Source organism: Paramisgurnus dabryanus, chromosome 18 (assembly GCF_030506205.2).
Source record: "Paramisgurnus dabryanus chromosome 18, PD_genome_1.1, whole genome shotgun sequence".
NCBI lineage: Eukaryota > Metazoa > Chordata > Actinopteri > Cypriniformes > Cobitidae > Paramisgurnus > Paramisgurnus dabryanus.
This window is the reverse complement of record NC_133354.1, coordinates 18,693,959-18,815,854: the sequence shown is the minus strand read 5'-3', so window position 1 is coordinate 18,815,854 and position 121,896 is coordinate 18,693,959. Positions and strand designations below refer to the sequence as shown.

At 38.5% G+C, this 121,896-nt stretch overlaps 9 protein-coding genes and 1 long non-coding RNA gene across 19 annotated transcripts in view; 6 read left to right on the top strand and 4 right to left on the bottom strand.

Moving 5' to 3' along the window:
• The first annotated feature begins 8,681 nt into the window (after nt 1-8,681).
• On the top strand, nt 8,682-13,347 carry epdl2 (ependymin-like 2). The gene is made up of 6 exons (XM_065287140.2): nt 8,682-8,813; nt 9,438-9,472; nt 9,572-9,706; nt 9,793-9,979; nt 11,211-11,301; nt 13,111-13,347. Exons 1-6 carry the CDS (start codon nt 8,738-8,740, stop codon nt 13,235-13,237), a joined length of 651 nt encoding a protein of 216 aa, XP_065143212.1. The 5' UTR covers nt 8,682-8,737; the 3' UTR covers nt 13,238-13,347.
• Nucleotides 13,348-13,349: 2 nt separating this feature from the next.
• On the bottom strand, nt 13,350-17,665 carry otub1a (OTU deubiquitinase, ubiquitin aldehyde binding 1a). Its single transcript, XM_065287139.2, has 7 exons — nt 17,561-17,665; nt 17,079-17,140; nt 15,588-15,686; nt 15,262-15,380; nt 15,083-15,167; nt 14,788-14,982; nt 13,350-13,915 (listed from the first exon to the last, which is right to left on the bottom strand). The coding sequence occupies exons 1-7, from the start codon at nt 17,604-17,606 to the stop codon at nt 13,718-13,720; spliced, it is 804 nt and encodes a 267-aa protein (XP_065143211.1). The 5' UTR covers nt 17,607-17,665; the 3' UTR covers nt 13,350-13,717.
• Nucleotides 17,666-18,039: 374 nt separating this feature from the next.
• Nucleotides 18,040-19,787, bottom strand: cox8a (cytochrome c oxidase subunit 8A). The gene is made up of 2 exons (XM_065287141.2): nt 19,628-19,787; nt 18,040-18,416 (listed from the first exon to the last, which is right to left on the bottom strand). The coding sequence occupies exons 1-2, from the start codon at nt 19,745-19,747 to the stop codon at nt 18,312-18,314; spliced, it is 225 nt and encodes a 74-aa protein (XP_065143213.1). The 5' UTR covers nt 19,748-19,787; the 3' UTR covers nt 18,040-18,311.
• Nucleotides 19,788-23,442: 3,655 nt separating this feature from the next.
• On the bottom strand, nt 23,443-28,905 carry slc22a6l (solute carrier family 22 member 6, like). Its single transcript, XM_065287138.2, has 11 exons — nt 28,580-28,905; nt 27,853-28,279; nt 27,658-27,761; nt 27,369-27,523; nt 26,949-27,117; nt 25,296-25,419; nt 25,096-25,211; nt 24,800-25,014; nt 24,461-24,569; nt 24,052-24,255; nt 23,443-23,859 (listed from the first exon to the last, which is right to left on the bottom strand). Exons 2-11 carry the CDS (start codon nt 28,243-28,245, stop codon nt 23,766-23,768), a joined length of 1,683 nt encoding a protein of 560 aa, XP_065143210.1. The 5' UTR covers nt 28,246-28,279; nt 28,580-28,905; the 3' UTR covers nt 23,443-23,765.
• Nucleotides 28,906-30,575: 1,670 nt separating this feature from the next.
• LOC135776882 (uncharacterized) lies at nt 30,576-32,817 on the top strand. Its single transcript, XR_010544217.2, has 6 exons — nt 30,576-30,820; nt 31,496-31,641; nt 31,959-32,056; nt 32,197-32,317; nt 32,398-32,512; nt 32,650-32,817. It is a non-coding gene; the product is annotated as an uncharacterized lncRNA (long non-coding RNA).
• Nucleotides 32,818-35,391: 2,574 nt separating this feature from the next.
• On the bottom strand, nt 35,392-59,729 carry pygma (phosphorylase, glycogen, muscle A). The gene is made up of 20 exons (XM_065287135.1): nt 59,383-59,729; nt 56,577-56,678; nt 46,861-46,939; nt 46,539-46,642; nt 46,138-46,269; nt 45,657-45,768; nt 45,363-45,445; nt 44,860-45,003; nt 44,660-44,752; nt 41,459-41,605; nt 40,999-41,162; nt 40,790-40,904; nt 40,479-40,580; nt 40,251-40,398; nt 38,475-38,533; nt 37,837-37,978; nt 37,545-37,752; nt 36,155-36,289; nt 35,983-36,049; nt 35,392-35,908 (listed from the first exon to the last, which is right to left on the bottom strand). The coding sequence occupies exons 1-20, from the start codon at nt 59,623-59,625 to the stop codon at nt 35,759-35,761; spliced, it is 2,529 nt and encodes an 842-aa protein (XP_065143207.1). The 5' UTR covers nt 59,626-59,729; the 3' UTR covers nt 35,392-35,758.
• On the top strand, nt 47,997-53,750 carry LOC135776785 (uncharacterized). The gene is made up of 3 exons (XM_073812624.1): nt 47,997-48,203; nt 48,708-53,565; nt 53,721-53,750. Exons 2-3 carry the CDS (start codon nt 48,919-48,921, stop codon nt 53,748-53,750), a joined length of 4,677 nt encoding a protein of 1,558 aa, XP_073668725.1. The 5' UTR covers nt 47,997-48,203; nt 48,708-48,918.
• On the top strand, nt 53,674-55,699 carry LOC135776426 (uncharacterized). Its single transcript, XM_065287134.2, has 2 exons — nt 53,674-55,035; nt 55,540-55,699. The coding sequence occupies exon 1, from the start codon at nt 53,821-53,823 to the stop codon at nt 54,778-54,780; it is 960 nt and encodes a 319-aa protein (XP_065143206.2). The 5' UTR covers nt 53,674-53,820; the 3' UTR covers nt 54,781-55,035; nt 55,540-55,699.
• Nucleotides 59,730-61,886: 2,157 nt separating the features above from the next.
• rasgrp2 (RAS guanyl releasing protein 2 (calcium and DAG-regulated)) lies at nt 61,887-75,536 on the top strand. Of its 2 annotated transcripts, none has more exons than XM_065287137.2 (17): nt 61,887-62,053; nt 62,284-62,425; nt 65,045-65,147; nt 65,407-65,463; nt 66,127-66,258; nt 66,766-66,907; nt 68,495-68,668; nt 68,760-68,876; nt 69,162-69,443; nt 69,591-69,671; nt 69,937-70,044; nt 72,680-72,795; nt 72,912-73,053; nt 73,858-73,894; nt 73,984-74,145; nt 74,605-74,664; nt 74,799-75,536. In XM_065287137.2, the coding sequence occupies exons 2-16, from the start codon at nt 62,371-62,373 to the stop codon at nt 74,658-74,660; spliced, it is 1,764 nt and encodes a 587-aa protein (XP_065143209.1). In that variant the 5' UTR covers nt 61,887-62,053; nt 62,284-62,370; the 3' UTR covers nt 74,661-74,664; nt 74,799-75,536. The 2 variants fall into 2 exon arrangements, with proteins under 2 accessions (XP_065143209.1, XP_065143208.1); XM_065287136.2 differs by having other exon boundaries at nt 62,161-62,425.
• A 27,331-nt stretch (nt 75,537-102,867) lies between these two features.
• Nucleotides 102,868-121,896, top strand: part of nrxn2a (neurexin 2a) — a 467,328-nt gene continuing 448,299 nt past the window's right edge. For 7 of the 9 annotated variants that reach the window (XM_065287126.2, XM_065287125.2, XM_065287124.2 and 4 more), the window contains exon 1: nt 102,872-103,294. The gene's annotated coding sequence lies outside the window, so the exon portion shown is untranslated. Of the gene's footprint in view, nt 103,295-121,896 lie in introns of all 9 variants that reach the window. The other 2 variants (XM_065287129.2, XM_065287128.1) reach the window with 2 other exon arrangements.

Genomic DNA, 121,896 nt, shown 5'->3' with positions numbered 1-121,896 from the left:
GATCTTACAATATCTCCAGCTGCACACATCTGAGCTCAGTTCTTTGTGTCCAGTAAAACATTTCCAAGATATTCATCTGGGGCTCATCATCGCCAACACTTCGCTTTCACCTCGATGACCCTGATCAGGCTTCAGTTTTATGTGTTTCTGTGCTCTCCAGTCAATCACGCTCAAATGTGAAACATATGCCTCACTATACTGTTGCAGAGATGCCAAGTAAACTTGAACAAACCAGTTTGTGGTAACTTAATTGTTGGTGGACTCCAGCTTACCTGTTTTAGGTTTCACGCTTATAAACGTCTAATGAAATTATTTGCCTGATTCTACACGGCAAATAGTAAAGTGGCTATGTTATCTCTATAACCGTCACATAATAAAACACTGAGTGTGTAGTACTGTGTGTGTTAGACCTAATACACACACAAAGTCATTTTCAGTAACCCCTACTGACATTAACCTTTATTTTTAAAAGCGTAGGTAATCTGAATTCTCTTTTTGTAATTAACAATCAAAAAAGTGTAAATGAAGTCCTGATGTAAACCACTGACTGGATCTTTGTTTATACAGTATGTGATTCCTTTATGTGTGTTAAACAATATATAGGAATTTTGTATGAATCTCTGCAATAATTCAGTTTAAAAATCAGCAAAATATTTTTTGTCCAGCATTTACAGTATGATGAACTATCGTCCAAAGTGAACCACATTATATTTTAGGGAAATTCTGGGCAGGTGAATGTGAAAATAATAGATAGTGTCTTTTGAAATATAACAAGAAATATAACATATTTTATTAAAATCTGTCTTCCATCACAGAAAATGTAAAAAATCTGCTTATACTTCATTGAGGGCCTTTCTCACTACCTATACAGACAGGGAATCATTCAAACTGACTATTCTTGCTGTGAATTTAATGAGTTATTTCAGGAAAAGATATAAATCATAGATAAACTGACCATCTTAGACTTTTATTTAATACAGAGATTTTTTGTGAGCCTTCATATAAAGTCTAATCACTTATAGCAGTGAAGAAACAGCAACATGTTCTCCTATCTGGTGAGCTCTTATTTTAAGATGAACGTGTGGAAGGAATGTGGGAATATTGGGAATATTACTCTCCAGGTGAAAACCTAATATGCTCATGAACTATGAGGCGTCTCTCGTACACACAAACACACATACATACACACACCCACATTTTAGATCATGAGCTCAACTCAGACAATCCTGTTTACACTCCTATAGATAGTTTCATCAGAAGCATCCATGTTGTCATGGTTACGCGGCTGGCCCGATCTTAACTTCCGGGTTTTGTTTGTTTATCAGTCTGGCTACACTAAAAAAAATGATTCAAGCCTTTCTTAGAAATGATACATTAAAATTGTGTTCAATGAATTTAAAATACCTCATTAAGAGCAATAAGTATATAAATTTAATTAGTCTAACACAAAATGAATATGTACTATTATTTATTGATTTCTTTTTAATTGCGTTAACACAATTAGTTTGAGTCTGGGTTCTGGAAAAAAATAATTTCCCAGCATGCTTTGCATGCAAATGCTTTTGGAGATTCATTTTTTATTTAAGTGTTATTTTATGTATTTTAGGTAAAGAGAAAGACTTAATAGTGTTTAATGTCCGTTTATCTTATTGATTTAGAAGCGTTTGTGTTATATTTTTTCAAATTGTTTGGTTACCATTGTGCAGAAGAGTGGCGCTTGTGGTTAGGTTGTGGATGTGACATATTTCTCTCAATGAACACTGTGTTAATGCCTGTTTGGGGATCAGATTCTTCTCACATGCTCATCCAAAGTATCATATGATAATATTATTAGCATGCTAACATGTGCTTATGCTAGTTAGTATGATATAAAAATGTTTTTTATAAAAGAACAGAATTGTGTTATTCAGACTACACTACATTGAGTTATTCAAACTACGTTAGATCGAGTTATTCAGACTACACTAAATTGAGTTGAGGCAACTAATTGAATATTGCCATTTACTTTAAATTGAGTTGGACTAACTCAATATATTTTTATTGTGTAAAGCAGTTTTTATGAGTAAGGGGTACACATTCATATTGGATGGAAATCCTGCCCACAATTTTACTGAGTTAATCCAATGAATATTTTTTTTTGAGTGGCTAAACTCATAGATATGTATAATAAAGGCTAGATGTGTTACGGCGGAGTCTCTAACAGCATCACCTGGCGGCCATCTTACCACAGGCAGCTCGCTCACTTGTAGCATTGAGTTTTAATGGTGCAGGTACTTTTAAATGACCATAAGTTGCAAAATTTTCAATTTTCAAATGGTTTGGTTTCTTACAAACGTAATATTAACGTGATTATAATTCTGGATGCTTTAACATGTTTCACCAATTTTTTTTTTTTTAGTTAAAGTATGCAGTGTCATAGGTACATCTTTGATGTTTATAACAAACCAAACCGTTTGAAAAACGGTAGAAAAGTAGCAAGTTGTGGTCATTTAAAAGTACCTGCACCATTAAAACTCAATGCTATGAGTGAGCAAGATGGCCGCCAAATGCGGACGTTACACTCAATTGGCCAGCTGCGCGGGCGAGACATAGCCTTTATACATATCTATGGTTAAACTGACCTATGGAACAAATATCTTGTTGGAAATAAAAATGTTTTGGTTTCCTAAAGATGAGAGTCGTAGAGCATTGATCACTGATGTTTGAAATATTTGGAATTTTATGTGAAAACCTGATATTTAGGTTATATAGGTATTCAAAATGTTCCTTCACCTTGAAAATGTGTAATCATTTCCCAAATGATTTAGCGTGTCTTTTCCCATCCAATAGTTGCCAAGTCTCTGTTATCCAAATGGTGATCTCATTAATTTCAGATACGGCAACAAAACATTGTGAAATCTCAGACGCATTCATGTTTGCAACTTGCTTCACGGTACAACTGGTGATCTAGAGCTGAGGAATAGGCTCAGATTTCTTAAATGACTTTATAATAGGAATGAACTGAATCAACTTTTACTCTAGTAACAGAAAAAACGCCAGGTTTTACAGGAGCTATGAAATGAATGACATCTCAACTGTCATTACGCAAGCCTGGCTTCAAGCAAAAGTGTGAAATTTGCATATAGGGTTCCTGTGAATATTTTTCAGTGTGTGTTTCTTTTCATAACTAATATTTTTAACCCCACAAAAATAAACAGTTTAATGAAGAAGACACGCTGGGGATTATTTTGGCTAGCAAAAAGTTTTTGTGTGTGTGCATTAAATTACACCCAGCTATTTTTTGTGTTTCACAGTTTTATACATAAAAAATCCTAATAAATATAACCTTGATATCTTTAGTATTGACTAACACCATGTCAAAAATTGAAATCAATGTTAAAATCAAACGTTGATGCTCCTGATCTCAAAATAAGATTATGAGATTTTGGCCTGGATTTCAAAGATATAAAAACACACATATGAAGTCAGAAATATATAAAAGTCATGAATATATGAAACACTTTACCCAATCTGTAAGTCTGACTGATCTGGCATTTGCTAGTAACGCAAATGTGCCTACAATTCCCACTTCCAAACACAGATGTGTTTTCTCTGTAGCTTTTATGTGGGTGTGGATACAATCCATCATATAATAGAAATATGATGTGACGTGACTTGACGACGATTCAAAAGATGATTGGAAAATATATAAACGGCCAAATTGAAAACATGAGGAAAAACTGAGACAAAAATACCCCATTCTCTGACACGGTATACAAACAGAAAACTAAGGCTGGCAATGTTGGAACAGGCAGAGACATGATGCCTCATCATAATCAGCCTGAGGATCACAATATCTGTGAACTGGACCTACCCACTTTGGTCGACCATAAATATAATGTCGAACAAGACACACCTAAATGCTCATGAACAGATTAGGCATCTACCGTACCCAGACACAAACACACACACCCTCGACACATCTCAGATCACGGGCGTTGTAACGGTGACGCCCCAGCCCGAAGTCAACTTCCGGTATTTGTTTGTCTGGCCGGTGGTAAAACTCACCTCTGGAACAAGTACCTTTCCAAAAATAAAAATATTTAAGTTTTCGTAAGACGAGGGGAAAGGGTGAGCACAGATCACTGCTGTATGAAGGGAAGTTTGGCAGCCAGGCAATAATTCAAGTCTGTAGCTAACATTGTAAACATTCAATTTACACATTTTATGATTTAAACTAAGGTAATTTATTTGTTATTTATTTATTTTACTTTTCATGAAAAATAATCTACTCTAGATGGAAGTCTTTGATTACAATCTGCTGTATGCTTACCATCATTTATTAAAATAAATATTTTGTTTTCAGCAGAAAAAAAGAAATTCATACAGTTTTAAAACAACATAAGGATGAGAAAATGATGACAGAATTTTCATTTTTTTATCTCTGCATATTTAATCGCCTTCATTTCAGACAAAAAACTGTATGGAGTGTGAGCTCTGGATCCTAAACAACAGCTTCACGCAACGTGCTACAAGTTAACATTTTCTTTATCGTTTTACATTTGATTCATAGCAGGATACAGTATGATGAATGTTCTGCGATCTCAGGTGGGGAGTGCATGGGAACCTGGTGTGCAACATCTGCAATGCACACATCAATCATTCAATCAACGTCCATTTTTGCAAAAAATAAATAAATAAACTGCCAGCAGAGCTACGTACTGTAGCCTACAACCCAATTGTCATTAACCTTATGCTGGGTACACACCAAAAGATTTTTATAAGATTTTCAAAATGTGATAGACCACAAACATAAGGATAAAAAATCCTAGATTTAACCGTTTTGCACCTATAGTGTGTGGTTTGCCATAATGTGCCAAAGACAGCATACACGAACAGATTTTCAACCAGTCTCGATTGTGAACATAGGAAATTGTGCAAAATCTCACGAGACTTCAGAATAACGATATGCAGGGGAAAAAATTATGATAGTGTTTTGAATGATTTTCACAGATAATTCAAGAAAAAAAGAAAGGGTTTGAATGAAGTCATGTAGACATTGGGAACATGGTCGGTACAAGTTTACTTTGTATCAACTTCACTTTGTGCTGCACCATGACTGCTTCCATCTTCCATCATCTTGCTTTCTGATTGGATATTGTTTCGTTTCACGTGACAATCTCAAGAGCCTGGGCCGTTTGTCCTCGGTGTTCACCCCACACATCAGGATTTATGATCTTAAATATTAAACATGTTTAATATTTAAGATTTGCGATCTGGGAGGCTCAGACGTTCTTCTTCCAATCGGGTTTGGACACTCTTAACACACCTCACACCAAGGGAAAATCTGAAGATAATCTGTAGAACCATCAAGATAATCGGGACACTGCTAGTATTGTCGAAAGGGGGAAATCTGCCCAAAATCAGCCCGAAAATCTTTTGGTGTGTACTCAGCATTATCCCACATGCTAAACACTCATTAAAGGGGACATTTCACAATACTTTTTTACTATGTCAAATAAAACGTTGGTGTCCCCAGAGTAAGTATGTATAGTTTTAGCTCAGAATATCATATAGATAATTTATTAAAGCATGTTTAAATTGTCACTTTGTAGGTGTGAGCAAAAATGTTTTGGGTGTGTCCTTTAAAATGCAAATGTCCTGATCTCTGCACTAAATGGCAGTGCCATGGTTGAATAGTGCAGATTAAGGGGGGGGGGTATTATCCCCTTCTGACATCACAGGAGGAGCCAAATTTCAATGACCTATTTTTTCAAATGCTTGCAGAGAATGATTTACCAAAACTAAGTTACTGGGTTGATCTTTTTCCACATTTTCTATGTTGATAGAAGCTCTGGGGACCCAATTATAGCACTTAAACATGGAAAAGTCTGTTTTTTACAATATGTCCCCTTTAATGGTTGGAGCTGATGGTGTAGTGGACATTGCTCTGACGTACGGTGCAGATGCACTTCCCATACCCTTTCCCTTCCACCTCATACTTTTCTGGCGTCTCCTTAATTACTTTATATCAAATAAAGGCAAAATTAACTTTAAAATCTAGTTTATTAACAGCAGAATTTCAATCAATGGTACAAGTCTCCTGCTGGAGGTTAGCACAGAAAATAACTGTTTTACAAGTTCACATTACTGTCACGGGACAGAGGTGAGGGACTGCTATTTATGGGCACCTCTTCCCACTGATTGGATGGATCACATGACCATGCTCCTTCCGAACTTAGTTAAATAAACTTCATTAAAAACAACCAGAATTTTCAATTACAAACTTTATCTAAAAAACGAGAGAGAAAACTTAAATTATGAACACCTGATCACATAAACCACTGAGCATCTATTGAGCACACAGTAGAGCACTATGCACTCAAAAGTTGTTTACCATTTATTGGTGCACCTTAAATCTGTAATAAAGCAGTAAACAGAAAAATAACTAATGTATTGGACCTATTAAAAGTTTAAATTCAGTGCCACAGGCCTCAAAGCCAAACATTTAATGACGGACCATGCTTTGATCATGCCAAGAATTTAGATCAACTCTAATTATAGGCAACACCAGCAGTGTTTGAATGAAAGAAAGCAACGTCCCACAAGATCACATGAAATGTTATATGTTTACTTCTGAACCCTATACTAAATAACTTTATATGGCTTCTGAGATCAAAGAAGTCACATGAGCCTCGTGGATCTCCTGACAGATGAGCCGTATATGTCGTACCTTGACTGCAATAAACAAGGAATCAAAATGGTCATTTACGCTGCATAAACATATGTCAAAGGAAAAGAGTTGTGACATAAGACCTCTTTAAACCAAACGCTTAACTCGTGTATTTCTTTCTTGTGCCCTTGTGATAAGACTGCAGTCAATAAATATGTGTTCTACACGCTGAGGCTTGATTTAGCCTTTCATACCCCGGTAAACTTCAAATGGACAAAGTTATTCACATTGGAGATCACGATGGATATGTCTGGGGAAATGTACAGGCATGCTGATTTAGAAGTTGCATAAGGGTTGCTTCCTTTGTTTGTTAGTTCACTTATTAAAATACTTTCACGGGACATCACGAACCTTGATAAAATCTGCCACTGCTGCATTTTTAAATTGATGCTGAATTGAGATTTGATTGAAGAATTGTTGGAACGGTTTGACTTTGAGAAAACAAGCTGAATAATAGAATTTACTGTAAACAATTTCATGAGCTGTTAACAAGCTTGTCTTTACTTTGGAAATCTAATTCATCTTTATGACAGATACAGCACGGTGTGTAATGTCAAGTCATGTTAACATGCTGACAGACGGCAGTTTTTTTGTGTGTTGTAGGATTAAAAAGTAGGATGAAATGACCTTGTTTTGTCTTCTCATCCTCACTGAATTATTATATGACCAGCACTTGCCGTTGGACATTGACCACTGACTTTTAGAAGGAGAGGAAGTAAATGACAAAAACAAACTTGAAGTCACAATGCTGAGTTAGCATCATGTGACTAAAGGGAAGTTTCACTCAAGTTCAGGTTTTGCACTGCTTACTTAAAATGTGTATGCATTAGCATGCATTTTTATTGTAAGCAACTTTACAAAGTGTATATTTTATTAGTACACTGTAAAAAAAATCTGCATGCAGTTTTGGCTTATGAAAAGTTGACATAACTTATACAATCAAGTTGAAATTAAGTTAAAGTAACATAAAAATATATGTTAGTAATGATTTGACAAAAATGCTGCGTTTTTGTTTTACATGTGTACATATAAAAAGTGTACATGTGATTCCTGGGATCAAACCTGTGATCTTTGCTGATACAATGCTCTACCAACAGAGCTACAGGAATTATTTCATCAGAGATACCTGGCAGCATCCCTTTACTTCTACCAGAAAATCTCAGGAGACAGATTAACAGTTAATTTGAATTTATTTAACAGTGATAAACAGCAATAGCTTAAGGGTGGAATGATATAGTTCTTTGGCGTAGACCCCGTCCGTAGTTTGAATCCGGGGATCGTGGATTCATGCACTTCCTGCCTGAAGATGAAGGCAGGGGCGGAGCCTATCCCCCGGACTATGGACGGAGCCAACCTGATGGTGGTGGTAGGGAGGGAGGGTGGGTTGTGAATCCTGGCGTCGGTATCTGTGAACGCAGAGATAGGTGAGCAAAGGATTTAAATACTTCCAGTATCAGAGGTGATTGGCCAGATCTTGTGAAATGAATGACGTGGCATTAGAGTTTTCCTGGTAGAACTAGCGCTAAAGCTTACATTTCAGCTTGAAACCTTTCCATCAAACACCATACCATTAACTTTCTGTATTTTGCTCAATACATCCATGCATCCATTAAAGCCCATTTCTTTAATCCAATAGTCAGATGGGTGGGTGTAAAGTAAAATAGGAAGTGATAATCTGGAGTTGGTTATGTAAGGGATAATTTAACTGTAAAGTAAGAAACATTAAATATTAATTTGAAATATTTGATTAGCTCATTTTTAACAAATGCAGACCTTCTGCAAGAAAAACCCGTTTAATCATTTGTAAGCATAATTTCATATATGTTATTAAAACACATATTTATATAAAATGTTTGTGTAATATTAAACTGTACCTGTAAAAATGATTTGTTGAATAATGTCCAACTGGCCAATCAGAATCAAGCATTTTAGAGTGCCGTGTAATAAATAAGAGTGGACGGAGCGGACTTTGAAACACTGCTGCTATTGCTGTTGCTTCGGCTCCTGGTTTGCCAGCTTCCCAATATGAAGATCCTGCTTGTGATCCCGGTTTGCCTGAGTGTGATTCTCAGCAGCTGTGCACAGAAACCTCATCCCTGCAGTAAGATTTTCTGACCTGTTGTCCTTGCCTGTACATTACAATGAACTTTTGCTTTGAATGCACTGAACTTAAACTTATGATAACTTTTTCAAATATAGAAGAAATCTAAGATGTGATCAGATGCATTTAGTAGAATCGTAGGACATTTCTGTACACTTTACTGTAGGGTTGTGTATGCTTTAGGTATCATAAACAAAGGTTAATTATTTAACAATTATTAATAATTTTACTTTTGTGACCATGTCTGTGAAATTCAAGCCAAAGGCTCGTAATCTAATATTGAAATTTGATGCATCAAAGTTTGATTTCACTCATTGATTTCAATCTTTACTTAGTCAATTTTAAAGATATCAAGGTTAAAAGGTAAAATACAGAATGTTCTTTACATTATGTAGGGTGAGTTTATGACATTTAGTTTCAGCCATATGGTTTGGGTCAGATATGGACAAGGTTAATTTAACTCAACATTTGGGGTTGTCCATGTTTTTTACCCAACCATGAATTAGAAGCATTTTTAAAGAGCCTAATTTTAATAAATATGGCTTTATTGTATTATATGCAATGACACTCTTTGTTCTGGACTAAAACTTAGGAAAAGTCTAAATCTTTTCACTTTTTCTGCAGGAAGTCCTCCGCTGCTTGAGGGGAAACTCGGCCTGGTAATGTGACTGCATTGTAAAGATTATAACATTTAAAATATTGTGTGATATTCAGCTGTAAAATGTATCATATCCTGATTGTGAATTACTTAACCCCAGCTCGTCCCAGGGGAGAAGTTACGCCTTTATGAGAAATTCTACTACGATGCCATCGGACAGAACATTCGTGTTATAGCTTATGGGAAGGAAGACAACAAAACCATCTTCGCAGATAGGCTTTTACTCTTCAGAGAAGTAACGTACCATGGTTGTGCAAAAGATGAATGAAAGATATTACATTGTCACATTCATGAATAGTGATTGTGCTGTTGACTCCACAGGGTGTCAGTTATGAGATCCACCACCACAACAAGACCTGTGTTAAATCAGCATTAAAGGTGCCGTTCGTACCTATCGAGGTTCCTCTGGATGCTCACTTCCAGCATCAGATGGTTTTGGGTAGCAGCTCCAGACCAGGAGAAGGGCTGCTGGTTAATAACTGGGAAGGAACTGCATCTCAAACAAAAGGTAAAATTATTTCGGAATTCTGAATCAGGGTTCTTGGGAAACAGCAGGGATTACACTCAAAACAGTGATGACAGGTTTTTACAATGTCCCAATATTTTTGCTTATTTTATTTTTTTTAACTTCTTCTTTTGCAACATAACATTAGAAACTAAAAAAGGTTTTGTATGTAATTGCTATATTTATGTACCAAACTCCCCCACGCACACCCTCATGCCCCCCAAAGATAATTCCTGACATGAAAACTCAAACTTAGAATTTTAATTAACCAAAACATATTAAATTATATAATGTTCTGTTGGTTAGTATAGCCTTATTTTACTGATGTTTATATTACGCGGAATTTGTAATAAATTATTTGTATTTCATCAAATTTCATCAAACTGGGGCCATCTCGCACCCCTATTTTGAGAACCACTGGTTTAACCCAAATATAAAAACATTTATAAATATAAAAATTTTTTGGGGTCAATTTAACCCAGCATTTTGTACCTAAATGGTATAGGACCATTTTAGGGGACCATACCATCTTTTGTGAGAGGTTAGGGGTTTCATTGTTTTTAGATTTAAATTTTATCAATTAAATTAGATTTTTTTTTCAATAATAAAAAGAGATGTGTTGCTAGCTTAAATTAATGGTAAAAAGATACAACCGTTGTCACTATAAAAAAATTGGTAAAATTAACCTAGAAAATGTTTATATTTGACCCACCAATGGGTTAAAACAACACAACATCTTGGTTTGAAATAACCCAGCACAGATGAAATTACAACTCAAGGGACTTGGCTCATCACTTTTTTACCCAGTATTTTTAGCATGCAAGTAAATATGTATCTAGTTATTTTTTTATTTTTGTGGTCACCTCAATTCTATATAAAGGCAGACATTTGAGTTAAATTATTTTCAACCCTACACTGAAAAAAAAATATTCATTCAATATACAAATTTTTTTAAGGTAAGTGGTTGCAATTAATTTATTTAAGCTACATTTTAAAAAGTGTTTATTTTTTATTTTCACATTTTTTTCTGTTTTAAATTTAGCTTAAATAATTTGATTGCAACCACTTACCTTAAAAAAAATTTGTATATTGAATGAATCATTTTTTTCACTGTATATCCAATAACTACAGTACATCATAAATTAACAAAATTATAAATATTTAAAAATATTTAACAAAGTTCTTCTTTCTTGTCTAAACCATATTTAGCCTTTTATTCTCTGTCTTGACACAGAAAACTATTTCATGTCCTTCACCGAGTTTGGCTGCTTGCCTCTATACCTCGTCTATTTTACAGAGAAGATGGATGTAAGCAGCATGACAAGGTTAGTGTTTAAAAGTAGGTTGGTCTGTGACACACAGTGACTTTAAGCAACTGTTTTCCATTATTATTTAGGTCACATGGATGATACTTTTGTAATCAAGCCTGCCATCTTGTCCCTTACTTAACCACATTTGTTGTAGGCTGATGAAGAACAACAGGAGATTACACAACAGTTTGCCTCCCTAACCAATTACATGTGTTTACGTTTCCTTTTCTCTTCCTCTGATCAGTGTTGTTTTTCATGCGTAAATCACACACACGAATAAAGCACAACAAATTTGTACCTTATGAACGTGTCAAACACAATCACTTAATACTGTTCTAGTTAAAGAACCAGTTCACCCTGAAATTAAAATTAGCCCATATTTTACTCACCCTCATGCCATTCTAGGTGTATATGACTTTGTTATTTTTAGCCAAACACAGTCAGTTATATTAAATAATATCCTGGCTCTTTTTAACTTTATGTTGGTGTTGGATAGTGCCCCATTTTAAAGCTCCAAAATACACATCCATCTATCAGAAATAAAGACAAGGACAGCATTCCAAAGACAAATTTATATTTCAAAGTTTATAAACTACAGCAGTACTCCTATTCACGAGGCAAAAGGCAAAACTCTGCACTATAAAAAATGATATCAAATCAACATATATTTTTATGTTACTTTTAATTATAAAACAAGTTGAAATCGTTTAACCTAAATGTGTTAAGTTATGCCAACTTATCACAGTCAAAACTTAAAATAGTAGGTTGAATTCACTCGCATAACCAAGTTGTTGTTAACCTCATGCTTTTCATTTAAGGGTGAACTATTCCTTTAAGTTAGCAGAAGATAAATAACTGATTGTGGTAATGGTGACATTAGGATGACAAAAATGAATGACAAACTGATGTTCAAATGACATTTATCAAACTAAAGCTCACTGTACAGAACGCTGTAGGCCATAATGCAGCGCTTTTGACTTGACCTCCCATTTACATGTGATGAATGAACTAAGTAATTACAGCTCTTGTTATACAAACTCCCTTGTTTGAATCACTAGTTGATGTGTTTGCCAAATGTTAAGATGTTTACACAATTTTTTTTTTATCAAAAATGGGAAACAGACAGTATTCAAAAACACACCATTCAGAGAGCATTGATTGGCTGACAAAAAAGTCATTTTAGGGTCCAGGCCCTAAAAGGTAAAAAAGATAAATTAACAAAAATATATTGTTCCAGATTACATACTAGTTATCTAATTCCAACTATCTTAAAAGGAAAACACCACAGTTTTTCAATATTTTTCTATGTTTTTACCTCAACCTAGACGAATTAATAAATCTTTTTTCAATGCATGGACTTTAAATCTTTGTACAGCGCCTCGTGAATGTGTTAGCATTTAGCCTAGCCCCATTCATTCCTTAGGATCCAAACAGGGTTGAATTTAGAAGCCACCAAACACTTCCATGTTTTACATATGTAAAGACCGTTACATGAGTAGTTACACGAGTAAGTATGGTGGCCCAAAATAAAACTTTTGTTTGGAGCCATAGGAATGAATGGGGCTAGGCTAAATGCTAACACATTTAAGAAGCGCTGTACAAAGATGAAATGCACACATTGAAAAAGATAGGTATGCATTAATTAATCTAAGTTGAGGTAAGAACATAGTAAAATAAATGAAAACTGTGTTTTCCGTAAAAAAAAAAGTTGACTGCTGTTCACTACTAATGCGTCAGTTTTCCTTGGCCAAAAAGCCTGATCCCTCTAAAACACAGGGAGACCTTGCAGGATATTGTTCATACACTCGTTTTCTCTTTTTGTAGTTTCTTTGACCTTGTCAATGGAATTGAAGACCCAGAAGCTTTCATCCCTCCATCCTTCTGTGATTCTTTGAAGTTGCTGGAGGCCAAAGATGACAATGTGAAAAACTTATTTAAAGCTCTCCTATGAGAGGACCCATCCACGTTTGTGTATCTCACCTAAATTGTACCATGACCAGAATAAAAACCATTTTTGTTTTTCAAACCTACTTCAGAATAAACAATGACTTGTCTACACAAGCTATGGCTACTGCTCATTTTTTATTCTCATGAAAGTCAAATACACTCACAAAATAAAGCAATTTAATTCCCATCACAAATGACAGGTTGTCTTTAACTACAAGAAAAGAAACTAAACAAAATAACAATATATTGTAAATACAACCGGAACAAAAATGTTGCAGGTTATACAAAGAAAACTGTACAATGTCCAGTGCCTGGTATCACAGAAGATCCAAAATTCTGCATCCGAGTCTTTGGGGTTTTATAGAGAAATTTGCAACATTGAGCGTCTGTGCACTCGTGTTCACATTTTACAGGTTTATAGAGTCGAGTCAAACCCACAGCACTAAGACAAATGAGGCATTAACAGCCAACATGTGCAGAATTGCTATTTGTAAAGGATGTCATAGTGGCCCGGTCGGTACAGGAGGAAAATCCTGGGTTCACCATCTTCCGGGAAGATGTGATGATTGACCGTTCCTCCTTCTCCTCTGTCCATGTACTCTACCTGGATACAGACATTTAAGGCCTGAGCCAGAGCTATGATGTGAATGTGGTCACTCTCTTTGGACATTGGCTCCACCTCCTGGACAAATAGATGGACATACTTGCTGTAAATATTGCAATGTGTTCAAAGAACAGATTTCTCTATAAAATAGTAACTGTAGAAAATCTTTTGCAACATATGGTATTGTCATTATTGTATTGCAGTTATATTAAAGGGGACATTTCACAATATTTGAAAAGATGTTAAATAAATCTTCAGTGTCCCCAAAGTGTATATGCAAAGTTTTAGCTCAAAAAAATCTCATGCACTAAATGGCAGTGGCATGGTTGGATAGTGCAGATTAAGGGGCGGTATTATCCCCTTCTGACATCATAAGGGGAGCCAAATTTTAATGACCTATTATTTCACATGCTTGCAGAGAATGGTTTACCAATACTTAGTTACTGGGTTGATATTTTTTTACATTTTCTAGGTTGATAGAAGCACTGGGGACCTAATCATAGCACTTAAACATGGAAAAAGTCAGATTTTCATGATATGTCCCCTTTAAGACAGCGTTTCTCAATTTAAGTCCTCACACCCCTTCCCTTAGAATGCTTTAGATGTCTCTCTATATAAAACACCCAACTCATCAGCCTGTCAGTTAGTTAAAAACCTACAACATCACGCTTGTTTGACTTTTTGCCATGTATGCTGATCGATGTGTGACATCAAACCATCGCAAAAGTTATTTGGATCTTGTAGTACTGTGATGTCACACACTGATCGCTCTGCACGGCACCAAATGCAAGGCTTTAAGGGCGATGTCTGATGAGTTAATTCAGGTGTTTTTCGAAGAGAAACATCTAAAACAATATGGAAGATGGGTGTCAGGACTGGAATTGAGAAACACTATATTAAGTGACGCGAGTACACAAAATGATGCTCATTGAACAAAAATAACCTGTTACCTGTTGGCAAAACTCCCGAACCGTACGACCGCCCTCTATGAAGTGCTGGAAAAACTCTTCCTCTCTCTGCAGGTAGCCAGATGTCACCAGCCGCAGGTACACGACGAGATAATCTGACACACTTTGCTCATTAAAAGAGTTGACCAGCTCGCCTACAGATGTTTGTTTATCACATGCCTCAATCAGGTCCATGAACTATAGTGAAACAGATACGAGGAAATACGTTTACATGTGTATGAAGATGCAAAGACTTCGTAACCAAGCAACTTTTGCTCATATTTATCTATATACTTACTGTGTTGTGAAAATCTTCAATGGTGAATTCTGTGAAACCTTGGCTCACCAGATCCAGTTTACTTTTGGCTGCAACTGCCTTGAACCTGCCAAGATATGTAACCAAACAGAGTCTTAGAGAAATGTACCCAAAGTTATGGAAGTTATTTCTCAAAGTGTGTTCGGTTAGGTGCTGGTTACCTGTGTAATTCTTTGCTGTCATCAAGTAAAGACTCCAGATGTGAGAAACCAAAGGCTCTATAGAAACAGTTTCCATCTGGTCGCGTTTTTCGTACAGATGTGTATTTCTTTTGTAAATCCTATTGATGAAACAATTTAGGCTATTAAAAATAAGAAATTCATGGGGGACGCTAGAATATATATGTTCATAAAGGTATTCTCTATGTGGTATGTGACAACAGTACTGCTAAATAATAAAACACTTGCACATTGATGATAATAATGGATAACATTCGGGAGAGGAGATGAGGATAAACACGTGGCAAATATTGAAAATGTGTCCTTACTCTTATCTTCTGCTGGTAAATGGCGTCATCTTCAGCATATTCTCTCTTAAGGATAGCCAGGTCTTGTCTTTCGGACACCAGAGCAATACTGGTGGCTATCTATAATAATAGGCAGAATGACTTAAAACATGCATATTTTTAGTATTTTAGTTTTATGGATTAAATCTTAGGCTCAGTTTTAAAATATGTATATTGTGTTTACATGATGTACTTCTGCTTGCATATAAATGCAATGAATGAAACATGCTGGTGTTCTGTCAAAGTCTTTCTCTCGGTTTCCCATGGAGTTTTCATTATACATTATGTTTATTATATGGGTCAATGACAAAACGGTTTGGCAAGATGATAAATTGTTTTAAAGGCATGCATCCGGTTTATTTCCACAGTGCACAGTGTATTTATTTTAATTTTATGCAATAAAAAATTACAATTGCACCATTTTTATGAAACTTAAGACTGAATGCACCTGAAAATGTCAAATGGTGTAACCACCAATTGCGCCATCAAATGAGAAATATTAAATATTTTACTCACCTTGATGCCATGTAAGCATAATCATAAAAAAAAACATTTTAACATTAAATTTTATTAGTTATTTCTAAATGTAAATTTGTATGCGTTTTTGTAATATTTGTCATGATATATGCTGAAAACAGCTGTTTTCTAAATAATCTTTGACAAATTATGTCACCAATATATGTAAAAAAAAAAATCATATTACTCTAAACTAGATGATTATATTTTATTCCACATTTTTATAAATATATTCATATTTTAATTATAAAAAATACTAGTTACACCTATTGACACAGACCGGTTACATCACATTGACATTTTTGCAATTATTTCCCAAATATTCTTTCAAAATGAAATAAAACCAGAAATTTTAAACATCCTCAAAAAATTTTAATATATCCATAGAAACTCAAAATAATGCTGCGTTCCAGGCAACCTGTAACCCGTAACTCACGACTTCAAAACCACGACTCACGACTTTGAACTGGGAGTACATCGATCTAGTACGAGTTCACGGGTGGGAAGTCACGGGTTTGACTGCCGTTCCAGAGCACTTTCACCAGTAGAAGGTTGTGAAAACACGAGTTACAGGCTGCCTGGAACGCATAGGGTCGTGAGTCGTGGTTTTGAAGTCGTAACTCACGGGTTTAAAAACCTGCCTGGAACGCACCATAATTAATGTCACGTCCATTGACCCATATATTTAGACTGAAAATTCGAATGGCTTATCCTAAAAATGTCTTTATTTTCTGTTTTCTACTATTTATTTTTATATCTATAGCCTATGTCTTCGTTCTTGTGTCTCTACCGTTTTTTTAAATGATGTGTTTACATAAATAAAAATATAATTTATTACACATAATGTAAAACGTCATTAGTTTATGAATATGCCTGATTTTTCCACATCAAACCCTGTGCTTAACAATTTACAAAACGTTAAGAAGAATACAAATAAAACTGAGACAAAACAATCACCTCTTGCTGTATCTTATCCTGCTGTGCAATAATGGCTTCATCATATGCAAGACAAGTTAGCCCTGTTGAAGAACAAATAGATGTAACGTTAAGTGCAAACATTTACCAAAAGTGTCCAGCTGCCAATGTTTTTTCTTCGCATTAAGTACGAGAGGTACAGTCACAGCTTTCGATATTTGATTCACAGTTGTAGGCGATTTCTAAAATCTAATTCATCTCATTGCTTAAGAGTGTTCGTTTCGTTTCCATGAAGCAAATAACCACAGCCAGCGTATTATTTTATTCTGACATTGAAGTGGGTGTTTTAAAAAAAAACATCAACAATGAACTCTCAGCTATCGTCATTAGCAGATTTGTAACCAGCTAGCTGCTAGTGCGTTTAATTCACGTGCTGCACTTAAACAAAGCATCGCAGTCAAACACGCACATGCTGCGGTAAATAAACTTGAATAATGATAAAACGATGATAACGCAATTCCCACCATCAGCCTCTTTTGCAGAAACCTCTTGCTGTTGCTCCTCCGCCATGTTCGTGCTGAACAGTCATTTCCGGTCACCTGACTGGAAACGCTGGAGATCAAGACACTTCCGGTTGTGGACTGTACATGCTACGCGTGTGGCTTGAGCGTTTCTTTAATATGTAGGAATTTTTATATGTAGTATATTCACACTTCACAATAATTAGTAAGGTTATTTATTTCTGATCACAATGCTTGATGTGATATTACAACTTTACTACTACATATTGATACCAACGATATTAATCACTTCTTGAACATTAAAGACATGCATTACTATGCAAGAGTCTGTTGACTTTTCATGTATTGACTAACCCATCACTGTGTGATACTAAAACAGATATTGAAATTGCATACTGATTGAAATGCATAATATTAAATCTATCAGTTCAACATCGTCAATGAAAATGCATATGCAATAGACAAAAATGAGGAAACAGAGATTTAAGATTTAAATAACATTTTATTTAAAATGTAACAGGCTCCGTGTAAAGATGACTGAATCACCCATAGTAATATGTTATTACAGGTATTAGGGTCGGTGTAAGACCGGAATGGTTGGAGTATATGGTGGCATGGAGAGGTAGCTGGGTGGCTCAGGGGAGAGGAGTTGCTCCGCCGGTTCAGTTAAGTTGAAGGTCGATGAGACTGTGGTCCCGACATGCGATAAAAGCAATAAAATCAGACAATCTGCTTTCAGTCCATGACAGGTGGATTACTCAGCAGTGTCCCTCTTCTTATAGTTCTCCAGGTTGGCCAGAACCCACCCAGCTGGTCCCAGGACAGCAAGGGAAAATAATGTCAGACCAACCACTGTCTCCTGTACAACGACAAACACACAATGCAAATATTGTTAGGTAATTGGTTACATTATAATCTAATATTATTATATATAATTTTAAGTCATTGTTTTATTAATTATTATCATATGCATTTGTTCACCTAAAATAAAAGTAACAAGAGGTAATTGAAGCTAACAGCTGGCTTTCGTGCTTTTGCTACATTGGGCGAGTTGGTGACCTTTTTGTTCATGATTTAATCAAAGCTTAGGGCAAAGGTGTAAACCTTTCTTTATCTTTGAGGCTGTTTACACTTGGTATTAAGATGTGTTTTCATCGATTGGATCACAAATGGATGATGCTAAAGAATGGTGTAAACAGTGTTCAATGAAGAAGTGGTCTCAGTGAGGCTATAATGGTTACATGGTCAATGGGGGGTGATCTGGGATGCGTTTACAGCTGCCTTTTCTTGCCTGACTGTAACCTTCTTTGGGGGTTTCCAACACTGATGCTATAATAAACAAGTAAATACACCATAGCACCAAACAGTGCTTCTATATGACTTTTTGATGAAAAATATGCCAAATAACAGCATAAATGTGAATGATCTTTTGTATAAAACATACAATTATTTATCTTACTGATTCTTAATCAGACCAGGGACCACTAGGGGGCCTCAGCAAAATTCCAAGGAAGCCTTTTATTTTTAAGTAATATGTAAGTATTCAAAAAGTTTAAACATATAAAAATATATAAATTGGTGTTTTCATAACTAAAACATCTTTCTAGTTATGCAAATATCTAGATTCTAGACTATATAGGGGAGAAACTGTGAGTGGAGGGCCTGCAAATGTTATTGTAGTCAATGTGACCCTTTTAGTTAAAAGATGTTGAGATGCACTGACTAAAGTATATAACTAAAAGCAAATAATACCATGCAAGCACCATAACATTCCTTAAGGGCACTTTGGTAAACCCATCGATTGGCTTAAACACTGCCACGACCTTGCGAATCACCGCTGTCTGTTTTACTTTACCCAAACCACTGTAGGATAACAACAGCAACGCGGAAATGCACACGTGATTTACTTGCTATATCCATCTGCATTAAACTGAGCTAAACTAGAGCTGAAAAGTTGAGATGATCACATACAACGAATCTAAAGGTGACTGCCAAGGAGATCGTGGTATGGCGTGTCGGTCTCTCTCGAGGTTCATACAAAACAGTTGTTTTTCTGTATAAAATACTCACAGTGGTGCCAACGGTGCCCTTGGCTGGTCGTGAGGTGATGTTGGCTCGCTGGCTGATGGTCGGCGCCCGCAGAACCGGAGCGGCACGGATTCGAGAGATTGCCCGCAGAAAGCCCGACATTTTGCTGCTTTGAAAGCGAATGCGTAATGAACAGGAAGAGGATACCGGAAACCGCCAAATGGCCGCGAGTGCTCATGGGAAACCTCCTTGTGATTCTGGGAATTGTAGTTTTTTTTATAGGTTGCCGTTCAAAATATTAATGTAGTAAACAATCACTTGTTTCGTAACTAAGTTAGTTGAGCATTTTAGACTTTGAAATTGTCACAGTGACCCTGTGGTTTGTTGAGTCATAGTTAAATAGTCATTTAACAGTCTAATATTTTACCTCTTACATAATCAGCTTGCTTTCTATAACCGAAACCAAACAGAACATGCTAGTAATGCAAAACAACACGCAGTACCGTCAATTCAGCATATTATGCAATGATGTGCAACACATTGATTTTAATTACATTCAGCATTGTTTTACATTTAGCAGATCAGTAGGAGGCTAATGCTATAAAGGTCTAAATGCTAAAATTGATAGCAGGCTCGTACAGTAAATGGCCCATTTGCCATTTTTATTAATAGATAGAATTATGAAAGCTATTTCATTATTATTGCCCTTTCATCAATGTTCTGCAATACTGTATGGGTACAGTAAGCTCAAGTTTAAAAAGTACAATTTCATAATCTACTTAAAGTGCTCGATTTTCATGTACTAATTCTGTACTTAAAATATATGTTAAATTTTTTGTTCTTTAGTAGATTATATGAAATATGCTAAAATGTAATTTAAAATTGTTTTTAGGTACCACTTGTAATACATCTTTGTATAAGTACAAGTTAACTTCAAGTGTATACATTTTTATAATGCAAGATAGTATGTTAAATCCATTTCAGTTTATATTCATGCCTCTCAAAATAACACTGATTAGGACACCTATGTTTTTAATAGGGATGCACCGAATATTCGGCCACCGAAAATTTTCGGCCGAAAATAGCCCAAAAGAGCATTTTCGGCTTTCGGCCGAAAGACTTTTATCACCGAAACAATACGGCCGAAATGTTGTGATGACGCAAACAGAAACCGCGACCTGCACGTGCTTGTCTGAAGCAACATGTACATGGATGTATGCATGGATGTATTTAACCGCAAAAAGGCGCTAAAGTACGCACAGAGGCACATGCGGTTGTGTCCGGTCCAGACGTGATCATCACAGTGAGTACGCCCTTGAAAGATCAGAACTCTTGATGTGTAAACTTTAGAGAGAGTCGCGCAAATGTGTCTCATATAGACCTGTTCGAGTCGTGACTCACTCGGATCTTTAACCCGGATCTTTAAATTAACTCATGAGTCGCGAGTCTCTAGTGTCATTTACCCGGATCAGTTGAGTCCTACTACAATTCAATGTAAAACCATAAACAGCGCCACCACACACACAAACCTCTTTCAACATTATTGATGAGACTTCGCTCGCACTACAGATCCACTCGTAACCGGCTGATTTGCGCGAGAACTGACCCGAGATTCTCACTCGGAGCCGGAAACATTGCAAACTCGAGAGACCTGCGGAACCGCGCGAGCCGCGAATTGACCCGAGATTCTCACTCAGAGCCGGAAACATTGCAAACTCGAGAGACCTGTGGATCCGCGCGAGCCGCGAACTGACCCGAGATTCTCACTCAGAGCCGGAAACAATGCGGACTCGAGAGACATGCGAATCTGCTCTGACTCGAGAGTCTCTCAACTCGTAACCGGCGGACCCGTAACCGACTGATCCGTAACCAGCTGATTCGCCGGCTGATCCGTAACCGGCTGATCTGCGCGAACTGTCTCTCCGGCTCTGGGGGCTACATAAGCAGGACAGTTTTTTTCTATATTTTCTCTATATTATTATGCTATTGTTAGGCTTCTTTTTTAAATGGTCGACCATACACACCAAACCTAAAACCTATAAGCATGTTATTTCAGAATTGAAAGGCTTTTGTTATGGATTTGCTTTTGAGGAGACTTCAGTCGCTCTATAGATCCACTAACTAACAGGCTCCGGCTGATCCACGCGAATCAGCCGGTTAGTGGATCTGTAGAGCGAGTCTCATGCCCATGGTCTGCGAGTCTGCAATGTTTCCGGCTCTGAGAATCTCGAGTCGCGTGGATCAGCCGGTTACAAGTGGGTCTGTACTGAGTTTCCTTGGCAATTCAGCAATACTGACTCAAGTGACTCAAGTGACTCGCACAACCCGGATCACTTTAGTGAGTGACTCACAATAACCCGGATCCTTAAAAGGAATCGAGTTTGCCAGGCCTAGTCTCATACTGTATAGTCCATTAACATACATATGCCGAATAAAGCAATGAAAAACAACGTAACGTTTTTATGCTGCGCTGTTTGGGATTCGCCTTCGTTCTCTGTGTGCACGCGCGTTTAAGTGCCCTCGATAGTGCACACGAGTGAGACGCAAACAAGCGAACGTAAAATCTTTCTGTTATTGACAGGGCACATATAAACAATATTATCTCCAAAGTATTCTTTTTCTAATAAAAACATTCGTTTATGTCTTAAGTGTATGTATAGATTACAGTCATAAACCAGTCTCTGCTTATTTGAAGAGACACCTCAATTAACCTACTTAAGTCTAACAAAGAGACAAATAGCTCTAATAATAATAATAATAATAATAATATATTTAATTTATACAATAAAGACAGTGTTATGACTCATTTAATTCGATTTCTGTATCTAATGCTAATGTTAGCCCTTATTAGGCTAATGTGTAGCTTTGTTCTTTTTTTTATAAATGTTTGTAATTTCTTTATTTGTTATTAGATTTTCCCCACCCCCTTTTTTCTGATCTAAAAAATAATCCGATCCGTGCCTCAAAAACTGTAATGTGATCTGAACCGTGAGTTTTGTGATCTATCATACACCCCTAGTAAAGTTAGTACACAGTGATAGCCATAAATGGATTTGTACTAATAATTGGCATAATAATTTATTTCGGTGTTTCGGTTTCGGTTTTTCGGCCTTGGTTTCCTCATTTTCGGTTTTCGGTTTCGGCCAAGAATTTTCATTTCGGTGCATCCCTAGTTTTTAAGATTATCTTAAGTACTAAAAAGAAGTATTGGTATAATGTAGTGTGTGAAAATGGGGCACTTTAAAGGGATAGTGCACCCAAAAATAAAATTCTGTCATAATTTTCTCACTCTCATGTTGTTACAAACCTGTATACATTTCTTTGTTCTGAAGAACACAAAGAAAGATATTTTGAGGTTTGTAAACAAACCTTTAATGAGCCCCATTCACTTCCATAGTAGGAAAAAGAATACTATGGAAGTCAATGGGGCTCATTAACGATTTTTTTTTTTACAAATCATTAGGTAAAATTAAACTGTTAGCAAAAACTTAAGAATTGGGTGGGGCTGAGGGGTCACTGTCGCAAATACCCCACTCCCCTGACAGATGTAATCTCACTCCAAACTTTTGGTAAAACTTGAGAGCCTTGTGGATATTTCTTAAGGTGGGATTATTATGGTAGTTTTTTATGTAACCCTGCCTGTGATAACCCAGCTTCATTGTTTTTAGTGATACATAATGTAAAGAACATTCTAATATCTTTAATATTGACTGAGTAAGGTCATGTCAAAGATAGATCGAATTTAATTTGAATTTAAAAAGGGTCCAGTTTATGTAATAGCATACATTGGGACCCCTTTAAAACATTTGAGGTTAACCAAGTTGTCATATACGATTCAAGGTGTATAACAAAGTCCACACTGTTTCTTTCTTTTCATATTGTTTTTTATTGTTTATTTAAGAAAACATCAAAAATGCACATATAAAATGACCAAATATTTTCAAAAAGCACAAAGAGAACTTTCACTGCATTCAATATTCTATTTTGTCCTTTTAAAGTAAATAATTGTACAAAATTCCAATAAGAACGATAATAAACTGCATTATTTATCAATCAAGGGGACCTCTTTTATAGAATTGAACAGTTTCCATAACATAATACTGGTGTTCAGTGTGAAAACAATCATTTAAATTTGTCTGTTACAGACACCGCGGTCCGAAAGAGTGAACTGAGGGAGTTTTCATACTGACTCTTTCAGATTAAAAGTGCTGGGGTCCGTAAGGGTCAAATCCTCTTTCATAATTGAGCTGTTGGATTTTGTCCGCCTGAAACCTCTGAAATAAGTAAAAGTGTAAGGATACATTTAAAGTTACACATTCACACATAAGACGTCATATAGTTAACTGTTGACTTAACATTCTGTTCTTTCTTTGTTCACTAGGGTTGCATAATGTCTTATAATGCTGTGGATCAGATCCAACCAGCACATCTTTAACCTCAATGTGTTTAACCAACTACTGGCTCACCTGTCCTGCACATCCTCCATAGTATCAGGTAGAGGCATTCCGAGGGTTTCTGGGAGAAAGAAGGCAAAGATCCCACTGAGAATCGGAGCTCCTCCATAAATTAAACCAGGAAGCCATGGTAAAGACTCCCCTAAAAGAAGCACCAACGGAGCCACCATCGCCCCCAGCCGAGCCATCATCGACACCCAGCCCATTCCAGTCTGTCTGAGAGGATGCATCCAAAAATTGCATTAGCTCACATCTGTTGCACTTACAAATTATGTCATTCTGCAGCTATTACTATTGCTCGTTCAAAAAGGACAAAATGATAGACAACCACAATTAAACAGTGAATCATAGGGATTATTTTAATGTTGATTTAAGATGTTTCATACACTCATACGTGAGTGATGACAGGGTGGTTTATTACCGGATGATCGTGGGATATATTTCTCCAGAATAAAGGTAACAGCAGCTGAAGGACGCTGCCAGGCAACCTTTCCCTATCACTGCCAAACTGGTGCGTAATATCTGCAGGTCTGCACATGCACAAAAACAGCATTCATGGATACAAAGTTACACGATCAGCTATCTGAATGACAAACTTTAAATGCCAGGGTCTCGATTTCCGCGAAGGACAGACATTCAATTCTCATTCGAGTGAGATGAGAATAGCAGCTATTAGAAACATCTAATGCCCCACATGATGATGAGACTGCATTTTTATTATTAGCGCTCTCTCTATTTCCATCCAGGCTCAAATTCTCACCATAAGGCACCAGAAGATTAATGAGTATCATTATGCCAGCCAGTACAAGAGCGCCACATTGAGATGGTCTTCGTCCTAACACGCCCATGCATATTGTAATCACGATTTTGGCTGGTATATCCACTGCTCCAAAGATGACTTGGATAAGATAAATGCTGACCCCAAATTTCTGCAGATCCATGGAAAGCCCATAGTAGGCAAAGCTGGTAGAGAACCTGAGAATATTGGACATGGTTTTGTATTATATTCGTATTTGTTTTATATGTTCGTACTGAATGAGGTGCTCTGTGACTGACCAGACGGCACTGAGACATATAGTGATGTTTCTCATGGTAGATGTTCGCAGGAGGTCAAGAACGCTGTAGGATCCCATTGAACAGACCATCTCCTTCTTCATGGACTCTTGCAACATCTGCATGCACGTTTACATAAGCACAACAGGATAAGTATTCTGAATGATCTGGAGGATTTTGACATAACCGTTGTAAGGTCACACCTCAAGATTGATTTTGTCGGCCTCTGCTTGCCGTCCATTGATCTGACCCACTGCTTTGAGGTTCTTGACCGCCTGCTCGGATTTTTTGTTCAGGACCAGCCAGCGAGCAGACTCTAAGAACCACCTGAAAAGAATAAGAGCTCAAATAATCAAAATAAACACATTCAAAAATAAGTTGCATGCAGGTTTTGAGTAGCATAACCCACATGAACAATACTGCAGTATATAGTAGCTATTTACTATTGTAAACTCTATTGTAATATTGTATTTAATAATACCTAATAAAAAGGTCTAATGTTTTGATTTATACCGCTGTAATTTTAAAGTATTTGATACAGTTTATAAATTCATGATACTACAGAGTACTATAGTATACAGTACATTAACAAAAAAGTGTAGCATTTGCTGTAATATACTACAGTACACTACAATTTAAAGTATATTAAAGTGTACTACAGGGTTTTTTCATATGGTATCTATTCCTCTGTTCTATTCCTTTATACTAGGGGGATGCACCGATAGGATTTTTTGGGGCTGATACCGATACCGATTTAAACAGACAACTTCTGTCCGATACCGATGCCGATACCGATATTAAACACTTCTATACAATACTATACAGTTGGTCTATTAGCTAGTTTATTTCTGCATCAAATTATTTTTACTGAACATGGATTGGATCTAATTAACATTCAACTGACCAACATAATAAGAGAGGCACAAATTAAGCTAAAACAAATATAATAAGACAGCATGACAACCTTCAAAGGTGGTTTTAGCTATTCAGCTTTTATTTTATTAACAACATTAACTATTTTTTACATATAATGGATTTCTTTATGCAGTTAATTAATAAACAATCGGTATCGGCCTTTCTCGTGCTATTGCCGATATGCCGATGGTTTCAAATTCATCAAAAATCGGCCGATTAATATCGGCAGCCGATACATCGGTGCATCACTACTTTATACTCTTTATACTATAGTATTTTTGTAACCTAATGGTTAATACTATAGTATATTATATTATACTATAGCACAGAATACCATACTATACTATACTATACTATACTATACCATACATTTGAACCTTATGGAAGTGAATACTATAGTATAGCAAAGAATACTAGTATACTGTACTATAGTATACTATACATTTGAACCTTATGGTAGTGAAAACTATAGTATAGACAGAACAGTAGTATACAATACAAAATACTATACTATACATTCGAACTAGTACCGACTACTATATACCTTATTGAACCTTAGTACAGATACAAGTATACTATATTATAGTATAGTATAGCTTGCTATATGAAATACTACATTATAAATTTGAACCTTTTTAGTTAATACTATATATATAGTACAGAATGGTAGTATACTTTAATAAATACTATACTATACATTTGAGCCTTATGGTAGTTAATACTATAGTATAGTACAAAACACTATAAGAAATAGTATACTATAAATGTTAATACCATAGTATAGTACAGAATACTTGTATTTTATAGTATATTATAAGCAATACTACACTATAGTATTTCTAGTATAATATATTAAAATACAGTATACTATACTAAATACTAAAGTATTTGTGAGGTGGGATGAAGGCTTTAATGGAAACAGATATTAGTAGGGTACACACCATGAGTAGAGGAAGGAAATGAAAAAGGGTAGAGACACAGCCAGTGTGAGCCATCGCCAGTCTCTAATGAAGTACGCGACACCTGCCAGGATCAGCTGACCTATGGTGTAACAATAACCTGTTCCTGTACCCACTACTGTCCGTACACGCGTGGGGATCCACTCCACAACTGAAAACAGACAACACAATCACATTTCATGCTTTTGTCCCCTAGATGTCGCCATATACAACTGTTTTCAGTATGGTTACAAGTAAGACTAAAGTTGAAGTTAGGAAATGTGCAGGGTCCCATTTTTTAATACAGCTTACCCAAACAGAGTTCAGGTTGGAACTGTACATTTTATAAAAGCTGTTTAACCCACTTACATTGCAAGGGCAATTATAATAAGCCAAAATCAGCCATGTTATCCACATACTCACTAAGAGAGAAGGAGTTGAGCACCAGGCCAGACAGCGCCATGCCACAGAAGAAACGGCACACGCAAAACAAAGTAAAGGATGTGGAGAAGGCAGCACATGTTCCTCCAACGGCAAACATCAGGTAAGACATCATCAGTAAAATACGCCGACCAAACCTGCGTTACAGGAGATGAACTTGATACCACATTCCTGACTCTAAAGTATCATGCAGATAAAGTTTATTATTTTATTGTCACTCGGTCATATGGAACATATGAGTGATCTTTAAAAATGAAAAGTGATAGAGAACCTGTCTGACAGTCCTCCAAAAACGACTGCCCCCACGAGGACACCTCCCATGTATATAGTCTGACCCATCTGCTTCAGTGCACGGTCGTCACAAACCAAATCCCACTGAAAGATAAAGATAAAAAGCATGCACACTATTCATGAGTGTTTCATTAACATACCTGTAAACAGGCAGGTGTCATCGTATGTCGCTTACCTCAGTAATAATGGTTGAGCTCATGTCTGTCACACTGTAGTACCATCCATCCTTACATTCCTGGATCTCTGTCTCTTCTTCATAATCTTCCCATAGCTCTTCCGAACTATTACTGTCCAACAACTGCCACTGAGGGTGGGCATACCTCTTGCAACGCTCCGGTTTGCCATTCTGGTCCAGTGGTACGGAGATTTTTAGCACGTCCCCCGGACTCATTGAGGACATGGTAAGGTTGGCATGGGTGGCACAGTGGTGTGGAGGTACAGCAGCTACAAAATTCTGCAGCAGATTGTGACTGGCCATCATGAGGATGGGCATACTGAGCAGGGTGACATGGATGACCTGGAAGCGTCCGGTGCTGCCCACCTGCTCTAGAAGGTCTGCAAAGGCCATTGCTTTGATATGTAAAAGTTTGTAAGCAAAAGTTCTGTGAAACACGAGAGGGACTCAGTTGTAAAATTGATACGTTTTGTACAAAATGATAAAGTATGCAGGCCTAAAATGCTTAAATTGGTTATTGTTTTAAAAAAATATTCTTTAAGCAATGCAGAAAAATCATTTAATTTAGACACAAAATTATTACCAGACACAATTATTCAAATAAAAAAAGCATTTGTAATTCATTATATATAATATTATATATTATATTATATATTTAATATTTATAATATTAAATTTCAACAAAGGAAATGCAAAAAAAGACAGATAGATCGATAGATGAACACACCTGTTATGGTTGCGTAGATGACAGGATTCTAAATTTCCTATGGAGCGATTGAAACGAGAAAGCTTTTCACTTTACATTCTTAAAAGGAGAAATAAAAGAAACTTTTCCAGCAGGTTACGCAGTCTCGTATAATCAGCTCTGAAATTCCTCAGAAAAATCTGGATTATAACCTCCACGTTTAAACCGCTTGTGACACGACTGGACTTTCCATGAGGTCCAGGAAGAGATGCTGCAGTGGTTGAAGTTGTTGACCCACTTGAATCCCTTGGCTAACCCCTGTATTTGTACCTGCTGTGTTCTGAACTTAGTGTCCAGTCTGGTGGGGTAATAATGTGAAGGAACACAGCAGAACTCGGGGTAGATTAGTGCGTTTGAGTTCATGTCCCAGTACAAATGTGAGAAGGGGAGGGGATTATGGGTAAATTAATAATTTTAGAGTATCATTATTGCCTGACGGCCTATAGTGCCGTTGAGCAAAGAGGAGGCGTTTCATTGTCCTGTTGTAATTACGAAGCGCTAAAACAGATAAGATGGAGTATATGAGTAACCAAATAACTATAGACAGGTCTATAATACCTTGTTCTCAAAGTCCAGGTGTATTGCCTCATAAAAACACACACAGCTAAGTGTTACCTGTGCTCAAACTATGTACCAGTTCCCTGAATTGATGCTGATTGACTCTAAAATTGACGCCTTTGATTAAACATTAATGTTTTTAAAGGCAAAAATGAATAGAATTATAAACAACATATCATTTTGAGTTCATAATACTTATAAATCAGACACACAGACCATGTTCAGCACATTGTATTTCCTTTCACAATAATAAAAATGCATGTTAAATAGAACTTTATACTAGAAATATGCTTTTTAGTTTTTGCTCAAAGAGAAATTAAACAGTTTAAGTTGTTTTAACACAGTCCCTACATTAGATGCATTAGACAAATGAAGTTCCCAGCAAGCAATTTTGCATTTAAAAAATGTCTAATAGCCGTCCGTGAAACTTTTTAGACTTCTTACCGTAGCCCATAAATTAAATGAAATGAATAAATAAATTAATCAAAACACGGTGTAATGAATGTTGACTAATAGCTTACACAATAAAACATAATCTCACAAGTTATTTTGACTAACGACCATATTTAAGGTTATTTTTGCTAGAATGGGTTACTCATATAGCTGAACTGGTAAATAAATGAATTGCTAGTTACATAAGCAATTATTTGACCAGTTAGCATTACTAAGGGAAACTACACATTTAACAAAAATTAACTAATTGTTAAAGTGTGACTTTTTAAATGCATGTCAGGAAATACAAGATAAAAGATTTGTAAGTTCATATTCTTAGTTGTATAATAGTTACAGTACATCATTTCAATGTCTCTATGTTCACATGTCACATGGTTTCACTCTTAAAATGAAGCTGTGAGAATGGCTCATGACTTTATCTATCTTTATCTATTCAAACTATTTGCCTGCCATTTAGACATAGGCCATCAATTTCAGTTTCTTGTGTCCACCTGCCAGTTTGTGACATGACCCCAAGGGTCAAGGTTGCAATTTCAGACTTCGCATTACTCACACATATGTGTCAAAGTAACAATTGAATGGATGTGGTAAGACATTATAGGGCTGCCAACCCTTAAAGTTGACAATCAGCAGAATGCATGGGTGACCCCTGACCTTATACAGCGTGTGAATTTGAGTGTGTATCCATTTACTTGTGTGAACTTGTGTGAACTTAATTGAACTCTGATTGTAAAGATGTGAGTACTTCAGTGTCAATGGGTGGACAATAATGTTACTCATTTTCAACCAGATTTATCCTGTCCTCCAGATCTCTAATTGTAAAATATAACAAACATTTTTATATTGTTTGTTTTATTGGAGAAGAAAACTATAAAAAAGAGGAACCCTACATACCATCATAATTATACGGAGCCCTGCATGTCAAGCTTGTTAAAGGAATAGGAAAAACGAATACTACACAGCAAAATCACCAGTGTTAAATTTTCAGGGATGGTGTTAAACACACAGTGTTGATGTTGTTTTAACACTATCTGGTAATAAAATAACACTGCCATTGCTAGGCCAGTGTTATATTCACGACAGTGTCAGTGTAAAACAAGGGTGTTATCAGATTTCACTCTGAGCGGTGTAAATCAAGCCACGCCTCCACTAAACATTTCCTGTCAGGGATTTTACCGCCATTTTCTTTCAGAGGAGAACTGAAGAGAGCAGGTAAATCAGTCTCATAATATTCACATGGTTTGGCTAAATTAAACTGTTATTTCTCTGTCTGACTCTATGCAGCCATATGCCAAAAAACCTAAATAAGATATTTTTCCCATTTTATTTCCCATTTGTTCGTTATATGGTTCAGTTTAATCAGAGCTACCTTGTGTTACGTTGTTCCCTTGTTAGTTTAGTATAAAGTTAAACTGCTAGCTAAAAGTTTTAACCAATAAGGATAATATTAACAAGAGATATGAATGAAAGAATTGAACCATGATAAAACGCGACATGCACTACAAATTGATGGTATGAAATTAAGTTAAATGAAAGCTCGTTTATTCACCTTATGATGCTCGTTATACCGTGAGTTAACGAGGTCGTTTACATGCACGTGAGTGCACGGATATCGGTTAATTATTCAAATTACTGAAAAACACGGAGAAAACCGCAACCGCATCGTCATGTGTTTTTCTAAGATGTATGCAAACAGGGGAAATATCGCCACTAACAATTGATTTTACCTCAGAATATATCATCATTTGTATGCACAGATTGCTGGATTGGATGCATTGTGTGTTGTAAGTTTTTCGTGGCGCTAGATGTCAGACAGATGCAAATGGCAAATACATACGAAAGTGTAAAACGTGTATGGCGAACGTTTGTTTTTTTCTGTCATTATAGATGCTAATTTGGTGAAAGTACACACTGAGTGCTTCAAATCATTCAGAAGAGATGCTGTTTTTAGGGCAGTTTATTAAAGAAGACCTGACATGGATGACTTCCAATGAGAAACGACTGCTAATACTTATATAAATTCATCACAGAAGGTAAGTTTATATATTTATACATATAAATCATTTTATTTGACATAACTGAACAGTTAACCAATCTTTTTAGTATATGTAGTTTTATACATATTATGATTATTAATCTGGAAAGAAACTCACATGACCTGCTGCCAACTTTAATAAAAATATATTATCTTCTCATACATCGTTTTGCTAATGATATCATATTAAATAGCAATCAAATTGATTACTATTTTGAAAATGTATAAATGAAGATTCATATTGTCTTGAGTGCTGTTTTTAATATAAAAAGAATGTTGAGTTTTCAGAGTCTTTATTGTCATTTTTTGTGATAGGACCCTACCAGACTATATTTGAATACGGCATACCCATGAATTCTGGAACTGTTATTCCTTAACCCAGTTTGGAGGATAAGAGCTTACCAACTAGTTATGTGAGTACACACAGTACATTAGTACTGTACACTGTCTCTAACATGATTTATTATACTGAGATGATTTTGATTCAAATAATGGTTAAAACTGCACCCTTTTTGGTATTTTCTTGACTCTTTTTGTCTTTGAAAATCTGCAGAAATATGCTGAGGTGATGTATTGCAAAATAGCCAACATACAACAATTAAAGGATAATTGCAGACTACATCCTGATGAAGATATGGATGACCCTCTGTCTGGTCAACAGGAGTTTAAATATGGTGAGTGTACATGGGTTTGCTACTTTTACAGTTTTAAAGTTTAACTGTATACTCATTGTGTTTAAATTCTGTTTTGCTAGGACGGGACAGTTATGTGGCAGCTCTTCCCTGGCTCATTCACCTCTTGCCTTCATTTGTGAAAGGAAGAAAGACTGGAGAGGGTCAATGTGCAACTGAAGCTACTGATTGTGCTGTGTAAGTTTTTTGGTATTTTGTTCTAGTTATTTATTCAGCAGTTAGTTTGCTTGCATTGTTCACCCCATGTAAATACATACAAGTTCATAAATACACATCAAATACATTCATCAAATACACTCTTTTAAAACACTTAGGTGATGAGCATCAATCCATGCTTTGAGGGGGATGAATCAGCACAGCCCTGCCTGCTCTGCCTTGGGAACAGAAGTTGCATCCAGAATTTTTGCATCATTCTGGACGAAAAAGCCATTCCCTCCATGATGAAGACCACTGATGCAGCCTTCCACTACATCATGAGTAAAACAACTACAGAACTAAATACCAGGTTGGAACGTATTAAAGAAAAATGAAACGTCTTTTGAATTGAAATGTCTGTTTTGTTATGGATAAATCTTTAGTATTGTGAAGGATAAGCATTTCTGCCTGCCAGTAAGGTAATTGCAGTGTATTTTAATGTTCAAGTTTTGAGTAGGGTGGCTAATTTTTTTTAAACTCTCATTTGATATATTAAAGACCTTATAATAAGTGGTTTTCATGTCACTGCGCTGTGGTATAAGATAACTTTCATTATTCCATACTGAATTCTGCTTCTAATTGTAGCTGAGGTACAATTAAGCAGTGTTAAATGCAAAGTGTTGTGTGTATCAATGTAAATATTAAATGTGATGTACTTTAATAAAAAGAGGTTTTGCAATATTTCTTGTCATTTGTCTTTTATAGAAACAACCCATTAGCAACAAAAGTGGCTATTAATCAGTATTTTAACACTTAACATTGTTGAATTCACATTACACCGGTGTTGACCTTAAATTAGGAGTGTTAATTTTTAACACTGTATTTGTGTGCCAACACCAGTGTAGTGTGGAAACAACAATGAATAGTGTTGAACAAAGGGTCAAATGTAACAATACGGAGTGTTAAATTAACATTTAATGGGTGTTGTTAAATTAACACTACACTTTTGACTAAATTAACACAGTGTAGTGTGGACACATATACACACTTTGCCAGTGTTAAATTTGACACCGTGGGTGTTATTTTAACACCAGTGATTTTGCTGTGTATGGAAGTCAATGGGTACTGTCAACTGTGTGCTGATCATCATTTATCAAAATATATTTATTTGTATTAAACAAATAAAGAAATTCATACAGGTTTAGAGCAACATGAGGGTAGTCTCAGCCCACAGATCGTTTGCTGAACGTCGGATGCATATGGCAAACCTTTCTGGAAACACTTTAGCAGCTTCGAAAGTCTTTCTCTGATTGGTTTCTGAGAGACACAAGTCTCGCGTTCTTTAACGAAACATGATTGATTGCTTTACATGTCCGTAAGTGATGCATAGGTCTTCTCGTAACCCGCGGGCCCGGTTGGGTTGACGAAATTGCGGGAATTACGAAATTTTCACTTTATTTGGGGGCAGGTTGAGGCGGGTCATTAAAAAAATAATAAAAAACCCACGTATGTTGCGTGTAATTACTCATAGCCTATTTCAAAGACTAAGGAATTTATATTTTCATATATTTGATGATAAATATGGCTACGTAGCAATGTAACTTGCGTGATGTCACCAAACCTTTGGCCTCACCTCACAAAAGCACTAAGCAGCTCACACTGTCAGCCACAACAACAAAACAAACAGAGAAATAAAGAGAAATAAATGTGAACTTGAAAGACGAGGTGCAGGAGAAAGTTGTAAAAATAGATACAGTGGTGCGACGCGGTCCAATTAATTTCATAAAAGCGGGACCTGCATCACTAATGTCTGTCATATGGCCTCTTGGGCAGTCTTTGGCCATTCAAAGCAGCCATGGTTTCCTGACCTTTAATATGAAGCTACATGAGACAAACATGAAGGAGAGTAAACGATAATACAATCTTTATATTTGGGTGAACAATCCCTTTAAATTTATACTACTGTATGTATTTTGCCTTCTTATATAAGGGGCAAGGAAAGCATTTTTTTCATTTAAATCATTCAGTCAAAAACTATTTAGAAAATAGATGTAGTTTAAAAAATAAATAAAATCAACATGAATTCAAAGATTATATTTGTAAGATTCTTAAACCTAAATATTACAGTTTTATAATCTTGGACATTAATTCGTCATTGACTCAGAGCAAAGTGGTTTGCTTATAATTTATTACATCATTCTGTTTCATTTAACAAAAACAGAGTTGATACAAAAGGCCTTGTATTTGGGTTAGTTGGTTATCATTATTAATAACAGCTGATAAGAGTCTGCATGTTTTGTTCAGTCTTTCTGTTGCCGGTTGCATTAAATTAAGAGTGCGTTTTAAGAAATAGCCTGACCAGCTTATAAGTAGTTAGAGGGTTTTGTGGACTTATATCAGTGACTTAAAAATGTAGCTTTTTCACAAACCACGCATAAACATTTTTCTCTCACAAATACAAACATGTACATATATGTAGCTCATATAATATTGTAGCCCAGTTTGTGCCGAACGCAGGGTTTGGAGACTTTTGCCATTATTAAAGCAACTGAAAAAGACCAAATGTAAGATCATGTCAGAACCTCTGCCAGTGTCCCAAAATGGTCGGTTTTCCTATTAACATTTAAATGAGACCAATCTATCTTTTATGTAACTGACATACAAGTTATGACCAGAAAAATGAAGATACGCCCAAGCTGTTTTTACGCAACTGGCCTTTATGACCTTAAGACCTTGTATTTGTCTCCCATCTCCCATAACAAAACATTATACAGTTGAAAATAATCCAGTATGTTAAAAGTGCAACCACCAAATACCCTTTAATGTATGAGCAATGATTTAAAGCCATCCGTGAACCCATACGCAAGCACGTTTTTAATCCTTTAAGAACAAAACAGAACTAGCAGCCAAATGCAACAGTGTATAAGAATGGATTAAACTGAATTTTTTTTTTTTTTAACAGTTTACATTGGGGAGAAATCTATTGCATGTGAGACCCCAAAGATTACATGAACACAGTACTGAATTCATATATTAAGAGTTATCAGGATCCTCATTCATCACAGCTGCCACCAAAAGGATGACTAAGATGATTTTGGAGACGTTACAAGTTGAACATTGATTGAGTTTGTTGAATGTATTGATTGTTCAGTGACTGATGCAGAACATTATAGATTGAAGATTGACTGGCTGGTGTGCATTATGAACTTTGTGCATAGCTGCATTCTTGAAGATGTAGCAATCGATCATACAGTTGCTCTTGGTTGGAGATAGATCAGGATAGGAGGTTTATTTTGGATCATCAGGTGCGGCGAGCTTCTCCAAGGTGGGCTCTACACCCCAGATCTCACGGGCGTACTGGGAGATGGTGCGGTCGCTGGAGAATTTGCCAGAACCGGCGATGTTGTAGATCGCCTTCTTGGTCCATTCCTTAGGTTTCTGTACAAGTAGGAAGGACGATTGAGAATATTGCAGATTCATCAAAAACTTTTTTCAGTCGTGTTTACACTTACCTTATACAAAGCATTGACTTTCTCCTGGCATTTGATGTAGTCCTCATAGTCAGCAAACACCTTGAACCTGCACAAGGGGAAACCATAAAATCTATGAGACCTTTGTGGTAGCGTGCAAGAGTTTTTGATTTGAAATGGCATGTATTATACATATATATAAAAGTGGCTTGACCTATCATTGTGCATCAACATGTTGACAATGTCTTTGAAGAGGTCTGGCTGTTTGGGGCTGAAGAAGCCTCCTGCAATCTGGTCAATGGCCTGTTTTAGCTCTGGAAGACGATTGTAGTATTCGGATGCGTTGTATCTGTCAGATGGAAAAGGTCATGTCATATATTATGAATGTGTTTTTTGTTTCTGTTCTTAAGATAAGATGTTACTACACGCAAGTCTAGGTAACTTTTAAAGGTGCAATGAGTAACTCTTAAAAAGATCTCTTGTCAGAAATGTGATATAATATACATAAATATATGTTCAGTGGTGTATAAAGACCTTACATAATAAACTGTATTATTTTTATTGCCTTAGGATGAGCAGTTTTATCTACATTAACGCACTTTGAATTACCTCTGTGTATTAAATGTGCTATACAAATAAACTTGCCTTGACTTGCCTACAGTAGCCCTAAATGGACAAATTGCTCTATAGAGTGCATATTGTCTCAGATGATGACACATTTGTCCTGTGGCGCCTACTGTAGCTTCACTATGGGTTTTGAAAGGGAGGGGTGAGCTTTGAACTAAGCCTTTGGTTCCGATTCACAGTCTCACCACTAGATGGCACTTAAAATCTACACAGTGAACATTTAAAGGGGAAGTTCACCCAAAAATAATAATTCTCATGTTGTAACAAACCTGTATAAATGTCTTTGTTCTGATGAACACGAAGGAAGATATTTTGAGGAATGTTTGTAACCAAACCGTTTGTGAGCCCCATTCACTTCCATAGTAGGAAAAAATAATACTATGGAAGTGAATGGGGTTCGTCATCTGTTTGGTAACCAACGTTCCTCAATATATCTTCATTCGTGTACATCATTTTTGGGTGAACATCCCTTTAAAACTATAGCAGCCAAATATTAAAATTACCCCATGATTTATTCACACATAAGCCATCCGAGATACATATGTCCATCATCTTTCAGACAAACACATTTGGAGTAATTTTAGCATATATCTTTCCTCTTCCAAGCTTTATAATGGTAGAACACAGGGATCAGGGAGTAACTTCTGACTTTAACCCTCAAAAAAGTGCATTCATCCTTCACAGAGGTAATCCACATGGCTCTAAGGGGTTAATAAAGGTCTTCTGAGGGTAATTTTAAAGTCAGAAGTTGTTCCGTGATCACGGTTTTCTACCATTATAAAGCTTGGAAGAGCAAGGACATTTACTAAAATAACTCCAAATGTGTTCGTCTGAAAGATTAAGTACATGTGTATCTCGGATTGCTTGAGGGTGATAATTTTGATATTTGGCTGGAGTATACCTTTAAGTATGTTATATTGCTTTAATCTAGCAGCTCCAATATTATTTATTAAAAGCATTAGTAGTTATTTTCCAACCCTCTGGCATCCATGGCATCAACATCTTCCACTCTCATGCCGAAGATGAAGATGTTGTCTTCTCCTGCCTCCTCTGCCATCTCCACATTGGCTCCATCCATGGTACCGATGGTCAGAGCTCCATTCAGCATGAACTTCATGTTGCCTGTTCCAGAAGCTTCTGTGCCGGCTGTGGAGATCTGCTCGGACAGGTCAGCCGCTGGGACAGCTGAGAGAGAAGATTATAAAGATGTTCTTTAAACTCATTTGTTCCTTTCAAGTACTGAACAACTATAATGTTCTCGTCTGTCACCTTTCTCGGCAAGGGTGACCCTGTAGTTCTCCAGGAAAATGACTTTGAGGCGGTCACCCACCACTGGGTCGTGGTTGACCACCTCACCAATAGCCGTGATGAGACGAATGATCATTTTAGCTGTGTGGTAACCTGGAGCAGCCTACAGTAGGATGGAGCAAATCAATAATAGGCATCAAACAACAACTTAAACAGAATGACAAAAACAACAAGACTTTTTAAAGATGTAATATAAATCTTTGGTGTCCCCAGAGTACGTATGTGAAATTCTAGCTCAAAATACCATATAGATAATTTATTAAAGCATGTTAAAATTGCCACTATGTAGGTGCGAGCAAAAATGTGGCGTTTTTGGGTGTGTCCTTTAAAATGCAAATGAGCGGATCTCTGCACTAAATGACAGTGCTGTGGTTAGATAATGCAGATAAAGGGGCGGAATTATCCCCGTCTGACATCACAAGGGGAGCCAGATTTCAATGACCTATTTTTTCACGTTCTTGCAGAGAATGGTTTACAAAAACTAAGTTTCTGGGTTGTTCTTTTTCACATTTTCTAGGTTTATAGAAGCACTGGGGACCCAATTATAGCACTTAAACATGGAAAAAGTATATGTCCACTTTAAATGACTCCAAGTTTACCTTTCCTCCAATCATAATTGTTCTTGGGGTCCACTGCTTGTTGGGATCCTTCTTAATGCCTGTACAGGTATAAACAGAAACAACACAACAGTAGGCGAGTTGTTTACTTTGCATTTAGTCCGTACATTTCCACCATTCATGTGGATATTGGGAACACCTGCAAGCATATGACAGATGGGCTGAATCACATTGACTTTCCATTGTATTTCGTGTTTACCCCCCTTTTAGGACTTAATGAGAGCTGGTGGACATGTTACAGTACACTGTTAAGAACGTCCTTGTTGAACTTAAATGTTTAAATTTAATCAACTTGAATTACACAACTTTTTTGACTAGTAAGGAGTTGTTATAAATAATAAAAATTAGCTACAGTTATTTCAAAATTATTTTTATAATTTATAGCAACTCTTCACTTGTCAAGAAAGTTGAAATTAATTGTAGTTTCAAGTTGATTAAACTGAAAAATGTAAGCGCAACAAGGAATTATTACCTACTTTTTATACTATTAATCCAAATATTCATACAGATATTGTTTATATTATTATGTTTTGTTTTAGTTTTTATTCTGATAAACCATTCATTATCATATATCAGTGTTGATCACAGAAAACTGGCAAATAAATGCTAGAGTGCCTTCTGTGTGAGCGCAAACATGTCATGGGATTGATCCCATTGTGAAAAAAGCCAGGAACAATGCCGTAAGACGTGTGTCATAGTGAGGACGCATGTGTCGTCCCAATGACATAGTTTTTGTACAACGCTTTGACCAAGGGATATACGTTTACAATGATAATTGATCGATACACAATGAGCTAGTTTCACAAGCGTAGTTTCTAAAGAGGACAATTACAGATAATAAGCTAACTTAAAGCGATAGTTCACCAAAAATGAAATTCTGTCATCATTTATATACCTGTGTGTATTACTTTGTTCGGCTGAATACGAAGAAAGATATTTTGAAGAGTGTTTGTAACCAAGTTGATCTGGGGCACCATTAACTATCATTTTAGGACAACATAATACTATGGAAGTGAATGGTGCCCCAGATCTGTTTGGTTCTTAAAACATTTTTTTTATTTTCATTTGTGTTCAGCAGAATAAAGAAATTCATACAGGTTTGTAACAACTTAAAGGTGCTCTAAGCGAATCTGTGTGATGTCCCTTCTTGTTGACGTTTAAACAAAATGGAGCGTAGCTAACTCCTCCTCTCCCCCTCCCTTTCATGCTTTCTGAACGAGTCATGAACACGCCCAACCCCCACTTCCAAATAATTTTTGTTGTTTATTGGCTGGAACACTTTGTTATGTTTCGTGGTGGTAGGTTTGACCATTTGTTTTTGTTGCAGTTTGCGAAGCCTAGGCTGTCTGCAGAGACCGTGTTTTTTACAGTGTGTTGTTCAGAGGACAGGCAGCTGGCAGATAGTGAGATGTTTACTGTATGAAACAAATAATGTTTTATGGCCTAAAACGCATGAATTCGCTTAGAGCACCTTTAAGGGTAAATAGATGATGACAGAATTTTCATTTAAGCTGTTGAGGAAAATAGTTCACTAAGTGCACAATTAAAATTACATTACACAATGTCTTCATGGGATCTTTCCGGGATGTATGTGAACGCATGCACACATTCCAGAAGACGGTGTGAATAAACCAAAACAAAACGATCCCGGGACCAATCCGTAATGGTGATACACATTACCAGCGTATTTTTGGAATCTCTGTTGGAACGAGGTAATAGAGACACGAAAGAAGTTGCACAACTGTAGGAGCCACTTACGGTTGTAGTAGGTAATGATGTGCAGACAGTTAAGCAGCTGTCTCTTATACTCATGAATTCTCTTGACTTGAATGTCAAACATGGAGTTGGGGTTGATCTTAACTTTGTAGTGCTCTTCCAAATGCACAGCGAATTTCAGCTTGTTCTCCTAGAAGAGGCCAAGATATCAACTTTAAACTCAGAAATCACATTTTCATAAATGCACATACTGTATGTATTCTTCCTAACCTGTTTAACTTTGGCAACGTCTCGAATGAATGCCTCGTCGTTGACGAAATTACGAAGTTTTTGCAGCTGATCCAGATCTCGAATAAAGTCCTCTCCGATCCTCTGACATTTGAGCAAGACAGGGAATTGTTAAGTGGAGTTAAATGGACTATTAGAAATCACTTTAGTTAGAAGTATATGGTTATTATCACTCCATGTAACAGTAAATGATATAAAAGAGAAATTACTGCTACGCTCAAGTTGCCTGCTGTCACAGCTGGACATTCTGTCTTTGTTATAAAACAATTTATGTTATGATTGACTGTACCAACCTCAGCAATGACCTCAGCCAGACCGGGGTTACACATTACCAGCCAGCGGCGAGGGGTGATACCGTTGGTTTTGTTCTGGAACTTGTGTGGGTCCATTTCATAGAAGTCTTTGAATCTGTACGTGAATACCACAGCGTAAAGGATCAATTTATTATATGTGTGTGATTAATGCATTAATGCATCTGCATGTGTTTGCAAATAAAACATACACGGTAGCTTTGAGGATGTCAGAGTGAATACGTGCCACACCGTTCACTGCATGAGAGCCAACGATGCACAGATGAGCCATGTTGACTCGCTTCTGCCCGCCCTCTTCAATCAAAGACATGCGGCGCATGCGGTCCACATCGCCGGGGTAAAGAGAGGACACGCGCTAAAACAACAAACACAATGTGTGCTACACCATCAAAAAACAAATGGTTCCTGGGGCAGTTCCCCTTTGAAAAGGTCCTCATATGTACCATTGAGGTACAGATATGTATAATATTTGTTACTAATATGTACCTTTGAAGTAAAAACATGATCACTTTAGGTGCAAAATGTGAACTTTTTGAAAGGGTACTACCACCCCAGTGATATGGACCATTTTTTGACCATTAACAGTTAACACTAACACGTCTTGATTCATTGTAGTGTGAGTGTGTGTGTTGGTTTTGTGTTGATTCCAACCTCCATGTGGCGCCGGTTGATTTCAAAGATGATCTCGAGGTGCCGGGGCAGCAGGGTCTGGAAGAGATCAAGAGGCCAGCGTTCCAGAGCCTCAGGCAGCACAGTGTGGTTGGTGTAGGCACATGTCTTAACACAGATGTCCCATGCCTGCAGGGAGTGAAGAAGTCAACATAGTTTGACTTATCTGATAGATGTTGTTTGAATTATTAAGAACATTATATGGTGCACCTGGGATGGGGGGGTAATATTTAGTACAGAAAAGGGAAGAAGTGTATCTTTAAAGGAACAGTATGTAGGATTGTGGCCAAAACTGGTATTGCAATCACAAACCTTGTGGCTAAAACTGGTACTTCAATCACACAACTAGTGGCCAATACGCAAAATGACAACATAACATCAGTTGAGGGCTGCAACTCCACTTTTTAAATGACAATATCCTTGCCAGGCCACTGATGTCAGTGATAAAAATATTTGAAATTAAAATAAATTCTTAATTTCTAGTGACATATCAGGGCCATTTTATGATTAATTGATATAAATTTCTTACATACTGTTCCTTTAATGAAAAATGATAATGAAATATACATTGTTAGTAAAAAGTTGAGGTTCAAGTTTAAGTTCATGATACAGAAAATTGATTATACTGGTAAGAACTAACTAAAAAATGTCTGTATCTATTAGGGGTGTGATGAGATCTTGTGTAATGAGATTAAAATGTCAAAATATTTCTCGTGGATCAGCATTTTACAGTCTTTTACTGCATGTGCTTTTTTGTTTGGGTTTCCATTAATGTTTTTTTGGGAACAAATAATACGTTTAAGATGCCGTTGTGTTTGTTCAGTGATCAATCTGTTGATCAGTGTCAGATATGAAGTTTTTCAGCAGTTTAAACCCTCAATCTAAGTTTACATGTTTTACATGAATGTTCTTGCTCAAGAATTACAGTGGCTGTATAAATTCTATTGTAAAAAAAATGGACAAAAATTAAAGATTTAATGTATTAAAAAAAGATTTAAATGTGTTAAAAAACATTGTTTGGCCCAAAGTAAGCATTTTCTCGATCTAAAATGAAAGCAAAAATAACAATCATGAGTCCGCTGGTGCCCTCTTCAGGAATTTGTTATAATACATAACGCTGGTTTTTATTACATATTAAAGGAAAACACCACCGTTTTTTTATATTTTACTATGTTCTTACCTCAACTTAGACAAATTAATACATACCTATCTTTATTCATGTGTTAGCATTTAGCCTAGCCCCATACATTCCTTAGGATCCAAACAGGGATGAATTTAGAAGCCACCAAACACTTCCATGTTTTCCCTATTTAAAGACTCTTACATGAGTAGTTACACGAGTAAGTATGGTGGCACAAAATAAAACATGGCGATTTTTAAAGCAGATAAAAATGATAACTATATTGTATGGCAGAAGAGCACTTAGTTTCGACCTTGGGCGTAGTAATATTGACTGAGTTTGAGCGAGGGGGGGTGGTGATGATGTTACTGCGTGCCATAATTTTAAAGGTTTGTTTCTCACTTAGGTCTAATTTTATTAACCAAAAATATCAAAATACTTCATTATCAACTACAAAATGAAAAACATTGTAAGGGACAGTCCTAGATTAGTTAAAACATTTTAAAATTATGTGATTTCAGCTCCTCATTTACATATTTTATCACTGAGGATTTCTTAAAAAGTGTAAAAACTTGTCTTGTTCTCGTGAAGCCAATCTGGTGGAGTAAGTGTCTCGTCACTTTGACAATTCTAATACCCGGTGGATATGAGTGCTAAAACAAGTACTGCAAAAACAGTAGGTGTTTGAAAATATAAAAAATTGTATACATGTGTGTAAGTGTATGTATGTGCATGCAAAGCTAATGCATGAGTTTTTGTTTGTTTGTCTGTTTATTTCTTATCACCATTCCAGCATCTCTAGCTATATTCATGGCAAGAACCGATTAAACTATACACAAAATAGGTGAGGACAATTTGGCATCTCCAATTCACCAATAGGCTTTATGCCCAGCTGCACTACTTCCTGAACTTAAACCAGCTCCTTGTTTCCTGTCTGCCATTATTGGACAAATTGATTAATCCAGGTGTGTCTGATTATTGTTGTTGTGACTACTCAGGTCAGGCACACCTGGATTAATCAGTTTGTCCAATAATGGCAGACAGGAAACAAGGAGCTGGCTAAAGTTCAGGAAGTAGTGCAGCTGGGCATAAAGCCTATTGGACTGTGAGAGGAAACCGGAGTAACCCACGCTGACACAAGGAGAACATGCAAACTCCTCCCAACCTCCTTGCTGTGAGACAACAGCACCACACCATCTACATGAGCGTATGGATAGGTATGTGTCCAAGGATTGACTGATCATCTGACTAAATAACAGAATCATTGTACTTTGTTGCCCTCTAGTGCCGTCAAACTGTGATTGTTTAATGCAATGACTGTTTAAAGATTGTAAATCAAGCTAGATAACAAATCAGTCCATGGGCGGGCTATTTTTGTCGATAGTGAGGGCGGAAATGTTTGGTTGTTTGCTAAGCATAGCACCACCAACTATTTTTGCTGCTGAAACAACAAAAACAATCAACATTGCGTCCAAAATGTAAGTGACTAAATATTAATAACTTGTTAAGTGAACTGTCATATGAAATCTGTACATTTTTTACCGTGATGTGATGCTGCTTAACTGTATCATGTTATTAAAAACTCCATTTTACCGCAGTATGTTTAACTCACTTTGTTAACACATTGTGAACTAACTTTGTGTTTGCTGTGCTTATTTGTTTAACTTGGCGTTATTATATTATGCACTTTCGGTCGCCATTGAGAAAAGGAGTCAGAATCATTATCGTGTTTTGGTGATTGTTATTGGCATTTTAATAAGACTAGGCTACTTATCCGGTCGAGCAAGTAAAATTCTCTTTCACTTGGCCTTTTAAAAAATCCACTTGTGTCTGATATTAAGTGGACAAGCGTTGATGTCGAGCCCTGCGACGTGTGTTTGACTGCTTAAGTAGGCAAGGTCCAATATTTACGACTCCTCCGTTGTATTGCGTATGTCAGTTCTTCCTAGTTTTTGTCCATTTAATTGCAGTGAGGTTGATCTCATTTGTGCCCCCCCTCCTGAAAAAATGAAATGCCTGTCCGTGAATTTGTGTCTGGCGCCGGGATTGTATCAAAGTCGAACCTTCTCCCATGGTAGTTTTTCGTCATCGACCAGGATTCTCATCAACTCGGGGATAGCCAGAGCAGGGTGAGTGTCATTCAGCTGAATGGCCACCTGAGAGAAACCAAGAGACTTTCATAGAGCAACATTCTGACTCTCACATCTCATCTGAATATGCACGGTGGTTAAAAGTCTGAAATCTTTAACGGTGAGGACCTTACCTTATCAGGCAGAGTGCTGAAATCAGTGCGCACGATTTCCCTGGTGCCAAACTTGGAGGCCTTAAAGCGGCGGATGATGTCTTGGAGAGTCGCAGCCACTACAAAGTACTCCTGCTTCAATCTAAGCTCCTTACCCTCAAAGAACTGTGTGAAGACGGGGCAGACAGCTTTAGGCAAGACCACTTCAAAAGCGGCACTGTAACCTGTATGACTTTTCTCCCATAAAACACCAAAGTTTAGGAGAATATTTGTTCTGCACTTTAATATATAATGAAAGTGGATGTGGACCAGGGGCTCTAAAGCTATAAAACACAGAAAGGCAGCATAAATGTACACATCACCATTCACTTTGATTGTATGTACAGAGCAGATAATTTTTGTGTGCTACAAAAACAACACTGTTTGATTTCCTTAGTGCAAAGTCATACAGGCTATGAAAGAAATATATAATAGTTGAACTACAGTATGTATATACAGAAAGCCACACGTGTATATTTACTGACATTGTCATTGGGGTAGAGGACACGGGAGATATTCTCAGCCTGGTTCCTGTCCAGCACAGCCTGAATGTAATCACCAACATTAACTGAAAATGATACGAGAACATATAAGATGCTCATGTCTGTCCAATCCAGGTTAAAGTCTCATAATCTTATAATGGTTTGATTTCACTCACTGATCTTAATATTAAATATATCAAGGTTATATATTTCTATATATATTATACATGTTCTTTAGGAGGATTTCATGTAACTAGGTTTTCACAAACTGGGTCACAAATCATTTTTAGCACTCACAATCCTTCAGGTTAAAATCACAAGGGGCCTTTGCAGACCACAGCCTCATGGTGTTGACAATGTTGTTTCTATAGCCGGGTACAGGGACGTCATATGGTAAAGCCAAGATAACCTGTAAGCATAGTATTTAATAATTAACATCCCTACTGAAAAAAACAGCATACCAGCAAGACCAGCATATGTTGTGTTTTGGTGCTGGTTTGCTAGTGAACACCAGCTAAACCAGCATCGGCACCAGCATTAGCACCAGCTAAACCAGCACCAAACCAGCATTAGCACCAGCTAAACCAGCATTAGTACCAGCATCCCATGCTGGTCATACCAACATATGTTGTGTTTTGGTGCTGGTATGCTGGAACCACCAGCTAAACCAGCATAGACCAGCATGATTCCCATGCTGGTCCGTGCTGGTTTGATGCTGTTTTTTTCAGCAGGGATTACTGTACATAAACATACATGTTCACCAAAAGCAATGCTTTACCTGAGTATCCACCCATCTGACTCCATCTGGGTGATGTTCTGTCCTACCATAAAAGTGCACAGGGCGCATATATTCTGGACGGGCTTTCTCCCATGGGTTACCATAGCGCAGCCAATCATCTGCCTCCTCAACCTGGCAACCATTAATATTATGTGTTACATTTTGAAGTCATGCATATTCAGTTTTGACACTCTTAGAATAATTGTGATTTCAAGCTGTCACTCAGGCAGTACTATTTAAAAAGGTTATTTTACTGTATGTACTATTTAGGTACAGATGTGTATACATTTGGTACTAATATGTACCCCTTTAGGTGCAAATGTGTACTTTTTGAAATGGTAGCGCCCCAGTGACATCTAGTTGTGATTTTTAAATAAATAAATAAACGTCATTTCAACTACCTGCCAGCCATTGTCGATTTTCTGGTTGAAGATACCGAACTCATAACGAATGCCATAACCGTAGGCAGCCAGGCCAAGAGAAGCCATAGAGTCCAGGAAGCAAGCTAAAAAAATGATATAGGGAGAGCAAAAGAGGGTGTGCATTGTCCGATACAGATTTAACTTGTCTGTGAAAAGTTTTGAATGTTTCAGGATTGTATCTTGTAGGCTTGTTCTGCACTCGTTTGACTTTCTTGTACAAAGTTCAATAAATCCATACTGTGAGTGAAGTTTCTTCTGTTAAACCTGAGTGTACAAAGGGCAGAGAGATCAGAATACAAACCAGCTAGACGACCAAGGCCTCCATTTCCCAGTCCAGCATCTTCTTCCATCTCCTGCAGCTCCTCCATGTCTAGACCCAGCTGAAAAACACAGCATGTCATTGGTCAGAAAATAAAAACAATGATTTTGTTGTTTCCTACAATGGATTTTATAGAGTGCTGCAGGGATGACGTTTTTTTGTAGGCCAGCCCGGAGGTAACAGTGTGTGGAGTAGACTTTTGGTTATTGCAAAAAATAAAAACGCTTAAACATTTTGTCCAACAAGATAATCTTAACATATAAACACATCTTTTTTGTGCGTTTACGAGAAATGAAAGCTAATCTTAAATCAACAAGCGAACTACACCGCAGTCTCTTGACATCATCGTGATCACCAAGCTTCCGACAGCTCTTTAAAACATATTTTTTTTGTTCCCTGTTAAGGATATACTCTGTGGATCTTTGTTGGGAATTGTGCCCATATTGGGTTGTTTTTGAGATCTTTAAATTGAGATCTTGGTAGCACTTTATTTCACAGTACGTGTACTCACCTTGTACATATATGGTAAATATGTTGTACTTACAGACAAATGTGTGGTACTTACTTTTGAGTATCTACATGGTAATTAAATGGTATCATTACTGTACTTACCAGTGGTACATACTTGGTAGTTATTACTGGGTATGTACTGGGTAATAACAGATACATACTTATAGTGTAGGTATACTGTAACTAACAAGAAACATTACTGTACTTAAAAATGAATGTACAGTATAAGTTATAGACAACGATGCATCATATTTTATGGTTTTACTAGTAAATATAACTCACAGTGGCGTATGTATACTATGCTATACCTTAGCTGATAGGTCCTGTGTAATAACTGTGTAAAATGCAACACTTTACTTTACAGTCCTGTTTCTATGCAATTGCTATAGACCTACTAGTAAATGTACCCAGTAGGTAATGCGTATATTTAATGCTTGGGTTTAAAGAGTACAACAAAGGACAAAGATATTGAGTACAAAAGTGGCACATCAGTAATGTTTGTTATTAGTTATCATATAGGTACATTATAAGTACCTTTTATTTACTTACACTGACCTGTATGTCCTACACACTTACCATGTATATAGATTTTGTAAGTACAGTAATTGTATTAAAGGCTCCTTTAAAAGGGACTTTTATTTTGAAACCGGAGCCGCCGCTGTTCTGCCGATCGTGAACCGTGTAGTTAGTTGAGCTGCCGCTGTCTGTGGTGCCTGTGTGAACTGTGTGAGCTGTCATCTAAATGATGTGAACAACTGTTTGTTGATGGTGATTGCTGCAGATGTAACATCAAGATGTTAGTCACTGACCTCAAAGTAAGCCTTTTGTGATTTATATTTTGTGTTATTACCGATATGAACAGCTGTACATGTATCTGTAAAATGCTGTATAATGCAGACATGCCCAGACTTGCCCTGAAGTAATCTTTCTGTTATATTAAGATTGTTAATATAATTTTCTTATGATTATTCGTTCTGTATTGAGCTGCAGATCAGTATTACGGGTTTCTGATGATAATTAATGATGCAAGATTTGCGTGTTTGAGAAGTTGTTAACGAGTGAGATTTACGTTGTGTTTGTGTAAATGCTTCGTCTTTATTCAGTCCATATATGGGCATTGCATAGTAATGACAGGATTGTTAATGAAAGTTTACTGATAAATACCTCGTTTTGTTTATGTAATTTCCTTGTTTAATAGAGATATCACTGATGTAAATGATAAATGCAAATTATTTATGTAACAGTGAATATTCGTAATGGTATATAAACATATATATATTTTAGTTTATTCATTATCTTTATTGTTTATTATTTTTCAGACTATGTTCATCTTTGAATATGCATCTGTGGTCCATCCCTTTACCATCAATACAAATCGTTAAACTGAATTCCTGTCTCCTCATTATTAGTGCTCTGATCGGCACTCAGAAGGGTTTACTCGTCCGATACAGAATCAGAACCTAACAGTCTTAAAGCCTTCCTAACAAAATTTGGTCCTTCGAGCCGGATAGAGTATTGCCTTCTGACATAATGGAATCTGATGAGGAGATTATTGGAGGAGCTCGCCCAAAACGCCATACTCGTCCTCCAGCCTACCTACAGCAGTATGATGTGCAATATACCCGAGGCAGACATATCGCTGAGGATGATGTCCGACGGACTTGGGAGGCACCTGTCCACCGGACTCCTCCCCCATCCTTCCAACCTTATGCCACCTCCCTTGGTGATGCCAGGGTCTGTTCCAAAGACTCACCGATCCTGTCCTTGGGTAATAAGCCTCCACAACATCCTGAAATACCTCAACCATCCTTCGCTTTAACTCGAACGGCTGATATCACTACCTCTTCACAAGACAGTGAGCTACAGCGCCTGCGTTGTGAGCGTGTACAACTAATGCAGACCCACCAGTCATTTCAGGCAGACTTACTGGAGCTAAGAGAAGTCCGTGCAGAAGTCAGAGAATTAGTTCAGGTGGCACAGTCTCTTCGCGCCGACTTCAAACAAGCCATATGCCAGATTCCCTCGCCTACAAAGCCTATGGCGTCAAACGTATACTGGCCCTCTATGAAGCCGCATGAATCCACCACCTTAGCAGAGGACGGACACTTCACTGAGTTTCCACCACCTCCATGGGCTGAACCTAATGACGACCTTAGGGCACAGATGGGCTACCTCACGCTGTCTGAAATGGGTGAAACTAGCTACCAATCAGTGGTTCCAGGGCCTGGGAAGTATGCCTTTGCATACTCAGCTACACCAGCGCCACCGTATCAGTCTCATTCCCCTAACACTTTTGGACTTCCTCCTCCTCCTACCCCTAAGGAGCTCCAAGAGTTATTAACACCTGCCACTATGCCCTTACCTTCCCATCACGGCGATAATCAGAGAGTCAGCTCAGTGCCAGCGTTCATGCATCCTCAAGCTTTGGCATCAGCCGCTAAGACCAACCAACGCCCTGTACCTCCTTACTCTGGTTCTGAATATGTGTACCGGGGTCCTACCCCAACGATTCCCAAGTTTAGTCGTCCTGATCCGGGTGAGTTTGCTCGACTTAGGATAGCTTTGGATAATCTTCTTCCCCCTGATGGCACTGAACTTTTCAAATATCAGATCTTAGTGGATCACCTTAAGCTTGACGAAGCCAAAATGATAGCGGATGCATATCTGAACTCACCTACACCGTTTACTGATACAATGGCTGCGCTCCATGAGAAATACGGTCAACCACATCAGTTAGCTTTGAAGAGGATCGCTTCTGTGCTCGAAAGTCCTGACATAAAGCGAGGTGATGTCTCCGCCTTTCAAAGATTTGCTCTTCAGGTGCAGTCACTCGTGGGTCTCTTGAGAACCTTGGGACGTGATGGCGAATTGGAACTTAGTTGTGGGTCCCATGTCGCACGCCTTTTGGGTAAGCTTCCCCCTGAGCAGCGTGCTGAGTTTCGGCGCCATATGTTTCGCCAACCTGGAACAACACCGAATTTGGTTGACCTTTCGAACTGGCTCCGTTACGAAACCTGGTGTCACAGCTATGATGCCGAACCAACGCCAAAGGGCTCGCATACTAAGTCAGACTCTGTGAAGAGGACAGTAACTATTCTGCATGGTGTTGGAGAATCCCAGGGTGAGACACCCATCCCTCGGAAAGTTCATGTTTCACAAACCAAGCCTGTGAAAGTCAAGCGTTATTGTCCTTTCTGTGATAAGGCAGAGCATTACCTGAGTCAGTGTGAGTCCTTTGCCAAGCTTACCTCCGACCAGGTCAAAACATGGATTCGCAGTAACAACCGTTGTTGGCGTTGCGCCAGGACACACCATGCTGCCCAGTGTGACCTAAAGAAGCCTTGCAATATCTGTCAAGCCATCCACCTTCGTCCTCTTCATGAGGTGAATGTCAGTTCCTTTCCCAAGGACGATTCAGCTAACATGGAAAAGAGTTGCCTGACAAGTTCTTCTTCAGATCGGTTCTTTCTGGATAAGCCTTGTGTTGGAGGTCGGGTTATGCTCAAAGTAGTTCCTGTAAACCTGCATTATGAAGATCGCACATTAGACACCTATGCTCTTCTTGATGATGGGTCGGAGAGGACTATTCTGCTTTCCACTGCTGTTAAGGCGCTGGGCATTCGGGGTGTTCCCGAGGATCTACCTTTGCGAACAGTGAGGGATGATATTCAGGTGCTTCATGGTTCGTCAGTATCGTTCCAGATCTCTCCCTTCTGTAAACCCCAGAAAAGTTACAAGATTAACCACGCCTTTACTGCAGATCGTCTTAACCTGTCGCGTCAGTCGTACCCCATAGAACAACTGCAACAGAAGTACCGACATCTGCGAGGTCTTCCTGTCCGTACGCTTACAGATGTCCAGCCATTACTTCTTATTGGTTCCGATCAACCTCACCTCATCACCCCAACAGAGCCTGTGCGATGGGGCGGCCCGGGTGCGCCAGCTGCGGTTCATACGCGCCTGGGATGGACACTTCAGGGCCCCATACCTTCCATGGGGCGGCCTCATGCCACACGGCAATGTCTGTTTACCTCCATTGCTCCAACTCAGGATGAACTCCTTCAAAATGTTCAACGACTGTGGCAGTTGGATGTTGTTCTACAGTGGGAGGGCAAAGCGGTGACCAGGTCCAAGGAGGATCAAAGGGCTATCGAGTTGCTTGACCTTAAAACTCTCACTCCAGAAATCGATGGAATCAAACGGTTGGCGACACCTCTACTGCGGCGGAAGGATATGCCTTTGCTGAATGCACCTAAGGAATCAGTCCTACCTACCCTTCGCAGTGTGGAAAGACGTCTGCTAAAGGACCCTGTAAAAGCTGAGGTTTATAGGGAAGAGATGAGGAAACTCATTGATACAGGAGTAGTTAAGGAAGTGTCTGACCCTGTAACTGAGCAGTCTGAAAGCTGGTATATCCCTCACCACATCGTCAGTCACAATGGGAAGTTTCGTGTTGTCTTTAACTGCTCCCATCAATACAGAGGACAAAGCCTTAATCAGTACCTGCTGCCAGGGCCTACCCTTGGAGCCTCGCTATTAGGTGTCCTGGTCCGCTTCAGAGAACATCCTGTAGCTGTGAGTGGGGACATCAAAGCGATGTTCCACCAGGTCCGTCTTCTCCCTGAGGACCGTCCTTTACTCCGTTTCCTGTGGCGAGACCTGGAGATGGATAAGGCACCCAAGATTTTCGAATGGCAGGTGTTACCCTTTGGCACGACCTCCAGTCCATGTTGTGCTACCTACGCTGTACAGCGCCATGTGCTGCGACACCCCCTGACTGATGAGGCGATTCGGTTCTCGGTAGAAAGATGTTTCTATGTCGACAACTGCCTGCAGAGTTTGCCTTCTTCTGATGCTGCTCGGACCTTGATTAATCGACTACGAGACATCCTTTCTGAAGCTGGATTTGAAATTCGCCAGTGGGCCTGCAATGATCCTGGTGTGCTGAGTCACCTCCCGACGGAAGCTCGATCCGCGAGTGTGGAACTGTGGTTGACACAAGGGAAGTCGGATGTCCCTGAATCCACGCTGGGTCTAAGTTGGAACTGGCAGCATGATACCTTGTCCTACAAGCATCGGCCTGTGATTTATGGAACTCCCACTTTGAGGAACATCTATAAGGTCCTGGCTTCCCAGTACGACCCGCTAGGATTCCTCCTACCTTATACGACTCGAGCAAAGGTCATCATTAAGCACCTGTGGAACAAACAGAGAGGGTGGGATGACCCTAACCTACCACCTGAACTTCTTCAGTCCTGGAATGCGTGGGAGGAGGAACTTCAACACCTCTCTTGTGTCTCTTTCCCCCGTCCTTATGTTCCTGTTGATGCTGGAATGGATAGAGCTACTCATGAAGTACACATCTTCTCGGATGCCTCCGAGCAAGCCTATGGAGCAGTGGCTTATCTCCGAACTACTGACCAGGATGGTCGGACTTACCTGTCCTTCATAGTCGCACGCTCCCGTGTTACTCCAAGACGAACTCACTCCATTCCAAGGCTGGAACTCTGTGGAAGTCTAATTGCAGCACAGTTGGCTAAGTTACTGGTGACCGAGTTGACCTTATGCATCAAGTCTGTTTCCTTGTGGACCGACTCTACCACGGTCCTCCAGTGGTTGAATTCAGAGTCCTGTCGCTATAGGGTCTTCGTGGGAAACAGAATCGCAGAGATTCAGGAACTGACTGATAAGTGTTCATGGCATTATGTCAGCTCTGTGGACAACCCGGCTGATGATCTCACGAAAGGGAAACCTATCCAATATCTTGCTGCACAGAACCGTTGGTCTCAAGGTCCCTCTTTCCTCCTGCAGGATCCCAAAGAATGGCCAGCAATCCCTAAACCTGAGGTTATAGAGGACAAGGCAGAAATGCGGAAATCTGTCTTCTGTGGGATCAATACCTTACCTCTTCCTTCTGAACACTCTGATAAATGGAACTACAACACCTGGCAAGAGTTATTGGACATGACTGCCCAAGAACTTCGGGCTATCCATGCTCCAGGGACACCTCCAGAGGCTGAGGATTACCGCCAGGCTGAGATCGATATTGTCAAACAGGTACAACAGGAATCCTTCCCTGAGGATTACAAACTGCTTCGGACTGGAAAGTCGGTCAGGTCTGGAAGTCGGCTGGTTACCCTAGCCCCTGAAATTGATCCGTCCAGTGGGCTTTTGAGAGTAGGAGACCGTTTAAGGAGAGTTGTTGACATGCAGGATTCTGTCTTGCATCCTCTAGTCCTGGATTCTAATCACCCGGTCACTCGTTTGATCATTCACCACTACGACCACCAGTTGCATCATCCTGGATCTGAACGTCTGTTTGCGGAAATTAGGAGATACTACTGGATCTTACGAGGACGTGAAGCTGTTAGGAGGTTTCAACGTGACTGCCCTGAATGTCAAAGGTGGAGAGCCCAGCCGACAATCCCTAAGATGGCGGATCTACCCTCTGCGCGCCTTCAGCTCTATAAACCTGCCTTCCATTCTTGTGGAGTTGACTGCTTTGGCCCTCTGTCTGTGAAAATTGGAAGGCGTACAGAGAAGCGTTGGGGCATTCTGTTCAAATGCTTGACTACCAGAGCTGTGCATTTGGACTTACTCCCTAGCATGAGTACAGACTCATTTCTCATGGCTCTAAGAAGGTTTGTCGCAAGGAGAGGAACACCAGCACAATTATTGTCGGATCGAGGTACAAACTTCCGTGGAGGTGAAAGGGAGTTACGGGAAGCTTATGCTGCACTGGTTCCTGACATACAGCATCACCTTGCCAAACAAAAGATACACTTCCGCTTTAATCCCCCTTCGGCCCCTCACTTTGGTGGGGTTTGGGAAAGAGAAGTCAGATCTGTCAAATCAGCCTTGTACACAGTTGTGGGTTCACAGCCCGTTCCTGAGGAGGTCTTAATGACAGTCTTGCTGGAAGTAGAGGCCATCCTAAACTCAAAACCTTTAGGATATGTGTCGTCAGACGTGGCAGATGCTGACCCTGTGACCCCAAATAGTCTCTTAATGGGGCGGCCCGATGGATCTCTACCTCAAGTCATTTACCCAGAATCGGAAATGTTGAGTCGTCGGTACTGGAGACACTCCCAGGTCCTGGCAGACCGATTCTGGTCTAAGTTCGTGAGGGATTATCTTCCAGGTCTCCAAACCCGGCAGAAATGGCAAGCCTCTCCTCCTGATTTGAACGAGAAAACCATTGTTATGATTGTGGACCCACAACTACCTCGAAGCTTATGGCCTGTGGGCCAAGTCATCAAAACCCACCTAAGCCCAGATGGTCATATCAGGTCAGCAGATGTGAAGATAAAGGACCAAGTTTATACCAGACCAGTAGCCCGCCTGGTCATCCTGCCAGCTTTACCAAAGGATGGACTTGACGCCTCCAAGTAAAGTCGCCTTTATGGGAAGCAAAGATGCTTGCATCTTTGGGGGCGGCTGTATTAAAGGCTCCTTTAAAAGGGACTTTTATTTTGAAACCGGAGCCGCCGCTGTTCTGCCGATCGTGAACCGTGTAGTTAGTTGAGCTGCCGCTGTCTGTGGTGCCTGTGTGAACTGTGTGAGCTGTCATCTAAATGATGTGAACAACTGTTTGTTGATGGTGATTGCTGCAGATGTAACATCAAGATGTTAGTCACTGACCTCAAAGTAAGCCTTTTGTGATTTATATTTTGTGTTATTACCGATATGAACAGCTGTACATGTATCTGTAAAATGCTGTATAATGCAGACATGCCCAGACTTGCCCTGAAGTAATCTTTCTGTTATATTAAGATTGTTAATATAATTTTCTTATGATTATTCGTTCTGTATTGAGCTGCAGATCAGTATTACGGGTTTCTGATGATAATTAATGATGCAAGATTTGCGTGTTTGAGAAGTTGTTAACGAGTGAGATTTACGTTGTGTTTGTGTAAATGCTTCGTCTTTATTCAGTCCATATATGGGCATTGCATAGTAATGACAGGATTGTTAATGAAAGTTTACTGATAAATACCTCGTTTTGTTTATGTAATTTCCTTGTTTAATAGAGATATCACTGATGTAAATGATAAATGCAAATTATTTATGTAACAGTGAATATTCGTAATGGTATATAAACATATATATATTTTAGTTTATTCATTATCTTTATTGTTTATTATTTTTCAGACTATGTTCATCTTTGAATATGCATCTGTGGTCCATCCCTTTACCATCAATACAAATCGTTAAACTGAATTCCTGTCTCCTCATTATTAGTGCTCTGATCGGCACTCAGAAGGGTTTACTCGTCCGATACAGAATCAGAACCTAACAGTCTTAAAGCCTTCCTAACAGTAATGTTTCTTGTTAGTTCAGTATACATACACTATATGTGCTGTCATTAACGTACACTGGCCTATATGTCCTACACACTTTCCATGTAGATATCATTTGTAAGTACAGTAGTGTTTGTTATTAGTTATGTACACTATAAGTACCTGTCATTAATCCACACTTACATGTAAGTACTAAATATTTATATTGTATATTCATTTGTAAGTACAGTAGTGTTTCTTGTTAGTTACAGTATACCTACACTGTAAGTATGTATCTGATATTACCCAGTACTTATCTACCGTTAAATAATAACTACCAAGTATGTACCACTGGTAATTACAGTAATGATACCATTTAATTACCATGTAGAAACTCAAAAGTAAGTGCAACACATTTATCTGCAAGTACAACATATTTACCATATATGTACAAGGTAAGTACACGTACTGAAAAATAAAGTGCTACCAAGATCGGTAGGGTCAGATTTACTAAATGGGGCAAAATAAGCACAATTCCAAAAAAGCGCTGATGGGAATGGTAATATCTGAGGGTTATTTACTAAAAAGGCACAAATTAAATAACACAGGCGCAACAGCTGATTTCCATAATGACCAACACAATCTACTAAGATTAGTTCAGGGTCACAAATAAGCAGAGCAGCACCCTTTAAGTCAGGAGTGGGGTATTACTGTTGTGTTTTATGTCGTAGAATAAAACCTGACAATATCTTGGGCTTGTGTTAACCCAAGATCTTATTAAAGGAGTTTAACCAAAACCCCATTGACTTCGGGACGATGGAACCGTTACTGCTAAACTGCTAAGTCGCTTCCACGTTTTTCCTACAAAAATATGTCATCCCTGCCGCACTTTACTGTGTGGTGTCCTACCTGGTAAGTGGCTTCATCGCAGGCATTCTCAAGTGCCAGATTCACCATAGTGTTCTGCAGGGTGCGGCCCATGTAAAACTCCAGTGAGATGTAATAGACACGCTGCACATGGAGCAAGAACAAACCAGAACAAATGTAAGATACTTAGGAAACCTGCACAGTCATCCATCCATTCACATCAATGTTAGTTCATTCTCATTTGGAAATGCAAACAAAATCTTGTTAACAGTTACGGTGTGAGTTGGTAGCATTGCGTTTGCAATAAATGTCAAGGGTTTGAGGGAACACACATGCTGATAAAATCTATAGGCCAACCTTGAATGCACTTTAAGTTATTTTGGATAAATGTGTGTGCCATGTTTTTTGTACAGTATTACTTCTTGAGAATTCACTTGACTTGAAAACAAGACCACCTTTCCACCACTATTTTTAGACTTCATTGAAGACTATTTTAATACAGAAGACAGTAATTTCTGATGATGCGATGATACAGGGTGCCATCTGAAACCATTCCTGTTGTAACCTCTGACATTTTCGACTTTTTCCCTGGCGTATGAGAAGGAGAAGAAGCGAGGTCACGGAGGTGAGAAAGGGTGTGTGGGGGGAAGGGGACCGGTATTATGTAACACTGGTATTTTGACTGAAGCAAAAATAACCAACAGTTAGGTCAGCAGCAAAGGTCACAGCGTGTTTAATGTTGTGCTTTCATGCAGATGATAAGGAAGATCTAATCTGGGTGCTCAACAAGTTTGTCATCTGTCTTATACAGTTACATGAAAACAAACTGTACTGTTAAAAAGATATTAAGTAATTGGTAAACTTTTAAGAGATTTTAAATTCCTAAAAATGTTTCCAAGGGTTAAGTATTATAGCATATTATACATTATTATTATACTTTATTTGTTTTACATTTTGTTGTTTAACTTACAAATTTCCCTTTAACAAAATTTACTTTTAATGCTATTGAAATCCATATAAACATAAAGGGTTAACAACTATCACTAAAGCAATGCAATCTTTATTAAAACAGCTCTCATGAATATTAATAATATCCAGAAGTGATGGAATTTGACTATCCAAATACTTAGAATAATCGATGATCAGTCCTTATTTTTTATAGACTGTGCCGCTTAATTTAAAGTTATTAATTGTTTGTTTAAAATACATTTTATTGTATTATTTTTATTTTCAATCAAATGTTTAATCTAGATATATTAACTTTTAGCTTGGTGAACCAGTCAGAATGGAAGAGAAGGACAGCATCAGTCCTTATTCACTTTTATATGGTAAATAAAAATCAACATTATTCTTCAGAGTTTTATTACATTATTTTATTGAATGATGTGAGGGTCAGTAAATGATGACAGCATTTGTGTGAACTATTTCCTTTCAATATTAATTTCTCGTCACTTTTTTCAGCAGGTCCTCAATGAGAGCTGATAAGTGGAGATTGCTTTATATTCTAGTTTTTCACATCAGTTTTGTTTTGTTGGCTGAGCTCCAGACAAATGACAGTCACGCTTTCAAGGAAACACTCAAGAGCCTCATTTAAGCTCTAATGATCAAGTCAAGGTTTATTGCCAATGGCCATCAACAGAATAAAGCAACAAAATTTAGTGGGTGAGCGGAGAGAACACATCTCATCTAAATCCAGTGCATTTTATTTTACTTTATTCATTACTTTATGAAGATTTGAGATAATATTATGATGTACTATACAGTCAAGTTCAGAATAACTCTCCGAGAAAATTTATAATGAGGCTGAATTACACATCTCCTCTTTCTCCGGTATAGACTTTATATGTGACCTTTTTTAGGAGGCAACATTTGACCTTTATATCATAGACACCTTTTCCATGCAGGGACTATGGGCTGGGCTTGGAAAGGAAAAGGTCAGAGATGCTGGGCAGTGGTTTCATCTTCTGACTTCTCCACGGCGCTCCGATTTTAATGCCTTGAGCACTAACACATTTTCATACAATGTTTCTGCCACTGGCTTATTTCAATATTTAGTAACATTTCTACTGGAATAAAAAAGACCTTGTTGAAAGAAAATATCTATTATAAAATATAATCTTATTTGTTTGAAGATCTAATAAACAATGCATTGCTTGAATGCATTGTTTAATATTTAAAAGGCTTTATAATGTATGACCATGTCTGTAAAATCCAGCCCAAAAATCTCTATTTATGAGATTAGGAGCATTAAAGTTTGATTTTGATCATTGATTTTAATCTTTGACATGACCTTACTCTGTTAATATTAAAGATATTAAGGTTATATTTTCACTGTACGTTCTTTACATTATGTAGGATGATTTTATGTAGATGGGTTTTCACAGGAAGGGTCACATATATCAATCTGATGTACATACAGCCAGACTGTTAATATAATGTCGATTAACATAAACATTTCATCATATTGATCAATTTATCTTGAACACTGTGTATCAATGCAAGATTTCTTACTGTTGGCAGTGAGGTGCCAAAGTTGCACCTTGTTGCTGATCTGTAACAAGCACACTTGATTTTGTTAGAAATGTGTAATGCAGGATGTTTTAGAGAGTGTTTATCCTGGACCAGATCCGGAAAGCTTTCAGTGCAGAGTCATAAAAGGTCAGAAATGCTGTGGCCAAGCAGATCCATAGCACTCAAGCAAATGTCATGACATTACAGTGGGATTAGACCTGACAGATGCAAGCTTTATTGCCTTTACAGTATATTGCAAGTTGCTCTTATGCACAAAACCCCACGCTGTGGTGCAGTCATGCACTGGCTTGGGTTCAATCTGCATGCATGAACTTACTTTGGGGTCTTTCTCGTAATAACTCTGCTGTGTTCTGATCCATCTCCCTACCAGGTGGTCTCTAACTGTGTGTGCGAGCGCAAAGTAATAATCCCGTTTGGTGGATACATTTCTATCCTTCACCAGCGTGAAATGCAGATGGCGATTAAAGTTTTTCTTCAAGTCCGCCACATTTTCCACACCGGCGAGCCCTCTCACGGATATCTGCTTCTTTCTCTCGTGGTCTGACAGCGGTTTGGACATGGTGACAGGACTCTGGTCTCCGTTGACAATTTAGGTTAAAATGCAAACACCAGACAGCGCGCACACAACAGTACCAGCAGCACCCATTCAGTCGTGACAGCTCTCGGTATTTAAAGTTCGGCTTATGCATATTAATCAATGGGGCGGAGTTTGTTCTGAGGTATGAGCCAATTAAAAGTTCAATATGTAAAAAGTAAAGCGCTTAATGAGGAAACGGTGCATGCGCTTAATGTTATGCAAGAGATACACAACACGTGCACTTAATTTATTTTAAAGACAACTGAGTAAAACTACAAACTAAAGCATTTCTGAAAGACCCACTGAAGTACCCTGTAATGTACGCTACTGAGATAAACTGATGTGACTTAACAGGAATTACGGTTTTATTGAGTGGCTCCTCCCACTTTTAAATAGCCAATAGCGTTTAGTTTACCTCACGGCTTGGTACCTGATGGAAAAAGCAGAAGTGCAGATGAAGTCATAAAAATCATTGATCCGTACTGACGGAAGTGAGAGACTGTAAGTAAATGAGAGTATTGTCAATGTTTTGGAGAACTGTAGTTTATAGATGTCCTTAAGGCTAACATATTTATACTAAAAGACAAAAACTTCCATTTTGATTTTATGGGGACTAAGCTTGCACTGACATTAACAGACTCAATGACCCAACTCAAAGGCCATGATGATATTTGAACGGCATGCAGTGATGTGATCATATATAACAGCTGCGCCACTGCATTTGGATACAGCACTGTTGGGTGTAGTCTTTTACAATGGACTTTTGCAAACTTCAGATCCCCACCCTGCAAAAATTATACTTCTCCATAAATAATAAACATTCCTAAAATTATGTAAGTATTAGCAATAAATGACTATCATGTATACAGAATAATATCTCAACTATGAGTGTATTTTGTGTTGTGTTCAAATAGCAGATTGTTTCACTATTTTGAGACACACATATAGTGTGTGGCACAACATGGCCAAAGGGGGGCGCCAAAATAACAACTACATTTCACATTGATCACACCCTTTGTATAGTGGAAAAAGGCTGAGGGAAATCCATGGTGGATTAAAAAAAATCTGCAATCTACAATTCAGTTTTATCATATGTTTCCTATAACTGTACAGTAAACAAGTTAAAGCTATTAACTGGGAGAGGAAATCACACTAACATACATTCAGTGGAGAACTACTGATTTTTTTTTTTTTTTTGCTGTTTGATAATAACATTTTACAAAGACCTACACTAATAAGCATAATGGCAGGTTTCATAGTTCAACCTATTGTATATATTGTGACAACACGCCCCGGTAGAGCTTTCTCTTAGACAATGAAGGTTTGTTTTTGTGTAACAAAGACTTTAAAGAGCATCTATTGTCCGATTCACGTTTTTACATTTTCTTGGTTTCTTGGTAAGTGTGTATTAGTACATGTTTGTTGGACTACAACAAACACACGGATTGTAGGCAACAGTTTACTTCCTGGATTGGTGATGTAGACAAGACCGACATTATCATAATTCCTCCCGCTTCGAATCACAGCCTGTAAGTTAACTCCTGTCAGCATTGCATTGTGACAAAATCTTTCAAACATGGTAAGCAGCGTCACATTTCCGGCTGACGTCAGAGGTATTCAGGCCAATCACACCGTACAGATTACCTGGCCAATCAGGGAGACGACGCTTTTCAAATCTGTGCGTTTCAGGAAGAGAGTGAAATCTGGAGCTACAAAAATTCACGGTATGTGGAAAATAATGTTTTTTAACCATAAACCACGCAAACACATTGTTTTATACCAAATAACCAAATATATACCAAAATAACGTTGTTTATAGCAATGAAATATGTGCTCTTTAATGTATGTGCCTATACAAAAAAGTATTTTCAATGAAAATAAACATTTATATGATCTGGAAAATATTCACATGTTACAAGTGTGACAACTAGCCCCTTCACTATATTCATCTATGTAATGTAAATAAAGAGAAATAATTCTTAAAGATTATCTGTTAATAAGGATGGAAATTGTAATTTACCCTAACCAAAAATAGATATCAACCTTTAGGCAATTCCCAGTGTCACCAATAAGAATGAGATTCTGAAAATCTGAATTGTTTTGCCTTTAACACGCTGCAAATCAAACAAAATTGCTTTTTTCTCGTGCTTTTCTCTCTCCCAATCCTTTGTGTTGTGAAAAATGAGTTGATAAGTCTCTGTTATGAACAGGAAATGCAACTGCTGTAAATTTCTCAACTGACAGGAAACAGGCTGTTGCTCTCAGAGTGAACCCCAGCCCATGGAGGCCCTCGCTTTCCAGTACATTGAGTTCTTTCATAGGTACAGAGGCTGCAGTTAAACCCTGTGTTACACTTCTCTATTGTCTTTAAAGAGGTATCAGTGTGCATCATTGATGTCACATTAACCGGGTAAGTTCACTTTGAAAGTCTTCTCAAGGCTTACTTTATGGTTTGCTGTGACACAATGAATGTTTATGTCCTGTATGCACCTTGTTTTCACTGGATGATTGTTTTAGATGCGACCGGGCTTGTGCGTGTTTGATGGAAACGAGAAGTCGACGACATCTCGAATCTCCGAGCCATTCTCTGCTTTATTGATTCGGTTTCCTTTGCTGTGCGTGGTGTCGTCTCATTTTCAGACTGAGAAAAGAGAGGGATCAAAGAGAAAAGTGGAAAATTAGGCAGGGGTAAAGGAGGGGCGGCGGAGAACAGTGGAGTAGAGAAGGATGGATGGCGTTTCCAGTGTGGATGAGCTGGTGGAAGCCTGCATCAAAGCCTTTGGTCAGTCGGCACATTTGCCTTTTTCTTCTTTTGTGTAAACACTCTGTTTAATCATCTCTCTCTCTCTCTCTCTCTCTCTTCTCTCTCTCTCTCTCTCTCTCTCTCTCTCTCTCTCTCTCTCTCTCTCTCTCTCTCTCTCTCTCTCTCTCTCTCTCTCTCTCTCTCTCCTCCTTCTTCTTATTCTTATTTCCCTATTCCCTGCACACCCTTCAGTATTTCTCATTTAATATCTCTTGCTCAGAGGCCCTTAACCTCTTTTCCCAACCAAAAGACTTTGGTGGCTAGAGAGATGAAGTAGGGACCTCTGTTCTTAACATGGCTTAAAATAACATGTATATATTTCCATATAAATCTGTTGAAAGTGTGATGATGTGTTGGTGCAAAAGAAAATAATTATCCATAAAAGTAATACAAACTGACGATATACACATTCTTGTGCATTGCATTTGAATTGTATATAATGTATTTTAATTAGGGATGGGCATATTAACAATATATAAACACACACACACATACATACATTTATGAAATGTTTTGTTATTATATAGTTTTTTATTTATATAGATTATATAAAAATATAAATAACTATATATATACACATGTAAATGTTTCTTAAATACATACATGAATGTGTGTGTATTTATATATACATAACAATTACACAAAGCACAAACTCATATGTTATGCGGAAAATTACTTTTATTTTGTATTAGATTACATTTAGTTGGATTTTGGCATTATAACTTGCGTAGCCTTGGTATATTGTATTGAACATTGTATTCCCACAAGGCTCACAAGTCTTATTAAAGATGACATACTTGATACATAGTAAAAGAAGTGAAAAAATAATGATATTGTTGGTGAGGGAAGAATTGCCATGAGTCATCAGCTCTCTATATATTTATGCATAATGATCGACTGTACTATACAGGATGTGTTAATTTTCACACATTGTTTTGTGTTATCTTATTGAACACATTGGGCTCTATCTTACACCCGGCGCAATGCAGCGCAATGCGCAACTCAAGTGTATTTTGCTATTTTCCAGCCAGCACAATTATCATTTTCACGTTTAGCGCCACGTTGTTTAAATAGCAAATGCATTTGCGCCCCCTTTTGCGCCCATGAGCGTTCTGGTCTGAAAACCTGGTCTAAAGTCTAAAGTCAATGGCGCAATATGTTTTTTGTTATTTAAAGAGCGCATTAGTAATATGCGCCTATAAACGGGACGACAACGCGGGGTTGCTTATCACATACATGAATGCGCAGCAGCACAAAAACGCTTTTAAATATGAAAAAGTAAAGGATTGAATGTAAAAGATTATTATTGAGTCTCTTGGACATAAATGAGGCCCGATTATGAGACTTTAGAAGGTGTAAAGAGCTGCTTCACCTGTAGCCTGGTAAGTAAATAAAAATGAAAACAACACATTTTTAACATTATTCTTAAACTGGTGGTCTTCTTCCTCCGCTTAGTTTTGCAGTTTACAAGGTCCGTCATCTAAATAGAGATTACGCACAGCGCCAGCGCAACTGGCTTTTAAAGGGGATGAGAGCTAAGACTCTCATTGGTTTATTGCAAATAACACCCAAAACACACCCATTTCTCATTTAGACCGTGCGCCATGCGCTTTAGACAATGCGCTTAGATCGTTAAAATAGGGCCCATTATGTATTATTTTAACACTTTGTGTGTCATTTCATGTTGATTTTGTGTTCAAATAAACAAAAGGAAATGATAACATAACTATAACAAGATATGTTAAAACTAATTGTGTTGTTCCAATAATTACACAGAGATGTGATTCTAGTTACTGGCAACACATAAATTTGTGTACATGCTCCGTAATGTTTAATGCATTTTTATTTATCAATTATCCATATATATATATATATATATATATATATATATATATATATATATATATATATATATATATCGCTTGTATTTGTTAACAATTAGTGAACACATTAGCTAACACAAACTATCAATAAACAATAGTTTTACAGCATTTATTAATCTTTGTTCATGTTCATAAATTTTTGGATTTACTAATATATTATTAAAATCAAAAATGTTAAACTGTAAATATTAGTTCACAATAAACTAACATGAATAACTGTATTGACATTAACTAACATTGACAAGAGTTAATAAATGCTAAAAAATTATATTGTTAATTGTTTGTTCATGTTACACTCTAAAATTACTGGGTCATTTTTAACCCATAATGGGTAAATATTGGACAGAACACACTGCTTGGTTAAAATTGACCTAATGCTGGGTTGTTTTAACCCAAATGCTGGGTTATTTTTACCTCATGGTTGCATAACAACAACCCAACATTGGATCATTTTTAACCCATCGTGTGATCAAAAATAACCCAGCCATTTTTAGAGTGTAGTTAATGCATTTACTAATGTTTACTAATACAACATTTTTGTAAATTGTTACCAATAACCTATTCATCACCACTGTATTAGTTCTAAGTCCACACTTATTTATCATTTGGTGCTTAGGTGTCACCAAAGAATAAAAATAACAGAAAATATGTGTATTTTAAGTAAGGTAAAGTCATTTGGTAAATGTATGTCTCTATCTGTCTGTCTTTCTCCCAGACAATGAAGGCGTTCTGAAGGAGAGGTTACTTGTACGCATGTTTCTCACCATGCATCCCTGGTATCTGTCCTCTACTGACCTAGCCAAGAAACTTCTGCAAAAGTATCCTACTTCACCAGAGCTTACTCTGCAATTCAAAAAACAGTATTACTGTCAAATGCAACTAAAGAGAAATAAAAGTCTTTGTACATTTAGTTTCCAAGGTGACAGCTTGACTTTTATGCACGACATTTAGCACTTAGTACATTCATGGGTGGGGTTTATCAGAGAGGGTTGACAGCATCACAGTCTTTTTCAATTACCGTCCTCACAGCCTATACTACAGTAGCAATGAAGTGCAGCTACCTTGACACTATTCCAGATCTCAAGAACAGGACTGCTCTGCAAATCGCCAGTCTCAAATATGTCACCTTGTCAAGTAGGTTAAACCCATTTGTTTACCCATTTGTTTACTTTCATTTTTTGCACAAATGCTCAGTACATATGATGAACTGTACAGATACAGTGGAGTCCAAGAGTCTTAGTGAAAATGTATTCATTTGCACATTTATGTGTATTGCAGAAGGCGTCTAGTTTTTTTTTTGTCTAGTTTCCAGGAAGTGAAAGACTGTTAATTTTTTAATGCGTACTTTTGCATTCATTTAAAATGGCTGGGCTTATAATTCATTATATAAATATTACAATCTTGTGAGCTTCAGAGGAGGCATGAAAATTTGACCTTTTGAAAAATGGAGTTTGCAAACATTTGACCTAGAAAATAATTTTACATCATTAAGCTATACATTTTTCAAGATCCCCAAACCCTGTTTATTTCCAGGTTTAAAAAAACATTTCTAAAATGTAGACTCAGAGTTTTGCACCCCGCTGGATCTTTTGTGAAGACGTGCATGGTGTGTGTCATAAGCCAGCTGGATTGAATCACAAAGATGCATTCTGAATTTAAATAAAACGTTCGAGGCAAAACTATTCACAGAAAAACTCGTTCTCCTGATGTTGTGCCAAGACCCATTTTATGCATAACTTCTCTGTGTCACAGCTCTCTCTCTCTCTCTGTTTTTTGCTCTCTCTCTTTCTCTGTCAGGTACTGGATATCCGAGTTCCCAGCTGAATTTGACCTGAACCCCGAGTTGGCTGAGCAGATCCGCGGTCTGAAAGAGCGACTGGAGCAGAATGGAGATGTGAGGCGTAGTCTGCTCATCGATGTAGACAGCATGTGAGTCACAGGGCCACAGCATTCACCCAAACCGCTGATCTTTTCATGCGGAGGGCTGGAGAATGTGCCGAATATCACAGATGAGCTGCACTTCCCGGACAGCTGAGCATTTATGCAATGGTCCATTCACTTCCTATTCACATACTGTAGCTTGAGACTTTGTAGCTTGAGAGTGGATTTTACTGTACAACGATGACATCTGTTATACATCAGAATTGAAGATGAAAGGGCCTGTGGTCCTATATACTGTAGATGTGGATGCATGCAAGACATTGTAATTTTTTAAGCTGGAAAGTATTCCTGTATCTTAGTTAGTAGAGCATTGTATTGGCAACACAAAGGCTGTAAGCTTGATTCCCAGGCAACACACGTGCTGATGAAAAATGTAAACCCTTGAAATTATGCAATGTGAGCATCTGCCAAAGGCATAAAACTTAATTTGCTATGAGTACTGGAAAATATCTGAAAGTTTTACCCAAAATGACTTGCATATTTTGTCGCCTGCAGCCCATCGTACGAATGGAGACGACAGCTGACCGAAACTGTGCAGAAGAAACGCAAGACCTCTCTTCTGTTTGACCACCTGGATGCATCCACCCTCGCCGAACATCTCACATACATGGAGTACAAATCCTTTTGCAAAATTATTGTGAGTATAAACTGTACCTTTTCTGTCGCTGAGGTGGTACCATCAAAGGTTTATTTTATCACCTTTATGGTTACACAACACATTAAAAATGTTGTATCTTTTGGGGTACAATATTATACCCTAAGGACCTATTGCGTACCTTAAGGGGACATTTCACAAGACTTTTTTAAGATGTAAAATAAATCTTTGGTGTCTCCAAAGTACGTATGTGACGTTTTAGCTCAGAATACCATATAGATAATTTATTATAACATGTTAAAATTGACACTTTGTAGGTGTGAGCAAAAATTTGACATTTTGGGTGTGTCCTTTTAAATGCAAATGAGTTGATCTTTGCACTAAATTGCAGTGCCGTGGTTTTATAGTGCAGATTAAGGGGCGGTATTATCCCCTTCTGACATCACAGGGAGCCAAATGTCAATGAGCTATTTTTTCACATGCTTGCAGAGAATGGTTTAGCAAAACTAAGTTACTGAGTTGATCTTTTACACATTTTCTAGGATGGTAGAAGCACTGGGGACCCAATTATAGCACTTAAACATGAAAAAGTCCGATTTTCATGGTACAGTAGGGATACTCCAGCCAAATATCAAAATTAGCAAATGAGTTATTTTAGTAAATGTCCTTGCTATTTAAAGCTTTATAATGGTATAAAATAGGGAACAGAAAACAGCTCTTGACTTTAAACCCCAGAAAAGTGCATCCACTCTTTACAGAAGTAATCCATATGGCTCCAAGGGGTCAATAAAGGTCTTCTGCGGGTAATCAGTGTTCTTTTGTTAGAAGAATATCCATATTTCAAAAATTATAAACTATAATAACTAGCTTCTGATAATGACGCCATCTTGGACTCATGCAATTCATAAGTCACTGCGCAACGTACCCATGGCAACCAACCCTCACTACGCTAAAACTCTCGCGTGAATCGTGTGAGTTCAAGATGGCGCAGATACAGGAAGCTAGTTATAGTTGATAAAGTTTGAAATATGGATATTTTTCTTACCAAATCGCATTGAGTACCCACAGATGACCTTTATTAACCCCTTGGAGCCATGTGGATTACTTCTGTGAAGGACTTTTCACAGGGGGTTTAAAGTCAGAAGTTGTTCCCTGATCCCTTTTGTCTACTATTATAAAGCTTGGAAGAGCAAGGACATCTACTAAAATAACTCCAAACGTGAGTAAATCACAGGGTAATTTTGATATTTGGCTGGAGTATCCCTTTAACTGAACCTTTAAAGGTACATAATAGATCCTTAAGGTACAGTAACGTACCCAAAAATATACAACATTGTTTAATGTTTAGTATACCTGTAAAAGTTTAAAACGGAACCTTAGTGCACCTCCCCAGCGACAGAAAAGGCAGTGTTTTTCTGACAGTGCGCATTTGACCCATTGTATATGTAAGCACCCCCCCCCCAAAAAATGCTAGGGTTATCTTTAACCCATGTTTGGGTTAAATATAAACATTTTCTGGGTGAATTTAACCCAACGATTGTGTCCCTTTTTGATCCAACTATGAGTTGCAAATATCCCAGCATTTTATGTATGATATGGATTCATATTGCGAATGAAAATGGCTTTTAGTTCCAGGACTACCACAGTTTCGTGATGCACGGCTGCACAGTGGACAATCCCATTCTGGAGCGTTTCATAACTCTCTTTAACAGCGTTTCCCAGTGGATCCAGATCATGGTTCTCAGTAAGCCCACAGCTCAACAGAGAGCTACAGTCATCAGTGATTTCATCAAAGTGGCTCAGGTTAACATGACTCTCTTATATTCACAGCTATGCCGTTTATATGAAGCCCGTGCTTATTGTCTGGTGTACGTGTGTGTGTGTATGTGAACAGAAGCTACTGCAGTTGCAGAACTTCAACACCCTGATGGCAGTAGTAGGTGGACTTAGCAACAGCTCCATCGCTCGACTAAAGGATACACAGGCGCTCATCTGCAGCGAGATGCGAAAGGTGAGAACTGCCAGTGACGCACACCTTCAATTCTGGCATGAAAACAAACAAACTGTGACACTTAAACTCTGGCTAAAGGAGATAAGATTGTTAAAGTCAGCACCAGATGGCTCGAGTGCCATTTTCATACTCTTCGCCAGATTGCACAGAAATATCAATACTCAAGTGGAGTGTTTCGTATTCAGGAAACCAAACAGGCTTTTGTGAAGAATGTATTTGAAAACTTTTTCTCATGGTGTATAAACTAGAACTAACACGCTAATGACCTGGTTTGTGTTTAATCAGGTTTTTGATGGATTGGTGGAGCTGGTCACCTCATCCGGAAACTACAGTCGTTACCGTCAGCGTTTCTCGGAATGCTCGGGATTTCGTTTTCCCATTCTTGGTGTGCATCTAAAGGACCTGATTGCCGTCCATGTGGCACTGCCTGATTGGGCCGACCCGGAGAAAAGCAGGGTCAACCTCACCAAGACTCATCAATTGTATGCCATCTTGGAGGAGCTGGCGGTCGTTCAGAGCACCCCGCCAAACATAGAAGCCAATTCAGACTTGCTGAATCTGCTGATAGTGAGTTTAATACAAGCGGGATGGAGCACGAGCGCCGTCTTACACAAGACTGGGTTTCAGATGTTATCTGGAATCGAAATAATTTTTCATGTGTAACCAAGCAGGATTTCACCGAAAAGCATTGCATTTCTTTCCATCTCTGGTCAGGTGTCTTTGGACCAGTACCATTCAGAAGAGGAGATTTATCAGCTCTCTCTCCAGAGGGAGCCACGAAGCGCAAAATGTTCAGTGAGTCCCACCCACCGACACATAACAACAAATGAGTGACTGGCTGAGGTAGAAACCACCAATTACAAGCTCTCATGACACAATCTGACAGATTAATTTCTTATGTTGCTTGCATAATCCATTTACGTGGACTCGCAGCTGGGAGACTGAACCACGAGTCTGTAATTATTTTGTTCAACCAACAGACAGCACTCATTTATACATATCTACTGCTGCCTTATTTTCACTTGCTAAGTGACTACGCTATTGATCTCTTGCCTTTTAGACTTCCAGCTCAACGTCTCAGTCTCCACTTATAGAACAGTGGGCATCTTCTGTCAAGCCTAAAGCCGATCCGGCCATTATCAACAAACACATTGAAAAAATGGTAGAGGTACGTGACCCATACAGGATTAATTCTTGATTCACTTATTCTCTGAGCATGTATTACTCATATGCTACGAGGTATTTTTTTACTAACATTAGTAAATGCATAAGCTAACCTATACAATGAACAATACTTCTACAGAATCTACTGTATATATCTTCATGTTTATTTCAGCACTTACTAATACATTTTAAAAAATCAAAATATTACCTGTTTACAATAGTTAATGCACAGTGAACTTGAACAGTTATATTGACATTTACAAAGAATACGTTCATATGCACCAATTTTCATAAATCCGATTGCAGATTATGAAAGTACAGTTTATATAGACATTGCAATCTGATTCAAATGTTCGCTTACATATTTAGTACTGTTTAACAGTCTTAGGCCACCATGCTACCATTAGATTTGTTGTTTCTGCAATTGTATATTGATCATATATAATTATTTCTCAGTCTCTTTATTAGAATAAAACCAGAAAAGAGAGGACATGTGCAAGAATATTAAAAACAAAACAAAAGTATAAGCTGAAGTTTTTAGGGTAAACTCCCCTTCCGCTTGAGCAATAGCAGGAAACTGCATGATCTCTTAAACCTAAATGAAATTAAATCCTAATTTCTAATTCTAATCGAATTACTTCAGGACTTCAGTCTCCTTAAAAAAGCTCAAGATGTGTTTCGTGCCAAGAGAGATCACAACTAAAATACTGACTGATGCCTGAAGAAGACATTTAGTAAGAAAATATAGATTTGTGTATATATTTCCTGTATTTTTTGTTTGTATCTTAAAAAAGAGTGGAAAATAAATATGGGTGGACATTAAAACTTTGCTAAAATAACAAAGCTGGTGATGGTGGCCTAAGACTTTTGCACAGTACTGTACATTCCGAACAAAATGTCTGTGCAAGCGCCAGATCCCTGTCATAAAACCATCCCAATGACCATGCACAACCCAAATACCAATAACTAATGAACAAAATCCTTCTATCTTCTTTATATTTCCTTATCAAAATTCAGCCATTCTTCCTGTAGAAAAAAAACAACCCACAGAAACGGTTTAAAATAAGCCCAATCCTGAACTGCTTTGAAAACTGTGGACTTGGCAACGCTGCGGATAGCATCATTGACATATCTCTATATGAATGTACAGTCTAATCAAGATTAGTTTGAGATCTTAAAAAGTTTAAGAAACAGAAAAAACTGAATTTTTGAATGGCACGACACTGGGACACTGCAGAATATACAGCGCATGACCGTATTCCCTTGATAATGCACGTTGCCATTGCCTTGCTTTTGCAGCATATATCATGTGATACATAAATAAGACGTACAGTACGTAAATATATAACATGAACGCAAGTACAATTCCACTGCGCATATAAGGATGCCATAAATGTCATGTTTCTACAGTAGCCCTTAATGGACAAACCACTATACAGAGCGCGTTTCATCACTACTTGGTCTTAGAGGCTATTTACACTTGGCATTAACATGCGTTTTCATCGATCGGATCACAAGTGGACGACGTTAATGCCAAGTGTAAACGATGTTCAAAACGTTTTGAGCTTGTCCACTTTCGACCACTTTAAACCACATTAAGAGGTAGTCGAAAACCCTTTCGATCAGATTGCTTTTGTAGTGTAAACGCACATGTGGTTGAATGTGTTCGAACAGCCACACGTGACCGCCTTCTCTCCGCCCATTTATCTAATCTGAGGTACTAAACACAATGTTTTACATCTATTCTGACTTCTGGCGCGAACACATGGTGGACAGCACTATTTTAGACTTTCATTGATAAAACTAAAGCGGCTGATCTCCGCTGTTTCATTTTGCAAGCGTGTGAAAGTTGCGCGATCCTATTTCATTAACTGCGCTGGAAATTCAGATAAAGCTCTAACATATACATGTACGAAACACTGTGCAGCATGTTTACTTACAACAAAAGCAGTGGACTCAGACATAATATTAGTTCGCGTCAATATAAACTCGTCATTACTCCCGCTCACGTTTAAATGACAGGAGAGGGACTCGCCCACCATTTTTTTTTTTTTTGAAAATATGCTCATTTTGCAGCTCCCCTAGAGGTAAACATTTGATTTTTACCTTTTTGGAATCCATTCAGCAGATCTCCGGGTCTGGTGGAACCACTTTTAGCATAGCTTAGCATAATCTATTGAATCTAATTAGACCATTAGCATCACGCTCAAAAATAACCAAAGAGTTTTGATATTTTTCCTATTTCAAACTTGACTCTTCTGCAGTTAAATCCTGTACTAAGACCGACGCAAAATTAAAAGTTATGATTTTCTAGGCAGATATGGGGTAGGAACTATACTCTCATTCTAACATAATAATCAATGACTTTGCCTCTTTGGTTATTTTTGAGCGTGATGCTAATGGTCTAATCAGATACAATGAAGTGTCCCTTTAAGGGCTGTTATGTAATAATGTACAGTATATCAGTGGGTGAGACAAGTCATAAAAGTAGCACAGTGACGTTCAGTGAAATCAGTTACTGTAAAATATTGTATAGTGATTGTTCTACAACATTTTATGTTCAAATATTCTTATTGACCAATCAGAATCAAGTATTTTAGAGTGATATTACTTCTAAACAGAATACTTCTTATTTACAGTCAGTGTTCCAAAATTATGACACCAATGGCGATGGCTACATTTCCCAAGAAGAGTTTGAGACCATCAGGCGCAATTTCCCGTACCTCGGCAAGTTCGATGAAGTGGACCAAAACCGGTGGGTTAATCAAAACATCCGTCCAGCTTATCCATTGTATGTGTTTACATCAATTTGTCAAAGTCTATGGTACCGTAAATGTCCCATTTTTCTTTTTTTACATTTTTTGCCTCTAGGGATTGTAAAATTAGTCGAGAGGAGATGATTGAGTACTTCACCAAGGCAACTTCTTTACAGAACTGCAAAATGGGCTTTGTTCACACATTTACAGAGGCGAGCAGTGTCAAGCCTTCATTTTGTCGCCACTGTTCTCGCGTGGTGGGTGCTCCTTTCATTTTAGGGCTCAAACTCTTTATCTTCATCTCCAATCTGCTGACAGCTCGCAGATGAGATGAAATAAGCTCTCTTCAGCGTTACGAGAAACAGGCATCCAGATCTGTATCTATATATGTACATAATGCAATCGATTTTATTATCACTCAAGAATCAAATTTGTGTTTACAACTGGTATTCGTTCAAATTTGTCTCTGCTGTCAGAGCTTTATGGCATCACAGCCCTGATGTTGTTTTTGCTCGAGTACAGCGGTTTTGTTTTTTATAAAAGCAAGTTGGGGGGAGGGCGTGCCTGAGGGAAAGATGTTGTTATGTTCACAGTCAGTGACTTACAGTTGGGTGTAGATAGTAACCGCTTCCTATTTTCTTATTTCCTTTCAAGATCCGCCCCAACACAAGATCTTTTGTCATTTTTCTGCAATGTTTTTAGTTTGCTAGTGTGTTGCATTAGTTAATTCACACATGAACAATTGCTAAACAAACTATATTGCTCATTGTTAGTTCGTGTTAGCTATGCATTTACTAATGTTAACAAATAGAACCTTATTGCACATTGTTATCACCTTAAATTAATAAAATTATTGCATTTTTAGTCACATTATTACATTTTATATATGTAAACATTATTTATGCATATTTCAAATTGGCTATTATAAGTTATTTATGTGCAAGTAGCCAAAAGAAATATAAAAAATACATTAAGTTATGGGTATTTTTTGTGCATCTCATTTGTTTATCAAAAATCCACTTTTATCTTACATTTTATATTTTTTCTTTTATTATTTTCAGATATGGGGATTTAACAAACAACGATACAAATGCAAAGGTATGAAAGCCATTTTTACAGCATCACAGTGCAGATCTTGAGTCTGTGTACATGCTTATGGCGGTGCGACTCCTTTTGTTGTTTTTCAGTGTGCGGGGTGAGCTGTCATAAAGACTGTCAGAGTCGCTTGGCCATTGAGTGCCGCAAGCGGACACAGAGCGTCAGCTGTGACAGTAGTGCTTCCTTTAGAGCCACACGCTCCCTCAGCTTCCCGCCTCCTAACAGCGCCCAGGAAGAAGAAGAGTGCCCGGGTAAATGCACAAATATTCGTACTTCATTATGAAGTCCACACACACTTTATGCAACACAGTTAGACACATGAGGTATAAAAGGCAATAATACTGATGTTTAAATATTTAAGGATCTCAAATAAGCTCATTTATGACATTTGCCCATTATTTGCACAGATGGTCTCAAATTGTACTGTTAACATGGATCAGATTCATCAGGTTTAAACATCTGAAATGCATGCCAAATAGAGTGCATGCAGATATTAATGGATTAGTTAGTCGAAAAATTAATATTCTGACATTATTTACCCCTTGTGTCTTTAAAAAAAAAACATGAGCTGCTGTTTCTGTGAAACACTAAAGTAGATATTATGTTTATTTAGATTTTACACATTTTATAATAATTTATCAGTATTATCACTCTCCTGTTTTGTACATTTAATTATTTTGTATTTTGTGTTTTTCTCTTTACCTCCACAGTCATCAAGGATGGCTCTCATGAGAAAGAGGATGAGGTTTTTGATGTCCACCTTTGATGAAGTAAGAAAGAAATGAACATGGCCAACACACACACTTATATACACACGCACACAAGGTGCTTTTTCATTAACTCTTTTCATGAAGGGAATCCATCACCTGGCATTAGATATGATCCTCTCCTTTCATTTCCATAGGAACATCCTGGAACAAATCCATAAACCCCAGCAGTAAGAAAGCAGCATTATACTCCAAAGCCTTGTGTATATGTGAGATCATTATTTGGTCTCCCAGTATGATTTTTGATCTATACATCTTGATCTCTTTTTTACTGTGGGAAGAATCAAAAAATGAATTATATGGAAATTTTACTTCTGGAAAAATCATACAATCATGATAGTAATTCTTTTAAATTGCTCATATTATGAAATTTTATCAGGTTGGTCTTGTTTCATTTCAGGCCAATACAAGAAAAAATAGCTGCATTCAAACACACACCATATATAAAGTATTTTACTCAATTATAATATATAAATTTAACAATGTACAGGGCTTTTATTTATTTAACATCCCAAATGTAAAGAATTTCTGCAACTGTATGATTTCATAAACCTATAATCTTCGTAATATTGATTATGATAAGAAGAAGTGAAGGTGAAATGAATGACATGTTGCAGACAGCATTGTGTCATCTTTTATCATTGCCCACCAACAGAAGGCACTGTTGTCCTAAATTGAAAAATTGACTTAAGATCTTGTGCTGCCTCAATAGCATTGTCTTTCCTTTGTATTTATATTATTATTAGCATTATGCAAATGAATGGTTTGTTATCCTTAAAGAATTGTGAACTTTATCGTAATTTTTTTTGTGTGTGATAGCAGCGCAGCAGAAATAGATATGTGTACAATAATAAATCTTATACATTTCACCAATAGATATTTTCCTCTGTCTGGTCCTTACTGTGTTTGAGAGAGAGAGAGAATGCGAGAGAGAATGAGAGAGAGAGATATTATTACTTTAGAAGTGAGTGAAACTTGCTTTATTAAAAAAACTACATGAGTTTCTCAAGGGAAAAGGCTCAGGAAATGCATCTTTCTTCAGACAAACAGCTGTATACTTATAACAATAAAAATAAAAAGAATAAAAAAGAATACAAGTTAGTTTATTTTTATGTAAAACTCTATTCAATTGACTATTATTTTTTGCAAATAGCATGCAGTGTGAATCAGGCTGGAAATGGCCTCCATTCATAGGGTTAATCTAGCAGGTTGAACCTTTCGCAGCAAGGCTGCAATTACGTTCACAGTTAAGTTGGCCCTGCCGCTTTATCAACGCAGGCTTTTAAGGGTATTTTTTAACACTTGGGTGAACAGTGTCACTCGGAGAACAGAAATTGCTACTGTTCATGAAGCTATGGCTGACAGAGTGGGCGTGGCTTAAAGCATGGCCATTTGGGTCACATTATGTGCTCAAGACTTCAATTAATGTCTTACTTACGCAGAAATGCAAGCGATTTGGCATGTCATATGTAAAATAATCAGCCTTTGTTTCTTGTTTTTTTTTTTTTTCATTCTAACATGCATTTTTATCAATCCAGGCTAAAGCCTCATAATATAATTGTGAAATTAGTAGCATCAAAGCTTAAATTTACATTGATTTGTCTTTGACATGACCTTTTTCTCAGTCAATATTAAAGGAATATTCCATTTTTTTAAAAGAAAAATCCAGATAATTTACTCACCACCATGTCATCCAAAATGTTGATGTCTTTCTTTGTTCAGTCCAACAAAACATTGCAGGATATTTCTCATTTTAATGGACTTTAATAGAGCCCAACACTTAACAGTTAACTCAACACTTAACAGTTTTTTTCAACGGAGTTTCAAAGGACTATAAACGATCCCAAACGAGGCATAAGGGTCTTATCTAGCAAAACGATTGTCATTTTTGACAATAAAAATAACAAATATACACTTTTAAACCACAACTTCTCGTCTAAATCCGGTCCAGCGCGACCTAACGTAAATGCGTAGTGACGTAGGGAGGTCACGTGTTACATATATAAAACCAACCCATATGTTGACGCGGAGGGTATACCTTTCGCGTCACTTTTTGACGAACTGGGGACTTCAATACTATCAGGTATGCGAAATTCTCTTTCCTATTTTCTTACCATTTTCTACCATTTTCGCGTCGGTTTAGGGTTAGATTTACATAATGACATCCCTACCCAAACCTATCCCTAACCCCAATGTCAGTTGACAACTGTTTAATTTCGCGTACCTAATAGTATTGAAGTCCCCAGTTCGTCAAAAAGTGACGCGAAAGGTATACCCTCCGCGTCAACATATTGACGCATGGTCAAGTGTCGTCAAATATTGACGCCATGGGTGTGAGACTGTGTTGATAAAACGCACATTTGCGGACCATTGTAAACACTAAACTGACACAAAGACATTAATTAGTATCAGTTGACATACAACAACGTAGGAACGGTCCTCTTTCAACACACTTGTAAACACTGGGGCGGAGTTTCGCGTTCGTCCTCTGTGACCTTTTGACGTCATGACGTATTGCGTGGGGTCACGTTGGCGCATCACGACCGGATTTAAACGAGAAGTTGTGCTTTAAAAGTGTATATTTGTTATTTTTCTTGTCAAAAATGACAATTGTTTCGCTAGATAAGACCCTTATGCCTCGTTTGGGATCGTTTAGAGTCCTTTGAAACTCCGTTGAAAAAAACTGTTAAGTGTTGAGTTAAGTATTAAATGTTGGGCTCTATTAAAGTCCATTAAAATGAGAAAAATCCTGCAATGTTTTCCTCAAAAAACATAATTTCTTCTCGACGGAACAAAGAAAGACATCAACATTTTGGATGACATGGTGGTGAGTAAATTATCTGGATTTTTCTTTTAAGAAAATGGAATATTCCTTTAAATATATAAAGGTTATATTTTCACTGGATGTGATTTTATGTAGAAAAATTGTATGTACATAAAATTACTTATGCTTGCTTCTCTCACATAAAGTAACCAACCCCATTAACCAATTAACAGGTTCTTTTTTTATATGAAACAAGATACACTGTTTACTGTAAAGCTGTCATATAGACTCTATAAGAAGGCTTCAACTGCAAGAAAATGATTGCACATATATTATCACTTCATGGACAAGCAAGATGATACGGTGAACCCACGTGAGGGTCAAGTATCAATATTATCATCTATTTCAGGAGGACTTCGGGTAGAGAAGGAAACCGCAGCAGAGGTCAGGGATGGTGTGGGTCTCATGAGAGCCCCCGAGCGGCACTGATAGTTGTACCTGATACGGATTGTCTCTCCATTACAATTACCCTTGTGAGAGCATCTGCATGGAACGCATCTGATGGAGTTTCTCAGTCTCTCTATGAATGCCGGATATGCTATCAGTATGCTTAAGGGAACCATCTACAGCTTCATTTTAATAATCAACTCGTTAATTACAGACGAGAGAAGAAAGCCGGGCGTTCTGGTCCATTTTACTAATGTTCAGTATGAAAGCACCAATATGGTAGCCCCACGGGCCTCGGATACACAAACACACATATACACTTGCGGTAATGCACAGTCTCACTTTATCAGCACTATTGGATCAGCACCAGGGGACTGAAATTAACATTCATTAGTGGTTGCTCCGGGTAGGGTATATTTACAGGAGTGTGGTATAACTTGGCGTAACTTGTCACGTATTATGTATGTATGTGTGTATAAACCGTATAAAGATGGGTTGTGTTTGAAACTGAAAGATGCATGGAGTATAAACAACAAGCTACTGCCACATTCGATGTCTGGGTAACCTCCTGTTTACGAAGACGCTTTCATCTGATCAGATTTTGTTTTGGGGGGGAGATAAATATGGGGCACACTGCCCCCAGTAGGCTATATATATATATATATTCATGGGCTGTTTATTTACTTTGTCAGCCCACATCGAATGTTCATAATGACATAAAAGTCTTCTGTAAGCCCATGTCCAAGCTCATCATCTGTGTTCCTCCTGTCATTGACCTTCATGAACGCAAATGAGTTGATGTCTGTAATGGAAATTGCTTTATGATAAAAGTGAAAGGCCTTGATTGAGGTCAGAGGAGGGAATGAAAATGTAAGAGTTGCTGTGATGAGGACTTGCCTGTCAGAAAAGATAGTTTGAGCTTTATGTCATGCTCCATTCTGGGCCACTCACTTCACTGACATTGAGAAGAAGTCATCATTACTGGGCCAATTGTAATTTGGAATATCCTCATTTGAACTTCGAGACTTGACACGCTGGCTTAATAAAACAAGAACCTAGCTCATAACGAAGGCTGTCTATTACAAAAAATACAGTTTCTGCAAAAATATAGTGTGTGAAGTTTGTGCAAATGTGTAGACGAAATCAGTTTTTTTGCAAAATGCATGGTTCAGTGGCGGAGGTACCAGAAGTTTATGGTATACATGAACAATATTGTTTCAGATCTGTATATCGCATGCTTCAAATCTGCTGACACTTGTTGCTTTAGTCTCACACGAATCTCCCATGTAATGTTTTAGCCTATATTGAAAGCATTTGTAATAGTACACCATACTGTAAATAAATCTGCTAATATTTTACATTTAAATTTAATATGTCAATAATCAGTCATTGTAAAAGCAAATAGTTTTTAATCATAAGAAATTTTGATTGTAGTTTTGTGAATGTCAGCATTCAAAATTAATTTTTTACATAAATGGTTTATTGTTGAAGATTAAAGGGACAATAAGTAGGATTTACCCCCATCTAGTGGTGAAACTGTATTTTGCATTCAAACGAATGCGTGTTGCAACTACGGTAGCCGTTAAGTAATCGCTGATCTCCTTGTCCGTTGCAGCTGGTTCACGTGTTCTGAATGAAAACGTGTTGTGGAAACGCGTTGGTAGGCTAGTGCTTTTTGTCCCTCTCTGCTATTATAGTTTATCAATACGGCGGAACAACATGGAAGCCTCCTTGGACTTACCCGTTCAATGTAAGTAAAGAGAAAAAAATTCTAAGCTTACAAAGAAAAGTCAGATCACTGGCAGAGGTCATTCGACACCAACAAGGACATATTTATGAATAAAGACATTGATTTTGAATAATAAAACACTTAAAACCCTACTTACTGTCCCTTTAAAAGTAAAGCTTGTCAGAATACACAAGTAATTTAGCCATTATTTAGCTGCGCAGGCTGATCGGCCTATGACATCAAATTACCGCGAGAGCGAATCAAAGTATTGTGACGCCATACACAGATCAGTTTGTGCAGCATTACATACAGAGAATAAAACACGCCTAATTACATTTATGCACATAATTTTGCTAGATACGCTTAAAATATTGTTGTTTTAATGCGTGATACAGAATATAAAGAAAATTTGAAATTTCTCAAAGCTTATTCCCCCATCAAAATCACTTCAGTGGACGTGTCATAATAACAAATATCTAGCTCGTAAATGGCAACTTCCCAGGAGGATTTAAACGCATTATCCTGCACATCAAAACGACAAACAAGCTTATTGATTACGTTTTATTGTGTGGGCCTATTTATTTTTACGAGCACAGACTCAGACACTGAGTGAGATTGCACGTGAGTCAAAAGAGCACGCATATGCACACAGGTGAATGGAGGGAAACTTTGAACTTGAAACGTGTTTGTTAAAGTGAACAATCTGAATGGAAACAAACCGAATCATGTAACGTTACACCTGGATGGGATGAAATAGGATGACAAACAAACAATTATGCTGGATCATCAATAAAAAAAATTCACCCACTGTTTGATTGAAGGGCATGTCAACCTTCTGCAAAATGAAAGTCGAAACAATGGTAACGTTAAGTGATAACAATTTATTTTTGGAACAAAACATTCACCCTGTTTATACTATCCGTTCTACTGGTGATGTAATTAGTATGTAGTAAATTGTATGTTAATGAGTATCATTGCACAGTCTGGCTGTTTGCCTTAAAGCATCATGAAACACTAACCAACACTTTTTTAGATGTTAAAGCAACACTATGTAGTTTTTTTACCTTTAAATAATGTGTCTAAAATTATTTCAGTGATAGAACAACTTTTAACTGGACAAATTGTACTGTTGCTGCAACCTGAGCTCACACACACCAATCGCTTAGCTTAGCACAAAGACTGAAAGTAAATGGCTCCAGCTAGCATCCTGCTCAGAATAAATCACAAAATAACGCAAACATTTTCCTATTTATATGTTGTGATTTGTATAGTCACACCGTGTACAAATAACAAGGTCATAAGAGACACAGTCGTCTTTTAACAGTATACATACAGGGAACTTTATTCTCAGAAGGCGAAGCACTGCTAAAATTAGTCAAAAATGGATTTGTTGCGTTTTGGAACCAAACACTTCATATGTACTTTACCACAACAAAAAGACATATTTTAAGTGCATAGAGAATTGTGGAACAGCATCACTTTAGCAACAATGTAGGCAGTATAGTATTTTGGCAGAATCTATGGTAATTTTTTTGTAAACAGATATCATGCTGTGATGATGATACATGAGATTTGGACTTACATAAATTATTACAGATTCTAACAACAGGGAGTTTTCTGACTTCAGGACTTGGCCTGCAGTATCTTTGAACTTTACAGTCAGAGGAGTTTAACCCAGCGGATGCTTTCTAACAAACTTAGAGCCTTGCATTCATCAGAGAGTCCAACAGAACAAAGACATTATCGATGCTGTTCGTAATCACATACGACACTTTGTGTTTGATCCACAGCTTTGGATCCACTTTGAAGATGAAGCTCCTCAATGGAATTCATCCAACATATTCAATCTGCAAACTCTGCTGGTCGCTTCCTGGCACATGATCAATACAGCTGACGCGAGACACTCTTCGCTGCATGTGTAATGCTTATAAGAAGTGCAGGGATGTGTAGACACGGGGCAGTAAACATAGCCGCTTTGATTGACAGGGCTAGAGATTGGATCTTCTCACACCATCTTCTTCCACACACACACTCTCTCTCTCTCTCTCTCTATGTCCCTTATCTATTCACGCCACTTTGCAGTTTTACATCCCATCTCAACATTTTCATTCCACCGTGCCTTGCACCCCCCTCCCAAGCCCCTCTTTTTCCTGCTGTTCACTTTGACTTGTTTTCCCCCGTCGTTGCTGTAGCGAGGCAAAGCTAATGCATTTGTTTATATCCTTTCCTTCTCCAAATAGAAACTATTATAGCAGAGTCCAACGTCGGCGGTGGGCGTGAGGATGCATGGCTGATTTTAGTTCTGGCTGCATTACCATGCCACGGTGGAGGGTCTATCAATATGGCAGCCGTAGCTGGTGATCATGTAAACCCGGCCAGAGAACCTGCGTTGCTAAACAGAACCAAGCTGTGCTGGAGTGGATTTGGACTGTGTCACAGGCTCTGAGGCTTTTTCTGCTCAATGTCAGAGCTTATAGAAGAGCTCCACCTTCAAGGCTTTATTGTGTTCTCCCCATTAACCTGGGCAATTGAGTGGAATTCACAAGGCAGGGGTGTGTGAGTAGAAGGACAGAGAGTAGACCGAGTACGTACAGCTGGAGAAGAGTAATGAAATAGTAATTAAATAAAGCTACGGCTGGCCAGGGTTTAACTGAAGGGGATATATTGGGTAATCACAGCCAGCCAGTCTATAGCTCTGTTCCAAAACCTGCTTTCCTGCCAGCTGCGTTCTAAGGCGGCATCGACTGCCATTCCGTACAGCACACAAATAGCGCTCTGTGCTAGAGACTCGCCTCACAAATCTGCTTGTTTTTAGTTATAAAATATGTCACCCTGTCTGTGAAATACAAGTCTCAGAATTATAAGATTAAAAGCATCTAACTTCGATTTCAATCATTGATTTCGTTTTAATATGAATCGTTGACATGATGTTTCTCAGTCAGTATTAAAGATTTCAAGGTTTTCATTTTACATTACATGAGATGATTTTATGTAACAGTAAATCAAAAAAATGACTTTAGCTGGGTTTATTACAGGCAGGGTCACAAATATAAAGCTAATGGTGTGAGTCCCATAAAACATAAAAATACAATTTGATGCATGTGATGTTACTTAAAGGAAAACACCACTGTTTTTCAATATTTTACTATGTTCTAACCTCATCTTAGACTAATGAATACATACCTATCTTTATTCAATGCATGCACTTAATCTTTGTACAGCGCGTCGTGAATGTGTTAGCATTTAGCCTAGCCCCATTCATTCATTGGGATCCAAACAGGGATGAATTTAGAAGCCACCAAACACTTCCATGGTTTCCCTATTTAAACACGAGTATATGGTGGCACGAAAATAAAATGTAGCAATTTTTTAAGCAGGTTACAAAAATTGAGAACTAGATTTTATGGCGGATGAGCACTTAGCTTGCATCACTTCGACCTTGGGCGCAGTAATATTGATGGAAGTTTGAGCGAGAGAGGGAGTAGTCAGGAGTGATGTTGTTACGAAGTGCTCTTCCACCATACAATATAGTTCTCATTTTTTATCTGCTTAAAAATCTCCACGTTTTATTTTGTGCCAGCAGTCTTACTTGTGTAACTACTCATGTAAGAGTCTTTAAGTAGGGAAAAATGGAAGTTCATCCCTGTTTGGATCCTAAGGAATGAATGGGGCTTGGCTAAATGCTAACATATTCAGGACACGCTGTACAAAGATTAAGTGCGAGCATTGAATAAAGATAGGTATGTATTAATTAGTTTAGGATGAGGTAAGAACATAGTAAAATATAGAAAAAACTGTGGTGTTTTCCTTTAAAGGTGTAGTTTTCCAAAAAACAGCCAGATGTATATGACTTCCTTTCTTCAGCTAAACACAATCAAATAACTCTTAATTAATATTATGTTATCTTCTTATATGGGGATCGACCAGGCTTAACTCCAATCCATCATTAAAGTAATCCAATTGACTCCAGTGGGTTAATATATGTCTACTGAAGCGAAACGCTATTTTTGCGAGAAAACATTTTATATTTTAAGTTTATTTGGCAATCACTACATTGCATTTCCATAATAGCATAGAGATAGCATTTTAAATTTAAATATGGCAGCATGTCGATGATGTTGAATCTCATTAATTCAACTGAAGATGGGAAGTCATACACTTCTGGGATGGCATGAGGGAGAGTAAATTATACGAGAACTTTCATATTTGTGTAAACTTTCCTTTACACAAAATTAACCATATTTTTACTACAGTTGAAACCAAATAAACATGGTTACTATAGACGGTTTCATCGCGTCTGGTCCGATTGATCTGACTAGTTGCTAAACTGAACTCTTGAACTACCTTGTCAAAATAACAAATGTTTTGGTCCTGGGAATATAAAGTGTTGTTTATTTTGCTTGCTACTTAAATAAACTACGTTTAAAGTACTTTGTTGTTATTTATTCTTAGCGGAGTTTACCAGAAGTTACATGTCGACCACGAAAGCCGTGTTGTTACCACTGAAACCATCTATAGTTAAACCATGGTTAGTACAAAAACCATGGTTATGCTTCAAATACCTTGTTTACTGTAGTAAAACCATAGTTTTGCCAAAGTAATCAGTATGCAAAAAAAAAAAACATGATTACTACTAAGGCTGTCGCGGTTATGAAATTTGGTCTTTTTTATTGCTTTGACATTTAATTATAAAAAAATTTTGTTTGTTCATGAAATAATTTTCACACATTCTTGTGATTATTTAAATTAAATCTTTTGCCAGGTTTACCTGGCAGTAAATATTAATAGACATAACACATATTTAAAAGTAACTATTTCATGAATATATCTTTCAAAAACTGAAAATTCTTCATAAGAAAAAAATAACTGAAAATAAAAATGCAATCAAAATAAACTGACAATACCAGAACAGGCCTTAAATAGTAGCCAAACCTAATAAGGCCATATAAGTACTGGACCACATATCTTTAGTGGCTGCAAAAAAATATGGTATTCCTTTGAAATCTGTCTGTCACTCTAAAAAAATGCAAGGTTGTTTTAAACCAGTGGTTCTCAAACTGGGGGCCGCAAGTTGGTGCCAGGGGGGCCCCAGTTTTATGACATTTTATAAAATACATTAATTTATTATGAATTTGTGTAATTAAACCTAAAAAAATAAGGCTACTAACCAACAGCACTGCTTTGTATACTTTAATATGTTTACGTTTTAAAACAAATTTTTCATACTTTTTTTTGGGGGGGGGGCGAAGGAATGCACCGTACACAAGGGGGGCCGCACACTAAAAAGTTTGAGAACCACTGTTTTAAACCACAGTTGGGTCAAATTTGCACAAATCAACAGTTGGGTTGTTTCTTATGTTTTGTAAACAACCTAGCATTTTGTAAAGTGCAAGTAGATATCTTAGGAGACAACATAATTAACTACTTTTTGGAATAGCCTTTACACTGGAAGCACGCCTATCCCTTAAAAATGCTTTCTTTTGGGTCTGCTCACTAGGTTTTACAACAAAGCCGTTTGTGTGGGCATGCAAGCATTCATGCATGCTTGCCTGTGGGTGAACGTGCCTTACCTAAGCATGCTGATCTCAAAAGCGAAAATTTGAAGAATTGCTCCCTCAGGAGTTTAGACTGTATGATGAGTCGTGGGTGGAGCTAATGGCTGTAATTTGTTCTAAACCGCGGTGAGTTGATAGAAACGAGGAATGCGTGGAAGTCATGATCATTAGATAGGGACACACACTGATTTTTGGCACCGGTAGGCACTGGGAATGCAAGGCAGCGCCAGTGCAGGTGTTCAATCAGCGGTGGGTTTATAACCGGGCTGTGGTGTATTTTGAACATTCAGCTGTCAGCAGCAACTGTAGATTTGCACATGAAAGTAAACGGATTTTCAAATACAAACACACATCATTAAACACACACAGCATTTTGATATGTTTCATTACCCCAACATGAACATGCATACTGTATATATATAAATGCGATTATATCTGCAATGCACATGGAGCACAGCTGTAGACGCTGCAGCTAAATGTCACGCGGCCTAAATTAGCATAAGAGGAGAGCTGCTGGGGCATGACGGCGGTTGCACCTGCGTTGACCTCTGTGATTGACAGCCAAGGGTGCAATAAGAGGTGAGATAGATGGTTCCAGTGGGGCTTGAAGGTGTATTCGCTGTCATTCACCATCTTTCTTTTGGGCACGTTGGAGGACAAGGTTGGAATGTCTATTGTGTCAGATGGTTGTCATCACCATGCAAAACAGCCTAAGATGAAATGTCATGAGAGCGTTACAGGTGTGACCGGAGAAGAGGCAAGTTACTGGTGTGTGATGGGAGGTGAATTCCAAACTTCTTTTTTTGTCCTTGAAGGACCCTGGTCGAAGGGCCCAAGTGAGCATCGTAATCTCTTCATGAGGAGTCATTTCACAAAGCTGTTAGTGAGATTTTTACTTCAAAGAAAGTAATTTTGCCGTTTATGATTATGTGATACTGGGTGGCACATCCTGGCAATTCATTTTAAAACGTAATTTATTTTAGATGCTATCTGGGATTTAAACTGATTCATTCATCAAAAGAATAGCCTATCGATGGTAATTATTTTGGATATTTTTACATATTTTATGTGTGTTTGTATTAAAGAAGCACCACACAATGAGTATTTTCACAAATAGGCAAAGAATCTGACATATATGCAGTCTTTACATGCTGTAGGATGTTTCAAATATCACGCTACCTATAAAGTATACACCTCATGTGATTTGCCCTTCAAAGTAAGTAGGGCATAACATTGTTATTTTCAAAAAGATTCGCAAAAAGTATCAGTATGGTAACTTTGTGGTTGACCTCTATGCGATTCTGCCTGCTGTTGTCTGCCTTTGGGAGTCGTCTCGGATGGAGTGATCAGTCTTTGAATAATCTTTATAGGAAGCGTAATTAATAGCAGTAATTATGGAAGGGCGATAAGACTCACAAAAGGAGCCTTACTGAACTCCAGCATTCTACGATCTGTCGCTAATGTACGGTTACTGAAATCTTTAAAGGATTAGTTCATCCAGAAATAAAAATTCTTTCATCATTTATTCTTTAAAATAAGTTGTTCCAAACTCATCTGACTTTTTTGTGAAAAGAGTTGTATTTAATTTTACACTAAGATGTGTCTTTGTTGTAAATGGGTCTGTAACTCCACATGTTGCGTAACCAATATCCATGGGCTGGTATAAGATTTTGGCGTTATGATAACCTTAAGCAAAAATACTAGTTTCACTGTGTTGTGGTATTGCCATTGCAACACTAAAATGTGTTATTTTTATTGTCTGCGTATACAAACAACATATGCCATGTAAAAAATAAAGTCTTTGAATTATAATATTCCTTCAAGACTATTAGGTGATTTATTTCATTTTTAAGTCATAATGGCCTGGTTTTACAGACAAGGCTTAGCAAAGCCAAGACTGGGCTTAGTTAAATTAAGATGTAAAATAAAGATGCTTTTATAAACATGGCTTAGAAAGAGACGCTACAGATGTTGATCTCAGTGTCAATGGATATTTTAAGATCTGCAGTTTTCTGTTGAGACAGCTCCAACATGTGTCTTAGTTTAGAACTAGCCTTAAAGGCATAATATGTAGTATGTCCGAATTCATATCCATATCATAATATATAGTACCTATTGTTTTAACTGTCGATGAGTAGGTAGTTCATCTAATTCAGTACTGTATGTCACAGTATACGATTTCAAACGCAGCCTCACTCTCTCCATTTGCTCGTACTTGATCGTGCTCCAGATGCCCTTCCGCTGCTCAACAGACAGTACAGTGGTGCATAAGCGTCGTTGCAAGTTTCTTAAAGGGGACATATCATGAAAACGAGCCTTTCTCTGTTTAAGTGCTATAATTGTGTCCCTGGTGCTTGTATCAACCTAGAAAATTTGAAAAAGAACAACCCAGTACCTTAGTTTTGGTTAACCATTCTCAGCAAGCATTTGAAAAATAGGTCATTGAAATTTGGCTCCCCTGTGATGTTAGAAGGGGATAATACCGCCCCTTAATCTGCGCTATCCAACCACAGCACTGCTATTTAGTGCAGAGATCAGCTCATTTGCATTTTAAAGGACACACCCAAAACAGCACATTTTTGGTCATACCTACAAAGTTGCAATTTTCACATACTTCACATATGTACTCTAGGGACACCAAATATTTATTTCACATCTTAAAAAAGTCTTGTGAAATGTCCCTTTTAATTGAATAGGTCATTTGCATTTTACGTGGTAATATAAGATCGGATTAATATCCATTTAGCCAAGGACTCAGTTATGTTGTTGAATGTTTTAACAAGTCTATCTGTAGCTATTTACAGAATAATTAGGAAAATATCAAATAAAATTAAAAAATATTCAGTTGTTCGGTATTCGGCCTTCAGCTGAGTTTTTCATTTTATTCGGTTTCGTCCAAGATTTTTCCTTTTGGTGCATCCCTGATGGAATCCAATGGGTACCGTCAACAGTGTTCTCACCATCATTTATCTTCTTTTCTGTTTATTAGAAAATATAAATTCCTACAGGTTTAAAAAACACGAGGATGAGAAAATGACAGAATTTTCTTTTTTTTTTTGGGTGAACTACTGTATCCCTTTAAGCCTTGTCTGTGAAACCGGGCGAATGAGTCATAATATGCTGCCATTGTATTACAACCCCAAATCAGAAAAAGTAGGGACACTGTAGAAATTGTGAGTAAAAAATGAATGGAATAATTTACAAATCTCATAAACTTATATTTTATTCACAATAGAATATAGATAACATATCAAATGTGGAAAGTGAGAAATTTAGAAATGTCATGCTAAATATTTGCTCATTTTGGATTTCAAGAGAGCTATACACTCAGATGTGTTGGGACAGGTAGCAGTAAGAGGCCGGAAAAGTTAAATGTACATATAAAGAAGGGCTGGAGGAGGACCAATGTTTAGGAATAGGAATGTTGTCCCATTCCTGTCTGCGCGGCAGTGGCCTAGTGGTTCATGTAGGTTGTCTACAAACTGGAAGGTTGGTGGTTCAATCCCCGGCTCCACCGGACCAAGTGTCTAGGTGTCCTTGAGCAAGACACTTAACCCCAACTGCTCCGGACGAGCTGGCTGGCGCCTTGCATGCCAGACACCGCCGTTGGTGTATGAATGTGTGAGTGAATGGGTGAATGTGAGGCTAATTGTAAAGCGCTTTGGATGGCTGTAGGTCTGTTAAAAGCGCTATATAAATGCAGACCATTTACCATTTAATACAAGCTTCAGTTTGCTCAACTGTCGCATCTTCCTCTTTTTGATGCTCCAAATGTTTTTTATGTGTGAAAGATCTGGACTGCAGGCTGGCCATTTCAGTACTTGGATCTTTCTTCTACACAGCCATGATGTTGTAATTGATGCAGTTTGTGGTCTGGCATTGTCGTGTTGGAAAATGCAAGGTCTTCCCAGAAAGAGACGACGTCTGAATGGGAGCATATGTTGCTCTAAAACTTAGATAAACCTTTCAGCATTGATGGTGCCTTTCCAGATGTGTAAGCTTCCCATGCCACACGCACTCATGCAACCCCAAATCATCAGAGATGCAGGCTTCTGAACTGAGCCCTAATAACAACTTGGGTTGTCCTTGTCCTCTATAGTCCAGATGAAATGGCCTCCCAGTTTTCCAAAAAGAACTTCAAATTTTGATTCGTCTGACCAGTTTTCCACGTTGCCACAGTCCATTTTAAATGAGCCTTGGCCCAGGGAAAACGCCTGCGCTGGGATCATGTTTAGATTTGGCTTCTTTTTTTTACCTAAAAGGGGTGATTTCCCGGACAGGGATTAGCTTAAGCCAGGACTAGGCCTTAGTTTAATTAGGAAATATAACTAGTTTTAACAAACATGCCTTACTAAAAACATTACTTGTGTGCATTTTGAGGCAAAACAAAGGGCACTGATGTATTTTAAGATATGTCAGTGCAAGTTGTTTTCAGTTTGGACAGCTTTCACATTTATTTTAGTCTAGGACTAGTCTAATCCCCATCCAGGAAACTTTCATAGAGTTTTAGGCTGCAACAGCAAATGTCATGTTTTCTAGAAGTATTCCAGAGCCCATGTTGTGATTTCCATTACAGTAGCATTCCTGTACAGTATGTGATGCAGTGCCGTCTAAGGGCACGAAGATCACGGGCATCCAGTATGAATTTCCGGCCTTGACCCTTACGCACAGATTTTCTTAATCATTAGATGATATTACGCACTGTTGATGATGATAACTTCAAACTCTTTGCAATTTTTCTCTGAGAAAACTATTTTTCGCTGCAGCTTTGGGGGAATTGGTGATTCTTTTTACTCACAATTTCTACAGTGTCTTTTCTGGGGTTGTAAATCCACCAAATGGTTATTCAGTCAAATATATAATAAAGTCATTTGTGTTTGGGACAAAATGAGGTTGAATAAATGATGACAGAATTTTTATTTTTGTGTGAACTGTACCTTTAAGGGCAGTGCGGACTTTTGGGGATTTTTCGAGATGCCTCGTGTTGTCAAAGCTTTCATCACTTCTCTCAAAGGTGTCGACTCTGCATAACTTTGCAGCTCTTATAACTTACAAAGAGTGTTACAGTGAGACAATTCATTGCTATTTGAAACCTCGGAAACGCTTGTGAGCAAAACGTTCATTTTCCCGCGGCAGGTTTAATAGTCTGAAGGGGGTGTAGTAAAAGGAGAGAAATAGCAAATCGGAGGGGATGGCAATCTAGAATATGAGTGAGAGAAAAAGAGAGAGAAAAGAGATGCAGCTATGTGGGGGTGTTGACAAAGGTGAATAATGAACTCACTTCACTGTCTAACTGTATTGGCGCTTAGAACAAGACTGTGCTATTTCTGTGTGCACAAGGGATGGTAAATTAGAATACAGATGTGAGCGTGATTTTGTGTATAACACTGAATAAAAATAGGCAGACTTCCTTTGAAGACAAAGACAGGCAGTTGTTATGGATAACAAGCAGCTTATGTGTTCATGAATGTGCGTTTGGGTGAGTCTGAGAAGAACTTCTTTTGGAGATCTAGGGTGTTTCTGAAAGGCAAGGTTGCATCCTATGAAGGCTGTGTCCTTCTGAGGCTTCAAGGTTTAGAGTCCTTCTCAACATGCCCCCGTGGTCATGACATTAAAACTTTGAAGATAGATGAAAATAATGTGATGTATCAAATTTCCATGCATCAACCTTTTGTGGTATCAGTTATTTACAACATGGGTAGTTTAACATTACGTGAATAATTTACAACAAAACGGAGAATAACATTAACATCTCCGTCTAAGTTTTTGCCTTACAAAATTGGGTGAACTCTGTGTCGACTCATTTGCTACCATTTTTGGCTTGACTTTCATAATAAAATTGGGCAAAGAAAGTCGGTTATCGCAAAGTTTTTGGAATGTGTGCAAAAAAAAAATGTGGGTGATTTGAGGCCATAAGGGATACACTTCATGCAACCCTCAAAAGTGGACACAAATGAAGTGCACAAAACAAAGGCTGCCTTCAAAGTATCCTTGAGATGTCCTTAGATGATGCATGATGATGTTGCAGCCGAGATATGCAGCCTTCCTAGAGCACGTCCTAGTGTTAGAGGAACACCCCTACAGTTCTTTCCTGAAGAGTTGGGCTTAAAGCTCCCATAACACAAGCTGTTTATGCATATCTGATGTTAATCTGGAGTACCTATAGGGTAGTATTACATCCTTCATATCTCTGAAGAGTCTTTAGTTTTATCAGATTTATAAAAGACAGATCAGCTTTACCGATTTTTTCTGAAAAAGCATGAAAAAATTCGAAAGGAGGAGTTACTAGCTGCGGGAGGAGCGAGTCACGAGTCAAAACTTCATACAACACTGACTGGATAACTTATGATTTACTACATCTTCGTGTCGTTCATATAATATGCACATACGCTCCTACTTACAACATAACACAAAAGTCTTACTTAGGCTACCGCATGCAACTTATGACCCGGTTGGGATTTTTTAATGAAATCCAGCATTAAACAAACACACACGCAAAACTCTGTTGCTACCCCAGATAAACAAACTATATCCATTGTTTCCATAATGCTGGCTTTCTTCTCCTTACATAAAAAAACCCACTTCTGCTTTTATGCCATTGTTGAGTCTTGATATAAAATAAAACTGTCGCGTGAAGTGATGCCTGTGACTTAGCGTTATCGGTTCTTGCTCTCCCACTGATTGACTTGCGGGCAGAGTTTTCCGGGGGAAGTGCCCATGAAATGAAGTGATATGTATTGTTTACCCCTGAAATGTCAGCTGGATCCATATTCTAAAAAAACTTTCCGAAACTTTTACAAACCCTGGCGAAGTGCATTTGGCACAGAAATACTCTGTTATACATTCAAATGCTCTTAACTATTAAACTGTGTTGATTAGTCAGAATGCATGAAATACCATTGACCCCCCCCCCCCCCCCCTTTAAACTACACGTTTAAGGGGTATGTAAGGGTACGTTTACACCTAAAAATATATTTTACACAACTCTGGGGGCATGAATACGCAAACTTTCAACCACTGGCTTGGCATACATAATACAGTATTTTTCGTTAATCCGTGTGAACAGGATCATTTTGACAACATTGTTGTCTGTACACTAAAACGAACAGAAAAGGAAATTAACACACTACTTAATACACTAAAGGAAATTTGTTTACATTTTTTGTACATTGTTGTTATGTAAACATGCTCTAAAGCTGTGTCTATAATGGTTAGAAGTGAACTCTATTGGGTGTCGGATATTTTGCAGTCATGCCTGAAACCTGAGTGAATTAATTCCCTAGATTTGTTTACTCTGATGTACCCTCTCTAACTCACTATTTCCCATGATACACCACGAGGCAGCTGCCTGACTGGAATAAGCTTGACAACACTTACCGCTGTTCACAGTTATTTTCTACTTAAACAGATTAAATAAATTTGATTTGATAAAATCCGTAAAGCCACACAGATGTTAATAGGTAAGCGTAATGTTTATGACATGCGAAAATGTCTATGACAGTATTGGTATTTCTGTCAATACAAAATCACTCAGTCATTTTCGTTTACTTCATCCCCACGTTCAGGTATGTTTACTCTGTAGGAAAGTACTGCAAATCTCTGGGAGCAGGATTGAGAACCACTGGAATAAACTGACTGCACGAAGGAAAACTGACATTTAAACTGAGATTCAGGAGATTCTGGTGAGCACAATGTGTGTGTGTGTTTGCATTGGCGTTCCTCTTGATGTTCCAGCCTAGCAAGGTTAATGTGAGCTGACTACATGTCTGAATGGACTCAAGACAACAGGCTGCCACACAAAGGGCTACCAATGACCTTGTGTGGCCGTGGAAATGTGACACCACTACAGCAGAGAAAACATGGGATGTAGTATTCAGAGATTAGGTAAGAGAGAATCATTCAGGACATCACATGTGTAAAAGCCTGAGAGCTCAAACATATAGAGGCCTTGACCAATTTTAATTTTTAACTGCGTAACTTGGCCATTAATATTTCTTACTGTTCATAAAGCCAAAAATATTTATCAAACATTGTTATGTTATGTTCATATTTTTACTTTGATGGCTTAATGCGTTTTTGTACCTCAATTGTTGGAGCATTGCATTAGCAACACAAAGGTAATGGGTTTAATCAAAAGGGATGGGCAGCATAATGATATGAAAAGCTCAGATGCAAACCCCTTTAAGTGTGTCTGATATGTTTTATTGTAATATGAGCATTTTTTTATTAGACTCTTAATACATTCTGCCAACAATTTCTGAAAGACCAGAGGCCAGGATTAAGCGGATTTGAAGCAAATGTTTTTTATTTATGAATGAATATTAGATAGTATCATTCTCAGATGGTGTTTAGCGGCTTTTTCATCTGAGTTCATCATATACACTCACCTAAAGGATTATTAGGAACACCATACAAATACTGTGTTTGACCCCCTATCACCTTCAGAACTGCCTTAATTCTACGTGGCATTGATTCAACAAGGTGCTGAAAGCATTCTTTAGAAATGTTGACCCATATTGATAGGATAGCATCTTGCAGTTGATGAAGATTTGTGGGATGAAGGGCACGAGCTCCCATTCCACCACATCCCAAAGATGCTCTATTAGTTTGAGATCTGGTGAATGTGGGGTCCATTTCAGAACAGTGAACTCAGTGTCATGTTCAAGAAACCAATTTGAAATGATTCGAGCTTTGTGACATGGTACATTATCTTGCTGGAAGTAGCCATCAGAGGATGGGCACATGGTGGTCATAAAGGGATGGACATGGTCAGAAACAATGCTCAGGTAGGTCGTGGCATTTAAATGATGCCCAATTGGCACTAAGGGGCCTAAAGTGTGCCAAGAAAACCTCCCCCACACCATCACACCACCACCACCAGCCTGCACAGTGGTAACAAGGCATGACGGATCCATGTTCTCATTCTGTTTAAGCCAAATTCTGACTCTAGCATCTGAATGTCTCAACAGAAACCGAGACTCATCAGACCAGGCAACATTTTTCCAGTCTTCAACTGTCCAATTTTGGTGAGCTTGTGCAAATTGTAGCCTCTTTCTCCTATTTTTAGTGGAGATGAGTGGTACCCGGTAGGGTCTTCTGCTGTTGTAGCCCATCCACCTCAAGGTTGTGCGTGTTGTGGCTTCACAAATGCTTTGCTGCATACCTTGGTTGTAACGAGTGGTTATTTCAGTCAAAGTTGCTCTTCTATCAGCTTGATTCAGTTGGCCCATTCTCCTCTGACCTCTAGCATCAACGAGGCATTGCCGCATACTGGATGTTTTTCCCTTTTCACACCATTCTTTGTAAACCCTAGAAATAGTTGTGCGTGAGAATCCCAGTAACTGAGCAGATTGTGAACTACTCGAACCAGCCCGTCTCGCACCAACAACCATGCCAAGCTCAAAATTGCTCAAATCACCTTTCTTTCCCATTCTGACATTCAGTTTAGAGTTCAGGAGATTGTCTTGACCAGGACCACACCCCTAAATGCATTGAAGCAAATGCCATGTGATTGGTTGATTAGATAATTGCATTAATGAGAAATTGAACAGGTGTTCCTAATAATCCTTTAGGTGAGTGTATGCAGTATATATTTACCTTCAGTGCACTGTAAGTTGCCTGAAATAAAAACTCTGCAAATGTATAAAACGTAAATCTTTAGACAGTAGTTTGATTTGAATCGTGCATGTCACTTACATTGGCAAGTATTAGACTAAGGATCAAACCTTTCTTCCAAATTGACTTATGTGCAATTTTGCATACCACATTGCATTCGGCACTTGATGTTGTTTTGTGTAGATGATAAACCATTAATATATTAGCAGGCAGAAGCTAACCTAAAATTACAGTCAATGTGTCATTTATCCTTTAATTTGGAGTGTCATTGCATGCCGTAGTCCATTCGATTTTAGGGGAAGGAAAGTAGGCTAAAAATCAAGTATGGGTGTCATTTGTCTTCTGATTTGGGGCATTAGTGTATGCTGTGGAGCGTTTGATTTGGACCGGCTGATAAATTCCCTATTGATTTTAGAGAGTAAATTTAATTGCCTGATTTTAGAATTAAATTCCATGTTGGCTGAGCTGATTTCCCTTTGCATTCTGGAGGAGGCGGCAGGTACAATCAACCGTTCTTTTGTGTAGTTTCGCTCTTGAATCTTTCATTTCAGGTGGTTAATTTTTGTCGCGGTGGTCACATTTTATAAATATCACCCACTGAGCTCGATGTTATGTTTCTTGGGGTCATTATCCAATCCAGTGGAAGGAAATTAAGTGGAAAGGCGCGGTGCGTGACCTTTGACTCGGACAGGGGGTTGTGTGTACTGTATTCAAATATGGCATATTTTGCCTTTGCATGAATCACCCAAGATTACATGCCATGGTATTCAGAAGGATTTAATGCCTATTCATTACAATCAGTGTGTTTTCTTTTAGCACTTGGCCTACTGATTGCCTTTGCATATTGATTTCCTGCTTGTGCAGTCACTTGCTTTGAACAGCCATTGCCTCATATCACCTTTAAGTGGACCGACCGGGACTGACCAGATCAGATAGACTAGTGAGAACTGTTCATGATCTTAATTAAACCACTGTTGAGTTGTTGAATAGGACTGATCCCAGGATCAGCTTTAAGCTGAATGCGACCTGCGTCTCTGACCCTGGAACAGTGGTCTGGCTGTGATGCCAGAGATGCCATAGTGGTGATTGAAAGTGACAGTGTGTATGGATTTCAAAATGGGTCAGGCCGCTCGCCGTCGCCTCCCTTCTGAATAATGGATGAGTCCAACTCTGGCTCCATCATGTCCATGTCATGGAGGAAAATCATCAAAACCAACTTCCTGTTTCCTGTGCTTTCGCTTACAAACCGTCCACAGTTGTCCTAAAATAGCAAATAGAGGATGTCTCTTATATACTGTAGTCGTAATATATAAAATAGCCTGGAAAAGCAAATATTTTTTGTCATGTTGCATGTTGTAGTACCTGAATTGCATATAGTGGCATTCTAGAGGGAAGATTTATTGTTTAGAGGTTGCTATTACAAAGACAAAGAGGCTTCATTGAGATCTTCGGACATGTTTTATTTTAAGAAATAGCTTCCTTGGGAGAAACAGGCACAAATATTGACACACGGTAAGAGTATAGAGCTATAAAGATATTAAATAATTTGGCATAGCACAGACAATTTAAAGGATTAGTCCATTTTCTCCAGAAAAATCCAGATAATATACCCACCACCATGTCATCCAAAATGTCGATGTCTTTCTTTGTTCAGTCGAGAAGAAATTATGTTTTTTGAGGAAAACATTCCAGGATTTTTCCATTTAATGGACCCCAACCCATAACAGTTTTAATGCAGTGTAAAATTGCAGTTTCAACAGACTGGGTCTTATCTAGCGAAACGATTGTCAAGAAAAAGAAAAAATATGCATTTTTAAACCACAACTTCTCTTCTATCTCCGGTCCTGTGATGCGCCATCGCCACCTTACGTAATTGCGTAATGGCGTTAAAAGGTCACGTGTTACATATATGAAACGCACATTTGCGGACCATTTTAAACAATAAACTGACACAAAGACATTAATTACTATCAGTTGACATACAACAACGTCGGAACGGTCCTCTTTCTCCACACTTGTAAACACTGGGCCGTAGTTTCGCATACGTCATCCATGACCTCTTGACGTGATGAGGCATTATGTGAGGTCGCACTGGCGCGTCACAGGACCGGAGATAGATGAGAAGTTGTCGTTTAAAAGTGAATTTTTTTCTTTGCAAAAATGACAATCGTTTCGCTAGATAAGACCGTTATGTTGAAACTGCAATTTTAAACTGCATTAAAACTGTTACGTGTTGCGGTCCATTAAAGTCCATTAAAATTAGACAAATCCTGAAATGTTTTCCTCAAAAAACATAATTTCTTCTCGACTGAACAAAGAAATACTTTAACATTTTGGATGACATGGTGGTAAGTAAATTATCTGGATTTTTTTTTTAAGAAAATGGACTAATCCTTTAATCTTTGAAGATTTTGCTGAGAAATTTTCTAATTTATATTAAGTCTTTTGGCTAAAAAAATCTGACCATTTAACATCTGAATCTTTAGAGAAGACACGTGGGGGTTAGCTACGGTAAGGAAGAAACCTTTGAGACCCAGGATAATCCAGCAAAAGTCTCCAAGTAACCTAATTGCTGTCAAGGGGAAGCAATTAACATGTTGTTATATTTTTTGTCCTAAGGGAGAATATTAACTTAATCAAATATCAGACCGAATAGTGCAAATGTAAAGACTCAAATATCACAAACAAGAGTAAAATATTAAATTAACTTATAGCAAGGAAATAGGAGAATGTATAGATGGGTACTTTACTGTACTCCAGCTTTTAGCACACTATTAACAAAAGGTATTGAATGACAAAAGAAATGCATCAATAAATGGACCAACATCACAAGAAGCTATTCAGAATCAACTTTTCTCTCTTTCCCAGTGGAGACACTGGAAAATTTAGAAAAAAAACTCAGCTTTGCATCATTTAGACAAAAAACCCACGGCCTAAGCATTTTTAAAGCAATGTCCGAACAGCTAGTTTACCATACTGTAATGCACAAAGTATTTGACCCAAAAGTAACAAAGTGAAATGTCTTTGTTGCAATAACAAAACTAAAGTCTTGACCTGAGAGGCTGTCTGGTATTTAACCGAAAAACACAATGCTGGAACAGACGCTAAGCAGGGCCTTTTGTAAGCCGACAGAATTTAGCAAGAATAGAAAAGATGTGTGAAGGTAGCTAAACAAAAGCGAAAGGACAAGTTGAACACTGTGTTTCACTGATGATAAATTAATCTGTACCGTCGCTTTTGGGGGAATTGTTATCATAATAAACTGACTAAGTTTTTCGCTCTATGAGGGTCCTGCAAAGGCAAGGCGGACCACATAAAAGCTCGGTGTTTGTGTATGCATGCGTGGTGGCGTGTGAGCGCGTGTGGTCTTCTGCGTAGAGCCCTTATCAGGAGCGCCACAGAGTCAAGCTGTATTTCTGTGAGCGGTCCTCTGGAGATTATGCTGTGAAGAGTGACAGGGAGTTCGGGGTCTTTCTTGAACAGGTGGAGCAAGATGATCCCAATCCATTCTGTTTAAATGTTTTGTCTCTTGGTTATTGATCTTTCTCTCTTTAACTAATTTCCTTGGATTTTCAAGGGCAGGTCCTTGGGTAAAGTCAAGTCATTGTGAATTGCAGCCATGTAGTATTGACCGAATTTACCATACAAATTCATTCATATCCTGTGACAACTGTTACATGCGTGACAGTTACGCAATTAGATCCGAGCTTTGAAACGTATCACCACCTGAAACCGAAACAAATTATCTCATTATACCTCTTTTTGTTAATTCCTATCATGAAAAATGCAGTACTGCATTCTTGCCTAATTGACATCCAGTTAAGATGACAGATGGGCTGTGATTTATTTATACGTATTTACAGCACTAAATCAAGAAGCCCAATTTACGGCATAATTGCATGGGCACTAATAAACTGATATGAACCGCTGAATAATGAGTTGGGAAGCCCCGAGACGTTTTGCCACGTTATCACCGCCTTGCATTTAGATAAGTCCGCACCGAGCCGATGACCCAAATCTAAACCCAGCACCAGAGTTTGTGCGCTGGCATCCTGCCCCACTCCGAAAACAGAAGTGGTTAAATGCAACCTCTTATGTGTTTTAATCTCCCAATTGTGTTGAATTAATTCAGAGCCAGCCCTGGGGAGACGGCAGTGACTGCACAAAGACAGCTGGCTGCTTTTCAAAATCTGTGTTGTGGTTTGCGTTTGAGTCAGAGAGAGGAAGCGAGTGAGCATGTGTATATGTGCAAGATAGAAAGACCCAGAAATGTGAAAGAGAGAACGCTTGTGTTAAAAATTAAAAGGAGACAAAGATGCTGAAAGCCTGTTATGGTGTCACTTACGTGACCAGTTGCCCCCTAAAGCAATCACGATGGAAAGCCAGTCAATCTTCACACGCACTCTCGCCATTTCATACTTCGATCACACGGTAATGACATGATTACATTCCAAGGTCCCCATCATGCCATCCTTCTGTTAGCGTGGCTATTCCTGCACCTGCACATTATAAAGAAAAAGAGAGTGAGAAAGATCGTCTATGTCTTGTGTCCTTGTCATCCTGCATTAATATGTCTCTCATGCAGCTGCACTTCAAGGTTTCCATGTCCACATGTTCCTGGTTTTAAATCCCTGCAATCATTTAACAAAAGCTACTGTGACAACATGGACATTTCCACCCTAAAAACCCGTGAGCCCTACACACTCCATAATACACCAGCCTTGGAACGAACACACAAACACATAGATTTTTTTACCTTACAAGGACTTTCCATTGACTTTATTGTTTTTGTAGTGAGCTAATGGTGTTTTCTATCCCTGACCCGACACTCTATCTATACCATTACAGAAACCCTCAGCCGTTTTTACATTTGCATTTAGACATTTCATTCGGCGTTTAGTACATTTTTTAAGCTGTTTAAATTGCTGGAACAGGTGGTATGTCTTTATAATGTAGCAAATGTCAAGCTTTCACTACACTGTGAGTGCCGTTTTGTCCCCATCATGTAGCTTAAATAAAAAAAAACATACAGAGGCACTTAGCTTAACCATAAGCAAAATTCACAACCATTTGCATGTGTTCCTTTGATCGAGACTCGCATGCATAATGGCACTCCAGCTTCAAAGTATTGTACAGCAAAATAAAGAAAACAAGATATGAAATTACACAAAATAAACTCAAAATAAAAAAACTTGCAACAATATTTGCAAATCATCCCATAGCTCAATACAGATGAGGGAAGCTGACCGGTTACGAGTCCAGTTCAGATGCTTGAAGTGAACGCTCAAGGGTGAAAACGTAAAAATATTTTATCAGATGTGCCTTTCGTTTACACGGCGACGGCGTTTTGGGGGCTTAAAAACGCAAAAAAAAGTTAAACCACCCTTTAGAGTGGAAATCTTAAAAACGCTCTACTGTCGCGTTCCCGTCTGAAGGGTAAAAACGCAAAAGTCTGCACACGGTGGCTCTTATCGCGTACGTGTTTACACAGGCATGCACCAGTTCAGGAAAATAACAAAAAACATGTCAGATTCAAGTTGCCTTCAAATTGCTATTCATGAATATCAGTCATGTAACATTTTACGTCATTCCAGTTGCCTGACGCCATCTTGAGTACCTACCAAGTAGCAGTAGGCTACTGACAAGCATTGGCTAGCTTGGTACGATTTACGGATTTCTTATCTTTTACTGTCTATGATTTTTACGGATATGGGAAATGGCTACAAAAGACAACATTTCGCACCTTGACTGTCATGAAAAGAAACGCTATTTTAAAAATTATATCTTGGTTAGGGTGTGATGCCTACTCGATCCCTGATGCGTTCTTCCAGACGCTGTCCGCTGCTACCGAACTAAAACTATTTTTACAACACTAAGAAGGCACGGCACAACGTGAAACTTTGCTCGAAGTATCACCTGGATCTCTACACATGAACGCAAGCATTGAGAACATTGTTTGTGTACACAGAGTTTACTAAAAAGAAAGGTTTTGAACAACTGACTTTGGCCGTTATGGTGTCCGCTCGCCGTCTTTGCCAGACGTAAAGAATCAATTTCCGAATGCGAATGAATGATCTCGCATGAGGCTCCTTTTTCAACTTAAGTCAATATTGTTTTTTACTTGCGACAAAACAATGAATTATCTGTGCATTTATATGGAACTATGCTTTAGGAGCTATCCATCTTTACTCTCCTCCCTCCTTATGTCGCATTCGGAGATCCATACATCTTGACTGGGAAAATGGCGGCGAGTGGATGCCTAAACAACCAACGTCAGTTGTTCAAAACCTTCTTTTTAGTAAACTCTGTGTACACAAACAATGTTCTCAATGCTCGAGTTCACGGGTAGAGGCACAGGTGATACTTTGAGCAAAGTATCATGTGTCGAGCCTTCTTAGTGTTGTAAAAATAGCGATTCTGATGTCCACAACATATTGAAGGTATAGCTTCTACTGTAGTTCTTTTGCGACCTCTTCAGGTACATGGCAGAAGACAAGTTTGAGATATGAGTGACGTCAGCTGATATATATGAATAGCAGATCTGATAAATATACAAGAGTCTTTCCAGCAGTTGTACAAAATATTCCAGCTAGTATTACTGATCAGAGAAGGTGCATTAATTACCTATCAAATTGTTGATGCACCAATTCCTTGGAGCCAAACCCGACGGCTTTGGACTGCACCTGGGAGAACAAGGACGAAGGATGTACACAGGCCCGTGGACTTGGTGTTGTTGTGTGTCATTGCTTCCCATTGACACCTAGCCGCCTGGAATGCACACTACATTGAATATGACACACTTTTGTGTTACCTGGATGTTAACACCAAAATGATGAATGACACAAAAAACAGTATTGTCCCATTAATTACTAGCAATGATAATTTTGATATCTTACCATGAGCCGGGCTGGTGACTGCTGGTGACTGTTTCAAAACCGTTTATGAAAAAAGAGAAGCTCACGTTCACAAAATACACGCAAGACACTCCCTTAAAAGTAAACTCTGATTACGTATGAGATTATGTGAGTATCTGGCAAACGCAAGCATGTCTTTTATCATAAACCCTTTAGACACGTCTGCAGCAGGCACTTATTTTGACAAACCACGTGATGCACATAGGTTCACTCGACACGCCGAACACATATTTTGAAATGACGAACCACACACATGACGGGCTACATACATGTTGTGAAGAACTTCGCATCGTGCGCCCTCGATAAAAGAAGTCACCGCCCGCCACTGCTCTAGTCTACTCTCTTCTAAAGGAGAAAAATATGTATTGTTTTCTTATATTTCCATTTAAAATAATATTTTATTAGGTCTTGAGGTAGATTATACCTGTTCAGGTTCAAAATCTCAGTCATTTTAAAGAAATGCCAGTGTTGAATGAAAGCCCATTATTCCTGGTATAGACACACCATGTAGTGTTGAAGGTAGTTAATTTATTTTGCCCATCCACAGACAGTAGAGGTGAAGGCTATAACCCTTCTGCTTATGGTTATTAGGATTCGCCTGAGGGCAATACACAAGAAAATTACAACACATGCCATTAATCATACTTGCTGTTGTTTGAGTATTTGGCTCATTACACAAAGCTTGAGAAATGTAAAGTCATCTGTCAAACTTTAATGCCGAAACACGCCTAATATTGTATGACTAGGACGAAATAACAGTAAAAAGAGAAAAATCTTCAATTCAGTTGTATTATTCAAATGAAATATTTAACTTGTGAAACAGCTCGCAGGACTAACAAATGTATAATCAAGCGCGTGAATCCTCACGCGTCTTCCTTGGGAAGGGGTGATCATTACGCATTACATTTTCTAATTAAATTCTCTATTGTAATTATGTGGTAAATGATATAGCGTAAAATGATATGGTAAACAATCTGTGCTCGTCGTTAAACTTGACCCCCGCAACATTTATGTTCCCTAGTGACACATTTGCTCTTTAAAACGCTTAATGACAACAGCAATTAACACCAATTCTGTGTGAAACGGCGGCACGCGCTTCGCTGAGAGAAGCGTCGGTTAAAAACTCCCAGCAGTTTTGTTCAGTTTTGGTCACCGTTTACTCTAAACGGATTAAGAGACGGTTACGGGTGGTGGATGAGACGCAGCTGCTGGACATAGCCGGTGGTCCAGATTTTGATCAAATAAGTCACATTGAGGCATCCGTGGTGCCGCAGTCATCGTGGCGATGTGCTCGCGCGGGATGATCGGTGAGGTGTTCCACTGACCGCGCCCTCATTTCTCGCCCATAAACCGCTATTGGAAAAGAGAGGGAGTACCGGGAGAGCGGGGACCGCGCAGCAGATTTGCTGTATCGTTTCATACGGGCATGCAGGTGGAGCGGCTCGACTCGCGCGCGCGCTCTCACAGTCATCGTCTGTACGCCGGGGGAAGGGGAGTGCACGCGTCGCATTTCTCCTCTCTGGACTATACAAAACATACACGCCAAAATTTCTGCTGAGAAGTGTGGATAAAGCGCACGCACTGTGAAACATTTAGCAACAAAAAGCAGGTAAGAGCACTTCTGCGCGTCTCTGCGGATGCTTCTGTCATCAAAATATTTGTTTTCAGGTGATGTGCAGGACGGGAAGTAGAAAGATGCTGTCTGTGGGCTTGTATTGTGTATACTGTGTTTATTCTAACACCCACGGAAGTGTCGCTGGAGATATATTGCGTGTTCGTGATGGTTTTGAACACCTGCCTTTCCGCGGAGCGTTACTAACGGCCGCTGTGTGTATTGATTTGCCCCCGTTTGAGTCGAGCCATGTGCGGTTCTTAGATGAACGAGAGAGAAACGGCAAAGCTGACTGAATAAAACATCCCTTTGTTTAAATAAATGGGTATTTCATTATTTCATTCCTTAACTATGTGTTGGAATAAAATATTAACGTTGAACATGTTTAGCAGTGTAACCACTTGATCCTTTAAAACCCTAAGTTTGCAAAGGACGAGATGCTTTGTGTAAACATACATTACGGTAAGAACAAATATGTTGTATTGTTTTTATGACTTATGAAAATGACAGTCGAGGCCTGTGTAAGTGTTTGGGTAATGTCTCATTTAAGCTTTGTGAATTCAATAAAAATATGGTGTAAGTCATATTATTATTACATTTTATCCTTCATTTTATGTTAACATGTTGTTTCTACCCCATACATGTACAATTATTTAGCAGATGCTTTTATCTAAAGCGACTTAAAATGCCTTCATGCTACACATTTTTTCTTTAAATCTGTGTCTGTTCTCTGGGGATCGATCCTATGACCTTTGTGTTGCTACATTGTGCTATATGATGAACTGTGAGGAATGTCAGTACCTATATGTTAAGAATGAAACATCACTTAATTTGATTTCTTTGATATTGGCTTCTTAAACATCTGTTGTATTTTTCACTGTTGCCATGTACTGCAACCCTCTGTTAGCTCCGTCACCAACTGTTCTGTGGCAGGGCTGTTGGCACTGAACAACTGGGGACAGCTTGATGGTGAGCTGGTGTCAGATAAATCTTTCCTGGCCGTGGTGTGACAACATCCAGTAGCACTTAGTTTGGGTGACAATACATCATTGATTTAATTAAATTCACTGTTTATTATTAGTATATGATTAACACCACTAATTGCATGCGAGTCCCCTGCGTGGGTAACTGCTGAGGTGAATCAGTCAAACGGAGGCTTGATATATGCAGGCTTTATTCAGACTTGACTTATGTTCATAAAGTTTATGACCGAGACTTGTTCTAGGCAAACTTCACTTCACTAGTTTATCAGATCGACAGGAATGCCATTTCTGAAAGGCTTGAGCGATCAATATCACATAATAGGTGCTGTCTGTCAGTGTAATAGGTTGGGTTCGACAGTTTATGCAACCATTTGCTAGGCTATAAAAATGTAAAAGAAGGATGAAGCAGTTTTTTTCTACGAAATGATTCGCGATATGGGTCAGTAATGGAAAGCACTGCTTTGAACATGTCAGGCGGCCTGTGCTGTTTCTTGCTTTGTACCTATAAACCATGAAAGTTTCATGAGCAATTTTAAGAAGAAAAAAAAGCCTCCTGTATTCAAGCCCCATCGATTATTTATTTATTCAGCCATGCCATAGCATAGATGTCAAAACAACATCAGAACCCATCACCAGGAGCTTGACCTAGCCTGCCAGTCGGGGTGACAGAAGGAAAAGCAGGGGATTTTCTAAGCAGGATATCCACCACCTTTGGTTTGGTTTTTCCACGGCCCATCGAATTTATCCGTAGCTAGAACGAGGTAGATTTGAAATCAGTTTTGCTGTCGCTGTCATGGTTGCGCTTTAAATTTGGCCAGGTGAGGCGGGACCACTTCAGGAAAACGAGAGAAACGCAGGAGGGGGGAATAACATTATCGATAGCCTCCCGCGAGTGTTAGCCCTAGAACTAAATCTCATCTCACCAGCCGATAAGGAGTATCGCTGGCCGGTTGTCATGGGGCTCGGAGACAGGAAGGTGGGGGGAAGAGAGGCTGGTGGCATTCCTGATGGACAGGTGGTTTTTCGAAGGTGGTCCCCCCCTCTTCGTACAGAGAAAGGTTGACTGGTTTGTGTGTAACAGCCTGTGTCTTTGTTCTTCGTCCTTCTGTGCTGTCCTTTGGCATCTCTGGATGAGGAACGGCTGTAAGCCACAATGACCATTGTTTGGGAAAGGATTGAATTTTGTTCCGGTGCAAAGAGTACAATGAGCCGATGTCAGCCCTGACAAGTTGTGAGACTATTTGCATGTCTCGTAATTGCTTTATTAAGCATTTTGCAATGACGTTGATCATAATTCATTGTGTTGACTTAAGTTAATGTTTTATGTGGGGTATGAATTAAGCCTACTCGCTCCATGGGGAGTCACACTTTTCTTTAACTATTGATGCGGGTGGATCGTGATTAGTCGATTTGTTTATGTAGATTTTTAATAGTTAATGGCATTGCTTAATTAGCTTGCTGTGCTTTTTCCGTGGTGAAATCCTCTCCAAAAAATGGCAATTCTTCACTTAGAACATTGCAGAGTACCGCATGTACTGATGGGCATCTTCCCTGTGTTTTGAGCATCCTGCCAAGAGCATTGTGTTTTAAACTGGGGTGTCAAGTTAAAAATAACTTCGCTCTTAAAATCACATCTGGAGACCTTTGTGTTCTGCTCTGTTCATTTTCACTTTGTCTAGCAGTTTTATGAATGCAATAATTTGTAAACCCGCCCTAGAAAAACATCAGATTAGGGTCAGGTCACCCCAAAACTAGGCAACAAGTTGTTCAGGCAACCCATTATCTAGTCACTTTTAAATAAATAAGTAGTTTTGCCAATCCTGAATTATTAATACCAGATAAACATAAAATAGCAAGCTTTCGGGCTATCTCTGAGTCATTTTATGCTTTTCTTGTGTCGCAGCAGCCTGTCATTGCTTTTAAACTCTGGTAACATGTGACACATCGAACCATCACAGTCCATCCACTGACACAGGGACACATACTAAAAAGATCTGCTGAAAAAATCAAGCCTCGGCTCTGTTTACTTTCTGACTCACTTGCCAGACTCCTGCTATTTGGCTGTCTCACTCTGTAGCACCGCTTGCGTGGACAGCTCCTTGATATGCAATACATTTACAGTGGGATGTGTCTCCGTGTCGGTGCAGACGGCCGTCTATTGATGCTACGTTGGGTGAAGGGATGATCCACCCTGAGGGAGGCCCAAACATCCACAGCTTCTAATGTCTAAGAAGACGTTGCATGTTAGTGCTGGTAGAGTTCATACATTTGTTCCTGTCATGTGTTCTGCAGTATTCATGTTGAAGAAATAGCATCAAGGAACATCTCTTGCACCGAAGAGAGTCACATGACTGCGTCTGTGAGTATACAGCTAATTGGTTTTGTCTCTAAAGTCACTAGGGGGTCTTGAAATCAACCCAGACAGTTGTTTAGGCACTGTGTACTTGCAGTCCCATATTTTTTTATTCAGAGGTGAAGCGGGATACCAAGGAGAGGTTGGAGAACGGGTCTAGGTGACACAGTACGCAAACACAGGACTGCACACTGTTCCCTCATCACATACCCCCTCTCTCAAGGTCCAAGGTCATGCATACACAATTCTGTCTCTCTACTGGCATTGCGTGGCCTGGGGTGCCGGGCAGCTTTTAATTCAGGCTGACGCATGACTCAGTCCTAGTTCCAGCCAAAGCAAAAGTAAAAAAACCCAACTAGGATCACTGCAGATGATGATGAGCTGGGGAAAAAGGTCACCGCTGAGATCCTCGTGTCTGTTTCCACCTCCAGGGAAGTTTTTTCCACAACGCTCATTGGCATCGGATGAACTTTACTTGCCACCCAAATGAATTGTTAATGGACCTCAGGTCATTGAGACACATTGAAACACTGTGCACGTTCGCATTGGTGTGAAACCAGTGATTAAGGGCGCTTTGGCACTTATCATTAGAAGAGGTCCAGGTCAGACGCGCTAGTGGCCGAGGCAGCCGGTAAAGCCGCAGATTACATTGTGTTTCTTGAACCGCGGTACTCGACATAAGCAGTGCAGCCTACTACACACGCTATTATGCTGCACTGTGGACACAAGCGTGGCTGGTTTTGGTATGAATCCCTGATTTATTTTGAGGCGGTCCGGGGGGATATAGTTGGACGAGTTCCAGTGTGATGCAGAAAGCAGATAATTAAAGGAGCCCACTGCTTTTCCTGAATGTTTTGAGAGTAGGTAGAATGGGTAAGCGGCAACAGATAGGGTTGGTAATTACCTGGCATTACAGAGTGGGAGAAGAAGCCAGATGCCAGTGAGAGTAGGAGGGGGGTGCTGTGGGCAGATGCTAGCAGAGTAGATGCTTCACTCTACGGGTGACCTGGCAGTCCTGTTGTCTTTTAAACGACACACAAGGTCACGTGACCTTCCCTGCAGGTTTTCCCCCCCTTGCTATTGCCATGCTCTGTTTACAGTATATTTGCATAGTTTTATATAGTACATTGCTTTAAGCGAGGTCAGGTTTAAATAGTTTTGCATATAGTATTTGGGATGTCATGGCCTACATTTTCAAAATGTTCTTGTTTATCCTTAAAATAATAATTTTTTTAGTGTTGAGACTGAGGTATGAATGTATTATATCAGGTGTCTCCAGGGCCTGAAGTTAACTTTTTTGACCACCAGCCACTGTGGCAGGTGGATTTAGAAATCCACCTGCCACAGAGACTTTTTACCAGCCGTTTTTTTTTTTGCCCGAATAGTGAATTATAACACTGTCTTTATTGTATGAATTAAATATAATTTTTTTCAGAGCTACAAAAGTGAATTTCTCTTTGTCTTAGGTTGTTTGATTAACATTAATGACACAGACTTAAGTAGGTTAATTGAGGTTACTGTCTCTTTAAGACCAGCACAGACTGGTTTTTGACTCTCTATACATACACTTAAGACATAAAGAAATGTTTTATTAGAAAATGAATACTGTTGAGATCATTTTATTTATATGTGCCCTGTCAAGAGCAGAAAGATTTTATGTACGCATGCTTTTAGGAACGCGTCTCCCTGCTGAAAAAACCAGCATCAAACCAGCATGGACCAGCATGGGAATTATGCTGGTCTATGCTGGTTTAGCTGGTAGTCACAGCATACCAGCACCAAAACACAACATATGCTGGTATGACCAGCATGGGATGCTGGTGCTAATGCTGGTTTAGCTGGTGCTAATGCTGGTGCTGATGCTGGTTTGATGCTGGTTTAGCTGGTGTTCACTAGCAAACCAGCACCAAAACACAACATATGCTGGTCTTGCTGGTATGCAGTTTTTTTCAGCAGGGCTCTCCGATGTGCCCTATTGAGTCCCCTTAAACCCGCGCACGCACACAGAGACAGAGGGGGCACAAACTGCGCACATAAACGCCGCACATACGGTGTTTTTCATTACTATATTCGCAAAATGTATGTTACTATATTCGCAAAATGTATGTTAATGTACTACAGTATAAAGCATAGTAGCGAAACTCTCTCTAAAGTTTACACATCAAGAGTTCTGATCCATCACAGCAGCACTACACATCTGTGCAACTGTGATTGTACAGTAGCATATGTCAGCATTGCATTCTCATCCCATCTCACCAACAGTTTAATACTTACTCGCACATCCAAACGTAGTCAGAGAAGTGCCTCATCTTCTTTCCAATCGCATGAACGTTGCGAAACAGTCGCATCCTCTCAATGAATCACTCAATTTGCATCGGTGATATGCGCAGGTTGATAAGAAATGAGCGGGTGCCGGTTACGAGTCATCCAAAAATATTTTAGTGATATTCAGGCCGCGGTCAGTCGGTCGAGTTTAAAAACTATTTTGAACAATTGCGGGCGGGGCGGGTTAGTTGAAAATGTCGGTCGGGAGTGGGTTGTTTATACAATGACCCGCGCATCACTGATTCGCATTGGCTACCCGCCAATGTGGCTGGTAGATTGACAGTGTTACCCGCCAATTGCAAAATCCACCCGCATTTGGCGCGTGGTCGGGTGTTAATTTCATGCCCTGGGTGTCTCCAATCCTGCAGACTTCACTTTCAACCCAGCTCCCACACACCTGTCTGTAATTATCAAGCAATCCTGAACACCTTGATTAGCTGGTTTACCTGTGTTTGATTAGGGTTGGAGCTAAACTCTGCAGGATGGTAGCTCACAAGGAGCAGGGTTGGAGACCCCTGTATTATATGATTAGTTATAATATAAAATATATGCACACTAAACGATTAGATATGAACAGAAATATTGATTTCTAACGGAAGCAAAACAAATATGATATTTTTCATAAAATGTATGAGTTTGCCATCAGTACAAACACATAGTTTTGTATAAAATTAAGTATTAGTAGATACAGTTCTGTTTTTCTGATCTTTACTTATGCAGATATTTACATGTATCATTTTGTAGCAGAATCGTTCCTGTTGCCACATTTGTACTATTGCACAATAGGGCAGTGATAGTGTTCCAGTGAGGACATTTTCCCACCAATTAATAAATGTGTGACCAAAAAAAATTGTCAGTGACATTTCCCACTCATTTTGATCTTTTAAAGGGATAAGTCACCCCAAAATTAAAATGAGCCCATAGTTTATTTACCCTCAAGCCCCATCCTAGGACTTTCTTCTTTCTACCAAACACAGTCTGATTTATATATAATAAAAAAAAAAATTATATCCTGGTCCTGGCTCTTTTTAGCTTTAAATGGCATTGAATAGTGCCCAATTTTTAAAGTTCCAAATTGCACATCCATCTTTAAAAAGCTAATCCATACATATATTAAATGTCTTTTGAAGTGAAGCGATGGGTTGAACTAATCCTATAACGTTAGAGCTTTACATCTTTCCTTTACTTTGAACAAAATTATTATTAGCATTAAAGGCATGATATTGAAAAATATTTTGGAAAGAGAGTTGGGCCAAGTGGCAAAACACACTTGAAGCCAATCAGCAGTAAGGGGTGTGTCTACTAACCAACATCGTTGCCTGGGTTGTGTATTTGTGGGGCGGGTCTATCAAAAGAAGATTCTATTGGGGTAGGGGCGTGTTTGTTTAGGTGATTTCAAATATCAACATGGCTTTCAGAGATCATGCACCCCGCCTTTAAGCTTATTTGTTATTAAAGTCCCACTGTGGAGAAAATCAAGTTTTAATTAAAGTTTATTTGTCTCTATGTAGTGTTTTTAATATGTTTTAAGCCAAGCTATGTGCAAATTCATCATTTACCACCATTGCTATATTTTCCCCCATAAGATTGGAGGCAGTCTCATGTGGTTTAAAATTGCCTTGGTTTCCATGCCAAACATGTAACCAGTCATATCAACAGTTGAACATGTGGATCAGTAGTTCTTATAGATATTATGTATGGATGCCCATAGACACGGATACAAATTTGTGCTGCAAACGTGCAGTTTATGCATGCATTGTGTGAAACCGAACTTAGTGTTTGAAACTGCCGAATGTAGTATCTATTTACATATTTACTTATGGTCCAAGGCGGTCCGAAAGAGTGGAGGCAGGGACTAATTTGCATATTCATATCTATGGTCCAGGCTTTGCTATTGAGTAGAGGCGGGATTAATTTGCATATTCATAGATCTGCGTTTAATTAATGAGGAAAGGGTGTAGAGTTACATTCAAGCTGTTTTAAAGCATGAAGAAATTACAGAGACAGGTAAAACTTTTATAAATGCAATTACAATGCTTAAAGATGCATTTTAACGGATGAATTCGTGACTAAATAGTAGTAGCACAAATAAACTAATGACTTCTGGATGTCCCCCATACTTTAAAACAAACATTTAGTTTGTGGTACATTAACATTTTTAATGAAAACACAATAAAAAATTACAATGACAAACTAGCTTATATTAAAGTTAAATTAACAAATGAGCTGGATGAAATAATATACCTGCATTATAACACAAATAAAAGACCTTTCGTTCCAAGCCTATTGCATGACGTGCGTGTGTATGTGTGTGCAAGTACCGCTCCAGCAGGGCAAAGGCATTTTCCAGTGTGAGCTCCTGTCAGCATCCGAAGCATGTAACCTTACTCTGCAGCATGCACAGTCACTCCTGATCCACCTCCTCGTGCCCGCTGACCTCCCAGCATCACACAGGAGACATGGATTACAAAGAGATGAGAGAGGGAGGGGGGTGAGAGTAGGTAAAGAAAAGTAAGGCAGGAGAGCAAGATGCAAGTGAGAGTGCAAGAGATACAGGACAAGAGAAGGGTTGGCCCGGCCTTGGTTATGGCAGAACAATAGAGGTCAGGTGATTAACAGCCGATCGCTCCAGTGGCTCTTTCCTCTCTGAGAGACAAGAGATTTACTTCAGCAGGAAAGGTGTCGGACTGACGGCTGCTACGAGAGGGCTGTAAATCTTGTGATGTTAAACAGCTGTCTGCCCGGCCATCCGTCATGACGAGGAGAGGAGCAGCAGCCGTCCACTGAGCCAGCGATGACTGGCCCATCTCCAGGCCACGCTTCGGTCACATAGTTCCCTCGTCCCCACGCCAGGCCGATGTCAGCTCAGCAGCACGCTCATTTGTCCTCATTGCCGCTCCGCTGGCCCGGCCGTGCCCCGGGGGAAAGATCCACACAGATCTGGAGGTGGTTTCTGGTTGCCTGCTGTCATCCTGCAGCCAGTGAAAACTGCAATGGAGGCCACCATCACCCAGCCGCTCCCACTTGCATCAGATTTTTAATCTAAACATTTAACACGCTTTGTAGTATGCCCTGTTCTTGATAAATGTCACCCAGACAGTGCCAGCACTGCATCCATCTTCTTTGTTGTGGTAAATCTGATGTTGATATATGCAAAATGGCTTCCCTTTGTTAAACTGATTGCCAGTGATTTGTCAGCGTGCATGCTTCCAGACACGGCCATGTGACTTGCTGTGCTCCAATTAGCAAAAGCCCTGATCGTATTAGTGCCGTGTCCACCGCTAAATATGACAGCTATATGACAAAAATGTACCCAATTAAACCGATGAAGATACCATGGTTTGTGCTTACTAAGAGCATAACCAAATCTTTAATTCTCAAGAGAAGTATCAAATTCATTCCTAATGCAGAAGTTGTTCCCAATTATTAATTGGTTACCTAAAGCACGTATGTTGTGATTTAGCTTTTTAGCTAAACAAATTAAAATCCCGGCAGGAGGGCAAAAAAACACATTGGGCCTCGGGCGCAAACGTACCTCACAGTGACTCTGAACAAGAAAAAAATGTCAAATTCATCTTTCTTCAACAGTTTGGCAGCACATTTGCCGAGGCCTGTGTTGCGTGACAATGTGACGTTGAAGCCTCTCGGTTATCAGTCACGGGTGCATGGTAGATCTCCTTGGTGACATCTGCAGCGCTCAGCTGCAGGCTTGTTCTGCAACATGCACAACACACTTCCACTTTATCGCCTCACTCCTTTGTCCCTAAGTGTTGCACGAAAGCTGTGGGTTTATGTAACAAGCTAATAGCACTAATGAGGGACTTTGGTGTGAAAACTCTGTGAATGAGGAATTTTTATGATATGTGGTTATCTGTTGTTTTTAGGGCAAGTAATACAGAAAAAATTACTGTAAGCATTCCTGTTCATTTTTAAGTCTCACACACACACATAAAGTCCCAATGCACAGCGACATTATATCCTTGTCAGTGGAGAACCAGATGGTATAGATACGCTATCTACCAGCAGGTGCTAATGGGGCCATGCTAACCAGTCAAGCCTCGACCTCATGGTTGCGGCAAACATTAGAGTGATTGTTATAATAGAGTGATTTTGCCTTTGATTGTAGCTTCTTCCACCATAAATTATGACAGAAGGGCCCCTTGGGGCCACTGGAGGATGGCTGGGCCCACTCATCTGAGTTATGACATTGTTCTCATAGATCCGATTAGATTCAGCGGAACGTGTCCCACTCCTCTTGTAATTCCCACGGCTCATAACAAAACTAAAGAGAAAGATGGGTCATAGCTCTAACGGTGCAGCTCGGAAACAGGATTCGGCCTTGTGGCCCCTTGCTGTAAAAGCGTCTGGCATACTGTTTTGTTCTCTGCAGCGGCTGTTGATTTCGAAGCCGATGGAGTATGTGACGTTCTATTGAAGCTTACAGACAGTCACTCAAAGCCTACAAGGCCATTTATGCCACGCTGAAAAAAATCTATCTGCAGAGCGACGCTGTTTCTGCTGGGGTTGAGCTTTTTTTGATGGTTTGATACACGCTGCAGGCAGATAGGGTGTAAAGTTAGCTTTATCTGTTGGGGCAGATTGACAGAAAGCATTTCACTTTTCTTAATGGTGGTTGATGGAGGAGAGAGGTGCTTTTCTCTTAACCAAGCATTTTGTTGTTTCAAATAATAGTGAAACCGCATACGTGTCTGCACGCTGATGTAACTGCTGTCGGTTAATTTTGTTGTTCCCTGAACTAGGAAGGGATTTATGACGGTGCTTCTTTTTCCAAAGAAAGGAATGAGGCAATGGGGTTGTTATGTTTTTAGATTTCCATTTGCATTAATGTATTCATATCTGCACTTAACAACATCTGCCTATCTCACGCGGCACACATATGAATGCATTCAAACGTATTTGCCGCAGAATCACAACCAGTATCACGCATGGTCGCACACGCAAGGCTGATGGCTATATGGCCTAAGGACAGCATGAGATAAGTTGGGGCCGACTGAAAGAACGTCACGTACAGATTCGTAATAGTTCTGTATTGTGTGGTCAGATTATTTGCGAGCGTGTATGGCGGCCATTTATCATTCTTTGTGTTCGGAAACCACTGTCTGAATAGCAACCAATTGAAAAGAATGTTGTGGTCTTAAAAAGCATTTTTAAAACCAGTTTTAAGGTGGGGCTTGCCGCACGAGTAAATAATCATGTAAACCACCAACTCTTTATAGATGCTTGGTCTAGTCAACAATAAAAATCCTTATTGCTGAAACCCTGTAGCCTGCATGCATTTAAAGTACAGTCGCCATGCAAATCTTGCACCTTGAATTTATATTCGTGCTGTTGCTTACTATTTCTAAAAAAAAATTCAATTTCTCTTGTCCTGTCACGGTTCTTAGATTCCTATTGGATTTGTTTAAATATGTTATTGGATATATGTTTAAATCTAAAAATTAGAGGGTGCAAAATAGATCCTTTAATCTTTCTACTGTATATGTACAGCAGTGGTTTCCAACCTTTTTCACTTCAATGCCCCCTAGTTTTGTCCACAACAATATTTGAAGGCCCCTCACTTACTCAGTTTTTTCCAAATAAGATTAACTAGAGCTTGGAATGACTAGACAGATGTATATTCGCTTCTAAAATAGCCAATATAAGAAACATCTTTATTTTTGCATGTTTTAGCTTATTTTAATGCTTGTTTTGTCCAATTTTTAAGAATTTTAAGTCATCTTGAGGGCCCCTTGGAAATCTGCTGAGGTCCCCCTGTGGGCTCAGGCCCCCTGGTTGGGAAACAATGATGTACACTATCAGCACAGATTAACGTCACACTCTAAAAATTGCTGGGAAAAAATTAGGGATGCACCGATACCACTTTTTCCATCTCCGATCCGATTCCGATACCCGAATTCTGAGTATCGGCCGATTCCGATATCTGCCGATCCGATACTACTGTATTTTTCTTGAACAATTTAAATTACTCACAGACACACATGCACACCCACACACACACTATATAAATGTGTATAGTGCTTTCTGCTAAATCTAGCATAATATAATTATATTATATATAATTATACTTTTAAATGTAAAAACCAATAATTTAAAATGATTTACAAGTTACAAGAACATAAGTAATTATTAACCATGGCAGTGTTTAGGAGAAAATAAAATAGACACGTTTGATCAAATAAGTATGCTAAATATATTTTCCTTATTTGCGCAAAAAGTCACAGTAAAAAAGCTTTAGTGTGCAGATGGTTATTTTGGGAATTATGCACTTAACCGGACCTTTTATGCACATTTCGGGTGCAGAATTGATGCGCCTAAATCATAGTGAGTGCGTCTAAATCATACTGCGCTTCCTGGGTGCAGCATTGATGCTCTAGAAGCATCTTCACATGGGAATCCTCGCTCCGCAAAGGAAAGTTACGTTCATAACTAATAAAACCCAAAGAGATTAGATGCATCGTGTGCTCAGCACATACTGAATTGCATCCATCCAACAGTTTGCGGAGACTTTATAAAATCAGATCTTTAAAACAGCCTACAGTTATTTTGTGTGTTCGTGTGTTGAATGGCGCGTTTCATCCGTCCGCTTCACCTGTGCATTAACTCAGCACATACTGAATTGCATCCATCCAACAGCTTACTGAGACTTTATAAAATCAGATCTTTAATAAAGCCTAACGTTACAGTTATCTTGTGTGTCTGCGTGTGTTGAATGACGCGTTTTCATCCGTCTGCTTCTCACCAGTGGATTAACTCAGTTTGCAAGTAAGTTACAGCGTTTCTGTGAACATTAATATCTTAAATGTGCGTTTGTTCCTTCACATGAAGCTATTGAGTGTAAGATGACTTTGATTATAGTGCATAAAAACGTTTATGGTGCTCTTATAATACTTGGTCGTTTTAATCGCTTGTCAGTGACAACCATGGGTGACGTGCAGTATCGGAATTGGATCGGTCCTGTTAGTCCGATACCCGATCCAGCAAAAAAGGCCGGATCGGCCCCGATACCGATCCAGAATATCGGATCGGTGCATCCCTAGAAAAAATTGCTTATTTTTTAACTTTGTTGGGTAAATATTGGACAAAACACATGCTGGTCTAAAAATGACCCAATGCTGGGTTAAAATTGACCCAATGTTGGGTTGTTGTTATGCAACCATGTGTTATAATAACTCAGCAGTTGGGACAACCCAGCATTGGGTCAATTTTAACCCAGCAGTGTGTTCTGTCCAATACCTACCCACATGAGCCAAAAATAACCTAGCTATTTTTAGAGTGCAGTTAACTATGAGTAAGCCTTTTGCACAGCTTAAAAATATTGTTTTCACAGGTACATTGTAAACTATTTTATTTCCATTAGTGTTGGAGGTCTGTATTTAAAAATCCTCACAGATAGCTCAATTAATTAGATGCGAGTCCTATTTATAACTATCTGAAGGTAAGATGCGTTGCTGTAGGTGATAATATGTGCCATTAAAGGTCATGTACTGTAGGCTATGTGTTTTATATGTTAAAATACCTTTTCCCATCTGAGCTTAACAAGCAGAGACAACTGATAGTGAGTCAATTGCAGTGCGATGAAAGCGTAAACATTGTGGCTCTCTTTTTTAAAGCATCCTGATTAGCACAACATACTAGTGAAAGCTCAGCTAACACCTGAGTTTAATGCAAGAATTTTTTCATTAAGTGGCAGAATGTTCAGGAAGAGTATTTTCACAGTTTTGTTTAGTGTTGCTAGCAACGAAGAAATGACACACTGCAGCTTTAAGGTTGGTAGAAATCATAGCCACTTCTCCTTCTGAGAGACAAACGTCATGATCTATTAAAATGTACACACCCTGATTTGTTGAGTTCACACTGTCCAACTGGCCATAAATGATTATTTAGTAAAGTAAGGCTAATGAACAATTGCACTCTGTTTACATTGTATACCATAGCCTTGGAGCCACAGTGCCAGACATTGACAGCAAATTGATTGTGTTCTCCCAGACATATTTACTAGTTAACCAGCCGGATATAATCGAACACGCTCAGCGCTGTTTTTCCCTCACAATCCCCATTTGGCCCATGATGGAGCTATTGTGAGAGGAATGGAGAACAAGGAGGAATTCTGATTAGATTAGAAGAAGGAATAGAGGCAGAGGACGACCCAGAGAGAGAGGAAAAATTAGGGGATTGAAGGCGGGGAGCCTGCAGAGGGAATACATGTGCAGCAGAGCTGAAAAAGGACAGCCAGGAGCACATACCTAATTAAACTAATTCAGCTCCGCCGCTGGGCACCTGCACACACTTCTTCATCCTCTCTTTTCCCTATCACTCGCTTTCCCTTTCATTCCACTGACTGACAGCCTGATTCATGATTCCTCTTTTTCCTTGCCGTGAGCTCCAGCAGACACTTCAGCTGAGTTTGAGTGTCTCTCTTGGCTGTGCTCATGAACAGAGCAGCAGGAGCTTCAATTCACTGAGATTCTGACTAACTTCCTCTCCTCTCACTCCCTCTCTTTTCCCCTTTAATATTGCATATATGTAAGTGCTCTAATTTACTCAAATGTGCTTTCTGTGTTTTCCTAAAGAAATTGCCTGTGGTCTGTTATTTTTAGTTTTTAAAAGTGGGCAACAGTTTTAGTTTTTCAAAGTGGGCAATAGAATTCAAGAATAGTGTTTTAGCAGTCAGTCAATGTATAAAACGCTATAGAGCACTTATTATACACAACATAAAAAAAGAAAACGCAGCTAGGGCATCTGGTACAGAAATGTTTACTGTCTATAACAACGTACTGTACACAAAAACTCACTGCTTACACCGAAATCTGTAGTGAACTCAAGTTAGTTCAGTGAATATGATGTACACTATAAGTACTACAAGTACAGTAATAGTACGTTTTGTATATGCAGCACTTGTGTCCTGTAAACATTCAGCAGTCCAAGTCCATATTCCCAAATGAAAATCATGTAACAGTATTCAAAAATGTGCAACTACAAAACCAAAGTCAGTGAGAAAATCAGCTTGTCTCAGCATCTTATTATCTTCATGCTGGTCTGACCACAAGTTTTCATCAACATCACACACATCTTTGTCCCTAAACAAAGGATAAACCTTTATATCCCTCCCTCATAATCTTGCTCCCCATCCACCACCTTCTCCTCACCCTCTTTCTCCTTATCAACACATCTCCCCCATAATCTTGCTCCCCATCCACCACCTTCTCCTCACACTTTTTCTCCTTATCAACACATTTCTTTCATAATCATGCTCTTCATCCACCACCTCTTCATCACACTTTTGCTTCTTATCACCATCTCTCCCTCATAATTGTGCTCCTCATCCACCACCTCCTCACAGTCGTTCTCCATATCACCACATCTCCCTCATAATTGTGCTCCTCATCCACCAGCTCTTTCTCACTCTTTCTCCTTATCACCACATCTCCCTCATAATCTTGCTCCCCATCCACCACCTCCTCCTCATCACACTCTTTCTCCTTATCACCACATCTCCCTCATAATCTTGCTTCTCATTCACCACCACCTCCTCACACTCTTTCTCCTTATCAACACATCTCCCTCATAATTGTGCTCCTCATCCACCAGCTCTTTCTCACTCTTTCTCCTTATCACCACATCTCCCTCATAATCTTGCTCCCCATCCACCACCTCCTCCTCATCACACTCTTTCTCCTTATCAACACATCTCCCTCATAATCTTGCTCCCCATCCACCACCTCCTCCTCACACTCTTTCTCCTTGTCAACACCTCTTTTTCATAATCTTTGCACCTCATCCATTATCTCCTCCTCAAACTCTTTCTCCTTATCACCACATCTCCCTCATAATCTTACTCCTCATCCACCACCTCTTCCTCACACTTTTGCTTCTTATCACCATCTCTTCCTCATAATCTTCATCCTTATCCACTATTTCCTCCTCACACTCTTTCTCCTTATCAACACATCTCTCTCATAATCTTTCTCCTCATTCATCACCTCCTCCTCTCACTCTTTCTCCTTATCAACACATCTCCCTCATAATTGTGCTCCTCATCCACCAGCTCTTTCTCACTCTTTCTCCTTATCACCACATCTCCCTCATAATCTTGCTCCCCATCCACCACCTCCTCCTCATCACACTCTTTCTCCTTATCAACACATCTCCCTCAAAATCTTGCTCCCCATCCACCACCTCCTCCTCACACTCTTTCTCCTTGTCAACACCTCTTTTTCATAATCTTTGCTCCTCATCCATTATCTCCTCCTCAAACTCTTTCTCCTTATCACCACATCTCCCTCATAATCTTACTCCTCATCCACCACCTCTTCCTCACACTTTTGCTTCTTATCACCATCTCTTCCTCATAATCTTCATCCTTATCCACTATTTCCTCCTCACACTCTTTCTCCTTATCAACACATCTCTCTCATAATCTTTCTCCTCATCCATCACCTCCTCCTCACACACTTTCTCCTTATCAACACATCTCCCTCATAATCTTGCTCCCTATCCACCACCTCCTCACTGTCTTTCTCCTTATCAACACATCTCCCTTATAATCGTGCTCCTCGTCCACCACCTCCTCACACTATTTCTCCTTATCAACACATCTCTCTCATAATCTTGCTCCTCATCCATCACCTCCTCCTCACACACTTTCTCCTTATTCACACATCTTCCTCATAATCTTGATCCTCATCATTCCCACCTTCTCCTCACACTCGTTCTCCTTATCAACACATCTCCCTCATAATCTTACTCCTCATCCACCACCTCTTTCTCACACTTTTGCTTCTTATCACCATCTCTTCCTCATAATCTTCATCCTTATCCACTATTTCCTCCTCACACTCTATCTCCTTATCAACACATCTCTCTCATAATCTTGCTCCTCATCCATCACCTCCTCCTCACACACTTTCTCCTTATTCACACATCTTCCTCATAATCTTGATCCTCATCATTCCCACCTTCTCCTCACAGTCGTTCTCCTTATCAACACATCTCACTCATAATCTTGCTCCTCGTCCACCACCTCCTCACACTCTTTCTCCTTATCAACACATCTCTCTCATAATCTTGCTCCTCATCCACCACCACCACTTCTTCACACACTTTCTCCATATCACCACATCTCCCTTATAATCCTGCTCCTCATCCACCACTTCCTACTCACACACTTTCTCCGTATCACCACATCTTCCTCATAATCTTGCTCCTCATCATTCCCACCTCCTCATCACACTCTTTCTCCTTATCACCACATCTCCCTCATAATCTTGCTCCTCATCCACCACCTCCTCACACTCGTTCGTTCTCCTTATCAACACATCTCCCTCATAATCTTGCTCCTCATCCACCACCTCCTCACACTCGTTCTCCTTATCAACACATCTCTTTCATAATCTTGTTCCTCATCCACCATCTCTTCCTCACACTCTTCCTCCTCATACAACACCGCTTCTTCACACTCTTCCTCCTCACCCACCACCGCTTCTTCACACTCTTCCTTCTCATCCACCACCTCTTCCTTATACTCTGCCTCTCAGATTATTTTCATTCATTTTTGGTATAAATATATGACACACTTGACTTGTACCATCTGTACACTCTGAGCTGGTTTATATTGTGTACAATTGGTAAAAAAGGTCATTAGAAAAAAAGTGTGACAAATTGTTGTTGTGTTTACTCAATGATAACTGTTGATAACTTTTACTTCCTGTGTGTAGAGTTTTGCAAAATAGTATTGTAAATAGTGTCTTACTACCTAAACTTGTTTTAAGGGGACATATCAGGAAAATCTGTGCAATAATTGCTGCTATAATTGCGTCCCCAGTGCATCTTTCAACCTAGAAATTGTAAAAAAGAACAACCCAGTAACTTAGTTTTGGTAAACCGTTCTCTGCAATCATGTGAAAAACATATTTAATTGAAATATGGCTCCCCTTGTGATGTCAAATAGGATCATATTAAACTAATACGGCCCCTTAATCTGCACTATCCAACCACGGTACTGCCATTTAATGCAGAGAGAGAGAGAGAGAAGGAGAGAGGGAGAGAGAGAAAATAATTTACAGCACAAATGAGTTTCAATTTCAACAAACCACCATTATAGCAATCAGTGTTTGCATTTCATAAGCTCATTTGCATTTAAAGCGTAACTAAACCCCTGGTCAGAGCCTGACTCCACCCACTGGCAATATTTGAAAAATGCAAGAAAAGTGGGCAGATCCCAACGGAGATAGATGGGACGAACTAAGCTCATATCAAGTGTGTGGTGAGATCGTAACAAGGGCGTGGTGAGCTTGAATCTGCTTACGTCACGAGTCATTTTTTGGACCCAATATCCAATAGGAAAATTTAACTGCAGTAGCCATCGTTCAACCTGAAGAGGGCAGCACTCAGACGTTTTTACACCATATATTGTAGTATTGAAACACTTTATACCCAAATGTCAAAAAACTTACTAAAATCAATGAACAGCACTAATAAAATCATCATTCTTACAGATCATTAACTAAAAAAAAAAAGTGGTTAAGGGTTTAGTTACTCTTTAAAGGGACACTTCCAAAAATGCCACACCTACAAAGTGGCAATTTTAACATCTTATAATAAATTATCTATATGTATTTTGACACCAACGATTAATTTTCAATCTTAAAAAGTCTTGTGAAGTGAATGATTTAATAAAGGGGTTAAGGCCACAGGGAATTTAGCTCAGAGAATGGGGTTTAGTGTTTAATAAATCAGAAAAACTGTAATTAGGGATTTGAAAAAAAATTTTTCAGTTGATACTTAAAAATAGTTGAAATCTACTTTATCTCCCCTTCTCTCTGGATTTGTTGTCTATTTTTCAGTTGAATGGTGAAACAGCAGTGGCTCAGTGGGAATCTGAACTGTTCGGTTAATTTATGGCACTATTGCTTCATCAG

Bases quoted from the DNA above. Each gene is read 5' to 3' on its own strand.
- rasgrp2 (XM_065287137.2), top strand. From the start codon at position 62,371: ATGGATGGCGTTTCCAGTGTGGATGAGCTGGTGGAAGCCTGCATCAAA. The intron at 69,672-69,936 runs GTGAGTCCCACC...CTTGCCTTTTAG, and splicing joins CACGAAGCGCAAAATGTTCA to ACTTCCAGCTCAACGTCTCA. The intron at 72,796-72,911 runs GTGGGTTAATCA...TTTTGCCTCTAG, and splicing joins GATGAAGTGGACCAAAACCG to GGATTGTAAAATTAGTCGAG.
- pygma (XM_065287135.1), bottom strand. From the start codon at position 59,625: ATGTCCAAACCGCTGTCAGACCACGAGAGAAAGAAGCAGATATCCGTG. The intron at 40,581-40,789 runs GTTGGTACAGTC...CTCAAATGTCAG, and splicing joins TGGCTGAGGTCATTGCTGAG to AGGATCGGAGAGGACTTTAT. The intron at 36,050-36,154 runs GTCAAGCCACTT...CCCCTTGTGCAG, and splicing joins ATGTTGATGCACAATGATAG to GTTCAAGGTGTTTGCTGACT.
- otub1a (XM_065287139.2), bottom strand. From the start codon at position 17,606: ATGGCGGAGGAGCAACAGCAAGAGGTTTCTGCAAAAGAGGCTGATG. The intron at 17,141-17,560 runs GTGGGAATTGCG...GTTCTTCAACAG, and splicing joins TTCTGCAAAAGAGGCTGATG to GGCTAACTTGTCTTGCATAT. The intron at 14,983-15,082 runs GTAAGTATATAG...GTTTCACTATAG, and splicing joins TTGAAGATTTTCACAACACA to TTCATGGACCTGATTGAGGC.
- slc22a6l (XM_065287138.2), bottom strand. From the start codon at position 28,245: ATGGCCTTTGCAGACCTTCTAGAGCAGGTGGGCAGCACCGGACGCTTC. The intron at 27,524-27,657 runs GTTCTCTATCAC...CCTGTAACGCAG, and splicing joins TTTGGAGGACTGTCAGACAG to GTTTGGTCGGCGTATTTTAC. The intron at 24,570-24,799 runs GTGAGAATTTGA...GTGCATGTGCAG, and splicing joins TAATCTTCTGGTGCCTTATG to ACCTGCAGATATTACGCACC.
- epdl2 (XM_065287140.2), top strand. From the start codon at position 8,738: ATGAAGATCCTGCTTGTGATCCCGGTTTGCCTGAGTGTGATTCTCAGC. The intron at 9,707-9,792 runs GTAACGTACCAT...TTGACTCCACAG, and splicing joins GGCTTTTACTCTTCAGAGAA to GGTGTCAGTTATGAGATCCA. The intron at 9,980-11,210 runs GTAAAATTATTT...GTCTTGACACAG, and splicing joins AACTGCATCTCAAACAAAAG to AAAACTATTTCATGTCCTTC.
- LOC135776785 (XM_073812624.1), top strand. From the start codon at position 48,919: ATGGAATCTGATGAGGAGATTATTGGAGGAGCTCGCCCAAAACGCCAT. The intron at 53,566-53,720 runs GTAGGAGACCGT...TGCGGAAATTAG, and splicing joins CGTCCAGTGGGCTTTTGAGA to GAGATACTACTGGATCTTAC.
- LOC135776426 (XM_065287134.2), top strand. From the start codon at position 53,821: ATGGCGGATCTACCCTCTGCGCGCCTTCAGCTCTATAAACCTGCCTTC.
- cox8a (XM_065287141.2), bottom strand. From the start codon at position 19,747: ATGTCGGGCTTTCTGCGGGCAATCTCTCGAATCCGTGCCGCTCCGGTT. The intron at 18,417-19,627 runs GTGAGTATTTTA...GTCGTTGTACAG, and splicing joins AGGGCACCGTTGGCACCACT to GAGACAGTGGTTGGTCTGAC.